Source organism: Salmo salar, chromosome 21 (assembly GCF_965601325.2).
Source record: "Salmo salar chromosome 21, fSalSal1, whole genome shotgun sequence".
NCBI lineage: Eukaryota > Metazoa > Chordata > Actinopteri > Salmoniformes > Salmonidae > Salmo > Salmo salar.
Window position 1 is genome coordinate 31623841 of NC_138311.1, and position 105905 is coordinate 31729745.

At 43.2% G+C, this 105905-nt stretch overlaps 3 protein-coding genes across 29 annotated transcripts; 2 read left to right on the forward strand and 1 right to left on the reverse strand.

Annotated features, from left to right (window-relative positions):
* Positions 1-2975: 2975 nt before the first annotated feature.
* LOC106582069 (serine/threonine-protein kinase LATS2) lies at positions 2976-23413 on the forward strand. The gene is made up of 9 exons (XM_014164783.3): positions 2976-3206; positions 9198-9848; positions 14745-14877; positions 16533-18073; positions 18442-18684; positions 18822-19161; positions 19270-19452; positions 19558-19664; positions 19789-23413. The coding sequence occupies exons 2-9, from the start codon at positions 9522-9524 to the stop codon at positions 20317-20319; spliced, it is 3405 nt and encodes a 1134-aa protein (XP_014020258.1). The 5' UTR covers positions 2976-3206; positions 9198-9521; the 3' UTR covers positions 20320-23413.
* Positions 23414-30773: 7360 nt separating this feature from the next.
* Positions 30774-74367, forward strand: LOC106582068 (exportin-4). Of its 2 annotated transcripts, none has more exons than XM_082967099.1 (22): positions 30774-30880; positions 32006-32111; positions 35490-35631; positions 35759-35897; positions 38986-39102; positions 39249-39401; positions 48235-48348; positions 51846-52003; positions 52787-52961; positions 53110-53286; positions 53554-53696; positions 56970-57115; positions 61064-61241; positions 62578-62737; positions 66269-66438; positions 66631-66805; positions 70139-70432; positions 70589-70778; positions 72116-72237; positions 72361-72609; positions 72716-72808; positions 72937-74367. In XM_082967099.1, the coding sequence occupies exons 1-22, from the start codon at positions 30815-30817 to the stop codon at positions 73132-73134; spliced, it is 3465 nt and encodes a 1154-aa protein (XP_082823225.1). In that variant the 5' UTR covers positions 30774-30814; the 3' UTR covers positions 73135-74367. The 2 variants fall into 2 exon arrangements, with proteins under 2 accessions (XP_082823225.1, XP_082823226.1); XM_082967100.1 differs by having other exon boundaries at positions 70589-70769.
* A 12950-nt stretch (positions 74368-87317) lies between these two features.
* il17d (interleukin 17D) lies at positions 87318-100720 on the reverse strand. Of its 26 annotated transcripts, XM_082966882.1 has the most exons (12): positions 99988-100404; positions 99274-99364; positions 97940-98022; positions 97591-97753; positions 96408-97237; positions 95985-96071; positions 95377-95485; positions 95092-95234; positions 94081-94866; positions 90347-93668; positions 88044-89789; positions 87318-87958 (listed from the first exon to the last, which is right to left on the reverse strand). In XM_082966882.1, the coding sequence occupies exons 11-12, from the start codon at positions 88340-88342 to the stop codon at positions 87637-87639; spliced, it is 621 nt and encodes a 206-aa protein (XP_082823008.1). In that variant the 5' UTR covers positions 88343-89789; positions 90347-93668; positions 94081-94866; positions 95092-95234; positions 95377-95485; positions 95985-96071; positions 96408-97237; positions 97591-97753; positions 97940-98022; positions 99274-99364; positions 99988-100404; the 3' UTR covers positions 87318-87636. The 26 variants fall into 26 exon arrangements, with proteins under 26 accessions (XP_082823008.1, XP_082823007.1, XP_082823004.1 ...); XM_082966881.1 differs by having other exon boundaries at positions 96408-97753; XM_082966878.1 differs by having other exon boundaries at positions 96408-96843; positions 97010-97237; positions 97591-99364.
* Positions 100721-105905: the final 5185 nt, after the last annotated feature.

Below are 105905 nucleotides of genomic sequence, written 5' to 3' on the forward strand. Positions count from 1 at the left end.
CTGTATATCGGTTGTATTTTTAATACCGATGCAATTCGCATGTGACAAACACTTGCACAATATGGTGGCAAACACTTCCAGCAGATTGCGAAGAAACGTGCTTCGGACTCCTACATTTGGTTACAGTCGGCTATTGTTTACATATTGTGCATCACATGCAATGCGTCAAGAGAGAAAATAATTTTTTTTAAAGTCGCGTAAACAACACTACTGTGGATACCCTACCACCACCTCTCCGACTCCCAAAATACTCTAAAACGGATGCGCGCACATACACACCACCTCATTGCAGAGTCCTACTAGGAAGACTACATTTGCGTTCTAGAGGAGCATGATGCTGCCCATTTGCCTATAAAGTACCTATTTTGTTTGAATATAGGTGATGTGTATGAACTTTAATATTTGAGTGATCTTTCTGCTGTGTGCAGCCTTGGGATGATGCGGCGCACTCTACGCTGATAAGCCTATTATTTGCCATGTTACAGCCCTATTCGGACGGGTATTACTAGAGACGTTGGTTTTGTAATTATCCAAGCATGTGCGTTATTCCAGAGAACGATTCACACTGGATTAGTTTTTCCAAATTGTCTCCTGTAATTCTTAATTTTTTCCAAAGCCAGTAGGTTTTTATTGAAGGCGAGAATATGTCAACATGATAGATAGGCGATAATAGGCTACACTGAACACGTGCTTGGCTGCCAAATGTATAGGTCTCCCCATAAATTTACATGGATGAAGTGTGATCAAAATCATTATTTTAGCGATCCATCCATGGTAGACGTCCTTACTAGTAACAATGCCCCACATCTACAAGTTGATGTGAGATGCTGGACCGTATTTGCACTTGACTATTTATGGATGAGAGAGTGAAGTTGCCATTTCCCAAAAAGTTTAATGGGAATGCTGCTTTGCGATCTATTGCCTAGGACCGGGCTCTCCAACCATGTTCGTAGAGAGCTACCATTCTGTAGGTTTTCACTCCAACCCTAATCTAGCGCATCCGATTCAATACTTAGCTGGTTGATAAACTGAATCAGGTTAGTTACAACTGGGGTTGGAGAGAACCTACAGGACGGTAGCTCTTCAGGAACAGGGTTGGAGAGCCCTGTCCATGGACATCAATAGCCAGGCAGAGTTGTATTAAATGAGCGATAGGCAATACTTTGTATTGCACATTTAGGCCTAATTAAACTGATGCATTTGGCGATGTTCAACTTCAATTCACTGGCTAAACTATTCTTCATAGTTCCATACTCGGAGCCTAATATAAGCTTTATTCTACTTTTGAATTTACAAGGCATTGCTAAATATAGCCTGTGCGCACCGTTCTGACCGTTTCTGTCTTCCCCGATCCTCGCCTGCGCCTCTTTCTCTTCACTATGAACAACGCCAGTGTTTGGTCTTCTGTCTGTTGCATGTAGAATAGTTTACCTACTAATTGATATCCCCTACTTTAATGAACAAGCCAAGAAATTGCGAAATACAGCATTGCGATAGCCTAAATAGTTTGATTACCGATGTACGGATCTGACGGTTTGCCTAGTGGCCGGGATGTCTGTCTGTGCACCTCCATCATTCGCTCTCATGCTTGCTCGCTCTCTTTCTTTTCTGTGAAAGATGCGAGAGTTTGTTCTCGAAATAGACCACGGAAAATAGTTTCCCCCGTTGCAAAAATACTGAATCTTGAGTCGATTCCGAAGCTTGACAGCCAAAAATGGGAGTAGACTCCCTACCTAGGTGTCAGAGACATGCTATAGCACAACACATCTTCTTCTCAGCCTTCTTCTCATTGCTTAAATGCACAGCATAGGAATGTATTTAATTAATTTGCTATTCATGCATTAAAGCTCTGACACACTGGTAGGATTGTCAAACGTTTGCCTGCCGACAGTATTTAGCACCTCTGAATGGTGTCAGCAGTCAATCTCTTTTGTGTTCACACAGCAAAGACCTTGAAAGTTGTCAGCCACTCAACCATATTAAAATACTCCAAACCAGAAGGTGGCGATGCTTATCCGTGCATATTGCTTATGGTCTAGCTATCTGCACTAATGTTGCTATTTTGTAGAAACCCTTTGTTGATACTAGCTAGATGACGAAAACACAATTTAATTCCCTCTCCATAATCCCATAGACAATTTTTTTTGCTAGCTAACCTTGGCATATTCACAAACTAGCACAACGAGCTAGCTAGCTAAAGACACTGGACTAGCTAACTCTGCAGTTAGCAAATCCTATTGTGATTATGTCAATACTAGTTAGTGGTTAGCTATCTTAGAGGAAGTATTTAGTGTTGTGTGCATTTAGTTAGCTAGCTAGCAACGCTACATTCCCATAGCCTACATTGCATATGAAGTGTGACTGGCTCATCCATGGATGTAAGGAGAAAATGCCCTATTTCACCCCCACACACATGGGGGTTCATGCTCTCTCTAGTTGGCTCAAAGTGAAGTTGTTGGCCACTGACAAGCATATCCATTCTACAAGTACAATCATTAGACCTGGTCGACATGCAGCAGGTACAGCTTTTCTTCTGTCAACAGAAACAACGACATCCTACTGTTATGAGTACCGATCAGCAGTGAGATTCTCGGTATTTCATGCTTTACAATTCATTTCAAAAGATGAATTTGTTGCACTACTCTTGATTGTGTTATTTCCCTGTGCAATGTTCTTGTGTATGAAAAGCATTTAAGACCCATAGCTTGCCCTATTCCATGATGCAAATGGTTGTCAGCTTCCTTTTTGATGTCAAGGGTTATTGGTTGTGTTCATTATTTGCCTATGAATATAAACCAAATATTAATATCTTGAGTGTGGTTCATATTATTCATGTACAGAACACATTTTGTTGGTTTTGCTAAATGCAAGAATCCATGCCAAGTTGTATTATTATATAGCTAAATGCATGTAGGAAGCACCGCCTATAATATGTGTGGCGCTGACGTGCATTTGTCCCTCACGTGACTCCTGGAATGTTAACAATGCAGTAAGTGTCGTCCAATTTTGTACTGAATTCTAATTCTGCCTGGAGTTGGGAGAAAATGGAGTCTCTTCATGATATTTACTCGGGCCTACCGTTAAGAGAAAGTTCGATAAATTATCGTATGTGTTGTGCAACAAATTATTGGATTTAAAGTTTTCCGAAAAGTGTATTTGGTTCGATTCTTTATCGGATTAAATCTGAATGATACATCTATCTCATGGTAAGTTAAAAACTTAATATTTTGGGAAAGCCTAACTATTTTGATGAAGACACAGAAATAAAAGTTATTATTAGTACTGCATTTTATTTAAATTGGAGATAAAGCCTCGGATTTCTTCCAACGCGACCAGCTTTCGGCCAGAGAAAGACTGCTGGGACTGAAATTCTCCCTTCATTGGAATGTCGGGCTGCTCCAGGCTGTGGAGTTGCGTTGCTTCCAGCGCTAAGTTGAGAAGGCCCCACGTTCTTTTACTCTCAAAATGTTAAACTAATCACAACCTCGACAAGAAAACCCACGAAGTGATCAATATGGTAAGAATATCGAAACAACTCTTTTTAATGGTTGAGTTTAGTTTTCACTAAAGCCTGCGATGGACGGGGTTCATACAGTGGCGATTTTTGCATGTAAATCTTGGGACAAACTCGACCAAATCTTTTTTTTTTTTTTGGTGTATGCCAGCAAAGCCACTATACAACATTTTATAATGTTTATGTGGTCTAAAAAGTAAGGGAAATACAACCACGAGGATCCACTTTTATAGACAAAATACCGACGCACAGACAACGCATTGCGCAAACAAAACAACCCTCGCAATATCAGCTGGAATTACATGGGTTTATTACGGAACTTTTTGTTTAAAAAAATATATTTGAATGGGAAGAGACTGTCATTGGCAAACATGGTTACAGACCCAACAACATTATATAGTATCCCGTCATCGTGAAGAAAAGCACATCAGCTTATTATAATACACAAAGTAAGCAAAACAATGAAATCATTACGACATTGCCAAAGATGATGAATAAGATACTAATGACACCTATATAAGCAATAAAACAATTGAGATCTACAAACTATCGCATAAAGGAAGGATGAGCATATGACGCAAGCCATAATTTCGATTAAGACAATGAGCAGGTAGTCAATATAGCTATTTGTTCAGCACTTTTGAAATGTACAGCGACAGAATTCAGAACATGGGCCTTTATTACAATATGCTCCCAGTACACCAAGTCAGAACCGTAGGATAAATAAGCAGATAATGAAAGCTCTTACAATATTCAATGATGACATTTCTCTACAACAGGCAATAGGCTACATGTGCACCACCAAGTCAGAACACTAGGCTAAATTCTGAGGGGGAGAAGGACCAAATTCTTAGGGTGAGACACATTGGCTACTAGCAGCTTACTACACATCATACACTTAAGATAACGTTATTAGCTACTGACATACACTATATATACAAAAGTATGTGGATTTTAATATTTTTTTATTTCGTCTTTATTTAACTCAGCAAGTCAGTTAAGAACAAATTCTTATTTACAATGACGGCCTACCAAAAGGCCTCCTGCGGGGACGGGGGCTGGGATTAAAAATGAATATAAATATAGGACAAAACACGCATCACGACAAGAGAGACAACACTACATAAAGAGAGACCTAAGACAACAACAGAGAAAGGCAGAAACACTTGACAACACAGCATGGTAGCAACACAACATGACAATAACATGGTAGCAGCATAAAACATGGTATAGACATTATTGGGCACAGACAACAGCACAAAGGTCAAGAAGGTAGAGGCAACAATACCCCTTCAAATGACTGGATTTGGTTATTTCAGTCACACCCGTTGCAGACAGGTGTATACAATCGAGCACACCGCCATGCAATCTCCATAGACAAACATTGGCAAGTAGAGTGGCCTTATTGAAGAGCTCTGTGACTTTCAACGTGACACCGTCATAGGATGCCACCTTTCCAACAAGTCTAGAGCTGGTCCGATCAACTGTAAGGGCTGTTATTGTGAAGTAGAAACGTCTAGGAGCAACAGCCGCGAATTGGTAGTCCACACAAGTTCACAAAATGGGACCACTGAAGTGCTTAGTGAGTAAAAATTGTCTGTCCTCTGCAACACTCACTACTGAGTTCCAAGCTGCTTCTGGAAGCAACAGCAGTACAATAACTGTTTGTCGGGAGCTTCATGAAATGGGTTTCCATGGCCGAGCAGCCGCACACAAGCCTAAGATCACAATGCGCAATGCCAAGTGTCAGCTGGAGTGGTGTAAAGCTCGCCGCAATTGGACTTATGAGCAGTAGAAACGCGCTTGAGTGATGAATCACGCTTCATCATCTGGCAGTCCGACGGACGAATCTGGGTTTGGTGGATGCCAGGAGAAAGCTACCTTCCCGACTGCATAGTGCTAACTGTAAAGTTTGGTGGAGGAGAAATAATGGTCTGGCTGTTTTTTCATGGTTCAGGCTAGGCCCCTTAGTTTCAGGGTAGGGAAATCTTAACTCTATAGCATACAATGAAATACTACAGGATTCTGTGCCTCTAACTTTGTGGCAACAGTTTAGGGAAGGCCCTTTCCTGTTTCAGCATAGCAATGCCCCTGTGCACAAAGCAATGTCCATACAGAAATGGTTTGTCGAGATCGGTGTGGAAGAACGTGACTTGCCTGCTCTGAGCCCAGACCTCAACCCAATCGAACACCTTGAGGATGAATTGGAACGCCGAATGCAAGCCAGGCCTATTCGCCCAACATCAGTGCCCGACCTCACTAATGCTCTTGTGGCTGAATAGAAGCAAGTTCCCGCAGCAATGTTCCATCATCATCTAGTGGAAAGCCTTCTCAGAAGAGTAGAGGCTGTTATAGCAGCAAAGGGGGGACCAACTACATTTGAATGCGCTTGATTTTGGAATGAGATGTTTGACGAGGTGTCCACATACTTTTTGTTATGTAGTGGATCTCCCTGGCATATTACATTTATGCAGCACTATACAAGACATATTTTTGGACTCACCATTGCTGTGATCACTTAAACGTGGCGCGGCGGTCCTTCTTGTGGGCAAGGTCTGGCAATCTCTGGATTTACGGTGCTTTCAAGACAACTGGTAACTCGGGGGGGGGGAACAAGGCTGAGTCATGGTGTCAGTGATCTTAAGGTCGGAGCTCTAGAAAGAGGCCAGAGTTCCAAGTTCCCAGTTGTCTTGAACACATCAATGTAATTCAACCTTTTTTGGCCCATGGTGTTGCGTGTGAATGTTCATCCTTTTAAACTTGGAAAAGTGACCCTTTCAGACCGATGTTTTAAATCCATAAACCCAGACTTGGACCACACACCCTCTCCACCTAATAGCAGGCAGGGGAAGCAAAATAGTGATTGCTTCTCAACTCTTGCAGTTAGCCATCGGTTCCTTCCAAACCACTCATTGTTGAATATGCGATTTCAGACTTGTTGAGCAATGTTTTGTCCAATGGCCCGATGAGCACCGATAGGTTTTATCTATAATTTCTCTTCGTATGACAAGGATTGAAATGGATTTGCCAGTAGATTGTCATAATTCATGAGGATGACTGCTTGCTAGCTAAGATTGTGAAAGTATGATGTTGACATGATCAGTCCAATCAAAGCTACGGTAGATATAACGTGATTTGAAGCCATTTTATCTGTGGCCAATGACCTTGAATGTTCTCGGACAGGCACTTCTCATGTAAATCTATGGCAGCACCCAAGGGGGCCCGAACTGCCTAGCTGTCCCTGTAGATTTGGTGGTGACGTAGTGTCCCCATGAGTGACACAACACTGAGCCAATCACGGTGCAACTGGAGAAGATTACCAACGCCTACACTCTGTATTTTCGCTGGCTGTCCCTCCACCACAGAAAGCACTGTGCTAGGCTGAAACACTTGCATTTTGGAGCTGCTTTACTCAAGAAAGAGACCATGTTTGTATGTAGCTTTATGAACTCAAGTTAAAAAAAATTGGGGGGGGGGCATTGTTTTCAAATTGAGATGTGACATGAATTAATGCCAAAATAACAGCCAAAAAAATTACTTTTTTGTTAGTTTTTTTGCTAAAATGGCCGGGCTCACTTCCTCCTTGCTGTTAGATTCATTATAAGTGTGCATGATGTTCTGTTGGGTCAAATGCAGTCAACAGATTGTTCCAAACAAGAACGATGCTGTGTTCTACTTTGCATCTTAATAAAAATCATTCCAGTTTTTTTATATATTTTGCAAGTCAAATCTCGATATTTGGAGAGAAATAAAATCACAATTTTCCATCTTTTTCCAAGATCATGCAGCCTTATTATGCATTGCAGCCTGAGGCCCTCATTAGAAAATACAGGCCAATAGGCACCATAGATCTTGTGTTATTAACAGTACAGTAGTCTCCAATCAGTCAGATAGGCTGATAAGATAATTACTTTATTATCCCGTGGGAAAATGTTGGTTGTGGCTCAGTGTATACCGTAATTTCCGGACTATAAGCCGCAACTTTTTTCCCAGGCTTTGAACCTCGCGGCTTAAACAATGACGCGGTTAATATATGGATTTTTCCCGCTTTAAATGTTTTTTTCTCCAAAAAAACACATTCTGTGACGTGCTCAGTTTTTTGCCGGCATGAAGCTTTCATTAGACCAATGAAATTGCCGAACGGGTTAAGGTCAAACAACTTTTTTGTTTACTGTTTAGATTAAATCGAGTGCTCTCAAACATCCCATCATTCTGATTACGGTAGTCATTTTGTCACCCTCATCATGGCAAAGACACAGAGAAATGCATATGATGCAGCTTTCAAGTTGAAGGCGATTGATCTGGCTGTAGGAAAAGGAAATAGAGCTGCTGCACGGGAGCTTGGTCTTAATGAGTCGATGACAAGCCGTGTTTCGTTAAAGACTATTTATTTTTGTTACAAGCCGTGTTTCGTTAAAGCCTGTGTAAAGTTCATTTGTTTCAATGTACCGGTAGGCACCTGCGGCTTATAGACATGTGCGGCTTATTTATGTTCAAAATAATATATTTTAAAAAATTCAGTGGGTGCGGCTTATATTCAGGTGCGCTCAATAGTCCGGAAATTACGGTACATAAAAACACACAATCAAGCATAGAAAATGACATTATACAGGTAGAAAAGCGATCACTGATTCATCTGTACACTATACACATCAGTACACTCTGTCAACTGCAGGCCACCCCACTGTTCCTACTAGTGGGTATAAAACATGTATGAGCCTTGTAAGTAGGAGACCCTGTCTCTACTCTCCTCTCTGTTGTTTTTCAGTGGAAATCTATTTCTCTGTTGTTTATTTTGGTCCGCTCTGCCCCGTGATGCAATGGTTTGAGTTTTCTTGTCATCACTTGTGGAATGGAATGCTATGGGTCAGATGTGGCACGCAAAGCATTACAACAATGGGAGCCGAGGCTAAATATTCTGGAGATTGCTATGGCGCTTGGCACTGCCATCCTAAACATGTTTGTTTAGAAAAACTACACTCACAGTGAGTGCTGTGTTTGTGTCAGAAAACGCCTCAAACACCCAAACCCCAAAAATGCCCTTTTCAACCCATGATGGGACATAGCACACAGAGAGGGGGAGAAAGAGATGGTGACAGAGGGTGGTATTGATGGTAGTGTCCTGTTTTAAATGGCCCCAGTGGATGCTGTTGATCCCAGGCTATCCCAGGCCTAAAGGAACACCGACCAAGTACTGGTCCGATGGTCTCTCAGCCCTGTTCTATAACCACTGAATTGAAATAATTTTATAATTATATTTTAATAATTGAACATGCGTAAGTTACACAGGTCCAATACATTAATAAAATGTTATACACGATCATACATCAATAATAGGGTTTTACACCACAAAAGCTACATTACACGATTACACCGCAATAATACATTGTTGTTGCTATGTGACTATTCCACGTGTGCACAGATAAATATGCTTCCTTCACATCTGTTATGCCCCAGAGAGTAGCACTGCCACAATAGAATGTAGACAATGTTCTTGGAGATAAAACTGCAAAGGGGTGTTAATATTGGATCACACAGGAGAAGTTCACACACAGTTGATGAGACGTGTGTAACTAATGTAACCCTACGCCACCATGACCATAACTCGACCACACACACATCTTGACCTTACCCATACAGTGACATTTTTAGTAACGTTTTCTGCTCTGGTCTTGCTCCACAGGTACAGAAGGGAGCCAGAGTGGTTTGGGCCAAGGGCATCCTTGTGACCCCTCACATGACTTGGAATAGGAACGAGTGTGACCCCTAAAACACACAACATGGAACGCCAGTAGGAGCCAGCAACACAGAGACAAACAAAAACCTAGACCAAGAGAAAGCGAGGAGGAAACATAATCTCTCCACAAATCTCTCCTACTGGAGGGCCTTATCTATTTAGGTCACAGAGTTCCAGAGCAAGCTTACGAGTGTTTGTGTCAGTGTGTCAGTTGTGGGTGTCTGTTTGGGTGTGAGTTCCCTAGGCTAGATACTAAAACAGGGGAGTGTCATGAGGCCCAAGACGTTCCCCTCTGCTCCGTACGTGGGCAACACGCGCCAGCGCCTCCAGGAGATCAAGGAGGGGCTGAAGCAGCCAGCCAAGCTGGTGAGTCAGGCCCTCCATGGGGGCAGCTCCTGGGGTGAGGGGGGCCGCGGAACCGAAAGCAAGGGCAAAGACCCCGGGAGTCGCCAGCAGCAGCTCCGGCCCCCTCAGAAGTTCAACAACTACCAGAACGCTTTGAGAGAGATCCGCAAGTCCCTCAAGCCCTACGAGTCTGGCCCCTCCTCTGTCAACCGACAGATGCTGCAGGAGTTGGTCAATGTTGGCTGTGACCAGGTGAGGACTGGAGAGTGAGTGAGTGTCTGTGTGCTTTCAAGTGGGAGAATCTGCTCTCGTCTGTATCGATGTCTCAGCTTAAATGCTGGTTCTATAATCATGTCCTGTAAGTGCCTAACATAACTCACAACTCATGTGGATGTTGAAAGCGCCATTCAATGTCATAATATCCAGAGTACAGTACAATGGTTACATAATGTGGAACGCAGACATGTTCAGATATCAGTTGGTTTCTTCATCCTCTTTCGGAATGAGTGAACATCTTGTCCACTCCAGAGTGAGATGGAAGAGGAGAGCGAACGTTTCTGCAGGAAACTGTCAGCTCACACATGCTCACCTTTCGCCTAAAGAAATAAAGCCGACTATATTTCAGATATGGATAGCCTTATTACAGGGATGCAATTTATCTGAGTATTTCCGAGTAATAATGGTCAGGCTGTTCAGCAGAGTTCAGTCTCTTTAAACACCCATAACTGGCCTAAGATCAGGGCATTTTAAAGGGCTCTGTGTGTTCGAAGCACTTGGCCTGGCCAGAGACCAGTTACTATAATCAGACTCAGTACTGTGGTTGAAGTCTTCGGGACAGGCCTGAGGACAGGCCCTGTAATGGCGGCACTCCTCGTTTTAAAGAATGCTTAACTCAAGTCTGTGCTAGGGGAAAAAACGCTCCTCAGACCTCAGCACAGTAGAATTAGAGATAGTGGGGAGAGAGGGAGAGAAGAACGACACAAGCCAGATAGATGCAACTCTTTTCCTGCCTACTGACTTTGACTGTCTGTCATCTTGCTTTTACCATCATAGTGATGGATTGTAGATATGGTGTCTCAATGAGCAAAGCTGCAGTCACCTGTCACTGTGTTTGTCCTAGGGCTGCCTCCTCAAGGTAACCCAGCCGGACCGAGGTATGCGTCCAGTAAAGACATTAACAACAACATTACGACCATTTAGCAACTTAATCAGTCCTCAGCCCTTTACATAAATGCTTTCTGGACCAGCCACCAGGCAGGTATGATGGACGGTCCTGGTATTTTTAGGTGACTGTGATCTAGGGGCCACTGAACTGACCATTGAGTGTGGGCCCGGGCCCGTATTTTCCTACGCATTCCACAGCCATAATGGCCACTGTAGTGAGTGGCCTCTCTAGTCTCAACCCCCCTCCATCCCCAAGGGCCCTCTGGTCTTATTCTTATCAGCAGCCTCTCCTCCTCCAGCCACAAATTACACAGCGCTGCGGCAAGTTACATAATCACAGTAAAAGAGGAAATGTTTTGTTGGGGAGCGAGGAGGGGCCGCTGGGAGGGGTGGAGTGTGGAGGAGTTCTTTTCCTCTCCTCCACCTTCCTTCATGTGTACAGCGGCTGCACTGTTACTGTACGAGGGGCGGGCCAAGCGGAGTGGAGGGGAGACAGGAATCTTATGCACACTAAGCATATTAAACCTCTGACATATGAAATGATGTGGTCGCCGCCTTTATGTAATGATGAGGTTAACAGGATGTGACGGAGGCCGTGTGTGTGTGTGTGTGTGTGTGTGTGTGTGTGTGTGTGTGTGTGTGTGTGTGTGTGTGTGTGTGATTTAAGAGAAGGAGAATATGGTGGCGCACTATCTTTTGTTCCACAGACCTACTGATGTCCCTCCCTCTCAGCCTGTCCATCCAGACTCGGCTCCATAAAGGTCTTCCATATGGCTTTCATTTCCAGCGTCCCGTGGTGGAGTGTTGCAGAATTAAGTCAAAGTGAAAGCTAATATATAAAAAAACTGCCTTCCTCTCAGAACCTAGAACAGTGGCACAGAAACTGTCACTACGTCCAGGAGTGTGTATTTTGTAGTTCACTTGAGTGAGAGGTGGGTGTGTGTGATGATATTTACGAACTCCCAGCCTTCTAAGGAGAGTGTGTGTGTGTGTGTTTGAGATAACTCCATGGCTTGTGGCTGTAACCATTATAATGTGTGTGTTTGGGATAACTCCCTGGCTTGTGGCTCTAACCATTATAACAAGGGTGCAAATGTGGTAGAGGATATTTTAAGCTGGAAGTCACATGAGTCTAGTAGACAAACAGAGGGAGAAGGAGAGAGTATGCGAGAGGGAGGGAGAGCAATGGGAGGGAAAGACACCCAAAAATACAGATTTCCAAATAGCTGGAATTCTTTACTTCCTGGCCTGTGGAAGTGAGTGTTTATTTTCGGTTTCCTGTGCGTGTACGCTAGTGTGTGTGTGTTTGTGTTATGTTTGAGGGAGAGGGAGGTGTTTTGGTTCAGTGATATGGGCAGGCCCACTCTGATGTACATTGTGTAGAATATCTGTGGCTCCGTTGTTTCCTGGTTCTGAGAACTGATTGTGCTCTGTCGCTATGCAGCCCTGTTTTTAAACCCCTAAGTTTCCTCCCTGCAAATGGAAGCACCCTGTCTGTCAGAACCTGTGGACACACACTTCAGTCCTTAGAATGTGTTTAGCCCTAGTTAGGGTTGTTGCGGTGACTGCCATGACTGCAGTAAAATTCTAAGTGACCGTTGAGTCATCTGTAATCTCCTCTTATGCACTCTGTACATGCGTTAGTAGTACCCAACTCGCTAACGATCATCTGGTCGCTAATGGCCTGGTAGTCAGGGCTCTATTGACCCTCTAACCACTCTGACATAAACGCAATCTAAAATCAAAACAATATCTGCTTTTAAAACTCACCTCACTGTGATGATCAATTTGAAGAAAGAAATTCAACAACAGGTTGAAAAAGTGGAAAACATGGTCGTTGTGGACGTTGTTTCAAAGCCTAATACAAAGAAATAGACAGCACTTTCTAAGGTAATGATTAATTCAAAACTCCCATATGCATATTAGAGCTTATGCATATTCATAGGCCCAAGCCCGAATGAGCCGAAGCCCGAAAAAATAAACTGAATTAAAATGATTGTGCTGTTATACAATTCATAGCCTACTGCATATTACCCAAAAATACTGATTTAAGATATCTTTGGTATATAATTGGCCTATCCTAAATTGAGTTTGTAGTGAATTTGTATTTGATTTTGAATAGTAATGGGGCATTTTATTTATTTTCATAGTTAATAGGCTGACACATGACCTTGTAGCTAGAGAATATCTCACCACCGTGCATTTCCATCTCCCTTCTCTTGTTCATTCCTTTCTCCAGCGCACAGAGAGAGGGGGTGGCAACAGTTTAATGAAATGTTTAGGTGTGAAAACATGTTACTATCGAGGTTCCCGAACAAATTTCCCTTGGTTTCCCAACTGAAGCACTGAGTAGCTGTAGGAACAGGGTGGGAACAGAGCCCATGGCATACAGAGTTTGGGGGGAATATCACCAGTTGCCTGTGTTGAAATAACCGGAGTAGCCTAAACAAACCAGCGGGAAAGTGGCCTCAATTTCTGCCCATTTTATAATGGGACATTGTAAATCAAAACTAATTTTACATATTAGTAAAGACAAGATTAAATTTAGAATAGTCTGATGGGTTAAAATTTGAAAATATTTTTTGCGACTTTCTCAAGTCATCAATATCCTTTAGTTTCATCATGCAGCCCATATATCTTTTGATTTCTAAGACATTTAAAGGTTTGTATCATTCTCAACTAAAGTTGACAAATAAATCTAAATCTAGTGAATAGGACCTGTTTCAAATGATTACTTTTACACTCAACATAGCCACTTCATATGTGCACTCTCACTCCAGGGATGCGAAAAATATACTTTCTATTTTATTCAGCTGTTCAATTATATTCTTATTACTATAAAATAATGGAACATGACTCATTAGCATATCTTGTCTGCTAAATTAACAAGCCTATGGCATGGCACATAGCCAGATAACATTTTGTTCTTCTGAAATACATTTTCTTCATATAATAATGTTTCTTTAGACCTGCTGAAAATACATTAATTGGTGATGGTATATATTCAATTGATTTCTAACTTTTTCATGCAGATGTTCCAAAGGTGGACATCAGCAGCTTGTATGCGTGGAGGTCTGGAGATGCTAAACATGTTTATGTTAATTAACGGTTAATTACCTTGAGACCGGCAGTCTTATGCATGACAGTAACCGGCTGACAAAAATTCAAGACCGCCACAACCCTAGCCCTAGATTATTTCCTGTAAAATGTAATATTCATACACAACATCATCAAGATTAGTCTTGATTCTATGTTTTAAACAACAACCTCCAGTGGTTATTTCAGATGAGCAGTAGTATTTGGTTGAAGTTCTCTAACTGACCAGCAGAGGCGGTGTGGGGCTGAATGCCTGTGTTGACTGAGGGCCACACTGAGGTATGGGTTGAATGTCTTTAGAGTGAGGTCATATGACATTAAGGGGTATTTCCTCATGTAGGTGTGGGTCGCCTAGTTAAAGAACGGTCACAGCTTGTGTCGTGTTTATTTTCACGTCTCACTCACTGATGTTTAATGGCTGTTGTTGTTTGTACTTTGCCAGTATGAAAATAGTAGGATAACCTGCATGATCTTTATATAAATCCTAAAATATGTACTACAGTATGGTATAGAACTGTCACCGTAGAGGTCCTTGTCATAAAAATAGCGTGCTATTGAAATGTTGAAAAAATGTAAAAGGGCAGGTTCTGTGTTCTCTGTATTTTATGTTGTTGTGTGTGTGTGTGAGGCTGGCTCAGGAAATGGCTGGTGCATGACCCCAGGAGAAGAGGATGCAGGTGCAAGGCCTGCTGGGGGGCTGTTTAAATCATCATGTCCTTATGTGTGCATGGTTGACAATAGAAGAGACAAAGACAATAGAAGAGGCTATACACTATCTGGCACTAAAATAATGCAATCTGTTCCACAAAATGAGATGGATGAGTGTCATCAGTCACAGTCTCTCAATGATTTATCAGTGTCTTTTCAACATCGTTGTTTTGCCACCAGGAAATGGCGGTGCGTGCTCTGAAGCAGACGGGCAGCAGAAACATTGAGGCTGCTCTGGAGTACATCAGTAAGATGGGATACCTGGACCCCCGCAATGAACTCATCGTCCAGGTCATCAAACAGACCTCACCAGGTAACACAACTCATGCACATACAGTGCGTTCGGGAAGTATTCAGACCCCTTTACTTGTTCCACATTTCATAAATGTACAGTCTTATTCTAAAAAGGACCAAATTGGTGACCAAGCAAAAACAGGTTGTTAGAAATGTTTGCAAATGTATTAAAAGTAAAAATTGAAATATGACATTTACTTAAGTATTCAGACCCTTTACTCAGTACTTTGTTAAAACACCTTTGGCAGCGATTACAGCCACGAGCCTTCTTGGCAGCCACGAGCTTTCTTGACTCTACAAGCTTGGCACACCTGTATTTGGTGAGTTTCTCCCATTCATCTCTGCAGATATTCTCAAGATCTGTCTTCAGCGATGTTCGATCGGGTTCAAGTCCGGGCTCTGGCAGGCCTACTCAAGGACATTCAGAGACTTGTTCCGAAGCCACTCCTGTGTTGTCTTGGCTGTGTGCTTAGGGTCGTTGTCCTGTTGGAAGCTGAACCTTCACCCCAGTCTGAGGTCCTGAGTGCTCTGGAGCAGGTTTTCATCAAGGATCACTCTGTACTTTGCTCCGTTCATCTTTCCCTTGATCCTGATGAGTCTCCCAGTCCCTGCAGCTTAAAAACATCCCCACAGCATGATGCTGCCGCCACCATGCTTCACCGTAGGGATGGTGCCAGGTTTCCTCCAGATGTGACACTTGGCATTCAGGCCAAAGAGTTCAATCTTGGTTTCATCAGACCAGAGAATCTTGTTTCTCATGGTCTGAGAGTCCTTTAGGTGCCTTTTGGAAACTCCAAGCGGGCTGTCATGTGCCTTTTACTGAGAAGTGGCTTTTGTCTGGCCACTCTACCATAAAGGCCTGATTGGTGGAGTGCTGCAGTGATGTTGGTCCTTTTGGAAGGTTCTCTCATCTCCACAGAGGAACTCTGGAGCTCTGTCAGAGTGACCATGGGGTTTTTGGTCATCTCCCTGACCAAGGCCCTTCTACCTGTTTGCTCAGTTTGGTGGGGCGTCCAGTCTTGGTGGTTCCAAACTTCTTCCATTTAAGAATGATGGAGGCCACTGTGTTCTTGGGGACCTTCAATGCTGCAGACATTTTTTGGTACCCTACCCCAGATCTTAAATAATGGTTAAATAAAAAATAAAAATCTGTGCCTCGACACAATCCTGTCTCGGAGCTCTACGGACAATTCCTTCTACCTCATGGCTTGGTTTTTGCCCTGACATGCACTGTCATCTGTGGGACCTTATATAAACAGGTGTGTGCCTTTCCAAATCATGTCAAATCAATTTAATTTACCACAAGTGGACTGCAATCAAGTTGTAGAAACATCTCAAGGATGATCAATGGAAACAGGATGCACCTGAGCTCAATTTCGAATCTCATAGCAAAGGGTCTGAATACTTATGTAAATAAGATATTTCCCGTTTTTATTTGAAATACATTTGCAAAAATGTCTAAAAACCTGATTTCACTTTGTCATTATGGGTTATTGTGTGTAGATTCATGAGGAAATGTTTTATTTAATCCATTTTAGAATAAGGCTGTAACATGGGAAAAGTGAAGGGGTCTGAATACTTTCCGAATGGACTGTACATTCTAAATGTATGGACATAAAGTTTGAAATGCAGTAAGGATATGAACTCACTCCCCACTATGATTTCTGTCCACAGGCAAAGGGGGCATTCCAAGCTCAATGGACCACAGACCACCATTGGAGGGAACAAGTGAGGGCGCCATGCCTCCCTACCACCAGATGGGGGCGCCGATGTATGAGGGTGCTGGTTATGGGCCAGAGGGCGCCTACATGGGCGCCCCTCCTGTCATGAACTACATGATGCCCCCTTCGGTCGCGGTACAGGGCCCTGCCATAGGTAACCCCATGGGACGCCCCGTCAGCATGGGAGCCTACACTCCAACCATGGCAGCCTACCCTCCAGCCAATCCAGGGAACCCCATGTACACCCCAGGCACCACGCAGAATGCCTACCCAGGCAGTATGGAGCAGGCCATGATGGGCTACAGCGTCCCCAGCCAGCCCCTGCAGCTCCAGCCCCAGGCACCAGGAGGCCCTGCCCCCGGACCCCACTACGACTATGGCCACGTCCGGCCTCACATGATGGAGCCCTCAAGCTACGGCGTGCAGAGGAGTGCCTCCTTCCAGAACAAGATGCCGCCGCTGGCACCCGACAACTACGTCAACATGCAGGGGAAAGGGGCCATGGGCCAGAACGGGGGAGGGTACCCTCCTAACATGTACATACCGCCCCACCCCCAGCAGTCCAGCCCAACCTCACACCAGGTCCACATGATGTCCCGCTCACCTGGTGGAGCCGCCGCTGCCATGGGGCCAGACTTCTCTGACCTGCTCACACCCTCTAGAGCCAGCCTTAACCTGGACCTGTACGAGCAGCACCAGCACCACTGGGCCGGTCCCCAGGGGCCTGAGGGTGCCCCTCCAGCCAGGCAGCCCCAGCCTCAGGGGCCCTTCCGGGGAGAGGTGCGGGTCCCCAGCAGGACCAACTCCTTCAACAACCGGTCAGTGCCCCCAAACAACGTCCGACCCACCCTGGTCACCCCAGCTCCCGGAAAGCAGGACCCGTCCCTGGGACAACCCAACACCATCACAGCGGTGACTTCGCCCCCCATCCAGCAGCCGGTGAAGAGCATCCGAGTAATGAGGCCCGAGCCGAAGACTGCTGTGGGGCCATGTCACCCTGGCTGGTTGGCTGCTCAGGAAGCATCTGAGCCCCTCGCCTACATGCCTGAAGAGGCCTACTCTCTGGAGCATGCCCAGGAGACCCGCTGTCCACCACCTCCCTACCCCAAAACCCTGCTCATGTCTGGGGCTGCTTCAGAGGCAGGGCCCCTGGAGGGACCAGGAGGTGCTATGTGTGGAGCCCCAGACCTCAACACCCCTTCTAGGCCACATGGTGGTAGTGGAGGAGGAGGAGGAAAGGCAGAGGAGAGCCAGGTGAAAGAGAAGACCAAGTCTGGGAAAGGAGAGAAGGCAGTGAAAAACAAGAAGCAGATCCAGACATCGCCGGTGCCGGTGAGGAAGAACGGACGTGATCAGGAGAAGAGGGAGTCGCGCATTAAAAGCTACTCGCCCTTTGCCTTCAAGTTCTACATGGAGCAGCATGTGGAGAATGTGATGAAGACCCACCAGCAGAAACTGAACCGCAGGCTGCAGCTAGAGCAGGAGATGTCCAAGGTGAGACAGAGGGAGACCTAAAGGTTTTGAGGACCTGTGTTGTAGACAACACCTCGAAGACCCTACATGCCTAGAATAGGAGTCAATGAGTTCATGGCTTTATTTGTAACAGCTTGTCCAAAACATTTTTAAAAAACAATTACTTAGGATTCAGTCCTTTTGATAGAATGTTATGATATCATACAACAACAAAAAATGGGGTTTACTAGTGATGTAATACATTAGTTAATTTTTTATCTTACATTCACAGTTGATTGAGACATTCGAAACATAAATATAAAATTGAATATAATCGTAGTAAAGCATGTATACAGTATTTTACCAAGGCAACTTAACCTTTTTTATTCTTCCCCTCCCCCTTCCTCCAGGCTGGCCTATCAGAGGCGGAGCAGGAGCAGATGAGGAAGATGCTTAACCAGAAGGAGTCCAACTACAACCGACTGCGCCGCGCCAAGATGGACAAGGCCATGTTTATCAAGATCAAGACGTTGGGGATCGGGGCCTTCGGTGAGGTGTGCCTGACCCGCAAGGTGGACACGGGAGCCCTGTACGCCATGAAGACGCTGCGCAAGAAGGACGTGCTCAACCGCAACCAGGTGGCCCACGTCAAGGTAAAGCTGAAGGCAAATTATCATGATGAAGCGTTGCACCTGGAGATGTTTCCATGTTATTGTGATGCCAAAAGCACATTTCAGCGTTTGGTGTGGAATGGACAATAAAGTTTTTTCTTATTCTTTCTAACCCTAAGGCTGAGCGTGACATCCTGGCGGAGGCAGACAACGAGTGGGTGGTGCGTCTGTACTACTCGTTCCAGGACCGTGACAGCCTCTACTTCGTCATGGACTACATCCCCGGAGGAGACATGATGAGCCTGCTGATCCGCATGGGCATCTTCCCTGAGCCGCTGGCATGCTTCTACGTGGCTGAGCTGACCCTGGCCATCGAGAGTGTCCACAAGATGGGCTTCATCCACCGCGACATCAAGCCGGACAACATCCTCATCGACCTGGACGGACACATAAAGTTGACCGACTTTGGCCTCTGCACTGGCTTCCGCTGGACGCACAACTCCAAGTACTATCAGAAAGGTGAGCAGGGGACAAGACAAAGGACAAGTTCTTTCATTGCGTAGATGCTTTTGTATAGACGGCTTCCCCTTGATATGATCGATATGTAATATCCTCTCCTCTCTCCAGGGAGCCACATCAGACAGGACAGCATGGAGCCCAGTGACTTCTGGGACGACGTGTCCAACTGTCGTTGTGGCGACCGGCTGCAGACCCTAGAGCAGCGGGCGACACGGCAACACCAGCGCTGCCTGGCACACTCCCTGGTGGGCACGCCCAACTACATTGCCCCTGAGGTGCTGTTGCGCAAAGGTGAGGGCAAGACCGGGCATGGTGGAGTAGTTGTATGTTTGATATATGAAATAAAGAAGCACATTGTGATCTTGTTAGTGAGCGGTTGTGGTGTTGTCCCTGCAGGGTACACCCAGCTGTGTGACTGGTGGAGTGTGGGAGTGATCCTATTTGAGATGCTGGTGGGACAGCCCCCCTTCCTGGCCCCGACACCCACCGAGACACAGATAAAGGTTAGTAGTCAGTCGATTCACGGCTCAGTAAAACTACTGAATGTGGAAATACCATATCACTCCTCAATTGCAGCTCTGAAACATACTGTATCCTCACGGTCTCCCCCTTCCCTTTCCTCTTCAGGTGATAAACTGGGAGAGCACGCTGCAGGTGCCCCCGCAGATCAAGCTCAGCCCCGAGGCTGTCGACATCATCGGCCGTCTCTGCTGCTCCCCAGAGGAACGTCTTGGGAGCAACGGCGCCGGCGAGATCAAAACTCATCCCTTCTTCGACCAGATGGACTTCTCCAGCAACCTGCGCACCCAGCCCGCCCCCTACCGGCCCAAGATTGCCCACCCCATGGACACTTCCAACTTCGACCCAGTGGAGGAGGAAGGGGGTCCCGGGGCGTGGAGTGATAGCGGAGACAGCACCCGGGCCTGGGAGACCCTCTGCACCCCACACGGGAAACACCCGGAGCACGCCTTCTACGAGTTCACCTTCCGCAGGTTCTTTGACGACAACGGCTGCCCCTTCCGCTATCCCAAGCCCCCAGAGACCAGCCACAGCCAGGGGCCTCCCAGCAGCAGCGGAGCCAGCAGCATGGGCCCTGAGGAGGAAGAGGAGGAGGAGGAGGAAGAGCAGGGGGAAGGCTGTGAGCCTGTGTATGTGTAGAAGAGCCCCGACTGTTGGCGTTCTAAACTATGCCCCCCTCTCTCTTTCTCTCTCGCTCTCTCTCTCCAGCAAATCAACACTCAGCACCTGGGACCATGTCTGCCAACCTCCCATCTACCACTGTGAATGTATGTTCATGTGTGTGTGTGCATGTCTCTGTATATGTGGTTTTGAGAGACTGAGAGCGAGTGAGATATTGAGAACAGGACGGCCAGACATCTGTTCAGCAATTCAAGCGCTACTGTGTGGAATCTACAACGTGAGCAGAGACTACAATAAGAACCCCTGATCTGGGACCAATAAATAATTAACTGTACAAGGGCTAGGGATGGGATAATGATGCCAGAGGACTGTTATGAAAAAAGACTCATCAGAACAGGTAGTTCTTTTAAAAGGCTCCACTGCACTGTGGAGGTTTACAAAAGTGTTCAGATAAGAGTTATACGCTGGGACCGTGACCATGCGTGTTTCTGGTGGTCATAGTGCTCTATCCCATTCCTTCCGCCCTGGGTCTTACAGAGATCACTTCTTCCAGGTTGACCTTACCCCATGAAGTAAACACAAACACTTGCTGTTTCACGGGTTGCTTGTCTCTTCCTTTCTGAGACGTAGGGACTAGAACCAATGTGTGCTTTGGACACTGAGCTGGACTTTAGGTTGGACTAGACTGAATTAACTGGCGGGAAGAATCAAAACGCAACACTTATCACACAGCTGTGACAAAATAAGCTACCAAAATACACATGCACACTTTGCAGGATGGTTGAACTACACAATCTAGGAGGAAGCAATGGGGTTGTCCTCTGCAGCTAACCACCCTAAGTCCTCTAAAACCACAGGGTTATCTTACGCATTTCTATCAATGTTGTTTGGATGTTTTTCAAAGGTAGAAGGTCTGACATGGCAGTCTAGAGATTCCCCCAAGGTTAACTAGCTGTGTGTCTCCTACCTTCAGCTTCACATACACATTTTCTTTCTCCAAATAGGTGATGTGGGATGCCGCCATCTTGTGGTTAGAGAGCCACTATGTTGTTCCCTTACCACCCCTAAATGATTCTGCTTCGAGTGTTAGACCCAGGGGAATAGTTGTGATGGGGAAATACTCGTAGGAACAACAACAAATTCCTTTGGTTGAAGTGCCAGCTGCCAGATACATGGATGACATTGTTATTGGAGTCAATCAATTCCTCTCTCGGTATTATTATGATGACTATGTTTTATTGAGCTAGTTCTGAGGAAGGTGAACTACAAGTGTGAATCATTGCTTTGTTGTGGATATGGATCTTGTGATTACATACATGTTTGGTAAGCAGTCACGCCTATCCATGTCTCAACACAACACATACAGTACACCTGCTCTAAGACTGTCATGTACTGTGACATTACTGATGCCGTGCTTTTTAGCCACATTGACATTTCAAAGTCCAACCTGCTAGTGCACCACTTACACACACGCAGTATTATACAGTTAACACATCCAAGTGTCCACACGGTCTCCTCGGTCCATATGGAGACATGGCAGAAACATGTGATAGTATGACTATGTGCAATACAGAAAATACAATATATTGTTTTGTAAACACTTACAATTATTCTTTTGATCTTTTAATACTGAAACACGCTATGTAAAAATATATATTATATTGGTTTATATATTTTCCGTATAGTTACATGACCCAATGCTGCTTATTATTGTGATTAATATTATTTACATTTTTATCATTATTTCATGTATACGTACTTCTTTCCTTTTTGTGTAAAAAGAAAAGTGTGGGTTTGATTGCCAGTGTGTTTGAATTTGAAAGTGACGAACGGTGTGCTTTTTTAGATGAATGTTGGTGCGCATCTATCCACCACAAGGTGATGATGATCAGTGTTTGTGCAGAATAACGACAGCAGCGTTCCTGCTCTCTGCAACTGGGCTGGCCCTGTGTGTAAGAGAGTAGGGCGGAAGAGGGAGAGAGACAGACAGTGATAGAGAAAGATGAGTTTCAGAGACAAAAGGAAAGCAAGGCAAGATTGGTTATAAAGTGTAAAATATATGAATAAATAGCCTCCTTTGTATTACAAGACCAAGTATGGTAAATGACAGACTATTATTGGTACATTTTAATGCATCCTAATGACCACAGGTTAATTTGACCATTAATATTATGCTTGTGTTACAGAATTGTTGTTATGCAGTGGAGCACTGCTCAAAGCAGGAAATGCTTTATTTTCTCCAATATCTCCATATGCTTATTGACAATCAACCATTGACGCAGTCTTGTATGTCCAACTGAATAACAGTATTCCATATGTGATTGCATACTGACGGAACGGTCAAAAAGTTGCAAGTTCTGCCGTATGTCAATTCCCAAACATTCTAAGTGCACCAATATGTATCTCAAAGATCAGATTTGTGGCAAAATATGAGGGGAATATTTTAAACAATGACAATTGTTTAAACGTGCCAATAATGTTTTTGTTCACTTGCATGACAAAATGAATTGAAATTGACATGTTTTTTATAATATGCCTCATGTCTTCAGGATTGGGCAGCAAATTCACTTCATTTGGTCATCGTTGTCAGCGCAAGTGGGATTGCCAATCCACCAGGATGGACTACTCAGTGAAAAATAGCTTTAAAAAGAAACTGCTCACTGAGTCAGTTTTCTAGTGTGTATGAGTGTTTTGTATTAGGTGTGCTGTGGATGATGTGTGGTTTCCCTGTATCTGAGTTTTGAAAGTGATGACTGACAATCTTTGACTGATTTGAGATCTTATGTAATGACTCATGATGGGACTTTTTTTTATCTATGTACTTTTTTGTATTTTTACTCTCGGGAGTTTCTCATGTCTTTGATCCTCCTTAATGTATAATACAATTTTGTTATTCTTGAATATATATTTATACAGATATACATATTTTTTTGTATCTATATTCTTTTTCATTTCCTCTGAGCTAATGTTCGAATCTCTTTGTCTACAGTATTATAGACAATATAATTTGGACAGCATATCACCTTTTTTACATATGTATGAATTGAGAATTTGAAAAACTGCTTTCACTGTCCTCACGTGTAAAATATATGTATAAATTTAAATTAACCAGCTTTGACTTGTGTTGTAATTCCAAAGCCTGAAACAATGTTATGTCTGGATGAATAATACGATTGATTCTTGTTGGCTTTGAATATTTGACTTAACCTTAAGTCTTGTCTGTTGATGTGAAAGATGGTGATCAATTCAGTTAATTTATTTGGACTTCTACAGGAACTTGTCTGGCATTCAAGAGCACTGAGTTTAGACAACATTAAATCATCATAATTTACAGACATGACAGATCACAACCAGAGAGCTACAGTGCATTTGGAAAATATTCAGACCCTTTCACTTTTTCCAAATTTTGTTAGCCTTATTCTAAAATGGATTCATTAAAAATGTCACACAATACCCCATGATGACAAAGTGAAAGCAGGTTGTAGAAATGTTTGCAAATGTATTCAAAATATAAAAAAATGATACCTTTATACCTTTAACAGAAGTATTGAGACCTTTTGCTATGAGACTCGAAATTGAGCTCAGATGCATCCTGTTTCCATTGATTGTACTGGAGATGTTTCTACAACTTGATTGGAGTCCACCTGTGGTAAATTCTATTGATTGGACATGATTTGGAAAGGCACACACCTGTCTATATAAGGTCCCACAGTTGACACTGCATGTCAGAGCAAAAACCAAGCCATGAGCTCGATGGAATTGTCCGTAGAGCTCCGAGACAGGATTGTGTCGAGGCACAGATCTTGGGAAGGGTACCAAAAAACATTCTGCAGCATTGAAGGTCCCCAAGAAAACAGTGGCCTCCATTCTTAAATGGAAGAAGTTTGGAACCACCAAGACTCTTCCTAGATCTAGCTGCCCCGCCAAACTGAGCAATCGGGGGAGAAGGGCCTTGGTCAGGGAGGTAACCAATAATCCAATGGTAACTGACAGAGCTCAGAAGCCACTACTCAGTAAAAGGCATACGACAGCCCGCTTGGAGTTTACCAAAAGGCACCTAAAGACTCTCAGATCATAAGAAACAAGATTCTCTGGTCTGATGAAACCAAGTTGAAGTATTTGCCCTGAATGCCAAGCGTCACGTCTGGAGGAAACCTGGCACCATCCCTACGGTGAAGCATGGTGGTGGCAGCATCATGCTGTGGGGATGTTTTTCAGCGGCAGGGGCTGGGGGACTAGTCAGGATCGAGGGAAAGATGAACAGAGCAAAGTACAGAGAGATCCTTGATGAAAACCTGCTCCAGAGCGCTCATGACCTCGGACTGGGGCGAAGCTTTACCTTCCAACAGGGCAATGACCCTAAGCACACAGCCAAGACAATGCACGAGTGACTTCAGGACAAGTCTCTGAATGTCCTTGAGTGGCCCAGCCAGAGCCCGAACTTGAATCCGATCTAACATCTCTGGAGAGTCATGAAAATAGTTGTGCAGCAACGCTCCCCATTGAATCTGACAGAGCTTGAGAGCATCTTCAGAGAAGAATGGGAGAAACTCCCCAAATACAGGTGTGCCAAGCTTGTAGCTTCATACCCAAGAAGACTCGAGGCTGTAATCGCTACCTTAAGTGCTTCAACAAAGTACTGAGTAAGGGTCTGAATACTTATGTAAATGTGATATTTCAGTTTATTTTTAATAAACCTGTTTTTCTTTGTCATTATGGGGTATTGTGTGTAGATTGAGGGGGTTGGACTATTTAATCCATTTTACAATAAGGCTGTAATACAACAATGTGGAGAAAGTGAAGGGGTCTGCATACTTTCTGAATGCACTGTATATAGAGTTGAAGTCGGAAGTTTACATACACTTAGGTTGGAGTCATTAACTCGTTTTTCAACCACTCCACAAATTTCTTGTTAACAAACTATAATTTTGGCAAGTCAGTTAGGACATCGACTTTATGCATGACACAAGTAATTTTTCCAACAATTGTTTCCAGACAGATTATTTAACTTATAATTCACTGTATCACAATTCCAGTGGGTCAGAAGTTTACATACACTAAGTTGACTGTGCCTTTAAACAGCTTGGAAAATTCCAGAAAATTATGTCATGGCTTTAGAAGCTTCTGATAGGCTAATTGACATCATTTGAGTCAATTGGAGGTGTACCTGTGGATGTATTTCAAGGCCTACCGTCACACTCAGTGCCTCTTTGCTTGACATCATGGGAAAATCTAAAGAAATCAGCCAAGACCTCAGAAAATAAATTGAAGACCTCCACAAGTGCGGTTCATCCTTGGGAGCAATTCCCAAATGCCTGAAGGTACCACGTTCATCTGTACAAACAATTGTACGCAAGTATATACACCATGGCTTCACGCGGCGTCATACCGCTCATGAAGGAGCCGCGTTCTGTTTCCTAGAGATGAACGTACTTTGGTGCGAAAGGTACAAATCAATCCCAGAACAACAGTAAATGACCTTGTGAAGATGCTGGAGGAAACGAGCACTAAAGTATATCCACAGTAAAACGAGTCCAATATCGACATAACCTGAAAGGCCTCTCAGCAAGGAAGAAGCCACTGCTCCAAAACCGCCATAAACAAGCCAGACTACGGTTTGCAACTGCACATGGGGACAAAGATTGTACTTTTTGGAGAAATATCCTCTGGTCTGATGAAACAAAAATAGAACTGTTTGGCCATAATGACCATTGATTTGTTTGGAGGAAACGGGGACGCTTGCAAGCCGAAGAACACCATCCCAACCGTGACGCACGGGGGTGGCAGCATCATGTTGTGGGGGTGCTTTGCTACAGGAGGGACTGGTGCACTTCACAAAATAGATGGCATCATGTGGATGGAAAATTATGTGTATATATTGAAGCAACATCTCAAGAAATCAGTCAGGAAGTTAAAGCTTGGTCGCAAATGGGTCTTCCAAATGGACAATGACCCCAAGCATACTTCCAAAATTGTGGCAAAATGGCTTAAGGACAACAAAGTCAAGGTATTGGAGTGGCCATCACTAAGCCCTGACCTCAATCCTATCGAAAATGTGTGGGCAGAACTGAAAAAGCGTGTGCGCGCAAGGAGGTCTACAAACCTGACTCAGTTACACCAGCTCTGTCAGGAGGAATGGGCCAAAATTCAGCCAACTTATTGTGGGAAGCTTGTGGAAGGCTAGCCGAAACATTTGACCCAAGTTAAACAATTTGAAGGCAATGCTACCAAATACTAATTGACTGTATGTACACTTCTGACCCACTGGGAATGTGATGAAAGATATAAAAGCTGAAATAAATCATTCTCTCTTCTATTATTCTGACATTTCACATTCTTAAAATAAAGTGGTGATCCTAAATGACCTAAAACAGGGAATTTTTTTACTAGGATTAAATGTCATGAATTGTGAAAAACTGAGTTTAAATGTATTTGGCTAAGGTGTATGTTAATTCCGCCTTCAACTGTAACAGAAGCTATGGGTTTATATGTTATAGCACATGATAAATACTGTGCAAAGAATAGTTATTGCAAAATACATGATCATGATTAATACAGTGCAATGTCACAATGTCCACAGGACTCTTCTTTTAATCGCAGGCTTCTTTAAACTGCTGAGTGCTTGTTAAGCATTTTAATGCTTCTATGAACAAAATAGTTCAGAGTGCTGTTTGTACTAGCTGTGGACATAGGGAAACTAGGACTAGTTCTGCAGTTCCTGCAGAAACTGACAGGTCCACACACATCAGCAAGATCAACAGACCATATGTGCAAAAGAAAAGAGGACAATATTCATAGTAGATTGTAGTCAGACCTTAACCCCATACCTTTAACACTTCTTTGGGATCTGGGGGCAGTATTGAGTAGCTTGGTTGAATTAGGTGCCCAGAGTAAACTGCCTGCTACTCAGGCCCAAAAGCTAGAATATGCATATAATTAATAGATTTGGATAGAAAACACTGAAGTTTCTAAAACTGTTTGAATGATATCTGTGAGTATAACAGAACTCATATGGCAGGCAAAAACCTGAGAAAAAATCCAACCAGGAAGTGGGAAATCTGAGGCTTATAGTTTTTCAAGTGATTTCCTATCCCATATACAGGGTCTGTGGGGTCATATTGCACTTCCTAAGGCTTCCACTAGATGTCAACAGTCTTTAGAATGTTGTTTCAGGCTTCTACTGTGAAGGGGGAGAGAATAAGAGCTGTTGGAATCAGGGGTCTGGCAGAATGCAATGAGCTAAGTCACGCGCACAGCCGTGAGAGCGAGCTGCATTCCCTTTCATTTCTAAAGACAAAGGAATTGTCCGGTTGAAATATTATTGAAGATTTATGATAAAAACATCCTAAAGATTGATTCTATACATCGTTTGACATGTTTCTAGGAACTGTAATGCAACTTTTTTTTACTTTTCATCTGGACTTAGTGCCTGCTCCTTGTGCATTTGGAATAGTGAATTGAACGCACAAACAAAAAGGAGGTATTTGGACATAAATATGGACTTTATCAAAACAAAACGAACATTTATTGTGGAACTGGGATTCCTGGGAGTGCATTCCGATGAAGATCATCAAAGGTAAGTGAATATTTATAATGCTATTTCTGACTTTTGTTGACTCCACAACATGGTGGGTATCTGTATGGCTTGTTTTGGTGGTTGAGCGCTGTACTCAGATTATCGCATGGTGTGCTTTTGCCGTAAAGCTTTTTTGAAATCTGACACAGCAGTTGCATTAAGGAGAAGTTTATCTTTAATTCTATGTAAAACACTTGTAACTTATATCAACGTTTATGATGAGTATTTCTGTAAATTGATGTGGCTCCCTGCAAAATCACTGGATGTTTTGGAGGCAAAACATTACTGAACATAACGCGCCAATGTAAACTGAGATTTTTGGATATAAATATGAACTCTATCGAACAAAACATACATGTATTGTGGAACATGAAGTCCTATGAGTGCCATCTGATGAAGATCATCAAAGGTTAGTGATTCATTTTATCTCTATTTCTGCTTTTTGTGACTCCTCTCTTTGGCTGGAAAATGGCTGTATTTTTTTTTGTGACTAGGCGCTAACCTAACATAATCGTATGGTGTGCTTTCACCGTGAAGACTTTTTGAAATCAGACACTGTGACTGGATTAACAAGAAGTGTATCTTTAAAATGGTGTATAATACTTGTATGTTTGAAGAATTTTAATTATGAGATTTCTGTTGTTTTGAATTTGGCGCCCTGCAATTTCACTGGCTGTTGTCGAGGTGGGACGCTAGCCACATATCCCAGAGAGGTGAAAGTGAAGAGTTTGGGGTTTTGTAGTAGCCTGGCTGACACGACTCGCATGGTACACAGCTAGGGAGCAATATTCACACAAAAGTTGCTTGAGCTTTGTTTGGTTCTCTCTTTTTTCCCAGGGGGTTTGACCTGTCCTTTGGATTTAAAAATCCAACAGTTGTGTTGGTAGGGGGCGGTGCTCGGGGCTGTGTGTGGCTGTCCATGTGGGTGTTTTAGTGAGAAAGACACATAGGAGAACCAATCTGTTAAAAATCCCCCTTCATTATCCACACTTTGTGCCTACAACATCAAGACTTCGAGTTTGGTGTCAGCCAGACTAGTTTGTAGGGTTGTTTTGGGCATTGTGGGTTGTTTTTGGTAGCTGTTTTGGGTAGTTGGCCATTGTGGGGTAGTTTTGGGTATTTTGGGGGTAGTCGTGTTGTTTTGGGTGGTAATTATGGGGTTGTTTTGGGCATTGTGGGTAGTTAAGGTTGTTTTTGGTAGGTTTGAGGTAGCTGTGTTGGGTAATTGTTCATTGTGGGGTAGTTTGGGGTATTTTGGGGGTAGTTGTGTTGTTTTAGGTAGCTAGTGTTGTTTTGGGTGGTTGTTTTGGCCATTGTGGATAGTTGTGGGTTGCTTTGCTTTGGATAATTAGATGATTGTCCCCTGAGAGTTTGAAATTGTATACAGTGAGCTATACCAATATCAGCATTCTGGCCGTACCCAATATTATTTTGCTCTATTTTCAACGGTACTGATACAAGATAATTTTCATAACATTAATGAATTCAGATGCCATTTAAACTGTTCATTTCCATCAGATGGAGACATAGAATGTGACATGCATTTTTATCTTACCATAATATTTATTTAGAAAGTAGTATAAGGACGAGGGTGTTCAAATATAGACCTGAACATCTTTTTATTCAGTATTCTATTGAAATGCAGCAAGACACACAGAGAACACTTAGAAGGTGTTTTGACATAAATTGTAATTTTTCTCAAGTCTGTCATTTCACTGTGTGGGCTACCTCTCTGAAGGTGTTAAAAAGGTTGAAGTATATTTTTTGATGCACACGTGAACTAAAACATGGGTTCCATTTAATCAATGGTAAGATGAGCAATATAGTCAAATATTGAAATGGGGGTTGATTACAACTTAAATCTCTGCAGGTTATTTATCTTGGTTGAAAGAGGTTTATGTGTGGTAGATGGATGAACATGTAGATTCTGATCAACGTTTTACCAGTGGAGGAAGTCCAGCACACAATCTATCCTACACAGCACAGGCATTGTATGTATTCAGGAAGTTATCACGTCACCAATAATTATGTACGAATTGATGACATTTTCAAAAATAAACATGTTAACCCTACCATGAAGTGTCAAATATTTATCTTACAGAAGGAAACAATGAGATAGAACAATCAGAAGTACAACATACAACAGATGAAATCAAATGACAACAGATGATGTTGTTGGCTCAGATTTGAAGGACACACACACCATTTAGACATAACTGGTAGGCCTTTAGCTGTCACCTAGTTCTAAGAAATGTGGCTGCATATTTTTTCATAACTGACATATCTCTTTAAAGTCATTTACATCATCATTTGAAGCTGTAAAATCACATGTAAAACAATATATTTTCTATGATAGGCTAGTGGGGCAAGGAATTACATTTCATGAGAGCAACATCACTTTTTTTAATAGGTATAATTTGTGTCCTATGCTATGACAACCATAACATTATGAACAGAATAGGTCCTCTGGGGGTTATGATAAGGTAAAGGTAATATCATAGATCTCTGGTAATATGTCATTTAGACATTCTTAATAAATAGGCATAATGGGGGTTTATTTTAGTAGTAATAATGACCACCTTTATCAATATTGTAAAAAAAAACTTTCAAGAAAGGCCCACTTGAGTGCAAATCTTTCAATAAGCCATGTTGACAAAAGGATTCAAATGATTTTGTGACTTTCTTGGTGCGCTCTCCTGGTGGTAGGAATCATTTATAAGAATTAAGGTATCACAACATATGACGTTTGCAAGCGTCTTGGCTTGTAAAAATTAAGACCTTATGTTCAATATTTTATTGCTGTTTTTTTTTAATTACATATCCTCCATAGAGCCACGCGCTGTACTGAAACTCCCTGTAGAAGTCTCCACTATCAAATTGGCCCAGAGTACCTCTAATCCCACAATTCAGCGCATGGCGCGTCATTGAAGAGAGACAATGATGGCGGCGGTTGGTGCACCAGAAGTGATTTCACAGCTGGAAAGCGCTGCCAAAGTTTTAATGGTGAGAAAAATAATCTATTTTTTTAAAGTTTTTTGGTATGTGTTTGGTTCTTGGTTTTATTGAGAGTTATGTGACGGCGAGCGATTTAGCGGGCACAGTTATTTATCGGAGAAGGATACTGATGCGTGGCGCAGTGCTGTCTCCATCCTGCAAAAATCTAGCATAGCCATCATCCCCAGAAGCCGCTAGCTATGTGTGACAGTGTCTGTTGTGACGATGTTTCCTAAAAACTTCACTAGTAGAACACTCATGTTTACAGGGAACCACACACTTGTTTAGCTAGTTAGTTTGATTCAATACTCAAGTTGTATTTCTTCCACACTAGACAGTTCGGTGAACATCCCCATTGCAGCCCGCGTCGTTAGACACGCTGTTGATTCACCATGTTCCACCTAACGTTAGCTAGCTAGCTACTGACTTTACCGTCTATTTGTCACCAACGTTATGCAACAGTCAAGGAGGGCACTGTCTCAATTCCCTGAATATATCACAAAGCACAGCTTTTAGTAAAGGAAAAGTCATATATTGGAAACAATTAGCTTAACCATCAGGAAGGGTTGGCTTGCTAGTACAGTAGTTGGCTAAAGGTTATCGATCACACACTTGATTAAGCACCATGCTTGGTGATTGAAGTACTCTGGGGAGCTCGTGCCAGTTACTTCGAATAACATTCTTCATCTTCGAGTTTATTCTATCCTTGCTATTGTTTTAGCCACATAATTATGTAACTGTGTTGAATAAGAGGTTAGCTAGTTAACAGATTCTGGTCCAATAGTTTCTAAATGTGTGTGACGCGTGTATGTTCAGGGGAAGGGGTGGGCATGGGAAGGAAGCCCCTGTCGTGTCTGTGGTCAGGAGAGATAAAATGGTCTTTCTCGCCTCATTCCTGGCCACCGTGACGTGAATCAGAGAGCTTATTTTACTGCAATTAGACCTGGATTGTGATTTTCCTGCCGAACCCGATTCTAGCCACACTCCTTGGCTTACCGCGTATGTATGTGTTTAGTTGTGTATATTTTGGGGGTCTTTTAAGGTGTGTGTGTGTGTGTGTGTGTGTGTGTGTGTGTGTGACTTAGTTGAGATATGGTGTAATTGACTGTACACAAATGGTGTGTGTGTGTTTAGGCACCGCCGTCCATGGTCAATACAGAACAGAGGCAGCACGCAGAACACGTATTCCTCTCCTTCCGGAAGTCCAAATCACCCTTCGCTGTCTGCAAGCACATATTAGGTAAGTGTCCCTCTAACAAAAAAGCTTCAAAACGCTCCTCAATAATGTTTGTTTGTGTGTGTTAGGCCTAAATCAAATCAAATGTTATTGGTCACATACACATGGTTAGTTAATGTGAGTGTAGCGAAATGCTTGTTCTTCTCGTTCCGACAGTGCAGTAATATCTAACAAGTAATCTAACAAATTCACAACAACTACCTAATACACACAAATGTAAAGGGATGGAATAAGAATATGTACATATATGGATGAGCGATGGCCGAGCGGCGTAGGCAAGATGCAATAGATGGTATAAAATACAGTATATACATATGAGATGAGTAATGTAAGATATGTAAACATTATTAAAGTGGCATTTTTTTAAGTGACTAGTGATCCATTTATTAAAGTGGCTTATGATTTTATCTGTATGTAGGAAGCAGCCTCTCTGTGTTAGTGATGGCTTTTTAACAGTCTGAAGGCCTTGAGATAGAAGCTGTTTTTCAGTCTCTCAGAGGTTGTTGTCCTAAGATCTTTTTGGCCTTCCTGTGACATCGGGTGCTGTAGGTCTCCTGGAGGGCAGGTAGTTTTGCCCCTGGTGATGCGTTGTGCAGACCGCACCACCCTCTGGAGAACCTTGCGGTTGAGGGCGGTGCAGTTGCCGTACCAGGCGGTGATACAGCCCGACAGGATGCTCTCAATTAGAGGTTGACCGATTAATCGGAATGGCCGGTTAATTAGGGCAGATTTCAAGTTTTCATAACAATCGGTAATCAGCATTTTTGGACACCGATTATGGCTGATTACATTGCACTCCACGAGGAGACTGCATGGCAGGCTGACTACCTGTTATGCGAGTGCAGCAAGGAGCCAAGGTAAGGTGCTAGCTAGCATTAAACTTGTCTTATAAAAACAATCAATCTTAACATAATCACTAGTTAACTACACATGGTTGATGATATTACTAGTTTATCTAGCTTGTCCTGCGTTGCATATAATCGATGCGGTGCCTGTTAATTTATCATTGAATCACAGCCTACTTCGCCAAACGGGTTATTTAACAAGCGCATTCGCGATAACAGCACTGTCGTTGCACCAATGTGTACCTAACCATAAACAACACCTTTCTTAAAATTAATACACAAGTATATATTTTTAAACCAGCATATTTAGTTAATATTGCCTGCTAACATGAATTTCTTTTAACTAGGGAAATTGTGTCACTTCTCTTGCGTTCTGTGCAACAGAGTCAGGGTATATGCAGCAGTTTGGGCCGCCTGGCTCGTTGCGAACTGTGTGAAGACTATTTCTTCCTAACAAAGACAGCCAACTTCGCCAAACGGGAGATGATTTAATAAAAGCGCATTTGCGAAAAAAGCACAATCGTTGCACGATTGTACCTAACCATAAAAATCAATGCGTTTCTTAAAATCAATACGCAGAAGTATACTTTTTTTTAAACCTGCATATTTTGTTAAAAGAAATTAATTTTAGCAGGCAATATTAAACTAGGGAAATTGTGTCACTTCTCTTGCGTTCATTGCATGCAGAGTCAGGGTATATGCAACAGTTTGGGCCGCCTGGCTCAACTAATTTGCCCGAATTTTACATAATTATGACATAACATTGAAGGTTGTACAATGTAACAGGAATATTTTGACTTAGGGATGCCACCCGTTAGAAAAAATATGGAACGGTTCTGTATTTCACTGAAAGAATAAACATTTTGTTTTCTAAATGATAGTTTCCGGATTTGACCATATTAATGACCTAAGGCTCGTATTTCTGTGTTAATAATAATAATAAGTCTATGATTTGATAGAGCACTCTGACTGAGCGGTGGTAGGCAGCAGCAGTCTCGTAAGCATTCATTCAAACAGCACTTTACTGCGTTTGCCAGCAGCTCTTCTGCTGTTTGACTTCAAGCCTGTCAACTCCCGAGATTAGGCTGGCAATACTAAAGTACCTATTAGAACATCCAATAGTCAAAGGTATATGAAATACAAATGGTGCAGTTATTATAGGACTATTTCTCTCTATAACCTAAAACTTCTTACCTGGGAATATTGAAGACTCACGTTAAAAGGAACCACCAGCTTTCATATGTTCTGAGCAAGGAACTTAAACGTTAGCTTTTTTACATGGCACGTATTGCACTTTTACTCTCTTCTCCAACACTTTGTTTTTGCATTATTTAAACCAAGTTGAACATGTTTCATTATTTATTTGAGACTAAAATGATTTTATTGATGAATTATATTAAGTTAAAATAAGTGTTCATTGTTCATTCAGTATTGTTGTAATTGTCATTAATGACAATATAAATAAAATCGACCAATTAATCGGTATCAGCTTTTTTGGGTCCTCCAATAATCGGTATCGGCGTTGAAAAGTAATAATTGGTCGACCTCTACTCTCAATTGTGCATCTGTAAACGTTTGTGAGGGTGATATATGATACTGTGTGTGTGCAGGTGTGCCCATAACAGTTTTTCCTTTAGCCAGCGTTTGGCCGATTTTAAAATAACTGAGAGAGAAGCCAATTGAATTCAAATTGGCGCCGACCAATTGTCTGGGAGAAGAAAAAAATCCCATTGCGAAATAATGCTTTTTAGCCTATTAATTGATGGAAATACACTATATATACTCAAAAGTATGTGGATTCAGCTATTTCAGCCACACCCATTGCTGACAGGTGTATAAAATCGAGCACACAGCCATGCAATTTCCATAGACAAACATTGGCAGTAGAATGGCCTTACTGAAGAGCCCGGTGACTTTCAATGTGGCCTTGTCATAGGATGCCACCTTTCCAACAAGTCAGTTCGTAAAATGTATGCCCTGTAAGTGCTGTTATTGTGAGGTGGAGATATCTAGGAGTAACAACGTCTCAGCCGCAAAGTGGTAGGCCACACAAGCTCACAAAACGGGACGCCAAGTGCTGAAGAGCGTAGCGAGTAAAAATTGCCTGTCCTCGTAACACTCACTACCGAGTTTCAAACTGTCTCTGGAAGCATTGTTAGCACAATAACTGTTCGTCGGGAGCTTCCTGAAATGGGTTTCCGTAATCGGACAGACGCACACAAGCGTCAGATCGCCATGTGCAATGCCGAGCGTCGACTGGACTGGAGTGGTGTAAAGCTCTCCGCCAATGGACTCTGGAGCAGGGGAAATGCGTTCTCTGGAGTGATGAATCATGTTTCCCCATCTGGCAAGTCCGACAGACAAATCTGAGTGTGGTGGATGCCAGGAGAACGCTACCTGCCCCAAAGCATAGTGCCAACTGTAAAGTTTGGTGGAGGAGGAATAATGTTCTGGGTTTGGGCTAGGCCCCTTAGTTCCAGTGAAGGGAAATCTTAACGCTACTCTGTGATTAATGTGCATCTGTCACCCTCCACAGAGACCAGTAAGGTGGACTATGTGCTGTTCCAGGCAGCCACGGCCGTCATGGAGGCAGTGGTACGGGAGTGGATCCTGCTGGAGAAGGCCAGCATCGAGTCACTCCGGACATTCCTCCTCACCTACGTTTTACAGAGACCCAAGTAGGCGTGTGTGTAGCGGCAGCATGAATTAGATTCTCAAGGATCTATCAATCTCACTTCATGCAGGCCTGTAATGCAGTTTAAAAATATGTCTCTCCTCCCCCCCCCCCCCCCCCCCCCCCCCCAGTCTACAGAAGTATGTCCGGGAGCAGATCCTGCTGGCTGTAGCGGTCATAGTGAAGAGAGGCTCTCTGGACAAATCCATTAACTGTAAAGGTATCTTCCACGAAGTCAGCCAGCTCATCAGCAGCGGCAACCCCACAGTGGTAAGAAACACCGGTCTAATTCTTACATTTATCACAGACACGAGACACGTGTATAAGGCAGTGTTTACACAGGCAGCCCAATTCTCATATTTTTCTCACTAAATGTTATTTTAATCACTCCTATCTTTTCATGTAATATATTTTTCAGAGCTGATCTTATTGGTCAAAAGATTTGTGCTTCCTAGGTAAACGCAGCCTACTTGACTCCGAAGCCCAATTCTGATCTTTTTTCAGATCAACAAGTCAAAAAGATCTGATGTGAAAAGATCCGATGTGATTGGGCAAAAGATCAATTAATGGAAACAACATCAGAATGTCATAATTATCAAAGACGTGAAAGGAGTACACTCGTTAGTGATATGGGAAAAGAGCTCCACAAGTCCACTCCCTCAAATCCCATAGTGATAGATGTTCACTCTGCTTCTGGCTTTAAAACCAGTTAAATGTAACTAAATGTAATTGAAAATGTATGTAATCTACATTATCCCCAAAAGTAATTATTTATCACGAGAGGGCCATAAACAATAACTAGTAATGCTGCATACTCAAAAAAAAGGTTAAAATCTCACCTTTCTGGTAAAAATAGCTATACATTGCTGAGGAGTAGTCACTTTTGAGGACACAAGCTCAAGTACACAGTACAAATATTTTATGATGTACAGTGCCTTCGGAAAGTATTTACACCTTGACTTTTTCCACATTTTGCTACATTACAGCCTTATTCTACAGTTGATTCCGTAGTTTTTTTTTGCTCCTCAATCTACACACAATGCCCCATAATGACAAAGCAAAAACAGGTTTTTAGATTTATTTATTAAAAATAAAACAACTGAAATAATACATTTACATAAGTATTCAGACTCTTTACTCAGTACTATGTTGAAGCACCTTTGGCAGCGATTACAGCAATGAGTCTTCTTGGGTATGACGCTGCAAGCTTGGCACACCTGTATTTGGGGAGTTTCTTTCATTCTTCTCTACAGATCCTCTCAAGCCGTCAGGTTGGATGGGGAGCGTTGCTGCACAGCTATTTTCAGGTCTCTCCAGGGATATTCGATCAGGTTCAAGTCCGGGCTCTGGCTGGGCCACTCAAGGACATTCAGAGACTTGTTCTGAAGTCACTCCTGCATTGTCTTTGCTTGGCTGTGTGCTTAGGGTCATTGTCTTGTTGGAAGGTGAACTTTCACCCCAGTCGGAGATCCTGAGCGCTCTGGGGCAGGTTTTCATCAATGTTCTTTCTATACTTTGCTCTGTTCTTCTTTCCCTCGGTCCTGACTGGTCTCCCAGTCCCTGCCGCTGAAAAACTTCCCCATAGCATGATGCTGCCACCACCATGCTTCACCATAGGGATGGTGCCAGGTTTCCTCCAGACGTGACGCTTGGTATTCAGGCAAAATACTTCAGTCTTGGTTTCATCAGACCAGAGAATCTTGTTTCTCATGGTCTGAGAGTCTTTAGGTGGCTTTTGGCAAACTCCAAACGGCCTGTCATGTTCCTTTTACTGAGGAGTGGCTTCCTCCTGGCCGCACTACCATAAAAGCCTGATTGGTGGAGTGCTGCAGAGATGGTTGTCCTTCTGGAAGGTTCTCCTATCTCCACAGAGGAATTCTGGAGCTCTGTCAGATTGACCATCAGTTTATTGTTCACCTCCCTGACCATGACCCTTCTCCCACAATTGCTTGGCAAGGTGGGCAGCTCTAGGAAGAGTCTTGGTGTTTCCAAACTTCTTCTATTTAAGAATGATGGAGGCCACTGTGTTCTTGGGGACCTTCAATGCTGCAGATGTTTTTTGGTACTTTTCCACAGATCTGTGCCTCGGCACAATCCTGTCTCAGGTCTCTACAGACAATTCCTTCAACCTCATGGCTTGGTTTTTGCTCTGACAGGCACTGTCAACTGTGGGACCTTATATAGACAGGTATGTGCATTTTCAAATCATGTCCAATCAATTGAATTGACCACAGGTGGACTCCAAGTTGTAGAAACATCTCAAGGATGATCAATGGAAACAGGATGCACCTGAGCTCCGTTTCGAATCTCATAGCAAAGGCTCTGAATACTTAAGTAAATAAGGTATTTGTTTTTTTATTTTGAATGTCTTAACCTTTTTTCACTTTGTCATTATGGGTTGTTGTGTGTAGATTGAGGATTTTATTTGATCCATTTTAGAATTAGGCTGTTACTTAACAAAATGTGGGAAAGTCAAGGGGTCTGAGTACTTTCCGAACTGTATTTACTATTCAACACAGCTGTATGAATAAGGCTTGAAATTAATCATATGCTTTCTAAAAAATACTATAATCAAATTATAAAACAACTAACTATAAGATTTCACCATCCTTATAACTGTAAAATACATATTTGTATGTTTAGTGTTAAAAAATGTGCATATTTTCTTAAGGTCTTTCTTGATCAAAATGTCTGCCTCCATTTCTGTGAATGTCTCACAGACCTCTAGCGTGTCTTCCTGAACTTGTTAGGAACTCGCCTTTCATCTTATATTAATCTTGTCCATCTATGACTGTTTTTGTTTAAAATCTATGAATGATTTATAGCTAGTAATCTAAAATATCTCTGAATGTGCCACAGCGATGAAACCACTCCGTTCTGCTGCATTATGATGTAAGGATTCCAGGCATATGTTGTTAGGGGCTGTTACGTAGGGTTCAGCCAGGAGTTGGACAGTCAGAAGAGCGAATGAAATGGTTGGAGGGACATCCCAGCTTAAAGTGATGTCAGATTTCACATTCTGCTTCACACAGGTTGATTTATAAGCTAAAATGTTGGTCGGAGCCGATACCAGAACCACGCAGGTCCCCAAAACAGGAGTTAAATGCCCATGCGGTACCCACTGTTCCTTTGAGATTTCTGGTCTCACGAACTTGATATTAGCTCTCCCAGTAGTATAACTGTCTCCACTAGATGGCAGTCATTCTTCAGGAGGCCAGGGAGGGCTTCATGGCTTGGGTCTATTTAGATCTGTCCTCTTTAGTAAGCCGGCTGCTGTCCTCTGTCAGCTACCCTCAATGTGACATATGACATCAGACTGTGTGTGTGTGACCTCAGACCTGTGTGTGTGCCCCTGTAGCAGACATTGGCCTGCTCCATCCTGACGGCCCTCATCAGTGAGTTCTCCAGCTCCAGTAAGACCAGTAATATCGGCCTCAACATGGAGTTCCACGGCAGCTGCAAACGCATCTTTCAGGTCAGACTTCCGTTCCTCTTGCTCCTTTTTCCTCCTTTCTCCTCTGTCCCTCTCTAACTGAATGCTATGCTCTCTCTGGCTTGGTAGTAGTTTGTGTTGACACCTTTTGTGCGTGTGTTTTTGTTCTGATGTGTGTTCACGTTCAGGAGGACAACCTGCGTCAGATCTTCGTATTGACCATGGAGGTGCTGCAGGAGTTCAGTCGCAGAGAGAACCTCAACGCTCAGATGTCCTCTGTGTTCCAGAGATACCTGGCCCTGGCCAATCAGGTCCTTAGCTGGAACTTCCTGCCGCCCAATCATATCCTTTCTTGCGTCCGTAGTGTTTCCCCATTGGTGGGTTAGGACCCACTGGTGGGTAGCAGTTTATTCCCTTAGGGTCATGGAAGAATTGTATTAAATATTGTTTTTGAAAATACAGTGCATTCAGAAAGTATTCAGACCCCTTGACTATTTCCAAATTTTCTTATGTTACAGCCTTATTCTAAAATGGATTCAATAGTTTTTTTCCCACATCAATCTACACACAATACCCCATACTGACAAAGCAAAAACAGATTGTTTGAAATTTTTACAAATGTATATAAAAAATGAAATCACATTTACTTAAGTATTTAGACCCTTTACTCAGTACTTTGTTGAAGCACCTTTGGCAGCGATTACAGCCTCAAGTCTTCTTGGGTATGACGCTACAAGCTTGGCACACCTGTATTTGGAGAGTTTCTCCCATTCATCTCTGCAGATCCTCTCAAGCTCTGTCAGGTTGAACAGATATTTTTAGGTCTGCAGGGATGTTCGATCAGGTTCAAGTTCGGGCTCTGGCTGGGCCACTCAAGGACATTCAGAGACTTGTTCCGAAGTCACTCCTGCATTGTCTTGGCTGTGTGCTTAGGGTCATTGTCCTGTTGGAAGGTGAACTTTCACCCCAGTCGGAGATCCTGAGCGCTCTGGGGCAGGTTTTCATCAAGGTTCTTTCTGTACTTTGCTCTGTTCTTCTTTCCCTCGATCCTGACTAGTCTCTCAGTCCCTGCCTCTGAAAAACATCACCACAGCATGATGCTGCCACCACCATGCTTCACCATAGGGATGGTGCCAGGTTTCCTCCAGATGTGACACTTGGCATTCAGGCCAAAGAGTTTAATCTTGGTTTCATCAGACTAGAGAATCATGTTTCTCATGGTCTGAGTCCATTAGGTGCCTTTTGGCAAACTCCAAGCAGGCTGTCATGTTCCTTTACTGAGTAGTTGCTTCTGTCTGGCCACTCTACCATAAATGCCTGATTGGTGGAGTGCTGCAGAGATGGTTGTCCTTCTGGAAGGTTCTCCCTTCTCCACAGTAGAACTCTGGAGCTCTGTCAGAGTGAACATAATTGCTCAGTTTGGCTGGGGTGGCCAGCTCTAGGAAGAGTCTTGGAGTTTCCAAACTTCCATTTAAGAATGATGGAGGCCACTATGTTCTTGGGAACCTTCAATGCTGCAGAAATGTTTTGCTACCCTTCCCCAGATCTGTGCCTTGACACAATCCTATCTCTGAGCACTATGGCCAATTCCTTGAACCTCATGGTGTTCCTTATATAGACTGGTGTGTGCCTTGTCTAAACCTGTTTTCGCTTTATGGGGTATTGTGTGTAGATTGAGGGAATGTTTTTTTTATTTTTTTTTAATCCATTTTATAATAAGGCTTTAACGTAACAAAATATAGAATAAGTCAAGGGGTCTGAATTCTTTCCGAATGCACTGTAATTTTAGGGATGGTAAAACGTTTTCCGTGTAGACTTAAATGACTAAAAGCAGATATAAAGTATTTAGAAAAGATAATGGAGCCCCATGGCAAAATGTGTAGAATTGCAGAAACTAGCTTCAAAACTGTAAAATATTGTCTCTGCGGCCGAAAGGGGGGCCTTTAAAACCGCGCCATTGGCCACCCTAACTTTGCCACCACTGCTGAAAAATCCTAGAGGAAACACTAGACTGGTTTGATCAGAAACATTGGTCTTGTATTTTAGGTGAGTCATAGGAAAATGTGATTGTCTTGGGTACAGTGTAAAAGGTTTGGGGTGTGGCATATGGTCGTACCACTTATGTTTTCATTTGTTGCTTTCATTGGGCTGTGTTTGTGTGTTCTAAGACTGTGTGTGTGAGTGGGTGCGTGCACGTGTGTGTCATTGGCCTGTTGAGCTCATTGGAGCGTTAATCCTACTCAGACTTGCAGCCTCTCTCTCCCGCCTCTGTGTTTAAAGGGATCTGAGGTGGCGTCGCTGCAAACCAGGGTTATGTATCACTTTCAAAGAGGCCCTGTGTGTCTGTGCCCATACCAGATAGCAGCCTGATAACCAGGCCTCTTTAATGGGGGACAGGCGAGGGGGTGGATTGCCGCCAGCCTCTTTAAACCCCACAGCTTGTTGAGTGTCTGTCTGGAATGCCAGACATGGTCCTGTGTGTGTCTGTGTTTGTTTGTGTGTGTCAGGGTTTCTGTTAGGAAAATATGTCTCCGTACAACGTGACCGGGAAGATTTTAATTTACCAGACATTTGAGAAATTTACCAGACATCTATCTATCTATATATATTATTTTTTTAACTGGGCAAGTCAGTAAAGAACAAATTCTATTCTACGATGACGGCCAATTGTGCGCCGACCTATGGGACTCCCAATGCCGGATGTGATACAGCCTGGATTCGAACCAGGGACTGTAGTGATGCCTCTTGCAATGAGATGCAGTGCCTTAGACCGCTGTGCCACTCGGGAGCCCATATGCATTCATATCCGTGAGTAGAGAGTGAGAAAGAAACCTCCGACCTGGCGCAGCTAGCGATAAACGAGGGATATTGGCCAAATGAGCTAAATGTATGTGTCCTAAAAACATCCAAATACAAATTACATAAACACTATTCCTTGTGTTTTGATATGTAGCATTTGCTCAAGGGCACATTGACAGATTTTTCACCTAGTCGTTTCAGGGATTCAAACCAACAACCTTTCAGTTACTGGCCCACCGCTAGGCTACCTGCCAGCCAGTAGCATATGCAAAACTTTATAACCAATAGTTTTTTACTTTCCTAAAACAATAATTGTCCACCTCACATTGTTCCTTACCTCAAGTTCAATTGTCAGTAGCTAAAGCTTAATAATAGCTACACCACACCAAACCTTTACAAAGGTTTCTAAACTTTGTTAGGGTAATATCAAAAGTAAGTCAAGCCTGTGTTTATAGGGAAAATACGAGCAGGCTATTAAACTGAACAAAAATATAAACGTAAAGTGTTGGTCCCATGTATCATGAGCTGAAATGGAAGATCCCAGAAATTATCCATATGCACAAAAAGCTTATTTCTCTCGCATTTTGTTCACTACTTTGTGTACAACCCCGTTGGTGAGCATTTTATCATTTTCCAAGATAATTCATCCACCTGACAGGTGTGGCATATCAAGAAGCTGATTAAATGGCATGATCACTACACAGGTGCACCTTGTGCTGGGGACAATAGAAGGCTACGCTAAAATGTGCCGTTTTGTCAGACAACACAATGCCACAGAGGTGTCAAGTTTTGAGGGAGTGTGGAATTGTCATGCTGACTGCAGGTATGTCCACCAGAGCTGTTGCCAGAGAATTGAATGTCATTTCTCTACAATAAGCCACCTAATGTCATTTTAGAGAATTTGGCAGTACGTCCAACCAGCCTCACAACCGCAGACCATGTGTAACTACGCCAGCCCAGGACCTCCACATCTGGCTTTTTCATCTGTGGGATCGTCTGAGACCAGCCACCTGGACAGCTAATGAAACTGGGTTTGCACAACCAAAGAATTTCTGGACAAACAGTCAGAAGCCGTCTCAGGGAAGCACATCTGCGTACTCGTCGTCCTCACCAGGGTCTTGACCTGACTGCAGTTCGGCGTCGTAACCAACTTCAGTGGGCAAATGCTCACCTTTGATGGCCACTGGCACGCTGTAAAAGTGTCCTCTTGGCAGATGAGTCTTGGTTTCAACGGTACCTGGCAGATGGCGTTGTGTGGGCGAGCAGTTTTCCTATGTCAAGATTGTGAACAGAGTGCCCCGTGGTGGTGGGGTTATGGTATGTGCAGGCATAAGCTACGGACAACGAACACAATTGCATTTTTCAATGGCAATTTGAATGCACAGAGATAACGTGACGAGATCCTGAGACCCATTGTCGTGCCATTCATCCGCTGTTCATGTTGCAAGTATCTGTACACAATTCCTGGAAGCTGAAAATGTCCCAGTTCTTCCATGGCCTGCATACTCACCAGTCATGTCACCCATTGAGCATGTTTGGGATGCTATGGATCGATGTGTTCGACAGCGTATTCCATTCCCGCCACTATCCAGCAACTTCGCTCAGCCATTGAAGAGGAGTGGGATGAATTTCCACAGACCACAATCTCCTGTGAAGGCAAATGGTGGTCATACCTTTTTTTTTAAGGTATCTTTGACTAACAGATGCATATCTGTATTCCCGGTCATGTGAAATCCATAGATTAGGGCCTAATGAATTCATTTCAATTGACTGATTTCCTTATATGAACATTAACTCAGTAAAATCTTTGAAATTGTTATATGTTGCATTTTCTTTTTCTTCAGTGTATATTGTGGCAAACACAACGTTACAGTTGAAACTTAATTTGGCCAAAGAAAATGGCTCAACAGAATGAAACAAAACACTGGCGAACGGGTTTAAACCTTCACAAAAGTTTTGAATCGGCTATTAGCCTATTATACTGCAGGCAACGGCGCTCCTACTGACTCCAACAGTTGAACTTGAGGTGAGGAAGAATTTTTTTTAGGCCTACCAGAGTTACTCCTATAATCTAACAATATGATGCTTATCTTTAGAAAAATATTGGGATAGAAAATGAAATTAATTAGCTTCTTCCTGTACGTCTATATCTGTGTTGCAGACGCAGTAGCCTATCTGACAAGGGTAAAGAAATGTCTGTGTTGTAGCATGCCACCGGCATATCTCTTTCTCTGGGGCTAGGCCTAAGCTTCTCTTCCTTTTTATATATTTAAAATCGTACAATGCACGCCTATGCATGCAATGCCGATGCATTTAGTGCTCAAATCTCTGACAACTGAACTGTGATGTGGACAATTATTGTTTTAAGAAAGTAAAACCTATACAACAGTAGGCTATGACGTTTTACACAGGTAGCTGTGTAAAAAAAAAAAGGTTGCTGGTTCGAATCCCTGAGTTGACTAGGTGAAAAATCTCTGTTCCCTTGATCAAGGCACTTAACCCTAATTGCTCCTGTAAGTCTCTTTGCCTAAGATTGTCTGCTAAAGGAAACTCAAGGAATTGTGTTTTTGTAATTGTGGCTCATTTGGCCAGCATCCCTTGTTTATTGATGGCTCTGGGTGCGTGGGTGGACATGCAATGCATATGGATGACCGATACATTTCTCAAATGTCCGATAAATTAAAATCTTCCCGGTCACTTTTCCGGCGCCACATTTTCCTAACGGAAACCTTGGTGTGTGCTGTCTGGATGCTTGTTTGAATGGAGAACAGATTTATGGAGACTTCTGGGAAGGTAAAGCGGTGTGGCCTTCTGTCCATGTGTATCAGACATGTCTCTCTGTCTGAATTTGAGTGTGTGTGTCCGTGACCGTGTGTGTATCAAGGGGCCACTCCTTAATTGCATGCCTGGCAGCTGTAGCCTGTTAGGCCCCCCCCCCCCCGTCTACTTTTTAAAGACTCTTTTTAAAACACCACAGCGGCTCCATCCTTCACAAACCAACCGTGTGGCATGTGTGTCATCTGTCTTCGCCACACTCCCCCCTCTGGGCCCAGCATGTGGCCCCTGCGTTAGTAAGACAGCGTGTCTCTCCACGCTGATGTTAACCCCAGAGTCGGGATGGAGACGTGTCAAGCTCAAGGCTGGTCAGGTGCTCTGAATGGCTACTGTGGATGACACAACCCCTATGTCCTGCTCCTTGCCTTGACCCACTGGGGACCTTGACATAAACACACACCAAACAGGGAGTAAGGCTGTCTTGGGGACGGCTGTCCCAACTCATGCACAGGTGAGGGGGAATCGGGAAATATTTGGGGAGACCACTTCTACCGTATGCTACTCCAAATATTGCGATATCCGATATAATCATTTTGGGACGTTTGTGTGCTTATTTCCAATATTATAGTCACATTCTCATAAATTGTGTAGTGAAAAAAATAGAGCTTAGTTTATGGCTGACTCTGTAAAACAACACATTTCACTGCACCTATCCGGTGTATGTGACAATAAAACATCTTTGTTTTTCACATTTCTATTCATTTAGAGAGCAGGGGTTCTCAAAGTGGGATCCACGGACCGGCTAGGGATCCGCAGAGGTACTGCAAGCAGTCCGTGGCCAGTTTTCTTTAAATGTAACACACACACAGTACCAGTCAAAAGTTTGGACACACCTACTCATTCAAAGATTTCTTTATTTTTACTATTTTTTACATTGTGGAATAATAGTGAAGACATCAAAACTACAAGCTGGGTGCACACATTGCATTGGAGTAAAAACAATCAATGTTTTGTGTGATAATGTAGGCTAATCTTTATAGTTGCTGCCATGTCGTAGCCACTAGCCAGGGTTACTGAAAGGAATGCAACTCCTTGAGTTTTGCATTGGGGCAAAAAACTTTCTGCGTTTTAACCACCTTAAGATCATGCAAGTAACACACGAGTAGGCTACCTAGCTGTGTATCCGGACCGGGAATCAGTCTGACAATGGGCAACTTTGTTTTGCATCGCCCGGCACCCGATTTATTCCTCATGCTGCCATATCGTAGCGATAGTTGATGAAAAAAGAACTAGCCAATGTTTGTAATGATGAGAAAGTAATTGCTTTGTTGACTGCCTGTATCTGTTGCTTGTGTTTTGCTTGCCTAAATATACTCTTACAACAGTTTGTATGAACATGTCGATCATGTCTTTTGTGTAGTGTACAACATGAAAAAATAACATGAAGTCGCGCTTGAGGCATGAATGCATAGTTCGAACATGTCGATCGTGTCTTTAGTGTACAACATTAAGTTTCCCCCTCCCATGTCAATGAAGAGGCAGCGACGCGGTGGGAACACGGAGTATAAACTACGGAGGGGGCAACAGCTACACTTTATTTTTTATTCCTGTACATGCGCAGAAATATCTATCAATAGCTGCGGAAATTCGGGTTCCAGAAAATCCGGACCGCAGCCACATGGAATACTTATTTTTATTTGTTTGACATAAATGCACTAATTTAATCTATAAAACTGCGACGTTTTCTCTGCCTTGTGGAAATATTTGTAGAATTGTAGGATATTAGCTTTAAAACTGCAACATCAAAACGCATTCAATATGTGGAATTAAAATGTTCCTTCCCAGGTCCTCTAGACTTGGTTCGTACCGTCATGCACTGCCGAAGTCCTAGTAAATTCCTTGTATGCTATTTTGATCTCCCTCCCGATTTATGAGAGGGTACCTGATGAATTTGCTATCACAAAAAGGTGTCCCCGTCCCGAAAACGTTTGAGAACTCTTGATTTAGGCTTTATTTTCAACATATTGATATAGTCTTAAATTATAAAACTGCCCATTTTTGATTTGTAAAGTCAAATAGAGTATATTCTTGCACCTCACAATAAATCATCTTGCTCTTCACGATGTATATCGTCAATGTCAAATATCACGATATTCGATTTAGTCATTTATCGGGCCAACCCTATTGGGGAGAGCAGTAGGGCAGAAGAGGGTGGGGGTGATGGGCGTTCCTCCAGTGTTATTTCACATGGCAAGGCTGCAAGCAAGACTTAGTGGAGGATGTATCACTTAAACCCTATCACTCCTTAACATAGCTTTGCACTCTTAACACGTCCACTGTCGATGTACAGTATCTAAATACAATGGCCTCAAGTCATCTGGACAGAAAATACCTAGATGAGTTCAATATAGGCTTTCACTATAAGTAAACGCACTTCTATATAGACTTCAAGTACTACTCAACACAGTGTGTTTACACCAATAGTGTTAAGATACTTAAACAGTCATCTAATTTCTACAGATGGCACAGTTGTCATATGAGTTGCAACGCTGTTGACAGATAACTGTAAATTGAGACAGTTGATGGACAACTGTAAATGTTTGATACTAAAACAACGCTCTAAAAGTGTTGCTGGATGTTTGACCTGTCATCCAGACCCGTTTTAGTGCAGCAGGGTTTAGAGCCCAGCAGGAGGTCTCTGTCTCTACGTCTCCCCTTCCTTTGTCTCTGTAGGCGAGGTAACAGTACTGTTGCTTATTCTGGAGGGTGCTGGAAGGTTGGACAGTGATGATTAGAGACGGGTGATATGTGGAAAAAGTCACCTGACTGAGCACATCCATCCATCCATCCATCCACAAGCATGTACATTCATGCTCATACAGACACATGACCTTCTTTACTTTACACTACGTAAAGTGAAGAGTATCCATTATTCTATCTAAGATCCATTCCAAATTGCTTGAGTATATACCCCAAAATCACATTTTTATTTGATTGATACATACATGGTTGTCAGTAAGGTAAATCTCTCACACATATGAACACTGGTGGTTGGGCTCTAGTTAATACCCCTGTTTCCAACACTCTTCCCAAGAGGCTTCTCACACGTTCTCTCTCGGTGTGTTCACTTAGCATTCTGGTGGACCAGGGCTGTTTAAATGGCCAAAAAGGCAAGGCTGCTGTGGGGTGAGGGGCACAGAAACGCACCTGTCTCGGTAGCACGATTGTGTAGGGTGTGTTTGGGAGTGACTGTTGGTCCTGCCCAGTGGAATGCTTGGTCGTGCCAGTGACTGGCTTTCCTGTGGGAGTTTCCTCACTGGGCCTCAGCACAGACGGGGAGAGAAAAAGACAGAGTGAAGGAAAGAGAGAGACAGCCTTGAGTGTGAGAGAGAGGGTCGGGGAGGGAGAGCGTGGCAGACTTGATGAACGAGAACTAGTGAGTTAGTAACCACAAGTTTCCACTGCACTCAGACCTCAGAGAGGAGAAAGAGAGGGTGAGGGACCAGATTCTATTGTGACTGACAGAGAGGGCTCCAGTGACAGAGACTCCGTGTGAGAGAGTCAGCGTTCCTTATGTTGTTGGCCTTAACCTGGGGGTCACTGGGGCGCCACTACATCGCCATGTTCGAGTCCACCCAGAACGTGATGCTGAAGCCCACAGAGACCTGGAGAGAAGCCCTGCTTGACACCCGCGTCATGGACCTCTTCTTCACCGTGAGTCTTACCTTTCTCTCCTTTTCGTCTCTCTGTAGCTAGAATATCCTTGTGTCCTGCTGACTGTTCTTTGACCATTTGTCTTCTCTTGTAGTTCTTACCACAGATTAGGAGAGGGAGGGTTTGAACTGTGTATTCTATGAGGCATGTGAAACATATGACATATTTTATAGTGAGGCATGTATTAAAAATTATCTTTATTGCAGTGTAGTAGTATTTTTCCGAGGTGACGTGTAGATATGGTAGTGAAACTTGTTTTTATAAAGTGTTTGTGTCTGAGTGTGGAACAAATCAGTCAACTCTCCCTCAGCATCCAGGCTCTCTCTGCCAAATACTGCTCCCTTCTCCTCCAGGCAATATCCCCAACTGGATGCTTCTCTCTATTCTGCATCTCTCAATTTCTACAATTGACATGAGATATGTTGTTGGATGACTGAGGTTGAGAGGCCCCATAGAGGAAGATATCTTTTGTATTATGGCCTTTTTTTGTCCAGCTTCTCTGCAAAGTTCTAAATGTGTAACCCCCTCTCGTTTCATGGAGTGGTTTGAGACCAGAAGATCTATTGTATTGTCTGACCACTGACCAGCATATTGGTCTAACAGGGCTAGTGTCTCTTACCTCCCTCTGTGGTATTTGTGGTAGATGGGGTGTTTGTTATTGTAAGACTGCTGTAGTGCAACTGTTTGTCGTGTGTGTGTGTGTGTGTGTGTGTGTGTGTGTGTGTGTGTGTGTGTGTGTTTTGGTGGGTGCTCAGCTGCTGCTCCTCAATCCTCAGCTGTGAGGGTGAAGGCCCATGGAGGGGGCCGTCCAGACACGTGCCGCCAGGGTCAGAGTTCAAACAGAGTGATGGCAGGATTACACGCTAACCCTGGGGTTATTAGGGCCCTATAAAATTGGCGTTGCGGACAGGATCACAGAATCCAGACAAATGGAATTCAACCATTTTATTTTTTGAATCATAAGACATGAACAAAATGCATCAATGATTTGTATTTTCCTGCAACATTCTGGAACGACACAAGAATGTGTGCGCGTGCGCGTCTGTGATGCTAATGATAACCTTCTGGTAGATGGAAAGGCTTTCCCAAAAACCTTCTCAAATAAATGTTAACTACACAGTAGCCTATGCCTACCTGGCAAAATTGTATCATGATTCTGTAATCACATGAGCGCTACAGAAACATAGCTAACCAAACAACGGTATCTGGCTGGTGCCCACTTGCATTAAAGGGTAACTACACCCAAAAAATCTAATGTCTTCTGTTTTTCCCCAGACCTAAAAAGTGGTCTCCTTATGTGGTTTAAGCATTGTTGTGGATTTAGAACATCCAATTCTGTTGTTTTTCTATTTGAAACGTATGATTTTGAGGTAAAAACAGGTAGAAATGGAAACCCAGGAGAAAACAGAATTTTGGGGGAAAATAAGACAGATTTTATAGGGCCCTAGATTAGGGGGCCCCGTTAACACCCCCCGCCTCGCATACCTTAAGGACCCTGAGGGGGTCCATCTCCCCCCTGTGTAGGTGTCAATCTCCCTTTAAATGACCCTACTCTGGAAGCGAAGTGGTCTAGGAGGGTTGAAGAGGGGCAGAATATAGCGAAAGAGGTCTCCCTCCAGGTACATAGAATCACCTAGGTCCTTTACATTGCAAAGTTGAAGCTTCAGTTCAGTGACTAACAGATCTGAAAGAAATAACAAATGTTAGAGGTAATTTGAATGAATTGCGTTCTCAGTTCCACTCTGAGACATTGGTCTAGGCCGGGGAGGATATATCGGCGATGGGAATGACGCCACCCTCAAAATACATTGTATCCATCCCCTCTGTTTTTTTGACACCTAGCGGAATGAGCTCTAAGTTAACATTTTCCCCACCAGCTGCAATTTGGGTCTACGACTGTTTTTGTTTGTGGTTTGCGTTGGTTTTGGCTTGTGAGAGTGGCTTTAATTTGTCATTCTCACACGTACACTCCAGCTCTGTTTGCCCAGTAAACCCAATCAGGGCTGCGCCTGTAGAGCTGAGCCTATGATGATGTGACGATGGCTGATTCTACCCTGGGCGACAGTAACTGAATCTGACAAACGAAGGAGTGAGAAAAGGAGAGAGAGGGAGACAATCATACGGAAGCGCTCAGTTAATTAAAAAAACCCAGAAAGGGGAGCCTTCAATCCCCCTGAGGAAACAGACACCAGGCTTTGTCTCCTGCTATAAATAGGAGATTCATTCTCTCCGCAGAGGAGTACCCAGTCTTGTTTTGATTCCCCCTCTACCCCCTGCCTGTCTCTAACTATAGTCGTACTCGAGGCGATTGGCATAGCTAGCGTTGCGCGGATGTTCGTTGGTGCAGCTGTTTTTAGAGCGCGTGCGGTGTGCGACCTTTGGCCTTGCGTTCTTTTTCTCTCTCTCCCTCTTTCCTTCCCTCCACTCCACTCCTCCAGAGAATGACTTCAGACTCTGGAGAGGGCAGCAGCAGCACTCACCAGCAGCAGAGATCTCTTTGCTACGCTACATTAGCATCAGAGTCCTTGGAACACAGTGGCCGACAACCAACCACTACAGCTGGGGGAGGGAGGGAGGGAAAGCCAGAAAGGGAGTGAGACAGGGAGGTTGAGAGAAGGAGTTTCTCAGAGGAAGAAAGGAGACTTGAGGTGGGGAGAGTGTTCTGGAGCTGTTTGGGGTTGCGTTGGGATTGTGTGGCTAGCACCTGGGTTTTTTCAGGGTCTATAACAGTAAGAGAGGGGGAGAAAAAGCAGACCGAGAGAATAGACAGAGTTCAGAGCCAGGCGTCCACATTGCACTGCCTGTCAGTGATAGCACACGTTGCTCCACAGTGGAGCTGAAGCCGCCTCACTGCCGGTCACTACGCATCCGATTCACCATGCAGGTTCTCTCTCACTACTGACTGACTCTGGGTTTGACTGAGACGGCCTCGGAAAGTTTCAGACTGGCTCTGTGATCGAGTGGTATTGTCTGTGTTGACTTCCAGAGTTACTGTGTCTGGGTCCAGTGGCTGGCATTTTGAGCATTCATTCTCTGTTCACTTTGCTTCAGAAGACGGTGAGTCTGTCACTTCAGTTTGTCTTATAATGCTGTCTTTTTCTGGTTGTAAACAGAAACTACTGAAACTGCATTGAGAGTTGTGGCTCTGTCAGTTGTACCCGTGGCATAACCGGCCCTGGTCAGGTGTGTGTATGAGCCGTGTCACTTTGTCTGAGATGCACAATGTTGTACGGGAGGTACAAATCATATTTGGTGTCTATTCCATTACAGCCCAGTCTTTGTAGATAAAATAACCTGGATAGGTTTTCATCCAGCTGCTTTCACGGCTCTGCTCATTTTACATTCATGGTCTCACACAATCATCATAATCGTCATCAGAAAAATGATATTCTCTGTCCTTTAAAACTAACATGGGCAAGAGCTTGTATGTTATTATGTGTCCCTTGCTCAAAAGAACAACTATTTAATTATAACCTTCCATGCTCCTCTCCACTCAGGTCCACATAAAGATCCGTGAGGACTCAGACATGGCCCAGGACTCCCTGCAGTGCCTGGCCCAGCTGGCTTCCATGCATGGCCCAATCTTCCCTGATGAGAGTGCCCAGGTCTCCTACCTGGCCCACCTGGTGGAGGGGCTTCTCAGCATGATCAATGGGTGAGTCTGTCAGAGCCTTAGACTAATTCTGGTTGGTTTCAATGGACCCAATCCAGGGCTAGAAACACTGCTGCCCTCTGTGCATGCAAGAAGCTCTAAATGAATTTGATACTTGGGCCTGTATCAGTACTGCATGATGATTATGATGGGCTGTATGTGTATGTGTGTTAGTGGGATTATTTGGACTGGAGGCTGGTAGCATGAAAAATGTGATTTGTATGTAATCGACTTGTGTGTCCTCTCAGTTGAAGTAGTACTTATCTGAATCAACAGGGCTCTGCTCGAATGTATAAATAAAACACACACACACCCACACTTGTGCTCGGAACTCGTGACTCAGTAGGCGCAGTGAGTTAGGGGCTCGCTTGCCCGCTCACTCTCTCCGTAATCACCTATTCCTGGAGCTTTTTTCCAGTTGCATCATCGGAAAACCATGCGGGCAGGATGGCCAATCTGCAGTGGTTGAACAGTTCTGCTTGCTATTGAAATCTATCAGATAAGGTTTAGCGAGCCGCACTGTTCTAGGCAGTAGGCTAGCTACGGCAAGCAGGCCTCAAGACAGTACTCTAACTGGGGCTGTGGAAACATGGCCCTACCCAGGCAATAGGTACTGCTCAGTGCTCACACACTGGGCAGCACTGCGTCTGCTTTCATACCATACCTGTTTCAAACATATCTTTCTGAAATACATTTTATAATTTTTTTTACTCATATTTGTCTGATTTTGAATGAAATTGGCCAACATTCCTCTATGGTTGTGTTTTGTTTGTGTCCCTCCCCCAGGATAGAGATCGAGGACTCTGAGGCAGTAGGTATCTCTAACATCATCTCCAACCTGATCAGCACATTTCCCCGTGTCATCCTGACTGCCCTGCCCAGCGAGCTCTTCACCTCCTTCATCAACTGTCTCACCCTCCTCACCTGCTCTTTTGGACGCAGCGCCGCCCTGGAGGAAGTGGTCAGCATTACACTCAATCCTTACTGCAGGAACATTCCATAGTTGCTCCATTCTTTTATTTTTCATTCTGTTGCGTTGAAAACGCACATTCAATGAGTCTCTCTACTCTCCTCCCTTCTCTCGCCCTCTTTTTCTCTCACCCTTCTAGCTGGATAAGGATGACATGGTATACATGGAGGCGTATGACAAGCTGTTAGAGTCATGGCTGACCCTGGTTCAGGATGATGAACATTTCCCCCGCGGCTGCTTCGTCCAGCCCGCTGTTCAGGTCTTCAACTCCTACATCCAGTGTCACCTGGCTGCACCTGACGGCACCCGCAACCTGGTGAGACACACACACACACACACACACTCATCACACACACACATCAATCTAGTTTCAAATAAGCAGTCAGTCAATTGTTTTTATGGGTAAATGCTATGTCAGCGCTTTCAACAGTCAATCCACCATGATCCACATCTTCTAACTCCTTTGTCATACATTCCATCATTCTCTTTCTGTTTTCTTTCTTCCTCGCTCTGTCTTCATCTGACTCTTCTCCTTCCTTGGTCTCGGTTCCTCTTTAATGTCATGGTCCCTCCCTCCCTCCAGACGGTGAACGGCGTGGCATCTCATGAGGAGGATGAGATTAACGAGTTACAGGAGGATGACAGAGAGCTGTTCTCAGATCAGCTGGCCAGCATCGGCATGTTAGGACGCATAGCAGCCAACCACTGTATCCCCCTACTGACCAGGTATACATACGGACGTGTGTATATGTGTGTGTGTATGAATGTGTATATTTACAGTTGAAGTCGGAAGTTTACATACACCTTAGCCAAATGCATTTAAACTCAGTTTTTCACAATTCCTGACATCGAATCCTAATAAAAATACCCTGTCTTAGGTCAGTTTGAATTACCACTTTATTTTAAGAATGTGAAATGTCATAATAATAGGAGAGAGAATGATTTATTTCAGCTTTTATTTCTGTCATCACATTCCCAATGGGTCAGAAGTTTACATACACTCAATTAGTATTTGGTAGCATTGCCTTTAAATTGTTTAACTTGGGTCAAACGTTTCGGGTAGCCTTCCACAAGCTTCCCACAATAAGTTGGGTGAATTTTGGCCCATTACTCCTGACAGAGCTGGTGTAACTGAGTCAGGTTTGTAGGCCTTCTTGCTCGCACATGCTTTTTCAGTTCTGCCCACAAATGTTCTATAGGATTGAGGTCAGGGCTTTGTGATGGCCACTCCAATACCTTGACTTTGTTGTCCTTAAGCCATTTTGCAACAACTTTGGAAGTATGCTTGGGGTCATTGTCCATTTGGAAGACCTACTTGCGACTAAGCTTTAACTTCCTGACTGATGTCTTGAGATGTTGCTTCAATATATCCACATAATTTTCCATCCTCATGATGCCATCTACTTTGTGAAGTGCACCAGTCCCTCCTGCAGCAAAGCACCCCCACAACATGATGCTGCCACCCCCGTGGTTCACGGTTGGGATGGTGTTCTTCGGCTTGCAAGCCTCCCCCTTTTTCCTCCAAACATAACGATGGTCATTATGACCAAACAATTCTATTTTTGTTTCATCAGACCAGACGATATTTCTCCAAAAAGTACGATCTTTGTCCCCATGTGCAGTTGCAAACCATAGTCTGGCTTTTTTATGGCGGTTTTGGAGCAGTGGCTTCTTCCTTGCTGAGTGGCCTCTCAGGTTATGTCGATATAGAACTCGTTTTACTGTGGATATAGATACTTTTGTACCTGTTTCCTCCAGCATCTTCACAAGGTCCTTTGCTGTTGTTCTGGGATTGATTTGTACTTTTCGCACCAAAGTACGTTCATCTCTAGGAGACAGAACGCGTCTCCTTCCTGAGCGGTATGACGGTTGCGTGGTCACATGGTGTTTATACTTGCGTACTATTGTTTGTACAGATGAACGTGGTACCTTCAGGCGTTTGGAAATTTCTCCCAAGGATGAACCAGACTTGTTGAGGTCTACAATTTCTTTCTGAGGTCTTGACTTATTTCTTTTGATTTTCCCTTGATGTCAAGCACAGAGGCACTGAGTTTGAAGGTAGGCCTTGAAACACATCCACATGTATACCTCCAATTGACTCAAATGATGTCAATTAGCTTATCAGAAGCTTCTAAAGCCATGACATAATTTTCTGGAATTTTCCAAGCTGTTTAAAGGCACAGTCAACTTAGTGTACGTAAACTTCTGACCCACTGGAATAGTGATACAGTGAATTATAAGTGAAATAATCTGTCTGCATACAATTGTTGAAAAAATTACTTGTCATGCACAAAGTAGATGTCCTAACCGACTTGCCAAAACTATAGTTTGTTAACCTGTCTGGGCGAGGTGGGACGCAGCCAGTGGAATCGCGTGGAGCGAAATACAAATACCTCAAAAATGCTATAACTTCAATTTCTCAAACATATGACTATTTTACTCCATTTTAAAGACAAGACTCTCGTTAATCTAACCACATTGTCCGATTTCAAAAAGGCTTTACAGCGAAAGCAAAACATTAGATTATGTCAGGAGAGTACCCTGCCAAAAATAATCACACAGCCATTTTCAAAGCAAGCATATTTGTCACAAAAACCAAAACCACAGCTAAATGCAGCACTAACCTTTGATGATCTTCATCAGATGACACTCCTAGGACATTATGTTATACATGCGTTTTGTTCAATCAAGTTCATATTTATATCAAAAAACAGCTTTTTACATTAGCTAGTGATGTTCAGAACTAGCATACCCACCGCAAACATCCAGTGAATTTACTAAATTACTCATGATAAACGTTCACAAAATACATAATTATTTTAAGAATTATAGATACAGAACTCCTTTATGCAATCGCGGTGTCAGATTTTAAAATAGCTTTTCGGCGAAAGCACATTTTGCAATATTCTGAGTACATAGCCCAGCCATCACGGCTAGCTATTTTGACACCCACCAAGTTTGGGGCTCACCAAACTCAGAAATACTATTAGAAAAATTGGATTACCTTTGCTGTTCTTTGTCAGAATGCACTCCCAGGACTTCTACTTCAACAACAAATGTTTTGGTTCCAAATAATCCAAAGTTATATTCAAATAGCTCCGTTTTGTTCGTGCATTCAGGTCACTATCCGAAGGGTGATGCGCGAGCGCATTTCGTGACAGAAAATGTCAAAATATTCCATTACTGTACTTCGAAGCATGTCAAACGCTGTTTAAAATCAATTTTTATACAATTTTTCTCATAAAATAGCGATAATATTCCAACCGGGCGACGTTGTATTCATTCAAAGGCTGAAAGAAAAAAATGGAGAATTCTCGTGAACGCGCCTCTCAGTCTCACTGTCCCCAGGCTGACCACTCACAAATTCTCCTGCTGTTCTTCGCCCAGAGACAGCAGACACCCCATTCCACTTTCTGGCGCCTTCTGAGAGCCAATGAAAGCCTTAGAAAATGTCACGTTATAGCAGAGATGCTGTATTTTTGATAGAGATGCAACAGAAGGACAACAAATTGTCAGACAGGGCACTTCCTGTATGAAATCTTCCCAGGTTTTGGCCTGCCATATGAGTTCTGTTATACACAGACACCATTCAAACAGTTTTAGAAACTTTAGAGTTTTCTATCCAAATCTACTATCTATTATATGCATATTCTCGTTTCTGGGCAAGAGTAGTAACCAGTTTAAATCGGGTACGTTTTTTTATCTGGCCGTGCAAATACTGCCCCCTAGCCCCAACAGGTTAACAAGAAATTTGTGGAGTGGTTGAAAAATGAGTTTTAATGACTCCAGCCTAAGTGTATGTAAACTTCCGACTTCAACTGTATAAATGTATGTATATGTACAGTTGAAGTCTGAGGTTTACATACACTTAGGTTGAAGTCATTAAAACTAGTTTTTCAATCACTCCACAAATTGGTTGAAAACTCCACACACACCTCTTGCTATTAGACTATCCCCTAGCTGTGTAAACATGATTCTGACCTGTGTGTGTGTGGTCAGTCTGTTGGAGGAGCGGGTGACGCGGCTCCACGGCCAGCTCCAGAGGACCCAGCAGCACCTCATGAACTCGTCTAACCCCGGATCAGTGGACCGCAAGGTCCTGGACGACCTCTACGAAGACATCCACTGGCTCATACTGGTCTCAGGTCAGTGGATTACTGGGATCATATTTACTCAGAATAGTCCACTCAGAAAATATATTTTTTTGTTTAATTATAAGGCACGATTCCCAACATAAGGCACAATCAATCAATCAATCAAATGTATTTATAAAGCCTTTTTTACATCAGCAGATGTCACAGTGCTATACAAAACCCCAGCCTAAAACCCCAAACACCAAGCAATGCAGATGTAGAAGCATGGAGGCTAGGAAAAACTCCTTAGAAAGGCAGGAACCTAGGAAGAAACCTAGAGTGGAACCAGGCTCTGAGGGGTGGCCAGTCCTCTTCTGGCTGTGCCGGGTGGAGATTATAAGAGTACATGCATTAAGGCCAGATTGTTCTTCAAGATGTTCAAACGTTCATAGATGACCAACAGGGTCAAATAAAACCATAGTGGTTGTAGAGGGTGCAACAGGTCAACACCTCAGGAGTAAATGTCAGTTGGCTTTTCATAGCTGAGCATTCAGAGTTAGAGACAGCAGGTGCGGTAGAAAGAGAGCGTGTCGAAAACAGCAGGTCCGGGACAAGGTAGCACATCCGGTGAACAGGTCAGGGTTCCATAGCCGCAGGCAGAACAGTTGAAACTAGAGCAGCAGCACGACCAGGTGGACTGGGGATAGCAAGGAGTCATCAGGCCAGGTAGTCCTGAGGCATGGTCATAGGGCCCAGGTCCTCTGGGTGAGAGGGAGATATTGCAGCATAGATACTGGAGGCTGAGACGGGTGGGGTCAGGACACTGTGGCCCCGTCCGACGATACCCCCGGACAGGGCCAACCAGGCAGGACATAACCCCACCCACTTTGCCAAAGCACAGTCCCCACACCACTAGACGGATATCAACAGACCACCAATTTACTACCCTGAGACAAAGCTGAGTATAGCCCACGAAGATCTCCTCCACCACACAAGCCCGATGGGGCACAAAACCGGACGGGAAGATCCCATGTGACTCAAGTAACGCACCCCTTCTAGGGACAGTATGGAATGGCACTAGTGAGTCACTCCCCGTAATAGGGTCAGAGGCAGAGATCCAAGTGGAGACAGGGGAGCCAGCAAAGAAGAGACAGCAAGGGTGGTTTGTCGCTCCAGTGCCTTGCCGTTCACCTTCGCACCCCTGGGCCTGACTACACTCAATCATAGGACCTATTGAAGTGACGAGTCATCAGTAAAGACTTAATGGTTGAGACAGAATCTGCGTCTCTCACATGGATAGGCAGACCATTACATAAAAATGGAGCTCTAAAGGAGAAAGCCCTGCCTCCAGCTGCTTGCTTAGAAATTCTAAGGACAATAAGGAGGCCTGAGTCTTGTGACCGTAGCGAACGCATAGGTACGTACAGCAGGACCATATCAGAGAGATTAGGTAGGAGCATTGCACTAGTCTAATCTAGAAGTGACAAAAGCATGGATTAGCTTTTCTGCATAATTTTGGGACAAAACGTTTCAGATTTTTTGCAATATTCTTGATATGTTTGTCAAAAGAGAGCTCAGGGTCCCGAGTAACGCCGAGGTCCTTCAGTTTTATTTGAGACGACACCATCAAGATTATTTTCTTATTACATTTTTTTATTTCACCTTATTTATTTCACACACTGCGACCTGGCCAAGATAAAGCAAAGCAAGGCAACAAACAACAACACAGAGTTACACATGGAATAAACAAGCATACAGTCAATAACACAATAGAAAAAAAGAAAGTCTATATACAGTGTGCAAATGGTGTGAGGAGGTAAGGCAATAAATAGGCCATAGTAGCGACGTAATTACAATTTAGCAAATTAACACTGGAGTGATTGATGTGCAAGTAGAAATACAATACTGGTGTGCAAAAGAGCAGAAAAGTAAATAACTATGGGGATGAGTAGGTAGATTGGGTGGGCTATTTACAGATGGGCTATGTACAGCTGCAGTGATCGGTTAGCTGCTCAGATAGCTGATGTTTAAAGTTAGTGAGGGAAATATAAGTCTCCAGCTTCAGTGATTTTTGCAATTCGTTCCAGTCATTGGCAGCAGAGAACTGGAAGGAAAGGCGACCAAATGAGGTGTTGGCTTTGGGGATGACCAGTGAGATATACCTGCTGGAGCGTGTGCTACGGGTGGGTGTTACGGTGACCAGTGAGCTGAGATAAGGCGGAGTTTTACCTATTAAAGACTTATAGATGACATGGAGCCAGTGTGTCTGGCGACGAATATGTAGCGAGGGCCAGCCAACGAGAGCATTCAGGTCGCAGTGGTGGGTGGTATATGGGGCTTTGGTGACAAAACGGATGGGACTGTGATAGACTGCATCCAGTTTGTTGAGTTGAGTGTTGGAGGCTATTTTGTAAATGACATCACGGATGTCGAGGATCGGTAGGATAGTCAGTTTTACGAGGGTATGTTTGGCTTCGTGAGTGAAGGAGGCTTTGTTGCGAAATAGGAAGCTGATTCTGGATTTCATTTTGGAGATGTTTAATATGAGTCTGGAAGGAGAGTTTACAGTCTAGCCAGACACCTAGGTATTTGTAGTTGTCCACATATTCTAAGTCAGAACCGTCCAGAGTAGTGATGCTAGTCGGGCGGGCAGGTGCGGGCAGCGAACGGTTGAAAAGCATTTAGTTTTACTAGCGTTTAAGAGCAGTTGGAGGCCACGGAAGGAGTGTTGTATGGCATTGAAGCTCGTTTGGAGGTTAGTTAACTAGGCAAGTCAGTTAAGAACAAATTCTTATTTACAATGATGGCCTAGGAACAGTGGGTTAACTGCCTTGTTCATGGGCACAACGACAGATTTTTTTTACCTTGTCAGCTCGGGGATTCGATCGAGCAACCTTTTTGTTACTGGCCCAACGCTCTAAACACTAGGCGACCTCTCCCGCCCCATCCTTATGTCTGAAACACAGGCTTCCAGGGTAGGGAATTTTGGGGCTTCACCATGTTTCATCGAAATGTACAGCTAGCTGTGTGTCATCCGCATAGTGAAAGTTGACATTGTGTTTCCGGATGATATATATATGTATACAGTGGGGGAAAAAACGTATTTGATCCCCTGCTGATTTTGTACGTTTGCCCACTGACAAAGAAAGGATCAGTCTATAATTTTAATGGTAGGTTTATTTGAACAGTGAGAGACAGAATAACAACAAAAATATCCAGAAAAACGCATGTCAAAAATGTTATAAATTGATTTGCATTTTAATGAGGGAAATAAGTATTTGACCCCCTCTCAATCAGGAAGATTTCTAGCTCCCAGGTGTCTTTTATACAGGTAACGAGCTGAGATTAGGAGCACACTCCTAATCTCATGGATTTATTGTGTAACAAATAAATATATATATATATTTATTTGTTACACAATAAATCCATGCATAAAACAACAAGGGACCACTCTATCAGTGGTCCCTTGTTGTTTTATGCATGGATTTATTGTGTAACAAATCTTTTTAGCATTCAGTCCGTTTTAGGTTTCATTTTATGCTAATGCACCATAACTGCACTCTGGGGGGCATAGACTATGTCCTTAGATCTCCTTAGTTGTTTTTAGGGACTAAATTTAGGCTGGGAGGCAGGCTGCGCTGGTGTATTGGTGCATGGCAGGAATGTTGGTTCGTGGAGGGCCAGGCCACCAGTTGTGCAACTGCTTTGATGTATAGTACATTTTAGCATTCCCATTGGCTACAGAATTCCCCTTCAGTGCGTAACTCAATTTGCACCCCTAGTTGGTTCTCTCTTAGTGTGCTCAGAGTTTTCTAGGGTATCCTAGCAACTGATAAAGAATGGCATTGGTAGTAATTTATTAGTGGACCGCTTCACTGCAGTGAGCATGATGTTTGCTCTGTTTGAGAATGTTTTCTTCTGAAAGTGCCTCCATAACAGATTGTTTCTGGTAAGTGCGAGTCCTAGTTGTAATTGTGAATGCAAATGATTTGTGTGTGTGTGTGTGTGTATGTGTTCCAGGCTACCTCCTGGCAGATGACCCTCAGGGTGAGACTCCTCTGATCCCGGCTGAGGTGATGGAGTATTCTATCAACCACTCTACTGAGGTAGACATCAACACCACCCTGCAGATACTGGGCTCCCCTGGAGAGAAGGCCTCCTCTATCCCAGGATGCAACAGGACAGACTCCGTCATCAGGTAAGGGAGGGACTACTTAATTGCAAACACCTAGTTTCGTATCAAATTCCCAGATCTAAATTGGATGGCTGGTTTGAAAGGAATGACTAAAACCTACAGACACTCAGGCCAGTGGACCAGAGTTGCTCATCTCCGCTATAAATCCATCAACTAATGGGTCTAAAACGCACTGTCTCAGTCAGTGATCTAATGAACAGCATGGACAGTCTCCCCTCATTGTGCTCTGTCACGTTCACACCAGTGCGCTGTCTGTCCGGAGTGTGCCTTGTAAAAACCTACTGTCCCGTGGCATGGCAGCAGCTTTTTCCTTATAGTATTTTCTAGGCGGGGCACAAAGGTCCACATAGCACTACACAGGCCATCTGGCACAGAAACTGTCCATTGAAGCCAACAGAAGGCTTTTTTAGGCGGCAACAGATCTAGGTATTGGTTCCTCGCACCACCAGTACAATACAATGGTAGGGGAAATATTACGTACAGTGCAGGGCCAATGAGCCATGTGTGTGCACGCATTTGGGTGTGGTGCCAGCGCCACAGAGGGGGAATGCCCTGGCACAGACCCAGCCATGCCAGCCGCTCACACACACACACACACACACACACACACACACACACACAAACAGGATCTTGGACACACACATGATGGCGTAGCGGCCTAGCCAGCCTTAGAGCAGCCCCAGCACCAGCCCTCCCAGCCCCAGACCACCACTCCCCAACATTCATTTAAGGCAGGGCCGGGTGCTGCTAAGACTAGTAGGGGGCTGGGGTAGTGTGTGCGTGTCTGCACGCGTGCTTTTGGGGTCGGGGGTTACATGGGCAATCATATAGGGAATTTGAGGTGGTGGGGGTCGTGATAGTGGGCTCTGGATTGTTCTTTGTGGGGGCAAGGGGGCACAGGGACAGAGGAATGGAAAGGCAAGAGGCCGGGCATCGGATTTCCTAATAACACCGTGCGACCCCGGCTCTGTTAATGTCAATGGGCTTTTATTTTTGCAAACAATGTGAAACAGTGCAGTCATGCTGTGTGGGCACGTACTGAGGCCCATCTCTTACATACAGAACACTAAGCTGCACTAAGCCCTCAATCTCTCTGGACTTTGTCACGTGTGTGTGGTCATTTGTTGTGTGTGTCAACGTGGTCATTTGTTGTAGGAGTTACTGAAATGAACAGACTAAATCCCCACTTCTTTCTTTTGTTCTTCCCCTCCCCTCTTGCTCATCCTGGCATTGGCTTCTTATTACAATTTATCCACCTCTTTTTCCTCCTCTCTCTCTTTTGCCATTTCTTTCTCTTTAACCTCTATCATTCCTTCACTCTCCCTGTCCCCTCTCTCAGGTTGTTGTCAGCGGTGTTGAGGACGTCAGAGGTAGAGTCCAGGGCCACCAGGGCCAGTCTGACAGAGCTGCTCAGCCCTCAGATGGGGAAGGACATTGTCTGGTTCCTCAAACGCTGGGCTAAGACTTACCTACTGGTGGACGAGAAACTCTACGGACAGGTACAACTACCACCAGACTAGGGATGTGACAAATGGAGAAAAGAATCTTAACGTTTAAACTGCCATTTCTTAAAACGGTTTTCCGTTAAAACAATAAGACAAATTCACACAGTTCCATGTGAATTCACAATGCAGATGGTCTACATCGTGCTTCCCGCTGACAGAGAATACCTTATTTATGCTGCTGGTGCTTTTCAGGAGAGTAGCGCGTGTAGCTCGTTGTCGTCCAATCACAAGTCATCAAACCGGCACTTGGCTACAGTCATAGAGCAAAAGCCTCCAAGTGACAAGTTATTAGGATATTCTAGGCTAATCAATGGAAGATGGAATTAAAATTACAGAACTAAAAGTTAAATGAGAAGGACCGGCTACAACACCAAGAGCCAGCCGTTAGTAATAATTTGAATGGATTTGTTGTTATTTACTGTAGGATTCAGAAGGGGAGAAAGTTATGTAGTCTCAATTAGCCTAGCTGACATTAGCTAGCTGCTTATCTCAGTTTGAGGCAGTCAAGACAGAGATACTATGTAATCAGATGAGATGATAAATACAGTGCATTCGGAAAGTATTCAGACCCGTTGACTTTATCCACATTTTGTTACGTTACAGCCTTATTCTAAAATGGATGAAACAGTTTTTTCCCCTCAATCTACAAACAATAATCAATAATGACAGTGAAAACAGGGTTAGAAATGTTTGCAAATTTAGAAAAAGTTTAAAACAGATACCTTATTTACATAAGTATTCAGACCCTTTGCTATGAGACTCAAAATTGAGCTCCAGTGCATCCTGTTTCCATTGATCATCCTTGAGCTGTTTCTACAACTTGTGGTAAATTCTCAATGCTAGAGGCATCACAACAGACACCCTGGTTCGAATCCAAGCAGTATCACAACCGGCCGTGATTGGAGTCCCATAGGTCGGCGAGCAATTGGCCCAGCGTTGTCCGGGTTTGGCCGGTGTAGGCAGTCATTGTAAATAAGAATTTGTTCTTAACTGACTTGCCTAGTTAAATAAAGGTTAAATAAAAAACTAAATAAAATAAAAGTAGTTTTTTTCACTCCTAACGTTACAGGATTGTTTCATTAGGTATTTGTAACATTTTTATTTTCACTTTATGATGATGATCGGTACCTGTTAGTGGTAGTTTTGTGATAACTGCACTGTGAATTACATTTTGTAATAAAAAAAAATATACTCTACCGTTAAAAAGTTTGGGGTCACTTAGAAATGTCCTTGTTTTTCATTAAATGAGTTGCAAAATGAATAGGAAATAGTCAAGACTTTGACAAGGTTATAAATAATGATTTTTAATAATTGTGTCCTTCAAACTTTGCTTTCGTCAAATAATATTCCATTTGCAGCAATTACAGCCTTGCAGACCTTTGGAATTCTAGTTGTCAATTTGTTGAGGTAATTTGAAGAGATTTCACCCCTTGCTTCCTGAAGCACCTCCCACAAGTTGGATTAGCTTGATGGGCACTTCCTACGTACCATACGGTCAAGCTGCTCCCACAACTGCTCAATAGGGTTGAGGTCCGGTGACTGTGCTGGCCACTCCATTATAGACAGAATACCAGCTGACTGCTTCTTCCTTAAATAGTTATTGCATAGTTTGGAGCTGTGCTTTGGGTCATTGTCCTGTTGTAGGAGGAAATTGGCTCCAATTAAGCGCCGTCCACAGGGTATGGCATGGCGTTGCAAAATGGAGTGATAGCCTTCCTCCTTCAAGATCCATTTTACCCTGTACAAATCTCCCACTTTACCACCATCAAATCACCTCCAGGCCATCACATTGCCTCCACCATGCTTGACAGATGGCGTCAAGCAGTCCTGCATCTTTTCATTTGTTCTGCGTCTCACGAATGTTCTTCTTTGTGATCCGAACACCTCAAACTTAGATTGGTCTGTCCATAACACTTTTTTCCAGTCTTGCTCCGTCGAACGTCTGTTCTTTTGCCCATCTTAATCCTTTATTTTTATTGGCCAGTCTGAGATATGGCTTTTTCTTTGCAACTCTGCCTAGAAGGCCAGCATCCCGGAGTCGCCTCTGCACTGTTGACGTTGAGACTGGTGTTTTGCGGGTACTATTTAATGAAGCTGCCAGATGAGGACTTGTGAAGCGTCTGTTTCTCAAACTAGACAGTTGTGCACCGGGGCCTCCCACTCTTTATATTCTGGTTAGAGCCAGTTTGCGCTGTTCTGTGAAGGGAGTAGTACACAGCGTTGTACGAGATCTTCAGGTTCTTGGCAATTTCTCGCATGGATTAGCCTTCATTTCTCAGAACAAGAATAGACTGACGAGTTTCAGAAGAAAGTTCTTTGTTTCTGGCCATTTTGAGCCTGTAATCGAACCCACAAATGCTGATGCTCCGGATACTCAACAAGTCTAAAGAAGGCCAGTTTTATTGCTTCTTTAATCAGAACAACAGTTTTCAGCTGTGCTAACATTATTGCAAAAGGGTTTTCTAATGATCAATTAGCCTTTTAAAATGATAAACTTGGATTAGCTAACACAATGTGCCATTGGAACACAGGAGTGGTGGTTGCTGATAAATGGCCTCTGTACGCCAATGTAGATATTCCATAAAAAATCTGCCGTTTCCAGCTACAATAGTCATTTACAACATTAACAATGTCTACACTGTGTTTCTGATCAATTTGATATTTTTATGGATGAAAAATTTGCTTTTCTTTCAAAAACGAGGACATTTCTAAGTAACCCTAAACTTTTGAACGGAAGGGATTTTTTTTCCTTAACGTTAAGGATCACAATTTTGTTGAAACGTTCGCACCCCATACACCAGACACCACTGTCTGATTTTGTCTTAATGTGGTCGTCCATAATAACACTTCTCACTCCAACCCTCTGAGTGTGAAGGCCCTATAACATGGTGCAGCAGGTAGCCTAGTGGTTAGAGCGTTGGGCCAGTAACCGGAAGGTTGCTCGATCGAATCCCAAAGCTGACAAGGTAAAAATCTGTGGTTCTGACCCTGAACAAGGCAGTTAACCCACTGTTCCTAGGCTATTATTGTAAATAGGAGTTTGTTCTTTACTGACTTGCCTAGTTAAACAAAGTTTAAATAAAACAATAACACTGGCATGGTAATGGACTTGGCATGGATTTGACAGATGACTTGAAATGCCAGGGATTGTCCTCCATCACTGTCTACAGTAGCTAAGCTCTGAGAGCTCTCATAAGTGTTCTTAAAGTAGCCCTCTAAAGCCCTCCTTGTAGAGTTCTGTTATGTTTACACCACCAGTGTAATTTCACCTTAACCCCAGTGTACTCTCTGGAAGTGTGTCTTGTAAAACCGGGTTCGCTGTGGGTTGTGGCATGGTGTGGAGCAGTGCAGTATACCACTGGACTGGACCGTGCAGCCAGTTCACTGACATCAGCTGCCATGGCTATTTATGATGTGATCTGTTCAAGTGTTGCAGTGATTTTCATCTGTCCCTCAAACCATTTCACACCTGTCCCTCAAACCATTTCACACCTATCTTTCTCACTCTTTTCATCCCTCCTTCAGATCAGTATACCTCTGAGCACTGCATTCGGGGCTGACACGGAGGGGGCCCAGTGGATTGTGGGATACCTGCTGGAGAAAGTGATCAACAACCTGTCTGTGTGGAGCTCTGAACCTGAACTGGCTAACGACACGGTGGAGCTACTGGTCTGTCTGGTGGAGAAGAGGGAGAGGTTCGACACTGACTTATGTATCCCAACTTGAACAATGCACAAACAAACATCTAGTTAGCAAATAAGCCCAAACTTTGGTGCTTGAAACAACTACCCCTTGTGGTGGAGTGATAGTAGATAAGAAAAGAGAAAATGTATCTCGCCAATGATTATCACATGCCAACAAACCTTTCTCCATCCCTCCTCTCTCAGGGCCAACATAGTGGTGCAGTGTGAGAACTGGTGGAACTTAGCAAAGCAGTTTGCCAGCCGCAGCCCTCCCCTGGACCTGCTGTCCAGCTCAGTACAAAGGACCCTGATGAAGGCCCTGGTTCTGGGGGGCTTCGCACACATGGACTCAGACACCAAGCAGCAATACTGGACCGAGGTAGAACCCCAAAGACCACAAAGCCTACCTTTTTCTAAAATTTAATCTTATTTCAATTGATTTTAAACCTAACCATACTGATAACCTTAAGCCTAACTTTACATTTAAATTAAGACCAGAAATACATTGTTTTCATGAATTTTTACAATCTGCCAATTTGGATTTTGTGTCCTTGGTAACTCTTGGAAACCCTACCAAACAGTGCTCACCTTACTGCTGTCCCCACACACTCAGCAACGATGGTATTAATTAATGATGTTTTACGTTCTGTTGTGTGCCTCCATGTTGTCAGTAGGTACTTCATGTCCCACATCTCATCAATGTGATGGCTTGTTGAAGTAATGTTGTTAATGCCATGTATCGTGTTTGAGAGCTCAAGCTTTGTACTTGCAGCGCAAAAATTGTAATATTTCTTCATCAGGGCCGACAGTTTTTCAACATGGCATCTTGTATTCTGGTTCTAGATATGCCATTAGGGCAAGGTTAACCAACTGGTGGCCCGCTGGACGAATTTGGCCCGCGGGTGATTTCATTTGGCCCCCCATGTTTTCTGAGCCCCCAAATTTGTAATTTTTTACGTAGACTAAAAACAGCTCCAAGTGATTTTTTTTAAATGTTGGAAATCTGTTCCAAAGTATTCCCACACAAGAGATATGTGATTGTATACAAATGTAAGCAAGGTTTGAAATTCATCTCTGTTTGGGCTTCTTGCGGTCAATTTGTAATTACAGCTGAAGTCGGAAGTTTACATACACCTTAGCCAAATACATTTAAACTCCGTTTTTCACAATTCCTGACATTTAATCCTAGTAAAAATTCCCTGTTTTAGGTCAGTTAGGATCACCACTTTATTTTAAGAATGTGAAATGTCAGAATAATAGTAATGAGAATGATTTATTTCAGCTTTTATTTCTTTCATCACATTCCCAGTGGGTCAGATGTTTACATACACTGAATTAGTATTTGGTAGCATTGTTTAACTTGGGCGAAATGTTTCGGCTAGCCTTCCACAAGCTTCCCACAATAAGTTGGGTGAATTTTGCCCATTACTCCTGACAGAGCTGGTGTAACTGAGTCAGGTTTGTAGGCCTCCTTGCTCGCACACGCTTTTTCAGTTCTGCCCAAAAATGTTCTATAGGATTGAGGTCAGGGCATTGTGATGGCCACTCCAATACCTTGACTTTGTTGTCCCTAAGCCATTTTGCCACAACTTTGGAAGTATGCTTGGGGTCATTGTCCATTTGGAAGACCTATTTGCGACCAAGCTTTAACTTCCTGACTGATGTCTTGAGATGTTGCTTCAATATATCCACATAATTATCCTACCTCATGATGCTATCTATTTTGTTAAGTGCACCAGTCCCTCCTGCAGCAAAGCACTCCCACAACATGATGCTGCCACCCCCGTGGTTCACGGTTGGGATGGTGTTCTTCGGCTTGCAAGCCTCCCCCTTCCTCCTCCAAACATAACGATGGTCATTATGACCAAACAGTTCTATTTTTGTTTCATCAGACCAGAGGACTTTTCTCCAAAAAGTACGATCTTTGTCCCCATGTGCAGTTGCAAACCGTAGTCTGGCTTGTTTATGGCGGTTTTGGAGCAGTGACTTCTTCTTTGCTGAGTGGCCTTTTCAGGTTATGTCGATATAGGACTCGTTTTACTGTGGATATAGATACTTTTGTACCTGTTTTCTCCAGCATCTTCACAAGGTCCTTTGCTGTTGTTCTGGGATTGATTTGCACTTTTTGCACCAAAGTACATTTATCTCTAGGAGACAGAACGCGTCTCCTTCCTGAGCGGTATGACGGCTGCGTGGTCCCATGGTGTTTATACTTGCGTACTATTGTTTGTACAGATGAACGTGGTACCTCCAGGCATTTGGAAATTGCTCCCAAGGATGAACCAGACTTGTGGAGGTCTACAATTTTTTCCGGCAGTCTTGGCTGAATTATTTTGATTTTCCCATGATGTCAAGCACAGAGGCACTGAGTTTGAAGGTAGGCCTTGAAATACATCCACAGGTACACCTCCAATTGACTCAAATTATGTCAATTAGCCTATCAGAAGCTTCTAAAGCCGTGACATAATTATCTGGAATTTTCCAAGCTGTTTAAAGGCACAGTCAACTTAGTGTATGTAAACTTCTGACCCATTGTTAGAAAAATGACTTGTGTCATGCACAAAGTAGATGTCCTAACTGACTTGCAAAAAGTATAGTTTGTAATAAGAAATTTGTGGAGTGGTTGAAAAACGAGTTTTAATGACTCCAACCTAAGTGCATGTGAACTTCCGACTTCAACTGTATGTTCTGGCCCCCTGACCATCCACTCGAGAAAAAAATTGGCCCTCGGCTGAATCTAGTTGATGATCCCTGCATTAGGGTATTGAAGCCGACATCCTCTACCATTTAACAATGGCTGCATATCAACTGCAGTCATTGCTGTGATTTTCTCACTCCGCCCATAATCGCACTTCTGACAGAAATGGTTTGGCTCTCACGGTGCCTCTCTTTCAGCATTGCACCTGTATTGCCACAGTAGCTCAATTCTACCTCGCAAAGTTTGCATTTCTTCACCTTCTCATTTAACTTCTCAAAGTACTGCCATACAGAACTTCGCAGCTGCCGCTTCCCTGTCTCTCTTTCATTTTTACAACTGTTAACGACTATCTGTGGCAAATCATTTTTTTCTTCTAAGCGTTACCGATCCCAAATTCGTTTAAACGTCATACCCCTACATGGAACCCCCCACTCTGAATCCCTGAATGGAACTAACTTGCGCACACACGCCTTTCCAAGGACCCAGAGAAATGGAGCTAGAACTGAAAGTCGCAAGTGTAATTTCCCTTCAGATTTCCTCTATATAGGCTCTCTTTACCATAGACTTTAGTTGGTAACAAGTTGTGAGCTCAAATGTCTTTTCCCTACTATGGTGATTCTATTTAACCACTCTCCCTATAGACTTCAGTAGTAACAAACGGCGAAGCCAAATGATTTAGCCAAAACCATTAGACCTCCCTAGAGTCTATGGTTTGATAATGATCCTCATAATGATCTTGAAGGCCATTCTATAGTAATGCAAGATGACTCCAAAGCCATTAGTAGAGATCTATGAATGAGACGGCAGCTGTCTTGCCTTCCAGCTGCTGTGACTAGTGTGTACAGTAGCCCATTCAAGAAGAGGTGGGAATGAAAATAGCCTGCAGCTGATCTTTGTCTCTTCTTCCCCGCTCTCCTTCTTTGGGGGCTGGGGCCAGGTTACTGTAAAGCACTTTGTGACAAATGTTGTTGATTGATCACCTCTCTCTCCCTTCCTCCCTTTCTCTTCCTCCAGGTGCTGCACCCCCTCCAGCAGCGCTTCCTCAACCTGATCAACCAGGAGAACTTTCCTCAGATCTGTCAGGAGGAGAGTGTGAAGCGGGAGATCGTCGCCACCCTGGAGGCGCTGTGTGGCATCGCCGAGGCAACGCAGATCGACAACGTGGCGTCTCTCTTCAGCTTCCTCATGGACTTCCTGTCCAGTTGCATCGGCCTGATGGAGGTGTACCGCAACACGCCCGAGACGATCAACCTCATCATCGAGGTGTTCGTGGAGGTCGCCCACAAACAGATCTGCTACCTTGGAGAGGTGAGGATAGAAAAAACACTTAATCGCTTTAATAATAACTACACACTTAGAATTACAAATCCCTACACTTGTATTATGTGTAGAGCAATGTAATCGAATATGGGGCTTCCACTGGAAAGAGTTAACAGCCACCTCTTCTCCCTCTCTGACCCCCAGTCTAAGTCTATGAAGCTTTACGAGGTGTGCCTGACGCTGCTGCAGGTCTACTCTAAGAACAACCTGGGCAGGAAGAGGGCTGATGTGGCTGCTGAGGAGGACCAGTACCAGGACCTGCTGCTCATCATGGAGCTGCTCACCAACCTGCTCTCTAAGGAGTTCATTGACTTCTCAGACACAGGTGTGGACGGTGGGTGTGTGACATCAGTCTGCATTTATGTATAATACTTTAAGTTCCTAGTTAGTTATCAATACTTATCAAATTGTATTGATCACATACACATATTTAGCAGATGTTATTGCGGGTGTAGCGAAATTCCTATGTTCCTAGCTCCTAGGGAGTGCAGTAATATCTAACAATACACACAAATCTAAAAGTAAAATAATGGAATTAAGACTAGCAATGTTGGAGTGGCATTGACTAAATACAGTATATACATATGAGATGAGTAAAGCAGTATGTAAACATTAAAGTGACTAGTGTTCCATTATTAAAGTGGCCAGTGATTATATGTACATAGAGCAGCAGCCTCTAAGGTGCAGGGCTGAGTAACCAACCGGGTGGTAGCCAGCTTGTGATGGCTATTTAACAGAATGATGGCCTTGATAGAAGCTGTTTTTCAGTGTCTCAGTCCCAGCTTTGATGCACCTGTACTGACCTCGCCTTCTGAATGATAGTGGGTAGAACAGGTCGTGGCTCAGGTGGTTGTTGTCCTTGATGATCTTTTTGGCCTTCCTGTGACATCGGTTGCTGTAGGTGTCCCGGAGGGCAGCCAGTGTGCCTCCAGTGATGCGTTGGGCAGACCGCACCACCCTCTGGAGAGCCCTGCGGTTGCGGGCGGCGCAGTTGCAAATACCAGGCGGTGATACAGCCTAACAGGATGCTCTCAATTGTGCATCTGCAAAAGTTTCTAGGGGTCTTAGGGGCTAAGCCGTAGGCACTGTTGCGCCTTCTTCACCACACTGTCTGTGTGGGTGGACCATTTCAGATTGTCAGTGACGTGTACACCGAGGAACTTGAAGCTTTCCACCTTCTCCACTACGGTCCCGTCGATGTTTATAGGGATGTGCTCACACTGCTTCTTCCTGAAGTCCACGATCAGCTCCTTTGTTTTGACATTGAGGGAGAGGGTTGTTTTCCTGGCACCACTCTGCCTCCCTGTAGGCTGTCTCGTCATTGTTGGTAATCAGGCGTACTACTGTTGTGTCGTCTGCAAACTTGATGATTTGAGTTCGGAGGCGTGTGTGGCCACGCAGTCAAGATTGAACAGGGAGTACAGAAGGGGGCTGAGCATGCACCCTTGTCGGGCCCCTGTGTTGAGGATCAGTGAAGTGCAGGTGTTGTTTCCTACATTCACCACCTGGGGGCGGCCCGTCAGGAAGTCCAGGACCCAGTTGCATAGGGTGGATTTCAGACCCATGGCCCTGAGCTTGATGATGAGCTTGGCGGGTACTATGGTGTTGAAGGCTGAGCTATAGTCAACTTACAGAATCCTGTGGTGTGTGTGTTTTTTGATGGTGGAACAGATGAGGTTTTCCGGGGTCAGGAGCAGGGTTCGGGAGCGGCAGGTCGGTCGGTGTCGGCTGCAGACGTAGTTCTGTTTGGCGTCAACATCATTCTGCCTCTCATGTCTCAGGACCTACTCAAGGTAAGACCCAGGGCCCAGTCCCAGTACTTAAACAATGCTTCTTCCTTACTTGAAGTAATCACTGATGTACATTCTGTCACTGTACTACAAACTGTTGTTAAACTGGTTTGTCTGTGTTTTCAGTTCCCGTCTCTGTGTAACCAGTATTACAAGCTTATCACGTTCATCTGTGAGATCTTCCCTGAGAAGATCCCCCAGTTACCAGAGGAGCTGTTTAAGAGTCTCATGTACTCCCTAGAGCTGGGCATGACATCCATGAGTTCAGAGGTCAGCCAGCTGTGTCTGGAGGCTCTGTCTCCTCTGGCCGAGCAGTGTGCCAAGACCCAGGAGAAAGACACGCCCCTCTTCATCGCCACACGCCACTTCCTCAAGGTGAGACACCCCCTCCTGGGATTTCCTCCTAACTACAAGGTCTGCTTCATTCCATTGTGCTCAGAAAGTGGAAATGTTTTGTAATGGATAATCTCTCCCTCTCTAGTTGGTGTTTGACATGCTGGTACTGCAAAAACACAACACAGAGATCACAGTGGCAGCGGGAGAAGCTCTCTATACACTAGTGTGCCTGCATCAAGTGAGTATCCTTTGTTTTTAAACTTCCTTCACACATGTATCTCATTCTTTTTATTGGCTCTGGTGATCTGGACGTTGTACCTCCCTGTCGGCCTCATATGATGATGTAATTTCCTATTCTCTCTCCAGGCGGAGTACCAGGAGCTGGTGGAGTCTCTGCTCGCCACCCAGCGAGATGCCGTCATCTACCAGAGACTGGCCGATGCCTTCAACAAGCTGACAGCCAGCAGCACGCCGCCCAGCATGGACCGCAAGCAGAAGGTGGCCTTCCTCAAGAGTCTGGAGGAGTTTGTGTCCAATGTAGGGGGGCTACTTTGTGTCAAATAACTATTAGCTCCCCTTCCTCCTAGCCCCTCTATATCGAACCCGCTCACAGATGATCTATCTACCTACCTACCTTGACCACATCTGACCATGCCAAACCATTGAGAAGACGGACAGACTGAGCTGATGAGCTGCACTGTTAGACTGTGTGGGGAAAAAAATAGGTGAGGTTGAGACACTGAAGGGAGCTTGTGGTGTGAACTGGACCAGGGTGTGGTTTGGGCAGGTTCACACCCGCTCCTCCCCCTAACCCCTCCTTTTTCCTCAAAGTCCCACAGCGCAAACTTACAGTGGCTTCGGGAATTAAGATTTGGTGGTGGAGGGTCAAAGAGGGATGGACTTGCCCGCTGTACCCCTCTGTCCCATCATCCAATCATTGTTTACGGTTACCAGTGGGAGGGTTGGGATGAACACAGGAGGAGGGGCCAATCTGTTCTGAGAACGCTATGCCCCTCCCTCTCTCTCTCCCCATGCCCATACCCTCTCTCCCCTCCCAGAGTGCCTTGGTTTTCTTGTTTGTGTCGTGTGTCGACTCCAGTGTGTCTGTGGCCAAGCTGAGAGGTGTCTTACAGCAACAACTGTGCCTGTCACACACACCAAAAACACAGTGGAAGAACACACACACACATCTCCATGACCACAAGAGGCTAGATCCCACCACCTTCAGGTTGCTGAACCTGTTAATTGGAGGGCCGATGACAAAAAAACGATTCACTTCGTCTTCATCAAGGGTGTATATATGTTTTCCAAAAAAAGTGGGACATTTTTTTAAAACAATGACTGAAAAGTTTTTATAAGATGGCAGAGAAGCTGAAATTTTATGGTTATGGATCACTTGAAGAAAAAGGGGGCAAGTTTGAAAACTTTGGATTTTGTTTTGATTTCTTTATTGTTCTAGATTGTAATTTTATTCTATGCCACCCTTTTGTCTCAGTCCTGACTGCCCACAGCCAATATCCAGAAAATTGGAGGCCTTAGGAAGTTTGGGCCCCTGAAGTTTAGCGATCTTCTCTCTAGTTATATTTTTCTATGTCACAGCCACTATCTCCATTTCAAAACACACTGAATGGAAGCAATAACAAACCAAAAAAGGAACAGAGCCACTTGTTGTAACCATGGCATTTGAGATGGACTCACTGCCCTTCCTCTGTTTAGACCACTACCCTGGTTATTTTGGAATGCCTGACTGAACTGTATTGAAATGTAAAAGTGTACATAAAGTTATTATATAAAATATGGAGTTGTTTTTCCTCTTCTGTATAAAGTTTTTTTCTCAATGTCCTGTTATACAGAATATGCAAACAAGTTCCACATCAGTTTTGATCATTCTTGTAAACATAAAACTCAAAAGTGCTTTCAACATCTCTGAAATAAAAATAGTTTAAATTATAAATTATTTTCAGAAAATGACATTTACTGAAGTAAATGTGGTGATATGTTTTTAAGCTTTCAAAATGTTTTAGTTTGAAAATTCTGAATTGTTTGTGGCAGTGATTTAGGTTTAGAATGTTGAAGCTTGCATTCTGCCATTGAAATGAATGGGGATACAACACGCTTTATAGTTTGAAGTAGGAATGGTAGAAAACCTGTGAAGCCATCTAAGTTGAGTCGGTCTGCACATGTGAACATTGGGGTGGTCTTTGTAGCTGAAATGCATTAAGAACAATCAATGGTGAATACAAATTTAGCCTTTGAAGTCTGGAGGTTCTATGCTAATTTTTGAAAGATATAGTTCAATAATATAATCAAATCTTTTGACAAGCAATGTAAGTTGTTAGTTTGTACATGTCAAAGTTGGTTTGGAGTTTGTACCTTAACAGTTCAACACAAGTGGTGAATCCAAATACTTATGGAGCTTTAACAAAAAAATTTAAGCTGTATACAAGCACACCATTCCAGACCAGTCTGCACATTTTATAGTTTAAATGGCATTTCCATCTTCCAACAGTTGCAGACTAGTGACGACCAGAATTTTCCCCATTTAAAGTATATGGCCGCTGAAATGCATTGGGATTTCTAATATGGTTATAATGTGAAAAGTATAAGTAGTATCCCAAAAATGTTTTACAAGCACACTGACAATCATCAGTACCAGTGTCTGCATGTGTTAAAGGTGTAGTTCACTATTTTAAAACGATGTTAGATGGTTCCTCACCCTGAAAGTAGTCTATGGGCCAGGAGAAACTATAATCCATTGTTCAGTTTTCTTTAAACAGCCACTACAAACTTCAGCTAACTTTAGCCACCACAACACAATCAATGGAAGTGATGGGGGCATATGAGCATGTTTTTTTTTTATCGCCAAATCACCTTAAGTAACATCAAACCAAATACGGAGTTTGTTTGAATAGATTTTTGGTGATTTTGACATTTACTTCCATTGATTGTTAGCATGTGGTGGCTAATGTTAGTTTTAGTTTGTAGTGGCTCTTTAAAGATAACTGAACCATGGATTACAGTTTCTCAGGGGGAGGGACCATCTAACATCAAGTTGTAAAATAGAACTACTCCTTTAAAGTGAAAGTTATTTATAATTGTTACATGGAGAAACTCGAACCTCCCTGAAATAAAAACGTATGGCCCTCCCTTCAGCAAAATATATGTAACCTAATCCTCCCTGAACGCTTAAAAGTGACCTTCCCCTATATATTAAACAATAATTAAGTGGCTAGAGAACATGCCTACCATTTATCCTCACTTCTTGGACAGACCAGAGCCTTATGAAGTTTTAGAATTCAGAATTCCAGAATTCTTCATCCTGTAAGCATTACATGGCAACGCAGGAATTTTGATAGCGCTGTGGGCCAGAAGGTTGTTGGTTCACAGACCACCATGAACAAAAGAGTAGGGGTGGAAAAATGCATAACATTTCATGCAATTCTAGTCATTTTACACTTTAATACCACACAAATTACAGGCTAAGAATGAACATAGATATGCCTGTGTTCATCTTATCTCCAACACCAAATCTGTATGTCTTGTTTGCAACGAAACTGTCCCTGTTTGCAAATAAAGTCTAAGTCATTAGGCCTAACTTTTGAAGGAATCATGCTCAGATTCCTATCTTTCCATCCCAGACAGTAGGCCTACCGACACAGAAATATGTAAGCTTTAACTGCTAGCTACTCTTCTTCCATGGCTTGACCCAAGGAGAGGTCACAAGTGTTTCCCTAAAAGCTGTCTGAGTTTAAACATCTATTGTACAGAAAGTGAATAGCTTAATCAATTGATAGTGACAGAATTAGATTACTTCCCAAGCAAAGTCATTTTGTTGTCGTCTCCGCTATAGAAGGTTGTAGCTCTTCCTCAATGTCAAAGAAACGAAACAATGATATCCCCATATGCATCGGAGTCACGTTTTTCCCAGGTATTTTACAGCTTGTTTGTAGCATAAAGCATTGCGGACCAAAGCGCTGTTATACAGTAGATCACTTTAAATAAATAAATCCGTTTTATTATCTTCAATCTTAAACTAACAAGGTGTAGGCCTGTGCTTTTTGCCACTCATTTTAATAAAAGTTAGGCCTATGGCATACCCCCTCAATTCTTCCTGACAGGAAGAAGGTAGGCTATTTAAAGAGTGCATAGTGGGTGGGAGAATTGGCCGACAAATCTATGGATATAGCAAACTATAGCCTAATAATCTGTCGAACAGGTAGGCCTACCTCTTATTTATAAAATAGCAAGAAATAGTCTCCAACACAAAGCATTGTTAGTAAATTCTTTAAAAAACTGTTGAAATGATTTAATTATGCCTACTTTCAGCACCAAGCGATGTCCATTTCCGATTGATTGTGCCTCAGCTGCTGCTTCAAGTTTTAGCACCACAATGTAAATTGCTAGAATCTGGCTTATTGTGAAGTCAATAACTCTGATAAATACATAATAGAAGTAGCAAGCTATCAAAGTTGACCTCCGGTCCTCATCTTCGCGCTCTCCTCAAACTGAACAGAGCATAGGCTATTGGTTAGTCTGCCCGCAAGATATTGCTTTTTTTGGACTAGCCTAATAAATAAATACAAGTCGTGCAGAAACATTTGACTCTCCTAAACTAACGTGATATTTAGGCCTAAAGGCCGAGACAATATGACACGTTGGTCAGAATAAACTCGACAACACCTTTGTTGTATCACAAAACCGGATACTAACCTCTGTCCAGTGAAGTCCACAAAGTATATTGCATGTACAGTAACAGACAGTTACATGACCTACGGACCTACAGCATGGTTAATGTTTCCAACATTTTCGCACCACTAAACAACTATTGATTTTGAATCGGAGAGTTACCGCAAGTCGTAAAGAAAACAGAAGCTGCCTCCAATTTTCCAGCACCATTTCAACTTCAACATTTCAACATCATCAAATCACCTCTGCCTAGTCTAATACAACGAAAACTAAAAGATACCAAAATCAATTTAGTCCAATCAACTTAAGCTTAATATGTGGCTGTCCATGGTTCTGATTTATGTGTTTGTGTTCATACAAGTAGAAAAACATATTGACTCAACCTACTTGTAGAGAAACGCCAATGCCATCCTATTGTCAATACCTTTCTCCCTTCCCTCTCTCTCTGACTCTACTGAAGGACTCTTGAATAGCCTTTGTTAAACATAGAGAGTCTGGGAACATCAAACAACTGGGGGGAAAGGAACCATATTTCGGTAATAGAACCAGTTGAAAATATGCGTTGGTACTTAATGAATATGATGTCTGTTTGGTTGTCATCTGAGACATTATGACTGATGACAGGACGACATAAACTGTATCTGGGAAAGTCTACACATTCTAGTCATCAGATTCACATGGAATTGTTGTGCGATTTAAATGTTTAAATATGACACTATTTGTGAAAAGATTAAATGTAATTTTAGCTTCCAAATGAGAGAATTGGGTTTTCGTAAGGTTAGAGCTCTGCTCAATCAGTGGCCCGCCCCTGTGAAGAGACATTGGTTATAAACTATGAAACACACCCTTCTCTCCCTCCACTATATAAGCCCTTGACGAAAATGTAACCTTCTATTCCGAGTACGCGAGGCCTGCAGCCTCTGTGTTTAAAGGGCAAATAACTTTCTGTTCCGGGTACATTAGGGCGACGGTCCGATGTCAGAAGGATTCAGATAATAACTACAGAACTAAGCCAACCTCAGCGTGAGCTTTGGTTGCAAATGGTATGAACTTTGAACTCTTATTCACTAAAGAAGTGATACCTCCTAGCCATTGAGTTAGCAGCGGCCACTGTAAACGTGGGCTAGGAAAGGACGGACGACGTAACTAGTCTAACACACAACGACGATACTACAACGTATCCCATTTACCACCAGAGACATTCTTCCGAGGACAGCAAGATCTCTGTTGGGCAACACGACCAGCATCTACGACCAACCTACCAAAGCGCAGCTCAGAGTAAATATTTATTGCATTTCCCTTTTCCAAATGGGCGGGGATTTAGAATGCATAAGATAATGTATTTACGATAGAACAGCTTCTCCCTTTGTTCCTCAGTCTTCCCGCTCTTTCAGTCAAACCCAACCGTCTCCGTCCACTAGGGCTGTTTTCTGTATGACATAATTTGCATTCTGTGTATATGTAATTCTGTGTGATTAGTTAGGTATTTAGTAAATAAATAATTAAACCAAATTTGTATTGCTGATTCAACTTGTTAGCCAGGGTTCGTGAAGATAACCAAGAATTTACAACTTTCAGATGAGACTGAAATAAGGTGACGATTAATATTGACTGCTATTGATGTAAAATATTACTAGGTCTTTAAGAGTTTATTCGGAAGATAACAGCTCTATAAACACTCTTTCGTGGTGATCCAACTTCCTAGTTAATTACATTTACATGATTAGCTTAATCAGGTAATATTAATTACAGAGATAGGATTTTATAGAATAGCATGTCATATCACTTAATCCGGCATAGCCAAAGACACAACACTATTCTCTTTCATGCTCGCTGGCTTCCCTTGCCATATTATGCTCGCGCACATCAATGAGCACTGCAAGTCCCACCACACCCATCTCATAGGTTTTTAGGAGCACATACCCACGTGGGTGATTGAAAGATGAACTGTGGTCACACACTCCAGTCCAGTTGGTTGTAATGTGCCTTAAAGTTGGTTGCCAACCGACATATAAAGTCCACAGAAGACTACTACTACTACTACTACTACATATATTATATGTGGCACATGCCATGATGGAGAAAAGTGTCAGTCAAACGGACTGTCTTGCATATTTTTGATATATATTGTTCTACTTTCTACCTCTTTTCTCCCCAATTCCGTGATATCCTATTGGTAGTTACAGTCTTGTCCCATCACTGCAACTCCCGTACAGATTCGGGAGAGGCGAAGGTCGGGAGCCATGCATCCTCCAAAACATGACCCTGCCAAGCCACACTGCTTCTTGACACACTGCACGCTAAACCAGGAAGTCAGTAATGAGAGATTGGAAAACCTAACTGGTCTACATGGACAAGTTCTTGCCTGGTTTAGATCTTATCTGTCGGTAAGATATATTTTGTCTCTGTGGAAGGTTCCGTTTTAGGGCCGCTATTGTTTTCATTATACATTCTACCTCTTGGTGACGTCATTCGGAAACAGAACTTTTACCACTATGCGGACGACACACTGCTGTACATTTTGATTAAACATGGTGAAGCCTTAAAAGTGCCTGCACTGGAAGCCTGTGTTTCAGACATAAGGAAGTGGATGGTGGAAAATGTTTTACTTTTAAACTCGGACAAAACAGCGATGCTAGTTCTAGGTTCCAAGAAACAAAGTGATCTGCTGTTGGATCTGACAATTAATCTTGATGGTACAGTCATCTCAAATAAAACTGTGAAGGACCTCTGTGTTACTGTGGACCCTGATCTCTCTTTTGATGAACATATCAAGAATATTTCAAGGACAGATTTTTTTCCATCTTCGGAATATTGCAAAATTCTTTAACTTTTTGTCCAAAAATGGACAAAAGCTAATCTTTTATCACTTCTAGATTAGACTACTGCAATGCTCTACTCTCTGGCTACCCAGATAACGCACTAAATAAACTTCAGTTACTGCTAAACGCAGTTGCTACAATCTTTCCTAGAAGCGTAAAATTTGATCATATTACTCCAATGCTAGTCTTCCTGTTTAGGCTGGGGCTGATTTCAAGGTTTTACTGCTAACCTACAAAGCATTAGATGGGCTTGTTCCTACCCATTTCTCCGATTTGGTCCTGCCGTACATACAGTTGAAGTCGGAAGTTTACATATACTTTAGCCAAATACATTTCAACTCAGTTTTTCACAATTCCTGACATTTAATCATAGTAAAAATGTCCTGTCTTAGGTCAGTTAGGATCACCACTTTATTTTAAGAATGTGAAATGTCAGAATAATAATAGAGAGAATGATTTATTTCAGCTTTTATTTCTTTCATCACATTCCCAGTGGGTCAGAAGTTTACATACACACAATTAGTATTTGGTAGCATTGCCTTTAAAGTGTTTAGCTTGGGTCAAATGTTTCGGGTAGCCTTCCACAAGCTTCCCACAATAAGTTGGGTGAATTTTGGCCCATTCCTCCTGACAGAGCTGGTGTAACTGAGTCAGGTTTGTAGGCCTCCTTGCTCGCATGTTGCTTCAATATATCCACATAATTTCCTACCTCATTATGCCATCTATTTTGTGAAGTGCACCAGTCCCTCCTGCAGCAAAGCACCCCCACAACATGATGCTGCCACCCCGGTGCTTCACGGTTGGGATGGGGTTCTTCGGCTTGCAAGTCTCCCCCTTTCTCCTCCAAACATAACGATGGTATTTATGGCCGAACAGTTTTATTTTTGTTTCATCAGACCAGAGGACATTTCTCCAAAAAGTACGATCGTTGTCCCCATGTGCAGTTGCAAACCGTAGTCTGGCTTGTTTATGCCGGTTTTGGAGCAGTGGCTTCTTCCTTGCTGAGCGGCCTTTCAGGTTATGTCGATATAGGACTCGTTTTACTGTGGATATAGATACTTTTATACCTGTTTCCTCCAGCATCTTCACAAGGTCCTTTGCTGTTGTTCTGGGATTGATTTGCACTTTTCGCACCAAAGTACATTTATCTCTAGGAGACAGAACGCGTCTCCTTCCTGAGCGGTATGATGGCTGTGTGGTCCCATGGTGTTTATATTTGCATACTATTGTTTGTACAGATGAACGTGGTACCTTCAGGTGTTTGGAAATTGCTCCCAAGGATGAACCAGACTTGTGGAGGTCTACAATTATTTTTCTGAGGTCTTGGCTGATTTCTTTTGATTTTCCCATGATGTCAAGCAAAGCGGCACTGAGTTTGAAGGTAGGCCTTGAAATACATCCACAGGTACACCTCCAATTGACTTAAATGATGTCAATTAGCCTATCAGAAGCTTCTAAAGCCATGACATGAATTTCTGGAATTTTCCAAGCTGTTTAAAGGCACAGTCAACTTAGTGTATGTAAACTTCTGACCCACTGGAATTGTGATACTGTGAATTATAAGTGAAATAACCTGTCTGTAAACAATTTTTGGAAAAATTACTTGTGTCATGCACAAAGTAGATGTCCTAACTGACTTGCCAAAACTATAGTTTGTAAACAAGAAATTTGTGGAATGGTTGAAAAACAAGTTTTAATGACTCCAACCTAAGTGTATGTAAACTTCCGACTTCAACTGTACTGTACCTACTCGTCAAATCAAATTTTATTTGTCACATGCCCCAAATACAAGTAGACCTTACGGTGAAATGCTTACTTACAAGCCCTTAACCAACAATGCAGTTCAAGAAAATATTTACTAAATAAACTAATGTAAAACATTTAGTTAAATAACACAATAAAATAACTAGGCCGTATATACAGGGGGTACCGGTACCAAGTCAATTTGCAGGGTTACAGGTTAGTTGAGGTAATTTGTACATGTAGGTGGGGTAAAGTGACTGCACAGATAATAAACAGTCAAATACAACATCAAATACACTGGATGATGAGGCTTTGCAGACAGCCTTGTGTGAAGTTGAGGCAATCATGAACGACAGACCAATCACAACTGTAACAAATGACCCTAATGATCTAGAACCCCTGACTCCGAACCATCTGCTTCATCTGAAAGCAAAGCCAGTACTGCCACCAGGACTATTCCAGAGAAGCGACCTATAGTCACGAAGGAGATGGAAGCAAGTACAATATATTACTGACCTCTTCTGGAAGAGATGGATCAGGGAGTATCTTCCACTTATGCAGGAGCGGAACAAGTGGAACAAAACTAAGAGAAACTTCAGTCCTGGTGACCTTGTGGTCATCGTCGACGACACCGCCCCTAGGAACTCTTGGCTAATGGGGCGTGTGGTGGAGGCTTTGCCAGGGGCCAAAGGTCTTGTCCGGAGCGTCATGGTTAAGACCAAGACCAATATCTTACAGAGACCTATCAATAAACTCTGTCTGCTCCTGGAGGCGGCGGAGTGACACACACACACACACACACACACACACACACACACACACACACACACACACACACACACACACACACACACACACACACACACACACACACACACACACACACACACACACACACACACACACACACACACACACACACACACACACACACACACACACACAGTGCTCCATCTTTGAATCACGTGCACCTCTGATTCGTTGATGTTGTACTCTTACATTCTTTGATGTTGTAGTCATACATTTTTTGGACGTCATACTCTTGACGTTTTTGGAAGTTGAACACCTGAACACTTCAACTCAGACTGAGATCTATGGACTATTTTCCTATATGGCACCTTGTATATTTGTATATAGCTATGAACTGTAATAGTGCTCTGGTATAGAATGTTTTGTGTATTGGCTCTACATTTGAATATTAAGTAATTGTTGTCCATTCAGTGCAGTCAACAATTAGGGGCCGGTATGTTAGAGCCAATTTGGACATATTTGTATAAAAGACAGAACATTCAGAGCTCCATGTATATTTGTGTAAATATGAATGTATATGATGAAATATTAGGTACGTACCTTAATGATTTATATTTACCTGATTGAGATCTATTCATTTGTTGTTAGTGTAACTTAGTTTTTGTCCCCCCCTCTTGCCCATTCATTGTACTGCGGTAAGTGTGTTAGGATAAAGGCAGGTAGTTGGGCCTTCGGGGGGAGGAGTCCTTGCTAGACGCTGGAGCGGTATAGTTTTTTGACCATACAGACATACAGACAGGTCATATTGTGTATTTTCCATATCAAGTAATCTATGTTTTAAGTTGATTGGATATTCATTTTCCTGTTAGATATAAGAAGAATAAACATTTTTGTTGCACCATATCCCTGGATCACATTGAATGTTTGGCTTTTTGGAAACCTTGAGTGTGGACTGTATGCGTACCAAACAACCCCGCTTCAGGCTTGGGCAGTGGCTATGGTAAAGAGGAAAGGAAGCCACTACAGTTTATATCAATGATGTCGCTCTTACTGCTGGTGATTCTCTGATCCACCTCTACGCAGACAACACAATTCTGCATACATCTGGCCCTTCTTTGGACACTGTGTTAACAAACTTCCAAACAAGCTTCAATGTCATACAACACTCCTTCCGTGGCCTCCAACTGCTTTTAAAATGCTAGTAAAACTAAATGCATGCTCTTCAACCAATTGTTGCGCACACCCGCCCGCTCGACTAGCATTACTACTCTGGACGGTTCTGACTTAGAACATGTGGACAACTACAAATACCTAGGTGTCTGATTAGACTGTAAACTCTCCTTCCAGACTCACATTAAGCATCTCCAATCCAAAATTAAATCTAGAATCGGCTTCCTATTTCGCAACAAAGCCTCCTTCACTCATGCTGCCAAACATACCCTCGTAAAACTGACTATCCTACCGATCTTTGACTTTGGCGATGTCATTAACAAAATAGCCTCCAACACTCTACTCAGAAAACTGGATGTAGTCTATCACAGTGCCACCCGTTTTGTCACCAAAGCCCCCTATACTACCCACCACTGTGACCTGTATGCTCTTGTTGGCTGGCCCTCACTACATATTCGTTGCCAAACCCACTGGCTCCAGGTCATCTAGTCACCTAGTCTTTGCTAGGTAAAGCCCCAGTTCTCTGCTGCCATTGACTGGAACGAATTGCAAAAATCACTGAAGCTGGAGTCTTAGATCTCCCTCTCTAACTTTAAGCATCAGCTGTCAGAGCAGCTTACCGATCACTGTACATGTACACAGCCAATCTGTAAATAGCACACCCAACTACCTCATCCCCATATTGTTATTTATCCTCTTGCTCTTTTTCACCCCAGTATCTCTACTTGCACACCATCATCTGCACATCGATCACTCCAGTGTAAATGCTAAATTGTAAATATTTTGCCTCTATGGCCTATTTATTGCCTTACCTCCCTGCTCTTTCTACATTTGCACACACTGTACATAGATTTTTCTGTGTTATTGACTGTACGTTTGTTTATGTGTAACTCTGTGTTGTTGTTTTTGTCACACTGTTTTGCTTTATCTTGGCCAGGTCGCAGTTGTAAATGAGAACTTGTTCTCAACTGGCCTACCTGGTTAAATAAAGGTGAAATATAAAAAATAAAAAAATTGGAGGGGTGCGTCACTTGAGTGGGTTGAGTCAGACGTGATCTTCCTGTCTGGTTTTGTGCCCCCTCGGGCTTGTGTGGTGGAGGAGATCTTTCATGGTCTATTCTCAGCCTTGTCTCAGGGTAGTAAGTTGATGGTCTGTTGATATCACTCTAGTGTTGTTGGGGCTGTGCTTTGACAAAGTGGGTCAGTCTGTTATATCTGGTGTAATTCTCCTGTCTTATCTGTTGTCCTGTGTGAATTTAAGAATGCTCCCTCTAATTCTCTCTCTCTTCCTCTCTACCCCCCTCCCCCAGAGGACCTGAGCCCTAGGATCATGCCTCAGGACTACCTGGCCTGATGACTCCTGGCTGTCCCCAGTCCACCTGGTCGTGCTGCTGCTCCAGTTTCAACTGTTCTGCCTGCGGCTATGGAACCCTGACCTGTTCACCGGACGTGCTACCTTGTCCCGGACCTGCTGTTTTCGACCCTCTCTCTCTACCTCACTTGCTGTCTCGACCTCTGAATGCTCGGCTATGAAAAGCCAACTGACATTTACTCCTGAGGTACTGACTTGTTGCACCCTGTACAACCCTGCTGGTCATCTATGAACGTTTGAACATCTTGAAGAACAATCTGGCCTTAATGCATGTAGTCTTATAATCTCTACCCAGCACAGCCAGAAGAGGACTGGCCACCCCTCAGAGCCTGATTCCTCTCTAGGTTCCTGCTTTCTAGGGAGTTATTCCTAGCCACCGTGTTGCATTGCTTGCGGTTTGGGGTTTTAGGCTGGGTTTCTGTATAGCACTTTGTGACATCTGCTGATGTAAAAAGGGCTTTATAAATACATTTGATTAATTGATTGATATTGTTGATAATTTTAACTTGTCTTAAAGCTTTTATGATAGGCCTTGTAGGAGGATAGGTTATTGGCCATTTAGTTTTAAAACTCGCATGGAGGGTCAAGGTTTTTCCGGCCCGCACGGATCGTTTATTTCTTAATAAGCTTAAACTTTATTAAAGTTGTCATTCAATGTTTCTATAGGCTATTAATGTTATTTGTTCTCGCTTATTATTAGTTCCCTGGCTACCTTATGCTTTTATGCTATTCAAACAATGTTTTGAGATGGATTCTTTATTCATCGTTTTATCAGGAGAAAGCCATGCATAAAATGATGAACGTGGATAGCCCAAAGTCATTCAAAGCCTATCAAATGGAGAGAGAAGGGAACATAGTCTATGTTTTTTAAAACCAGTAGACACAATATAGTTAGGAATAGGTTTAGGCTATGAGGCCCATGCATCCCCTCTGTCTCGACTACATTCCTCTCTTGCATTCTGTATATAACATATTTATTGAAATAGGCTATCGGGAATAGGAAAATTACTCGAGTGCTGCCCTGCTGTGCATTGCTGACTCTGTTTTTTACTGCGCTGCGCCAGTAAAGATCAAATAGGCTAAACCATCATCTGTCACATCACTATGTCGTCACCATCAACAATAGCTGTCAATCACCGTCAATAGACGATACTATCGTAATATCGGCCAACCCTACTGGTAAGGCATTCCGGATTATAGATTTGCCTTCGGTGACGGGAAAAGTTTCTCTAATAGGTAAACATGTTTTCGTGGTACGGAATGTTGCCTTCAGCGACGGGAGATCTCTGTACAGGTCTCACGGAGCGAAGAGGCTTTCCAATTGGTACCTTTTTTATAGCTCAATCGTCTGGTACGTTGTCAAGGAGGGCGGGCAGGTATGTTGCGAAGCAGAGGATCACTGAAGCTAAGCTGTTAGCAGCACATTGACCGCCGTTACACGTGCTAACATTGTGATGTCATATTCGAGGATAGCCTGTCTGAGCACACCTAGTGTGTACCAGAAGCTGAAGCAGCGGCTGGTGGAGGGCTCTGACCGTACATCGGCTGTGGTTCTAGAGTATGACCATACATTCGACACCTACGGCCAAGAGTTCATCTTCTATGACTACAACGAGCCCCTCGCGCTCCCAGAGGACGTGGCCCCACAGAGTTTTGACATCATCCTAGCTGACCCTCCCTACCTGTCAGAGGATTGCCTCACCAAGGTCGCCCAGACTGTCAAGTACCTGGCCAAGGGCAAGGTGCTGCTCTGCACTGATGAGCCTCACATAGCTGTGCACTTTGGCTTGTGTCCTTCTCCACACCTGAAACATTACACATTGTATTCATACATATTGATTAATGCTTCTCTGCAGCTTTTTGATCTAATCCCTCCTGCTCCACCTCTCTCCCTCAACAGGAACCATCATGGAGAAGCATGCAGACAAACTTATGGGTCTGAATATATGCAGCTTCCTCCCTAACCACAAGCTGGCCAACGAGTTCCACTGTTTCACCAAATACACCTCAATACTCCTGTCCCGAGACAGCGCTACTGCAACCCTTTGTTTAGAAATGTCCTTACTGGCTGACATTCATCCATCCCACAGAACTGACTTGACTGATGTTGTCCGTGACTGTCACAAGGAAGGCCAACTTGTTGGGCAATGTCCATTGCCTGTCAGACTTCCAAAGTTTCATTTTGGGAACCATGGTAACAAAGACTCGGGGATGGTTTTTAATGATTTGTTATCCCTTATGACAGAATTATGAAGTGAATAATGCTATTAATTTATGCTTGACCTCAGTGTAAATAATATTTCATATACACACACAGAAAATAAAAACTGTTATGAAAGCCTGGAAACATGCTTAGATGATCATGAAATATAATTCCATTCACCAGCAGGTGGCAGTGTGTGGCTAGAGTTATATTGCTGTTCAAAAGCTGGTACTAGGTACACTGTTGTTATACAGCCAACCATACATTTTCATACATATTATACAGCCCTTTATTCTATTGCCTTGCTTTCCATGGATGTTTTATATGTTCTTGTCGTTGGAGCTGAGCTCGTCAGCTTTTGTCTGTTCTCTCTCCAGGCTCTGGTTGCTGCTCTGCGCATCCCTATCCTTCTCCAGCAGGGGAACACAGGTGCACCCCACGGCCACAGATACGTAGCTCTCTGTGTATGAGTGGCGCCCCCCAACGCAGGACCCTGTGCGTCGCAGGATGACGGAGGGCATGTACACAGGGGTGCTGCGGTACTGGTCGCTCTCCTGACCAAACGGTCCTATCAGACAGCCTTTACACAAGCAATATGCCTCGGGTATGAACCTGGGATACCTGGCGGGGTCGTGGGAGATCCTGTTGAAGGAGAACCATAGATAATTATATTGACCCATTCATAATTACTGTGGCCCACTTGACATTTAGACCCAGGTGTTCCTACCTGTATGCCCAGGGAGACAAGCTGAGAAGGTTGACGGGGATCCGAGACTTCCTGTCGGGAACAGGGCGTCCCGCTGATGGGCAGGTGAGATTCTTCCGCTCCAATGGTGCAAGCTGCAGAGTGTGGTGGAACGCATTCAGGACGCCCACCGAAAGCCGCCCAAACATCTGCTCGAGGATTTCTTCCGGTAAATCCAAACACTGTCGGCTCCGGGTGGACTTCTTGGACACCTTGGCTACCGATGCCACATCGCATAACAGCACCAGAAGCAAAAACACGAAAGATACTCGACCAAACATCGTTGCGCACTTCTGTTGGACACGAAATTGTAAATTTTTACTGCCAAAAAAAGTATTATCGGGCTATACAGCATCGGTTTAGAACCCCTTATATAGTTTTTGACGTCTGCGAAAACTTCAGTCTGTTGTCGGGTCCTCCCATGTAATTCTTGTTGCGCAGATGGAAACATTGCACTGCGCTCTGAGTCACTCGAATGGTTGCCGAACTGCAGGTACTCATCCAGCTATTTTCCACTCTGAAATATTTTCGGGATAGAATGTTGAACAGATTGGCTGGCACGGACAGCCGTAATAGGAAATGTTCGGTTGATTATGACAAGAATTCATCCACCTGCGCTCGGGCATGGTTCATACTTTCAACTTTCCGTATCTACAATGCAATATTTCAAAGGTGGAGTTGTGTTGTATAATGTGGAGTGCCTGGATACAGCCCTTAACTGTGGTATATTGGCCATAGACCACAAACCCCAGAGGTGCCTTTTTGCAATTATAAACTGGTTCCCAACATAACTAGAATAGTAAAAATAAATGTTTTGTCAAATCCGTGGTATACAGTCTGATATACCACAGCTTTCAGAAAATCAGCATTCAGGGCTCGAACAACCTGGTTCATAATTAATCTTTTCAACACCCAAACCCATGCATCCAAAATGAACAAGAGCAAAAATTTATGGTGACATTTTTTCATTATCTGAAAATAGACAAATCAGATACATATATGCACTTCTTTGCCTCAGTCAGAACACAAAAAGCCAGGAAAGACTTGCAAATTACAATAAATAGTGCTTTGCAATATAAACATATTTTATAAAGTATACATTTAAATGAAGAGCCTCTAAACTGGGTTAAAACTGTATTACTGTCCTGAGGTTACCGTAGAGTTAATAACAAGGGATTTTCACAGAAAGTTTCCAGGTGATAAAATGCATCCAGGCTAGCATATGGGAAAATAATCATCTCAGTTTGCACCACTCTGGTGGAATGTGATGTATAGATACTTTGAACTTGTTGTTCACATATAACCTTATGATCCAGATCCATGCTATAGTAGCGGGTCCAAGATCCAGGACCAGAGTACCAGGTATTGTAGTGCATCAGCGCGAGTCGCATGGAACTTTTTTGCCCATTGTAAACAAGCTACCTAGCTAGCTCACTAACATCATGTAGAATGTGCGGCTTGCTAATCGCACCCTGAAACTGTTATTTTCAGGTCTTGTGAAAGCAAAACATATTCTGTAGAATTCTCACAAACGCTCCAGGAAACTGAACCAGTGTACCGAATTTCATATGCGAAACGCCCTTACTGTCAAGGAGGAGAGGAGTAAATCAGGGGAACTTGGAATTGGCTACTCCGGTAGTAGGTCGTCTCCCAACTCTTCATCAGCAAAGTCGTCATCCTCTATATGCTTCTTGGCTGCAGTCTTTGGTGGATCCACATAGGAGGCATCTACACGCACACAAACACATTCAGGTACTATTGATCATCATATTGCACACATGATCACTCGCCATATGTGGCAACTGTGTACCACACTCCCTGCAGATACTGTGGGGTGTCCACAGTGACACCCACATTAGAACTCCAAAGTGAAATGTATAAATTATTGTAGCAGCACAGACTAAAAATATTGTAAGGGGAACACAAGACCAATCCCCTTGAAAATCAATGTTAGGAAAGAGAGGGTAAGTTACTTCATGAAGGTGACAGCTGTGTTAGTGCTGACAGAGAGGTAGAGTGTGTGGTCTATGGTCCACTGCCTATAGACAGATGGATGGTATACTGCTTCTCTCTATATAAGTCTGTCTGTTTAGTCTGGGCCTCTGTCATGCTTCTGTCCACAAGGTGTTAAGATGGATCAGGGGCCTGACATGAAAATGATGGCAGAGAGGAAAGAGTTGGAACACCATTGAAAGACTGAGGTAGAGTTGTACAATGGAAGACAAAAAACCTACACTGCAAGTCTTCACTGTTGAAGGTGGAGGGAGGCAGTGTGTGTGTCTCACCTATGTCTCACTGGCTGCTGACCTCGTAGGGTTCATTGGTGCCAGGCAGTGCCTTCATCTTGGCGCTCAGCCTTGGCGCTGGTGCCATGGCTGCGGTGCCCACTGTCTGAGAAAACACAGACACAGAATGAACCTGCTTGCCTACTGTTGGAACTGGCCCCTTCATTACCCTGTAACTGCATGGATCACATTTAGCAATTATTGTTACACTCTGTTAGAGAGGGATAAACAATGAGAGGCTGTTTAATACCACATGCTTCTCTGTCCTCTGTGTGTGTTTGAGAGAAAGAAGGAGGGAGAAGGAATGTGGCAGCTCTAGGCTCAGATGATAGGTCCGTATGGCGGTCCAGAAAAGTGGGGGACAGGCAAGAGACACTCACATCTGGCAACCAGGTAGTCATGGAAACAACTCCAACCACAAAAACAGGAAGAAGAGGAGGCCCAATATTCCATTGGCCCTCACAATCCTCAAATCACAGCCTTCCAAAGGCCCCACTCACCAAAAAAATGCAGTGAGATTTCCAGTGGAAAAGCAGCCCCCTTTTCTGCCTCAAAACGGAGAAAAAAAATGTATTGCACATACCATGAGTGTCTAGCTATGTATTTCCCTGTCAAAGGGTCAGCTGTCAACTGTTGGTGCGATCAGACCTCCCTGCGCAAGAAGAGGGCAGCTTACACATTTAGATCAAAGGGCACCATTGATTTGGAAGTGTCTGAGAAATGCTTTTAAACCATACTGGATCCTCAGTTACAGAGTAGTCATAAGTAGATGATGACTTTGCTGAAGTAAAATAACCGTAATAACAACCCCAGTTTTTAAATAACGACCACTCCAAAATGTGCATGTACAAGCACTGTATTCAAAGTTAGTAGTCAAGAGGGGTCAAAAGAGGGGAAACTCTTAGGGGTGTATGCAAGAAGGGAGGTTCTCTCAAATATCTGAGAGCGTTTTCAGCTCTCTCTTTGCAATGTGATCAGTGCAAACATTCTCTTGAGGTGGCGAGTTACAGGAGGGAGTTATTCCTGGCATACATAGCTAACAGCAGCCTGCTAGAAGATTTCTTGGACGCTGTGAATTGGGAATGTAGAGCTAGACTGTAGTTCAGTCATTGAAATTGAGAATTCAAATGTTGGTGTTTCTTTTTCTAACATACTGGGAAACTTTTATTCCTTTACTTTTACCTAAACAGTTACTTTATACCTTAACACTGTCACCTGGCTTAGTGTATTTGACAAACGACAAAAAAATGATTTAGTCAGATCACTTTCATGAGAAATGGAGTAAAGTAATTCATGACTTTTTCAAATTGGGTAGCATTATTACAGTTACTTTGTCAAACAACGCGTGTGTTACTTTCAGAATCATATCTCTACCGGGTGTGTTTCCATGATCCGATCTCCACTTGTTTCCTCATTTAGCTCTCGAGGGAGCGGAGAAAGGGTGTTTGGAGAAATGTCATGACAGCTGCTGTCCATAGAAATGTATAGGAGGGTGTACCTCTGATCTTTGCCATTGATCGCTTCTGTGATAGCAAAGCCCACAGAGGGCTTCACCCATCTAGTGGCAAGTGTGCCCTCTATACATCTCCATGAGTACGTGTACGTGCAGTCTATAACCAGAACTGGCAGCTCGAGAGAGATTTTGAATGAAAAGATAGGAAATCTGTACAGATGTTTGGCTTAGAGTATATATGGTTAATTAATAAGCAGCCCATGAGATAGCGTAGAACTTGTAGACTATCACAGGAAAGCTGTGCCGCAGATGAAAGAAGACATTGATGATCAAACCTGAGTTAGTAAGTAGCCTGTTTGGTAGAGCGTGCGGCTCGCCATGCTCCCTCCAGTATTCAAACAAACAGATATTTTTCATAAAAGTAACACTAATAAATAACCCCTTATTTTCCACACAAATTAATATTGTAGCATGTGTTAAATGTAACGACTAATATAACTTTTTTAAAGTAACTAATCCCAACACAGCAGAGGACTATGTTTAGGCCCGGGATGAGAGAGAGAACAGATCCAGAAGAAAGGAAGACAGAAGAATGACAGGGAAGAACAAGGATAGTTTAAAGGATCAAGCTAGCGCAGCATGAAGCGAGCACAAAGGGAATTTAAAATGACAGTTGGAGAGTAAATAGTGTGGTGTGTCTTTGTGTTAAGGGTTAGCGCACTGTTTGTGTGATCTAATGAGGATCCTAATAAAACACCAAATACCAGACCAATCTGCCACACAAAGAAAGTGTATCACTGTCCTGCTCATCTGCTTTGTTATCCATCTCTGAAGTGCCATAAGAGAATAAAAAAAGAGGAGTAAATGACTGAAAGACTAAGCTTGTGTAAACATTTGTACAGTCCACTTCACTACCGAGTGGTGATGGAGGATTAGCTGTGTTTTTTGAAGAACATGGAATATGGCATGATAATTATTGCTTCAACACTGAAAACATCAGCAAGTATACTGCATACTGTAGAACTAAGCCATTACTATTATAACATAAGATGTCAGAGCATATCTAGTGTAGGAAACCACAATAACTAGTCTGGTCATGGACACATTTCAGAGATTCTTTGGGCAAGTAGTATGTAGTCAATCAAACGCCTTTGACCCTTTATGTGCCAATGACAATGACGGTTTCGTAGTAATAATTGTTTTCACATGGTCAAGCCAGAATAACAATGTTGTTTTAACTTGTTCTAGTTAGTACAGAAAAGTGACAGCAGTTGTAACAGCTGGATTAAAAGTATTGGAAAGGGGCACATACTGTATCTACACAGAGAAGGCTTGTACCGATGGCATTCTTAGGTGGGGTGCGGACCGGGTCAGAAGTACCCCTTGTCGAAACACACCCAGGTACAGCAGTGGGGCAAAGAGCGATTATAAAAGGTTCATTGAATTGAATAAGTAGGAAAGGGTTACTATCAGAAGAGAAACTCCGGGTCAGAGATGTAATGGAAATGTATTGGGTTAGGATTAGCGACAGTGGGATTAGACAGATAAACATCATGTCATACTGAAAGTCTGAAACAGCTCCTTTTCTATTACTATCTAATGTCTATTCGTACCAATGGCCTTCTCAGGCGGGGTGCGAACAGGGTTCAGGGTACCTACTTTCAGGACAGCAGTGAAGAGAAAATAGATAATTGGTGAAATGAATTTTTTTGAGTGATTACTATCCAAATATAACTAAACAGGGTTGGAGATGTGTGTAGACATATGGAGGTGTTCAGGGTCCTGTTGTAGCCGGGTCAATCACCACTGCTGGTCGCTGCCCTCTCTCCGGGCCCCTTAAGCACTGCCCTCCCTTGGCGACTTAACCAGCTAGAGTGTAGAGAGAGAGAGAGATGTCTCTGTTCAAATCCACCATCAACCAAAACAACAACACAGACACTCTCTGATTTATCCAACTGTTTGTTGGTTTCTATAGTGAAAACAAAGAGACTTGCAGAGAGCAAAAACAGCCACAGACATTAGAGTTGATCATGTCAGCAAAGCCTGGGCCAGTTAACAACAGAGCAGGAATGAGAGATTTGCTCCTTAGAAGGACCGTTCTGATCCAAGAAAATCTCAGTGCTGATTTAGGAGCAGATGGTTCTGATTCAGTCAGATGTCGTTATTCTCTGTCTGTTTTCCATAGAAAAGACACAGTGAAGCCAAAGTCTACAGTGGCCTCAAATGGTGTTGTGTCACTGTCAGTAGCCTTAGACAAGAGTGTAGTTAGTAAGTAGAGTACCTGATCTCTGATCTCCTTCATATTCTCCACCTTCTTCAGTTTGGTGGCGTAGTCCTGGACCTCTTTCAGACCCATGTCTGTGCACAGCCTCACCAGAAAACACAGGCCTGTAGGCAGACATGGGAAAAACACACACCCATAGAGATGTCAGTATCAATACATAATTGTTTATAAACCATTACATTAGAGCAGTAATGCTGAGAGGACAAGAAGGGATTGGGTGGATTACATTCAACGTTTTCAAGGAATTTCCATTGGATGTCTTTGTAAGTCTCCAGGGCTTTCTGGTAGTTTCATGAGGATGAAGGAACAAGGAGCAGCAGTGTTCAGGTTATTGCACATGGAATTATTTCTATCTCGGTAAGGGTGATAAATTCATTCTGACAAAATGTTTTTATTTACATAGTAACTCACTTTGACGTGGAGGATAAACTCACCATTTCTCCTGTAGCAGCTGGTCACCATACACTGCCACTTCACTTGAGTTCGCATGAAACGACTTGACAAGTTATCAATACTGCAGGGGCATGATACAACATTACTTTGTCCCCAGGCTATTGCGCAGATATGCCGGAATAGAGGCACAACAAACAAAGCATATCACTTGTTACGTAATGATGTACAAACTCAAGACACATACACAGCAATATTATAGTGAGATGAGGACTACAGACTTACTGGATTAGTGTGGCTCTCTCAAAGTACTGGACGGCCTTCTCACAGAACTGAGTGTCAATGTAGTAGGCCCCCAGCCACTCAATAACGTCAATGTTGGAGGGGGAATACCTCAAGGATTGAACAAGAACAAAGACCATTTGTTTCACCCGATTTCACCAGATTTCACCCGAAGTCTTCATGTGACTGATTTTTGTAATCAACTACAGTCGTTCCTACAATTTAGACTTGTGAATCAATATAATATACAGATACATTGTGATAAGCATTGAAACTTAGAAGTATATCATGATTATCTGATGATAAAGTCCCAGTACTGCGTTGAGAGAGACTGACCTCGTAGTAGTACTGGAAGGCCTGAGACTTGTCTCCCTCAATGTCGTAGAGCTCTCCCAGTTCGGCCATCACCTGGGGGTCTGTGGGTGTCACACGGATCAGCTGCATCAGCCACTCTATGGGGGTCCTCCAACATCTCAAAGCTGAGCTGCAGTCAAGGATCACATATACGCAAAACATGTAGCCTTCTATATAGTATAATAACGCTCTAAGTTGTAGACAAGCGCTCCTTAAATAACATTGTTTTTAGGCAACGCTCAAAGACCCAGTATTCTGTGAGGATACGGATTGGCTAGCTGCCACATGACCTGAGCGCTGTTCCTCAGGATGGCTTTGAGCTTCAGGAAACAGTCTAGAGACTCCTCCAGACGCCCCAGACGCTTATAGGTCAGACCTGAGGAAAAAGCACATTCTGTGAGAAAAGGAAGACTACTGTTCAAGATTAATAATAGCATATTAAACAGATCCCTGAGCTCCCAATGATCTTGCTGAGTCCTGACTGTTTTATTTACCCAGGTTATATACAGTTATAACCCAGGTTATATACAGTTATAACCCAGGTTATATACAGTTATAACCCAGGTTATATACAGTTATAACCCAGGTTATATACAGGCCTCAGTACAGGACAAGTATTTCCGGAGAGCCTCCTTTTAGAACTCTGTAGCCTTCTCATAGTCCTTCTTCAAACACTATCGTCCTTGTTGATGAGCGCCGCTGGGTTGTAGCGGTCAGCCTGGTCATAGTCCTTCTTGTGATGGGTCAGAGGTAATCTCACCAAGAGAGCTACATATGCCATACAGTTCAAGGAAGTACGCTAATGATGATTGAACATAGGAGTATTTCCATAATATGACTATATAATATTGTTCATCAGAATGAGAGGGTCTTACCAAGAAGTAGAGGAAGGAGAGCTTAGTGGCTGCAGCACTCTTCACTCTGCTATCTTTCTTCTCAAACGTCTTCAGAGTCTCCTCAGCCTGTACAAGGAACCCAATCACTGAGCATCACTATAACATTTACGCACTCATATAGCATACATACACACACCTCACAACATCTGACAAGGACTTTACACAATCAAATGAGTATAACACATACCTCGAGCTTAAGAGCCATGAAGAAAAGGAAAACAAACAAAATGGAGGGAGTGAAGAGGAGAAAGGCTGTGGTGAAACAGCTGAAGGGGGAAACTGATACATGGACAGACAATACAGCGTACACACATACAGACAGGATGGAGTGAAAAGGAAAAAATGCAATTTCCTTCATGTGGTACAAGGGAAGACTGTTCATAGTCGGTGACACACACCAACCTGGTTGAAGTCCCTCTGTCTCAGGTAGGTGATGGCTTTGGTGATCTCTAGGTCGTTATACTGGAAACTCTTCACCATGTTCACAAACCTACAGAAACAACCACACAGAGTATTGCCATTACTGTACCAAGGGGACGCCAGACCATATTTACCCTGTATTGCCCTCTAGTGTTGAGGTTTGGAAAAACACTAGTCAAATCCAGCAGCAGATGTCAGGGAAATGAGCTTGGCTGATGTCATGATGAATTTCTCAGCAAGGGCTTTCCTGCAGTCAAGAGAACAGATTCCAGTGACCAAATACAATGAGTGAAACATTTCATACAGATGAACAGTGATGTTTTGTATAATGTATGAATAAGACTTATCGTTCTCTCTCCATCTGGTGAAGCTTGTCGTTCTTGATGGCTTCAATTACCAGGTTGGCATGGGTGTCATCCTGAAAACTAACGTGGATGACTTCGGAAGCATAACATGCAGTAAATGCTACTACAATAAAGCCTAGAACTTTCCATGTGCTGAAGCGTGCAGACTGGACTCATATTGTAGTGTACACTTCACTGTGCTGACTATGTTCAGTTTGAGAATAGAATTGAAGTGCTCACGTTGGGTGGGATGTACTTGTCGATCCCCAGAAGACAGATGAGCTTCTGAAAAGCCTTCTTCATCCTTTCTCTGTCTCCAATGGCGTGGTAACACACAGGATCAAGTTAAAGCTGTCGGGGCTCTCGCTCAGAGTACTTGCCCATGGGGATGAAGATGACATTGATGTTCTGCATGATCTTTATCCTTCTGCTTGAAGTAGATGTTGGTCATGTTCACCTTTAACCTTCCTGGAAAGAAAGTAAAAAATAGTTTTCTGACAAACAGGTGTTTGGACCAGTAATGCTCATCAGTGCTGGCCTGTCATTTCAGTGGCTAATCTAAAATATGATATCCTTCTCCCACCCACCTGCATTACTGAACCTCTTGTTCTTTACGATGACCTGGTAAGTGTTCAGGGCCTCTGCGTACATGTCATTGTTAGCGTATTGAGCCGCCAAGTTAATAAAATATCTAAATGTCAACTCTGATCCATGTGATCGGACCAACATTGGCCTTAAAATACATTGCATCTCACAATCCGGTGAGGTCCAGGTGATGTGGACTGATTAGTATTTCTATTGACAGTTGTTATTGTACTCACAGAGCAGGTGAGGTCCAGGTTGATGTGGTCTGCATTGCCTGATTGCTCCCTCTGTCTCACCAATGCTCTGTCCTTCCACCCTGCCTCTATCTAGGGCAGGGGTTCCAAAACTCTTTTGGCCCATGACCCCATTTTAATATCTGAACATTCTCGTGACCCCAACCTTGTGGAAAAAATAATTATGTAATTAACAGCCAAAGTTTACTTTTTTAGTTGGGGCCATGGCAATCAATTGCAAAACATTCAAACAGTATTTCTGATTGTATTCTCAACTCACCATCATATACTTTTAATGTGGGGCTATGACAGTCAGTTGCATATTAGTCTGACATAATTTCTCTTATCTCACCACCACTAATGAGATGTGTGTCCTTGATGCATATCACGTCGGAGCTTCTCAAGGTCAGGGGGCGTGGTCGCACCTCATCTCTCCTGTCACATACAACCTGGATCAATATTGGTTTTTAATGCAGACGAGAGCACTGAATCAGCGTACCATGAGTTGTAATGCTCGGAGGGAGACAGCACAGTATTTCACTTCAATCGGGAACCAAAACTCCTCAATAGTGGCACGTGAATGCGTTGTCTACAGCATTCGGTCACATGACAGCTCGAGCAGCTGATCGATTTAATTTACCGGCATGTTAACAGAGCCAGGATCACAGTCAAACGGATTTCGCTGATTCGGTCACTCATCTGTAGAATTGTTTTGTATTTCCGCTGCATGCTTGCGTTCAGTTTTCCAAATATATCTGTTAGATAGGCAAGGAGACACATTTTATTTTCATTACACAGAAAGTGTAAGTCTGTTTTAAAAAAAAAATATGTATCCATTGCGAATGACAACAGTTTCTCTCTCAATTCGAAAAATCTTTCCAACACTCCCCCTCGATAACCACCAAGCTTCGGTATGAAATAGAACATTGTCATGATCTGATAGTTTTGCGAACAGGCGTGTGCGATTTAGTTTACAACCGCACTTACCTGTACTGCATAGTTCTGAGTTCTGCGCTCAGCTCTTCTGCCGCCAGTTGCTCTCGGTGTATCTATTATAGCTCAGTGGGTGTATCATGCAATGCGTTCACATGGCAGAGGGAGACACATTCATAACTATGCGTCTCGGCCCTCACAGCTAACGTTCATTTTGAGGGCATAAGGTGAGGAGTTTGAGTCCATCAGTCAAGAGATTCCTCCTGATTGCTAGCCATAGCATCAATTCTTAGTTCCACAGTGTTATCTGACAAAAGTATTGATGTGGGTTTCTGTGCGGCTCTGCCTCTCCACACATTGTTTTCACCATATCAAAGTCTCTGCAATAGTTTTATAGCGTACTGGGCTTAGACATTCACTGTGGGAATGAATCAAGTCCAACCTTCAAGTGCAACCTTTTCCCGATCTAAGTGTGCTCTCTGGTTTTTACTTTTAGATTTTAATGTTCATTTATATTTTTAAGGTTAACCACATTTCAATGATTTTGAGAGACAAAGATGATATTATAACATATTTTTTAAGAGGATTTTGGAAATTCTCAAATGGGGTCGCGACCCCTGGTTTGGGAACCGCTGATCTAGGGACTGTAATAACAATGGTAGAAATAACAATGTTAGAGGTAAAGCATTACACATTCCTGAGTCTGATGTCTCTAAGTCATTCTGTACAGATAAGAGGCAGAGGTACACTGACCAACTGTAGGACTCCACAGCTGTGTGCCAGGCAGCTCTCCTCTATCAGGTCATTCACCTTCTTCTTCAGGACCTTCGCCTTCTTCTCTGGCCTGAAAACAACATGGCCGTCAATATACCTAAATCATCCTAACCATTATTATACCTTCATCATCCTACAGAATCACAGGAGACATCCTGAGAATCGCATATTGAAATGGGGGTCAGCAGCAAAGACGTAAGTGTTTTTCTGTATCTTCACTTTTTCCCTCCAACAGAGAAGCTGGTCCTTTGGACTGACCCAGTGGGTCAAATGCAGAACTTGAAAATATAAGAAACAGGTTTTGAAATCACGTTCTATACATGTGGTCTCCAATAAACTAGTGAATGTGACCAACACACAGTCCTCTCCCTCCCTGGTAAACTCCCCTCTGGTCATGGCTGAAGAGTAGCCTGCTGCTCTGACTGCAGTCATACTGTAGGCTTAGCTGCACCGGAATAAAGTTCCTTGTTAGTCGTTTTATCCCACAGTCTGTTGACTGACGCTACAATACCAGTGTTACATGCGTCTGTTCACGAGATATTAGAATCCACCCACTGGGGACAGACATCAATTCAACATCTATTCCACGTTAGTTCAATGTCATAGAAATTACGTGTAAACGAAGTTGATTCAACCAGTGTGTGCCCAGTGGGCAGTAGGAAAACTAGATGAACTGAATACTGATGCTCTCACCTGTACAGCTTCAGTCATGGGTCTGCCATTTTCATCCTAGACTGCAAGTTGTTAAGTTGCGTCAATTCGAATCTGGTATCGGAACAAAATAGTCAGCACATAGTAACTTCTGATTTCTTTGTACTTTAATTAATGCAAACACTTGAATGGTAAATAGGTGGTTCGTATATACGGGCTCTCTGTAACACCTCGCAGGGCAAAACAGAGAACTGAAATGACATAAGTTCTTCCTTAAATACTTCTTGACAGACGTAGTTCCCTCTCCCTGAGGGCCTGTCATAGTAGAGGCTTGGGTGTGGTTTAGACTTACTCCAGCCTATCGTTGGCGTGCAGGCTGGTCCCAGCCTCTAGACGCATCTTTGTTGCCAAGCATAGTTGTCTTCTAGCTTATCTTCGTGTGTGTAACCGAGAGTCAGACACTCAAGGACAGTGCCTGTTTTTATGCTACAGCTATCTTCCATTCTACCAGCCCCTCCCGTACACCTGTCCTTGAGCGGCCCCACAACCAGGCAGTGTGTGTGTGTGTCACGAGTCTACTCAGCCTACACTCCTACTAGCCAGCAACCCTCCAGTTAGTCATGTCTATTATATGTCGCTCAATCTATGTTAATACAATATAAACCTCTTATGTTTAGCATTAGTATTCATAAGTTATGCACCACAACTAATTTTATTATATAGGTTTAAATAGTTGTATTATATTGGTTATGCAAACAAATAGTTGGTCAAACCCTAACAAAGTCACAGCATTAAAGACAGATTTACAAATTAGAATGTGCATTTATGAGGTCTTTAAAAGATAAAACCCCATCAACTCATTACTAAATAATCAGATTACTTTTTACAGACAAGGTATTTTCTCTAAAAACATATTTACAATCATGGCTTTATGTGTTCAGGTATTTGCTATATAACCCTGTCTCAACACTTAGCTAACATCAAATCAAATTTTATTTGTCACATACACATGGTTAGCAGATGTTAATGCGAGTGTAGCGAAATGCTTGTGCTTCTAGTTCCGACCATGCAGTAATATCTAACAAGTAATCTAACCTAACAATTTCACAACAACTACTACGTCATCTCTAGCCGACACTTTCAGCTACCTTTCACCAGCACAATCAGAAACCTGTGTTCAGTCTATTAACTTCTTACATCCCCTTTCTCTGTCTTAGCTAGCCACTGACTACACTATAGCTAGCTAGTTAGCAGAGCAGTAGATCAAAACATTATTTTGTTTTACTTAGCCTAGATAATTGTTTGTACAGTATGTCGACTTTGGTGTCTATTTCAGACCTTATGGTATTTTTCAAGGTTAAGCGCATTATTAAAAGGGGAGAAGACCACCATAAGTCTGGCAATGTGGAGAAGTGCAGCTATAGTAAGGGGCAACTTACCAGTTTGCCCAGGGCCAGCATGAGGGATAAAATGTATCCTTTGTCAGTGAGTGTAGCTATTAAGTTAAGTTTGAGCATCTTAGCAATAAAATGTGTTCCATACAACTGTCAACATTTTACAAGGATAAAGAGCCACTTAATCAATTATAGAATCATTAACCAGATTACCTGGCCGACGACTACAACCCTCTGTCTCGAGAGCCCACAGAGGAGGATCTTCAATGGCTACGGAACCGTCCCGGGCAGGTTTGTGGAATGGCATGTCTCCTTGAACCTTAGCTAGAACAACAGCTACCCTCCCTGTCATCCCTGTCTGTACTGGACATTGCTGAAAAGCATAGGCACCTGGGGCATGCAGGCATCCTGGCTGGCATGGCACCAACCCCAACTGGCACACCATGAGGAGAGGGAGGTTGACGGTCAGCAATTGTGGAGAAGTGGTTAGGGCCAAGCGCGTTATCAGTTGCTGCTAAAAAGGGTCCTCAGATCACAGTCATGGATGGGGTGTTGTCTGTAAAGTGGGGCACAGATAACGAAGAACTATTTCAAAAACCCAACATTAGCATGAATTTCGTTAACAAGAAGTACAACATTACAAATATTTCCTTTGATGTGAGATAATTAACTTGTTCTCTGTAATATCATATAGCTTAAGAATTGTGACATTATGTACTTTAGAGTAAAATAGGCAGGTTTCTCGTATGGAGCAAGATAGCTGCCAAAAGTTTGAACGTACGTAACGTACGTATCATTAGGATCATAAGAAAATCCATACATAAATTGTTAGGATTGTAAGAACTGTCATGCGTGAAATTAGATCTGTAAACGAACAAACCTTGTGTTACGACTATGAATGAACATTTACACATTCAATTCTTACTTTGTCTCCCTTTACTCTGTCACGTATTTTTTATACATACAAACTTTTGTCAGTAATGTGGCATCTTCAAAGGACATGAACCGAACGTAGCTAGTCAAAGTTAGCTAGTCAATCAAGCAACTCTAGCCCAGACGTTAGTTTCGTATCCAAAATAAAAGTCTAGAGCTTGTTTTAGAACTGCATTCAATAACAACGTTACACCAGTAGATGGCGTAATCTAGGCTTGGGCCTTCAGCAAATGACTTGTGTGAGAATGATAAAGAGCCTTGTCTAGAATAATCCCCTGAGCTGCAAAATAGAAAGTAAATATGATGTAGGCTAGGCCTATTACGCTATCTAAATATGCCATGCTGTGTGTGTTATTTAATGGCCATATAATTTCATAATTTATTTTTTATAGCTGCGTGTGGTGATCATGTAACCAAATGAAACACTTTTTCCAGTATTTGGGAGAACGGACTGTATGCCTTTTATTAGGCATTTTGACTGTTTTATTAGTGAATTCCACTCTGTATGTAGGCTTGTTATAGCCATTTGTGTTGCACAACCCCATCACGCAGCAGTTACAGTGGCTTGCGAAAGTATTTACCCCCCTTGGCATTTTTCCTATTTTGTTGCCTGACAACCTGGAATTAAAATAGATTTGTTGGGGGTTTGTATCATTTGATTTACACAACATGCCTACCACTTTGAAGATGGAAAATATTTTTTATTGTGAAACAAACAAGAAATAACACAAAAAAAACAACTTGAGCGTGCATAACTATTTACCTCCCCCCCAAAGTCAATAGTTTGTAGAGCCACCTTTGGCAGCAATTACAGCTGCAAGTCTCTTGGGTTATGTCTCTATAAGCTTGGCACATCTAGCCACTGGAATTTTTGCTATTCTTCAAGGCAAAACTGCTCCAGCTCCTTCAAGTCGGATGGGATCCGCTGGTGTACAGCTATCTTTAAGTCATACCACAGATTCTCAATTGGATTGAGGTCTGGGCTTTGACTAGGCCATTCCAAGACATTTAAAATGTTTCCCCTTAAACCACTCGAGTGTTGCTTTATCAATATGCTTAGGGTCATTGTCCTGCTGGAAGGTGAACCTCCGTCCCAGTCTCAAATCTTTGGAAGACTGAAGCAGGTTTCAATCAAGAATTTCCTTGTATTTAGCGCCATCCATCATTCCTTCAATTCTGACCAGTTTCCCAGTCCCTGCCGATGAAAAACATGGGGGGATGGTGGGAATGGTGTTTTCGGGGTGATGAGAGGTGGTGGGTTTGCGCCAGACATAGCGTTTTCCTTGATGGCCAAAAAGCTCAATTTTAGTCTTATCTTTTTTTTATTTCACCTTTATTTAACCAGGTAGGCTAGTTGAGAACAAGTTCTCATATACAACTGCGACCTGGCCAAGATTAAGGAAAGCAGTGTGACACAAACAACAACACAGAGTTACACATGGAATAAACAAACATACAGTCAATAACACAATAAAGAAAAAGTATATATACAGCGTGTGCAAATGAGGTAAGAAAAGGGAGGTAGGCAATAAATAGGCCATAGTGGCGAAATAATTACAATTTAGCAATTAAACACTGAAGTGATAGATGTGCAAAAGATGAATGTGCAAGTAGACATACTGGGGTGCAAAGGAGCAAAAAATAAAAAATAAAATAACAGTATGGGGATGAGGTAGTTGGATGGGCTATTTACAGATGGCCTATGTACAGGTGCAGTGATCTGTGAGCTGCTCTGACAGCTGGTGCTTAAAGTTAGGGAGGGAGATATGGGTCTCCAGCTTCAGTGATTTTTGCAATTCGTTTCAGTCATTGGCAGCAGAGAACTGGAAGGAAAGGTGGCCAAAGGAGGAATTGGCTTTGGGGGTAACCAGTGAAATTTACCTGCTGGAGCGCGTGCAACGGGTGGGTGCTGCTATGGCGACCAGTGAGCTGAGATAAGGCGGGGAGTTACCTATCAAAGACTTATAGATGATCTGGAGCCAGTGGGTTTGGGGATGAATATGAAGCGAGGGCCAGCCAACAAGAGCATACAGGTCATAGTGGTGGGTAGTATATGGGGCTTTGGTGAGAAAACGGATGGCACTGTGATAGACTGCATCCAGTTTGCTGAGTAGAGTGTTGGAGGCTATTTTGTAAATGACATCGCCGAAGTCAAGGATTGGCAGGATAGTTCGTTTTACGAGGGTATGTTTGGCAGTATGAGAGAAGGATGCTTTGTTGCGAAATAGGAGGCCGATTCTAGATTTAATTTTGGATTGGAGATGCTTAATGTGAGTCTGGAAGGAGAGTTTACAGTCTAACCAGACACCTAGGTATTTAGAATATGTGGACAATTACAAGTCAGAACCGTCCAGAGTATTGATGCTGGACGGGCGGGCAGGTGCGGGCAGCGATCGGTTGAAGAGCATGCATTTAGTTTTACTTGCATTTAAGAACAGTTGGAGACCACGGAAGGAGAGTTATGGCATTGAAGCTCATCTGGAGGTTTGTGAACACGATGTCCAAAGAAGGGCCAGAAGTATACAGAATGGTGTCGTCTGCGTAGACATGGATCAGAGAATCACCAGCAGCAAGTACGACATCATTGATGTATACAGAGAAAAAAAGTTGGCCTGAGATTGGAACCCTGTGGTACCCCATGGAGACTGCCAGAGATCCAGAGAACAGGCCCTCCGATTTGACACACTGCACTCTGTCTGAGAAGTAGTTGGTGAACCAGGCGAGGCAGTCATTTGAGAAACCAAGGCTGTTGAGTCTGCCGATAAGAATGTGGTGATTGTGTTACAAACCGGCTCAGAGTTCACAACAAAAGGGAGACAACGTGGAGACAAGGAGTATCAAAATATATACTGCTCAAAAAAATAAAGGGAACACTAAAATAACACATCCTAGATCTGAATGAATGAAATAATCTTATTAAATACTTTTTTCTTTACATAGTTGAATGTGCTGACAACAAAATCACACAAAAATAATCAATGGAAATCCAATTTATCAACCCATGGAGGTCTGGATTTGGAGTCACACTCAAAATTAAAGTGGAAAACCACACTACAGGCTGATCCAACTTTGATGTAATGTCCTTAAAACAAGTCAAAATGAGGCTCAGTAGTGTGTGTGGCCTCCACGTGCCTGTATGACCTCCCTACAACGCCTGGGCATGCTCCTGATGAGGTGGCGGATGGTCTCCTGAGGGATCTCCTCCCAGACCTGGACTAAAGCATCCGCCAACTCCTGGACAGTCTGTGGTGCAACTTGGCGTTGGTGGATGGAGTGAGACATGATGTCCCAGATGTGCTCAATTGGATTTGGGTCTGGGGAACGGGCGGGCCAGTCCATAGCATCAATGCCTTCCTCTTGCAGGAACTGCTGACACACTCCAGCCACATGAGGTCTAGCATTGTCTTGCATTAGGAGGAACCCAGGGCCAACCGCACCAGCATATGGTCTCACAAGGGGTCTGAGGATCTCATCTCGGTACCTAATGGCAGTCAGGCTACCTCTGGCGAGCACATGGAGGGCTGTGCGGCCCCCCAAAGAAATGCCACCCCACACCATGACTGACCCACCGCCAAACCGGTCATGCTGGAGGATGTTGCAGGCAACAGAACGTTCTCCACAGCGTCTCCAGAC

Excerpts from the sequence above, each read along its gene's own strand:
- il17d (XM_082966882.1), bottom strand. The coding sequence starts at position 88,342 with ATGTTTGGTCGAGTATCTTTCGTGTTTTTGCTTCTGGTGCTGTTATGC. Across the intron at positions 87,959-88,043 it reads TTGTCTCCCTGGGCATACAG|GATCTCCCACGACCCCGCCA; the intron begins GTAGGAACACCT and ends CTCCTTCAACAG.
- LOC106582068 (XM_082967099.1), top strand. The coding sequence starts at position 30,815 with ATGATGGCGGCGGTTGGTGCACCAGAAGTGATTTCACAGCTGGAAAGC. Across the intron at positions 35,898-38,985 it reads GCAGCGGCAACCCCACAGTG|CAGACATTGGCCTGCTCCAT; the intron begins GTAAGAAACACC and ends GTGCCCCTGTAG. Across the intron at positions 52,004-52,786 it reads CTTCTCAGCATGATCAATGG|GATAGAGATCGAGGACTCTG; the intron begins GTGAGTCTGTCA and ends TCCCTCCCCCAG.
- LOC106582069 (XM_014164783.3), top strand. The coding sequence starts at position 9,522 with ATGAGGCCCAAGACGTTCCCCTCTGCTCCGTACGTGGGCAACACGCGC. Across the intron at positions 9,849-14,744 it reads TCAATGTTGGCTGTGACCAG|GAAATGGCGGTGCGTGCTCT; the intron begins GTGAGGACTGGA and ends TTTTGCCACCAG. Across the intron at positions 14,878-16,532 it reads CATCAAACAGACCTCACCAG|GCAAAGGGGGCATTCCAAGC; the intron begins GTAACACAACTC and ends TTCTGTCCACAG.